The 140,388-nt window shown below is 37.0% G+C and overlaps 9 protein-coding genes and 3 long non-coding RNA genes across 26 annotated transcripts in view; 7 read left to right on the top strand and 5 right to left on the bottom strand.

Moving 5' to 3' along the window:
• The first annotated feature begins 18,670 nt into the window (after positions 1 to 18,670).
• On the top strand, positions 18,671 to 31,714 carry si:ch211-178n15.1. The gene is made up of 3 exons (XM_044133815.1): positions 18,671 to 20,363; positions 25,730 to 26,383; positions 31,181 to 31,714. Exons 1-2 carry the CDS (start codon positions 19,401 to 19,403, stop codon positions 26,276 to 26,278), a joined length of 1,512 nt encoding a protein of 503 aa, XP_043989750.1. The 5' UTR covers positions 18,671 to 19,400; the 3' UTR covers positions 26,279 to 26,383; positions 31,181 to 31,714.
• Positions 31,715 to 38,484: 6,770 nt separating this feature from the next.
• On the bottom strand, positions 38,485 to 46,001 carry loxl5b (lysyl oxidase-like 5b). 3 transcript variants are annotated; one of them, XM_044133816.1, is made up of 8 exons: positions 45,960 to 46,001; positions 43,740 to 44,339; positions 41,644 to 41,752; positions 41,139 to 41,276; positions 40,765 to 40,921; positions 39,928 to 40,023; positions 39,701 to 39,816; positions 38,485 to 38,836 (listed from the first exon to the last, which is right to left on the bottom strand). In XM_044133816.1, the coding sequence occupies exons 1-8, from the start codon at positions 45,988 to 45,990 to the stop codon at positions 38,830 to 38,832; spliced, it is 1,254 nt and encodes a 417-aa protein (XP_043989751.1). In that variant the 5' UTR covers positions 45,991 to 46,001; the 3' UTR covers positions 38,485 to 38,829. The 3 variants fall into 3 exon arrangements, with proteins under 3 accessions (XP_043989751.1, XP_043989752.1, XP_043989753.1); XM_044133817.1 differs by lacking the exon at positions 45,960 to 46,001 and adding an exon at positions 45,351 to 45,464; XM_044133818.1 differs by lacking the exon at positions 45,960 to 46,001 and having other exon boundaries at positions 43,740 to 44,633.
• A 62-nt stretch (positions 46,002 to 46,063) lies between these two features.
• On the top strand, positions 46,064 to 51,460 carry LOC122840975. 2 transcript variants are annotated; one of them, XR_006372319.1, is made up of 3 exons: positions 46,064 to 46,185; positions 46,425 to 50,903; positions 51,013 to 51,460. It is a non-coding gene; the product is annotated as an uncharacterized LOC122840975 (long non-coding RNA). The 2 variants fall into 2 exon arrangements; XR_006372318.1 differs by having other exon boundaries at positions 46,425 to 46,621; positions 50,761 to 51,460.
• Positions 51,461 to 52,688: 1,228 nt separating this feature from the next.
• On the bottom strand, positions 52,689 to 54,950 carry LOC122840974 (nicotinamide riboside kinase 2-like). Of its 3 annotated transcripts, none has more exons than XM_044133825.1 (8): positions 54,793 to 54,950; positions 54,620 to 54,710; positions 53,931 to 53,979; positions 53,535 to 53,712; positions 53,390 to 53,461; positions 53,207 to 53,313; positions 53,042 to 53,127; positions 52,689 to 52,956 (listed from the first exon to the last, which is right to left on the bottom strand). In XM_044133825.1, the coding sequence occupies exons 1-7, from the start codon at positions 54,816 to 54,818 to the stop codon at positions 53,042 to 53,044; spliced, it is 609 nt and encodes a 202-aa protein (XP_043989760.1). In that variant the 5' UTR covers positions 54,819 to 54,950; the 3' UTR covers positions 52,689 to 52,956. The 3 variants fall into 3 exon arrangements, with proteins under 3 accessions (XP_043989760.1, XP_043989759.1, XP_043989761.1); XM_044133824.1 differs by having other exon boundaries at positions 52,689 to 52,959; XM_044133826.1 differs by lacking the exon at positions 53,931 to 53,979 and having other exon boundaries at positions 52,689 to 52,959; positions 54,793 to 54,840.
• Positions 54,951 to 55,081: 131 nt separating this feature from the next.
• atcayb (ATCAY kinesin light chain interacting caytaxin b) lies at positions 55,082 to 70,928 on the bottom strand. 5 transcript variants are annotated; one of them, XR_006372317.1, is made up of 14 exons: positions 70,491 to 70,927; positions 70,070 to 70,206; positions 65,564 to 65,669; positions 63,969 to 64,012; positions 63,669 to 63,896; positions 63,123 to 63,281; positions 61,647 to 61,749; positions 61,125 to 61,256; positions 60,963 to 61,049; positions 60,223 to 60,321; positions 59,165 to 59,195; positions 59,028 to 59,075; positions 58,781 to 58,827; positions 55,082 to 56,836 (listed from the first exon to the last, which is right to left on the bottom strand). XR_006372317.1 is itself a non-coding variant. In XM_044133823.1 (14 exons), the coding sequence occupies exons 3-13, from the start codon at positions 65,638 to 65,640 to the stop codon at positions 58,788 to 58,790; spliced, it is 1,053 nt and encodes a 350-aa protein (XP_043989758.1). In that variant the 5' UTR covers positions 65,641 to 65,669; positions 70,122 to 70,206; positions 70,491 to 70,928; the 3' UTR covers positions 55,082 to 56,833; positions 58,781 to 58,787. The 5 variants fall into 5 exon arrangements, 4 of the variants coding, with proteins under 4 accessions (XP_043989758.1, XP_043989757.1, XP_043989756.1 ...); XM_044133823.1 differs by having other exon boundaries at positions 55,082 to 56,833; positions 59,160 to 59,195; positions 70,122 to 70,206; positions 70,491 to 70,928; XM_044133822.1 differs by having other exon boundaries at positions 55,082 to 56,833; positions 59,160 to 59,195; positions 70,491 to 70,928.
• Positions 63,790 to 68,458, top strand: LOC122840976. 2 transcript variants are annotated; one of them, XR_006372321.1, is made up of 4 exons: positions 63,790 to 63,914; positions 65,533 to 65,705; positions 66,980 to 67,122; positions 67,422 to 68,458. It is a non-coding gene; the product is annotated as an uncharacterized LOC122840976 (long non-coding RNA). The 2 variants fall into 2 exon arrangements; XR_006372320.1 differs by having other exon boundaries at positions 66,980 to 68,458.
• A 7,403-nt stretch (positions 70,929 to 78,331) lies between the features above and the next one.
• rx2 (retinal homeobox gene 2) lies at positions 78,332 to 84,114 on the bottom strand. The gene is made up of 4 exons (XM_044134230.1): positions 83,911 to 84,114; positions 83,056 to 83,520; positions 80,234 to 80,490; positions 78,332 to 79,305 (listed from the first exon to the last, which is right to left on the bottom strand). Exons 2-4 carry the CDS (start codon positions 83,345 to 83,347, stop codon positions 78,868 to 78,870), a joined length of 987 nt encoding a protein of 328 aa, XP_043990165.1. The 5' UTR covers positions 83,348 to 83,520; positions 83,911 to 84,114; the 3' UTR covers positions 78,332 to 78,867.
• Positions 84,115 to 88,762: 4,648 nt separating this feature from the next.
• On the bottom strand, positions 88,763 to 94,715 carry cplx4c (complexin 4c). The gene is made up of 3 exons (XM_044134246.1): positions 94,549 to 94,715; positions 90,083 to 90,170; positions 88,763 to 89,271 (listed from the first exon to the last, which is right to left on the bottom strand). The coding sequence occupies exons 1-3, from the start codon at positions 94,713 to 94,715 to the stop codon at positions 89,053 to 89,055; spliced, it is 474 nt and encodes a 157-aa protein (XP_043990181.1). The 3' UTR covers positions 88,763 to 89,052.
• A 5,974-nt stretch (positions 94,716 to 100,689) lies between these two features.
• On the top strand, positions 100,690 to 104,262 carry LOC122841456. Its single transcript, XR_006372387.1, has 3 exons — positions 100,690 to 100,808; positions 100,900 to 100,977; positions 104,192 to 104,262. It is a non-coding gene; the product is annotated as an uncharacterized LOC122841456 (long non-coding RNA).
• A 2,352-nt stretch (positions 104,263 to 106,614) lies between these two features.
• Positions 106,615 to 110,418, top strand: LOC122841131 (excitatory amino acid transporter 1-like). The gene is made up of 11 exons (XM_044134173.1): positions 106,615 to 106,631; positions 106,791 to 106,986; positions 107,084 to 107,221; positions 107,890 to 108,097; positions 108,182 to 108,224; positions 108,310 to 108,379; positions 108,496 to 108,661; positions 108,897 to 109,130; positions 109,209 to 109,403; positions 109,948 to 110,082; positions 110,233 to 110,418. The coding sequence occupies exons 2-11, from the start codon at positions 106,797 to 106,799 to the stop codon at positions 110,393 to 110,395; spliced, it is 1,542 nt and encodes a 513-aa protein (XP_043990108.1). The 5' UTR covers positions 106,615 to 106,631; positions 106,791 to 106,796; the 3' UTR covers positions 110,396 to 110,418.
• Positions 110,419 to 111,496: 1,078 nt separating this feature from the next.
• On the top strand, positions 111,497 to 116,351 carry calr3b (calreticulin 3b). Its single transcript, XM_044134978.1, has 9 exons — positions 111,497 to 111,753; positions 112,051 to 112,152; positions 112,804 to 113,007; positions 113,465 to 113,559; positions 113,653 to 113,862; positions 113,952 to 114,065; positions 114,344 to 114,487; positions 114,571 to 114,663; positions 115,357 to 116,351. Exons 1-9 carry the CDS (start codon positions 111,666 to 111,668, stop codon positions 115,561 to 115,563), a joined length of 1,257 nt encoding a protein of 418 aa, XP_043990913.1. The 5' UTR covers positions 111,497 to 111,665; the 3' UTR covers positions 115,564 to 116,351.
• A 1,182-nt stretch (positions 116,352 to 117,533) lies between these two features.
• Positions 117,534 to 140,388, top strand: part of eps15l1b (epidermal growth factor receptor pathway substrate 15-like 1b) — a 24,660-nt gene continuing 1,805 nt past the window's right edge. Inside the window, exons 1-25 of one of the 5 annotated variants that reach the window (XM_044134982.1) lie at positions 117,534 to 117,683; positions 118,077 to 118,118; positions 118,221 to 118,310; positions 118,403 to 118,450; positions 118,548 to 118,643; positions 119,420 to 119,479; positions 119,564 to 119,689; positions 119,779 to 119,838; positions 119,915 to 120,232; positions 121,615 to 121,772; positions 122,729 to 122,894; positions 124,411 to 124,473; positions 126,066 to 126,151; positions 126,491 to 126,563; positions 127,164 to 127,325; positions 128,277 to 128,474; positions 128,901 to 129,065; positions 129,534 to 129,645; positions 129,756 to 129,895; positions 130,037 to 130,097; positions 133,015 to 133,100; positions 133,290 to 133,341; positions 136,730 to 136,851; positions 137,866 to 137,882; positions 138,998 to 139,134. In XM_044134982.1, the coding sequence (XP_043990917.1) occupies positions 117,549 to 117,683; positions 118,077 to 118,118; positions 118,221 to 118,310; positions 118,403 to 118,450; positions 118,548 to 118,643; positions 119,420 to 119,479; positions 119,564 to 119,689; positions 119,779 to 119,838; positions 119,915 to 120,232; positions 121,615 to 121,772; positions 122,729 to 122,894; positions 124,411 to 124,473; positions 126,066 to 126,151; positions 126,491 to 126,563; positions 127,164 to 127,325; positions 128,277 to 128,474; positions 128,901 to 129,065; positions 129,534 to 129,645; positions 129,756 to 129,895; positions 130,037 to 130,097; positions 133,015 to 133,100; positions 133,290 to 133,341; positions 136,730 to 136,851; positions 137,866 to 137,880 (2,634 nt within the window). In that variant the 5' untranslated portion in view covers positions 117,534 to 117,548 and the 3' untranslated portion in view covers positions 137,881 to 137,882; positions 138,998 to 139,134. The other 4 variants (XM_044134981.1, XM_044134984.1, XM_044134979.1 and 1 more) reach the window with 4 other exon arrangements.

Below are 140,388 nucleotides of genomic sequence, written 5' to 3' on the forward strand. Positions count from 1 at the left end.
TCCTACCTTGAATTTCCACCACCCAAAAATAAGAAAATCTGCAAATTATTCTCTTCTACATAAAAGGTAAAAGTTACATTTAGTAAAAATCTGTGTGGCTTAGTTTTGACATATTTGTCCAATTCAAACTGATTAGTTTTTGTGTGCATATAACATCAACGTTTCTATTTTATTATCTTTAAATGCAGATTTAAATCATTATACTTCATCAAGTACTGTGGTAAAATCTACAAATTACAAATCTGAACATAATAAATCATACTTCTCACGTAATAAATGTGTATGATGTGTTATTTATGGAAAACCTGAGAGCAAAATCCACCTTTCAATCTGTAATCTCTGGTGATGTAATTGCAAGATCACTAATCTGCACTGATAGCTTTCAAATATAATCTTTTTTTTTTTATTATTGCTGTTTTTGAATAAGTATTCTAAGGAAACAGTGAAAATGCTTTGAAAATTGGATGTACAATCTCATGACAGTTTAAATACTATCACAAAACAGAAACTAGTGCTGTGGTTGGACAGGCTTTCTCTCTCTTACTATCTTGTCAATCTGTCATAAAAGTGATTAAATATAAGTTTAAAAGATCATTTTTTAAAATAAGTTTAAAAGATTATTATCTACAATTAGATAAATAAATTATTAACTTGGTTAAGTTTGGTGTTTCTGTGATCCTTTATAATACCGTCAACAGGGTTTAAAAGATGTAAATCCAAAAACAGCTAATAAAATTACACCCAGTCAGTGTTTTCTGCTCAAGTCAAGACTGAAATAGCAAGAGAATCCCGTTTCTTCAACAACAGGAAACTATTGCGTCCAACTGGTTTATAAAAGACGGCCTTGAAGGAAATGAATGAGCATGTGGTACTTTGTAAACAATAATTGACTGACATGATGCCGGTTTTTGAGGAGCAATAACTAACTTTGTTGTGTAATATAGAAACTGTCTTTAAAACTTCTAACGAAAGACAAGACTGCAGAGGGTAAAAGGTTTGGCATCCATTTTAGAAAATACCTTCCTCCACTTGTGTGGTGCATTTTTTCCCATGTTCACCTATAAACTCTGCTTGTTTGAACAAAGCCGTGTTGCTGGAAGACTTCCCGTCTCTGTCACATGTGAGCCCTCATGTCAGTCACCGTTCCCTCCATGTGCTTTCTGCCCTCTCTCCATCAGCATGTCTGTTTTTGTTTGAGCAGCAACTTGATACACACAGCCTCGCTACACGGTTGCTGCATGTCACCATCCCTTCGCAGGAAAACAGGGGAGGTTGTCTGCTGTTTTTTTTTTTTTTTTACTCGTAGCCTTTTAAAAGCACTCTGCACAGCTCCACTTTGGCCTTTAATGCACCCGGTCCATTTAGCACGGTGGAGCTGTGAAACCCAAGATTACAGGCTGGGTCGACAACAATTTCACCTTCTGATTGAGCCAATATCCACCATACGTCTAGAAGAGTGCCTGTACATTTGCAGGTTTTGCTTTTTATAGCCCGTTCAGGTTTCTCTTTTGTAAAACTCGTCGTTTGAACCTTTAACCTCTTGACACTACAAAAGAGAAAAAAAAAATCTTTGTGTGTGTGTCACTGATCCGATCTGTCACACATCTTGGGGGTCGTTGTTTTGGAACGAGAGTTTCCTCCGAGCACAAAGAGATGAGGCGGCTCCCGCGTGAAACCAGATCTAGTTTGTAGTGATGGACGGCGCATGGCGGGGAGCACTGGATGCATTAGCCCCTGCTAATGGGCTAGCTGGCTCTGAGGAGCCTGACTGTCCATTATGTGCAGCCGCGGCTCAAGGAGTTTAAAGGTAAACAGCTTTCTGACCGCTTTGAAGTCCAACAAGAGTTCATCTCATTATCTAAAATTGGATAATGTCTACTGGACATGCAGACCAGTTCCTGGCATTTACAGAATGTCAGAGAAGCTTTAAAACAACTAATGATGCAGAAAATGATGATATTTTTCAGCAGCATTTTAATAGCCTGCTGGAGAGAAAACCCCCCCACATTTTAAAGGGCCAGTGTTATGTATTTTCCAGATGCATAGTGCCATTTTATGGCACAATCATGTTATCTAAAGATGTTATGAAAATGCTGTAAATATCAAATGTGACTTAAAAGAAATTTTACTTTGCAGTTTGATGTCGTGCAATTGGGCCTCTGTCTCTTTAAAAACCTTTTGCTCTTTCTGAATCTTCAAATTGGCACGTCTTCACACAATGACGCTTCCAACCGTTCTTAGGAGCGTTACACTAAGAAGTGACTCGAATGGTAATCTTAGTAGACTTGCAGCTCCAGCAGGCGTTTGCTGCTGCCGCTAGTCTGGAGGAACTGAGTTTGGGAATAGCAGTGGAGGGGCAGAAGCTTGGCTTGGAAAGTACAGCAGAGGAGATTTGTGGGAACAAGCGTTTAGGCACCTCTGAGTGGTTGCCATGGAGATTAAAGGATTTCTCAAAGATTCCTGAACATTCCTGGTTCAGGAATGTTTCTGATGTGCAAATAACTTTACAACATGATATATACTTTTAGACGTGTGGTGAAAAAAACATAATCTAATTATCTATAATCATGCGTTTACAGATAATTAATCTTTTGTTTAGCAGCAATTATCAAACTGATTTTCTTGCAAAGCAAGAAAAACAAAGATGAGGTCTTCCCATACAGAGCATCTCTGCAGAGTAATAATCAATTGATTAACTGTCAGAGATTCAGAGAAATTTGAAGCTCAATCAACGTTTCTAGATCATTCAGTCCAATTATTTCAAATATTTAAAGAGTTTTAGCAAAATATTCAAAGTCTCTCAAATTTCTGGAACGCTAAATTGAAGCACATCGAAGGTAAACATCAGCAAACTGTCTCTACACACCAAAAGAATACCCATTGTTACGCAAAATATTTAAAATGCAACACCTGTGTTTGTTTTTGCACTTTTCCAAATTGCAACAACATAATTGCTGTCCTTCTATATGTGTAGTGGTGGACTAAAGTTGTAGTTACTTCTGCAAAAAAAGGGCTGGAAACCATTTTGTTTGTGTGACTCTGCAGAGAATTGTGTTTAGGGCGACTAAATTCACCGCTGCCAGTCAAACGGACGAAAAGAAATCCTTTACAAAATCACTCGTTCTCAAAAGAAAACAAAAGCTCAACCAAAAGAAGTAATTTTAGCTATTTTGATCCTCTGGCATCAGGCTGGACAGAGCTGTTTAAGGTTTAAGGTTTGTGTTTTTCTTATCAAACACACTTAAATCTGAAAACACCTTTTCTCTACTAGCAGTTAAAATTTATTTTTTTCATTTCACCATGGAAGTAACTATTAACAGTCACTATATTGACTAAGCAGCTCTAAACATGTAAAAATATTTTGCTGTATGAAACAAAATAAAGTAATTAATAACAAACTAAAGTCTAAGTGAGTGAGTGAGTGAGTGAGTGAGTGAGAGAGTGACTGTAGAGGCATGTGAAATACTCCTATTAAACAAATTATGCATACAAAAAGGTAACTATTGATCAATTTAAATCACCTAAAGGAAAAGCATGTTTGCAACTTTATTAAATGTGTAAAGACTGAAAGATAATTGGAAGATTTTATTCTTTTGGGGAATAGAGGGAATGTAAACTTTAAGTTTTAAGCTGGTTGCCATTTAAGAAGGAAGTTTTGATATTTTTACTTTATTTGTTAAGCTTTTCTAAACATTTACACACCAAGATTAATTTGGTAACTTTTACTGACAGGTACAGAAATGTACTTTCAAGCTGTTTTTCTCAATCAATTTCATTATTGAAAAGGAACATGTTGACACATTTAACAAACCCTCCAGACTCAGAAATAGTCACTGCCTCACATATTTTTAGGAGGTGGAAAATGATGGATGTATTTTCTGGAATTCAAAGTTAAAAACGGTAAAAGCTCTTGATGCAAAGAGAAATGGATTGATTTTTATCTTATGCTGCATGCAGAAGCATCATTTATCTTGAAACAATAGAGCAACAGATGGGAGAGTCTGATGTGCTGCGGGACTTTGGAGGATGGACCATAGGGGGAACTGTTGCATTAATCACATCAGGAGGTGTGAAAAATGCTTGAACAAGAGGCTCTCATGCCGAGCAGGAGAGTTTAAATAAAGAAGAGATCATCCACTAATTTTAGTTTACAAATTTAATCTATAATTTAAGGAATTTTTAAAGTAAAATTCAAGAGAAGGTCAGATTTGCCGCTGTCTTAGTTTTTATTGCAGTTATTATTCCCTGAAAACAGATCGTCCAGGATCATGAGTGCCACCTACTGGCCGTGTCGTTCAGCAGCACCTGAACCACTTTCATGCCTGCTTGGAGGGCTAAAAAATTGATTAGAGAAACTGATTAATTTAACAAAGTTGTACAACCAAGATCCAGTACTTTGTGAAGACACCTGGAGCAAACTGATTTGACCCTCTGAGTGGTTAGCTGGATGCAGAGTCGGTTCTGCTTACCGAGCTGTCAAGTCAGCCTGAAAGCCTCTGTTTGTGGCGACACACAGGAAATGCAGGGAGGCTAATTATAGTCAGTAAATTGAACATATGAGAAAACATAAGTCTTTCTCTGAACCAGCAAACGATTCTGATGAGTAATAACTAAACTAAATTTCCTGTTGCAGAAACGAAATGTGCCATATTTTCGTAGTATCGTCCAGCTGGTTACAAATAAAATGATCATAAATATTTAGTTTTGAAAACATATATGAGAAAAACTCCCCACTAAGATTTTCAGCTTAGAGATATCAAATCATAAAAACTTTACAGTTTTAAAAAATAAAAGTTTATATTGTGTGCAAATGCTTTTTAGGTCAGTCAAATAAATAATTAGTCACACAGCTCTCCAGCTTGAACAGGATTCCAACAGAGCAAAGAAATATTAAATGCGTTCTTGTCAACAAAGCATTAAAATGGTCTATGTGTGAATTATTAAACAGCAGCTGTTTTGTGTTTCCTCTAATGTACTTATTCCAACAGCAGGTGAGCTTTCTGTTTTATGCCGTACAAATTCATTAATTCTATCTGAATAAGGCTTCATGTTTATTTTGTACAAGTTAAGGAGGAATAAAAATTAATTACAATACAATGCATACTAACTGTGGGGGAAAAAATGACATGACTTTAATTTGTAAAACCAAAAATTACTATTAGAAATTACACCTTTGATCTTTTATGCAGTTGCACAATTAAGAAAAATCTCATCCACAGAAGACACAACAATGAAAATACTGATTTCTTTTAGCAATCCCATTTCTCCAACTTCCTTCAGTCTGACTTTAATTTGGTCTGCAGATTCGGCCTATTAAAATGTTTTTGTTATTCTTCTCCTGATGAAGGACTTGACATTTTTTTATGGGACCAAACAGAAACACCAATCAGAAAATGTTGCAGTAAATTCAAGCAGATGTTTTGAAAATAAACTAAAAGTGGAAGTGCCTAAAAGCTTGAACTGAAACCCCTGAGAGAGGTTTTACAGTAAGTATAAAAACTGGTGCGCAAGTAAAACTCCACCAGTCAGATTTAAAAAGTACCTTGGTTTTATTCTCAAAAACTTACAGGAAGTCAACCGGTTTGGGTCACATGCACCAATTTGTTATCTTGAAATTTCTCCAGCGTATTGTTCAACGCAGATCCTGTTCAGAAGTTCAAAGCATCTTATTGCAATTCATATATTTTAACATGCTAATTACTTAGCATGTTAAGTTTGTAGGGAACAAAATCTAAAATGGGCTTGAAAAAATTATCCAATGTCCAAATTCTCCATGAGCCTTTAAAGTTTAAACCCATCATCACCTTTGTATCAAATGGAGAAGTCAATTATTGTTTAAGCCAGAAATAAAGGTAGGATGTAGTGCATCACAAATAATCTTCCTGTATGAAAAGTGTGTAGAACAAGTAGAATAACAGTCAGATTAAAAAGAGTTTTTAATATTAAAACTTTATATGTAGACACAGTTCTGTTCAGCTTTTCTTCACCTTAATTTTTAGGGAGTTTCCCTGGTCAAAATGCTTTAAATGTTCAGTTTTCTTAATGCGCTTCAACACAGGAAATGCATTTGTAGAGCACCGCCTTACTATCACCACTGTTCCCATAACCTGGTGTAACAGTTCTAATAGAATAGATTAGAATAGAAATATATATTCTACTTTACTTTATTTTTCTACAATGGGGAAAATTAGGTGTGTCAGTAATTTAAAGGTAAACAGAAACACATATTTTCAAGGTAAGAAATATAAAAACAGAAAGGCAGGAAAATGTACAGTGAGAAAATATTTGCACAAAACACAGAAAATAATACTGCAGCTGAGAAAAAATTATTAAATTTGTATGTATATTTGTGCAAGAAATTTTTAAAAATGGCAAAAAACCCAGGTATGTATGTGCAGTTGAAATAAAAATAAATAAATAACAGCAAGAATGTGAACATCTGTTTGAGTTTTGTTTAAAGGTTAGGTAATTATAAAATATTACAGGAAGGACCTGCGATAACGCTCCTTTGTGCAACTAGGATGCAGCTGTCTGTCAATGAAGGAGCTCTCCAGCTCAGTGCTTCGTTTTTCCAGAGTTTTCCACCTTCCATCACCTGCAGTGGGTGAGTTGACATCCCAACGCAGGGTTGCCCTTCCTGATGAGCGTAAAAGCGACGAATCCACAAATCAAAACAGGACTGACACTGACAGGCCGCCATAAACAAAACCTGCAGCTGGATACTTCTCCAAATCTTTGCTGCTTTACGATTGGATTTTGATTAATTAAATGCGACTGGGTGTAATTTTCAAGGCTCGTTTTCAGCACCACTGACAGGCTACACACATAAACGTTGAGCCTGGAAGTTTTCAAGTGTGGCGGCGGTGGCAACAACTCGTGGTTGCTTCGTAGGAAGCTGGAATGCGGCCAAAAGGAGAGGGCAGTTCAAGGCTGCTTGCAGCTCCAGATTGTGATGCACAAACACAAAATCTTGTGAAAGCCGAACGATGCACCCATCACTTCTGTCTCTGAAAATCAACTCGTCACACCGGATTCAGAGAGTTTACAGGAATGTTTTCTGAATTTGACAAGAAAATAAGTCAACACTATGTTCCGCAATAGAGAAAGCTTTCATTACTTTTTTTTACCTCATACCAAAGGTCAAATATTTAAATTTTGACTAGTCAACTGTGTTGCTATTACAAAGAGATGCAAAAGTTATAACTAATAGCAGAGAACTGTGGTGTTGCAACTCTGTGATGTAATGCTGATTGATGTTAAATTTAATGATAGTAAACATTTAAAGGACAGATTAAAGATTAGTTCCTGGTTGTGAGTCGAATATATTACACTGCAGATAATTATGTATTTAACCTACTATTATTCTGCCACGTTGTTTTCCAAGTCTTTTTGTTTTTATTTAATCAATCAAGTGTATTTGTGTAGCTCATAAAAAGCATAATAAACACATCATACAGTGAAAACCATTAACAGACATTACATTTTATCAAGTACCATCATCAAATTCATCATTACACATCAAATGTTTCATTTATTATGAATAAAAAGCAGCTCTAAAAGGAGAATTTTTAGTCTAGATTTAAAGAAATGCAGCATTTTGGCTGTTTTGCAGTTTTCTGGAAGTTTGTTCCAGATTTTAGGTGCATAGAAGCTGAATGCTGCTTCTCTACATCTGGTTCTGGGGATTCAGAGCAGAACCAGAACCAGAAGATCTGAGAGGTCTGGAAGTTCAGTACAACAACAGCAGATCTTTGATGCATTTAAGCCGTCCAGTGATTTATAAACCAACAGCAGTATTTAACAGCCTACTCTGTCAGTGTAAGGACGTTAGAACTGGGCTGATGTGCTCCGTCTTCCTGGTTTTAGTCAGAACCTGAGCAGCAGCGTTCTGGATCAGCAGCAGCTGGATGACCGATTTGTTAGGCAGACCTGTTAAGACAATGTTGCAGCAATCAATGCGACTGAAAGATGAGTTTCTCTAGATTTCGCTGGGACATTAGTGCTGAAATATTCTTCATATGATAGAAGGCCGACTTTGTAACCGTCTTTATGTGTCAAGTCTGAGTCCATCACTACACCCAGATTTTGGACCTACGGTAATCTCTAGTTTCTAGTTGAAGTAAGTGAAGCTGTGTGTTAACTCCTGATCGTTCCTCTTTAGGTCCAAAGACAATAATTTAATTTCTAAAACCAATTTCAGTGATTAAAATCATCTGACATCTAAATGTGGATCCTACATAAACTAAACTAAACATGCAAGTTGTTAAGTTAAATAAATATTACTGAATTTAAGGATCTTTAAAATATTCAGGAAGTGTGCCAACATTATTTAGAGGAACTGTAATGAGCGCAGATGAATGGATAGAGTCTGAACTTGAAACATTTTTCCTGTGATCTTTCCTGACAGTGATTTACAGGAGCGAAGAGCCTCGGCTCTCACAGACAATGCTTCTTAAGAGCTGCGGTACTAAATAGGACACTGCCACTTAAGAAAATAAGAGAGGTTGCGCAGTCAGAGCCAAGACTGGATGTTGCGTCAGCAGTGTGTTAAGCCACACTGTTCCTGGAGTTGGTTCAGCCAAGGTCTTGCAGGAACTGCCCATATTTTTTTAATGGTTGTTTACAAAGCACAAACGACTCCTCAACACCTCCATAAGCAATGACTTCGCTGTAGCAGGATGAGGACATAATTGAAAACTTTCTCCAAATGAGGTCACTGGCCTTTTTCATCACGGTCTATCCATGTTGGCATGCTTCGACTCAGATTAGGTGTGAACCGAGTGATTGCTTCACCATCTTTGAGTTCTTCGTCTCCAGCAGCAGGAGCAGCGGTGACGTTTCTACTTCCTGTTCTTTCTCTTTAACGCCACAAAAGACGACACGGAGATGTACTTTCTGTCATGTTTGTGAACATTAAACGTGTTTAAAAATGAGCAACTTTAAGCACTTTCCCATATTCTGCGTGTTTGTTTTTGCAGAAAACGGCGGCGGATTAAATGTTGTAATCTTTACATGCTGTATATTCTGAGCTACAAATACTTGAATTGAAATCAACTTAAAATACAAGATTTTAAAGTCAGAGGAGGTTTTCTCTTAGCAAAAAGCCGACAGTAAACTTGAATGTCAGTAGTTACAAAATAAGTAAAACCACAAAAAGTGTTTCGTACAGGTGCAATTATTCATGCAGAAAAGCCTACAGTATTTGTTAATAATCAGAAACACAATAAATCAGAATTTATTAAATAAATAAAGCACTTGAATCATCAAATGAAGCTTGATTAGTTTTGAAATTTCATAAACCGTCTTGGAAATCAATGTTATGAAGTTTTCTTATTTACTTATTTTTTTTTCAGTAGCAACATAATTCAACCTAAACAAAACAGATTTCAAATAGTAATGATAATAAAACTGGTCTAAAATTACATCTACAACCATCATGAGTATTCAAGTGTATTTTGATCTCACAAATAAGTTACCGTAATAAAGATGAGAAAATACAAGTTTTTCCACAAACCTAAGTTGCTCAGAGCTAACTGAATACACTTTGGTAAAGAAAACATCTATACGTTTTTATTTTGGAGGACGAAATCATAGAAAAAGGTGGAATCTGTGAAACTTTATTCAACAAAAGCCTCAGATTGGAGCGCTGACCTGCAGCAGCTTTAACTAAAAACATGTTCCTGCCTTTTGTGTCGACTTTCTGAAGTCAGAGCACAGCTGATAACAGCTGCCTGTCTCTCCTCCAAATCAAAAACCAGGTGAGCTTCGACGCTTTCTCATCCTCTTCCCGTCCCAAGTAAAGCTCCCAGTGGAAAACCAGCATCACCATTATAACCTGGCGAAATGAATCACTTCCTTTCTGTTTCCTCACTGTAAGCCTTGGCAACCGCTTCCTGAGAGGCGTCTCAAGGCAACGTATGGGTCCCGTTATCATTCTGTCCATTAGTGCCTTTTGCAGTTGTCATTTGGATTTCAGGCCCATTCTTAACAGCTGTCTCCCATGTGGTGTCCTTGATGCTTGGCACATAGAGAGGAATTAGCTACAGCACCCTGAGGTCTCTTTATGGTCTTTGAATGCAGCGTATTGTGAAATAGGCCACTTGTAATAATAACTAACCATGCGAACCCATCTAAAGGTCTTAAAGCTATAAAATTAATTTTGTCCAAATGAGAGGGATAAAAATGCCCCTCTTTTCCAACCTTGCACAAAGTGAAATCAGTTTGATACTCTGTTCTTATCCAGAATAGCATGATGCAGCGTTTTTTCTGGCTCCATGATGCAACTGGGTTTCCTGGCTTGGAAATGGGAATTGTTTTATAATCCGCTTTGGAACAACGTAACCATTGTGTGTCTCCTCAAACAGGACATGCACGAACACACAGAAATAATACACGACCTCAGTGTGAGGTAGAGCCTGCAAGGGGGAATATTTAAAAAACATAGAGCTCTCATTCGTTTAAACCAAGCAGGTCTTTTTTCTTGCCTAAATTAGTTTAATCCTGCTTCAAAGGATGTCGATCATTTAGCCACCTTCAAAAAGCCGCTTCAGGGAAATCAGCTTGATTAAGCTGGACTCGTTCTCGTTCGTTTTAATGTATTTTACCTCCTCCGATTCTCTGGCATTCACAGTTTCTCGTCTCTAGATTTTTTTATTCTTTCTGTTTCATTTCTATGCTTGTTTCTGAGGAAATGTGGCGCTCAGCATGAGATTGACTGAGAGTGAAATTAGACTGACCTCATCTGATGCAGAGGCTGTTCATCTTCATTAAAACTCTCGGTGGGCTCTCTCCATCCTTGTACTTGACAAATAACATGAAAACAGGTACGATGCATTCGCCGTTATTAATCTATATTAAGAGTGGAGAAGTTTTAAATGAGGTTTGCAGAAAAGATGCACTTCAATTTTCTACATTAATTACATCTTAAAGTGTTACAGTGTTAACTTTTATCTGCAAATAAATAAAGAACTACCACTAGTACTGCTTTTATCATAAAACACTGTTAATCAGAGATGAAAAGTCCCTTATATTCTTATTATTGTACTGTTCATGCCTCGTATTCAATAAAAAATACATAAATATCCATCTTTTCAGTTTGTTATTGCTTTTGTTTAAAAAAATAATTATAACATCAGGTATATTTAGGTTCTTTAATCATTTCTATCTCAATCCAGACACAATTGTTTTTATTTTTTTTTAATGTTCAAAATATGATAAGAAGATGTTTTAGAATTAATGACATTTATTTTGGAACTTAAATTTGGTTTAGTCATTTTAGAAATGAAAATACATGTTTTTATTTAATATATTTATCTCAGTTTTTTATTTCTATAATAATAATGCTGCCTATTATTATTATTTTTATTATTATTATTATTATCATCTCAGTTAAATTTAGTTTGTTTATATATCACCAAACCACAATAAAAACTACTTCCAAATTGTACACAAATGATCTGTTTTAGTTAATAAGGAGAGGGAGAACTGAACTAAAATTTAGATTTTAAAAACCAGAATTAATAACTGATAGTGTGTTCAATTTGATTTGGTAAAACATCTTTTTACTGACACAGAATCATCTCAAAAGTAAAACAGTTTCAAACAGTCTTAGTTTTCTGTGATCAAACGCCAACTGAGCGCCAAGAGGAGAAGCGTTTAGAAAGCCAAGTCGCTGACCTAGTTTGTTTCCTGGCTCTCACAGTTTGAAACCATTTTCCATGAAATCACCTGAGAGAGAAAATGTCATAAAAATATCAGTTTATCTTCTGTGTTTTGCCTTTATTTTATAGGTGATGTGAGGATGAACAGAAAAAGGCAAAGCAAACATGTAAATATTTAAAGAGCTGGCAAAGTGTATTTAAAAACATAAGTTAAGGAACAAGCAACAAAACTTTTTACATTTGATGATATTTAAGTTAAAAACATGTAATAAACTGGAATTTAGACAGACGAAGGAAAATAATTTCTGAGTTAGGCTAAATTTGACATTGAAGAATTACTTTAGCCCTAAAGTGAAACTTTAAACATTTAAATCTGCAGTATGTAACTTTTACAAAAATGTGTTTTTTTACATATTTGTGACAGTTTGATATGAGACAGATAATCTGTGAAAAGATCAGACTCCTCCAGTTCCTCAGAATGCTACTATTGTCTCAAGAACTGCACCGTCCCGGTTAAAAACAACCAATCAGAACCAGGAGGAGGGTCTTAGCGTTGTCCATCATGCTCGTGTTTGTGCGGCTAACTGTGTCAATGGTGGAAAAACAACTTATCAATACAGGAAAACAGTTTATCCGCCTTCAATCGGTCGCCATGCTAACTAGCCAGAGCATTCATGGCAGGCTCTGCAGTGCATACAGAGGAGTGATTGACAGCGCTAAGACCCTCCTACTGGCTCTGATCGGGTGTTTCTGACCTGAAGAAGTATATTTCTGCAGATGGTATGTTATAGATACTGTTTGTAACAAATATATTTTTTAAAAAATGTTTACATTCAGTTTATAAAAGGGATTTAGAACATCACTTATCAAGATTTTTATGTTTTCTGGCTTAGACTTGTAATAATACAAGGTAGAAAGTAGGAGCCTTTGCTAATAAACATACATTATTATAATAAAAGTGTAACAGTTTTAAGATTTGCATGTTGTTTTAATGTTGATGTTAAAATGTTTGCCCCTGCAGGAGGGTAAACATGCCACGCTGCCTGACTGGTATCTATTAATGCTTTGTGCTCTCATGTAGATGCATCCATCCGTTCCAATTGGGTCATTTTGACCGTGTTCAGGTTAAAAGGCTTCTTAGTGGTGGACTGGTACAGTGTGGCTATTTTCTCTGATGTTGTTGCCCTCCAGTTGTGCAGCAAAGCAAAGGTTGGCAGGGCGACAAAACACTCCGGCGTTAGAGCTGCAAAGGCTGTGAACTTCTCTTTAGATATTTCCAGACAGCCACATGTAGCTCTGATTTTTCTTTTGTATTGTGTACAAAGAAATAGTCTTGTTAGAGGAATCTTTCCTAAGAACCACTGAGATCCAGTTGGCACACAGAAATCTTGCTTCATCTGCTCTTATCAGCTTACTCGTCTCTGTGTTTCTGTCTGAGTTGAAGGAATGCAGATTGGCAGGATAAAGTTTCTGTGTAGTGCTTTTATGCATCACAGGGAAGTAACCTAAAGGGGCAGATTTTGTATTTTTAGACATATAGCTTTGCATTGTTATCTTAATTTTCACAATTAAAAGAAGAATGCACATGTGATGCTGATATGAAAATATCTCTAACTTTGGAACAGCAAGCAAGGCTGGTATTTTTACTGTACTGGAGGCAACATAAGCCATCCTATAATCTGCATATAAAACCAATAATTCAACTCCAGCTTTACTTAAACCGTTCCCATATAGCTTTAAAAGACACGCTGTGAGATGTTGCTTGAAAATATTATCATTCTACCATGAGCTTTAGGTGTGGAGAGAAACGAAAAATGTTCTGAATAACAGGGAGACGTTATTGCAAAGCAGTTTAAATGCCTTCTGGCATGAAAGGAGTTCAGTCAGAAGATCCAAGATTGACAGTAAAATGTGGTGAGAGTTGGCTCTTGGATAAAAGTGAAAAGCTTCACATCACTTTGTTACCAGGCTCCCTAGTGACTCTTTTTCATTTCATATTCTTAAGTATAAAAATGTGTTTTATTTTAAGTGAAAGAATGAAGCTTTGCCATAGTCATAATCAGAATCAGCTTTATTGGTTACAGAAACAAAGAATTTGACTTTGGTTCCACTTTGCATTTTAAACATGAATAAATTTGGTGAAAAGTAATAGATTTTAGATTTTTTTTTTTTAAAGACCAAACTGTAATTTAGTACTACAAATTGAATACACGACACCAAACATGTCAAACCAAATCCGGACCACCGTAGCTTCTTATGTGGCCCTCTAAACATTAAGTAGTTTTAAATATTATGTTATCAATCAAATTAATGCTGTTTTTATCCGTTTACTGCCAAATTATGTCAGTCTTTCCAGTTTCTTGAGAATTATTGACCAAATTCAAGCAAAATCAACAAATCCCTGCATTTTTTTTGCGCTAATACTCCCATAATTGGGAGTTTATTACAATTTTTTTCTCAAAAATTGTCAAAATTTTTTTTACTTGTACTAAACAGCTGCCTCAACTTTAATTGATGTCAGATTATAGTCCATGATCCATACAGCGAGTAAGAAAAAGTTGTATTTACCATCATACATAAGCGTGAATATTTCCAAATTAGTGCCATAAACACTTTGATTTTTACTGCAAAAAAAATCACAAAAATTATCAGAGAATCCTGAAGGGACTGAAAGATGTTCAATAATGTTTCATTTTAAGAATTCCTTGACATTTTGTGAACAATAAAACGTTGTGCCAGAATTTAGCAATACATTCTGGCACAACCGCCCGCTAAGAGCTTTAGTGATCTTCATTTGGCCCAAAACAGAAATGAGTCTGAGATCCCTGCACTATTCTGTTTGTGCTGCAAATAGATCAACAAGAAAAAGCAATAGGAAAGGCCTGATCTGGCCCAGTGTAATATTAGCAGAAATACCTAGATTTAAAGTTCCTGCTGCTGAAGGTAAAAACTGAATGTTAAAACTTAAAGAAACCTTGTTTTGTTGTAATATCACCAATGTAGAGAAACAAAAATAACTAAACCAGCTCAGAGAAATGTTTGGACACCGTATATAAAGTGTTATATTTAATATAACTTCAATTAGATGGTGACTGAAGTGATCTTTAAGTCTCTGACTTTGGTCTCAGGAAGGTTTACTCCGCTACACACTTTCAGTTATGAGACATACCGTTCTGAGAAGCTGCTCCAGACTATTTCCAGGGCAATATAATGTCTTTTCACCAGCCAATAAAGTAAATGTTAGCTGTTTAGATTCCTAGATTACAAATATTATTTATGCAAAGTAAAAAAAAGGGAAAAAAGATTAGTACCTGCACCAGTCCCTGTGGTACTCCACAGGTGACCTCTAGCAAATCAGAATTCACTTTATTTATTTGTATAAGATGTCTTTATTTAAGCTTGCAAAAGTTATTTCTCCAATTTATCTACAACTAATCCATAATCTTTTGTGTCAAATGCTTTTTTTGAAGTCTGTAAACACTCCCACAGTATATTATCTTTTATCAACTGCATTTATATCTTCTACTAGTTAAATTATGGCCATTGAAGTTGATCGTTTGGCTCTAAACCCATATTGACAATCAGATAATTAACATGAAATTAACAAATTATTACAAAAACAATTTTTCTAAAATAGGGTGACCAGATTTGGGTCAAACATGCGCCAACGGGGGGAGGTAATGTGTAATGTGTTTTGAGGCAGTTCACCAAAATCCCGGACGGTTTTCAAATTCCCCCCGGACATTTTTTTAGGTCTGAAAAGTAGAACATGTCCGGGAAAAAGAGGACGTCTGGTCACCCTATCTAAAATATATGGAGAGAAATTGAGTGTGTTGTTTCATAATGTCCGGGAATAGCACTGGGGTGCAAGCAAAAATTGTTCCAAAACTCTACAAAACAGTGGTAGAGTTGGAGTTAATAATAAGGAAGAGACACAGATCTGATGGAGACGACATAATTCTGATCCAGGTACGGATCATCGACGGAAGAACAGACGGGAACAGAGGACGTACAGGTCCGTTCTGGGAAGTTACTAGTATCCGAGGATTTGTTTACCTCATGCAGTGCGAAAACCAAACAGCGTCCGCCTCCGGGAATCCGCCCTACTAAATGCTCCTGATTGCTGCTGATGAGCTTCAGCTGGGACCACACCTTGCAGTCACACCCTGAGGAGGAGGAAAGTAGGAGAGAAAACACCAACTAGTCTGCACACAGCCGCGGTTACAGCTTCCCCCGACATGCTGAGGACTGCTAGCTCTGAGTTAGCTTAGCTTCAGCGCTATTCTTGGATGAATTATGTTTTACAAATCATTTTAGAAGCTATTTTATTCAATATATGAAATGTTCTGCATTGTTAAAAATGGATAGTGAACACATTCAAATACAGAAATTCATTCTGGCTGTCGTTTCCATATAATGCACAATTTTAATATTTTGAAAATAAATTTGCTCAATGAAAACACAACAATTTTGAAAGACGCTCTTCTTTTTCGATTAAAAAGTTGTTACCAAGATGAAGTGTGTTTTTTTTTGTCTTATTAAAATTTATTTGTTTTGCAAAACTGCAATAGACAAACTTTTTTCGTATAACAAGAGTCACGTGATCAATAACCGGGATGTTGACACTGGCACAAATGAAGGAAAAGACTACAGGAAGTATTTGGAGAATAACATGGCATGTTTTTTACTGACCTACTGCATGAATACACTTAAACACGTGATTTTAATTCAGTTTTTTTTTATCTAATCAAAACACCACAATTATGAAATTGTGTTTTTACAACATTAGCAAAATATTGACAAAGGTTTGCACACATTTGTAATTGAAACTCAGCTACAAACAGGGTTGATTCTGAGATTAAATTACAAACAGATGGACTCTATTTATTACTAATAGATTGTTTCTGGGTTGTACTGAAGGAATTTTATTTGTGAACTAGGCTTAAAAAACCCAATTTTTCCCCCACTTCACAAAATATGCCTAACAAAAAAGATCAGTAGTTTTCCCTTCAAGAGATTACATACTTCTGTAAAGCACTAACCAAAAGGAATACTACATTCACTTAAGTAACTAAAAACAAACATATAAAGCTTTTTTAAACTTTTAATGGAGTTCTCTGTATGTACATGTGCATACCTCCGTCTTCCACAGGAAAGCTTGTTGTATATATTTATATAAGATAAAGTTATCTCAATCCCGTTTCATCTCTAACCACAGTACTTCCTTGCAGCTGTGGTTGGACTGCTCATCCTCCTGCTGGGATGGACGGATCCCTTCATCTTCCTCTGCTGTTATCCTCAGCAGTTCTTTTTTTACAACCCATTGTTTTCAAGGCTCCAGTTATTTTCTTTCAAAGCAGAAGCCTTTCTCAGATGAAAATCTGCAACACAAGCGAAACAGAGAGAGATATTGCTAGCTCATCCTGCGCTGACACGCCTGTTTCTTCTTATCAAATTTAGTTACACACATAAAATTGAGAGAAGAAAAACTAATGACTTTAAATCCAGATTGGGCACCATTTTCTCCTACAAAACCATGGTAGAGTTGGAGTTAATTTATTCAATGCATTCGAACTGCACCAGAGTTCACTTCAACCTAACCAAGACTTACATTTGTAGATGGACCACAGTTCATTCTTTTTAGGTGTTCATCAGCGTTTGATTGTGCAATCAAAATTCCTCAAAGAAATTGTACTTTTTAAGAAAACGAACTAGGGTTCAAATAATGTGGACTAAATACTGCTAGTGTGAATGCACCCTTGAAATAATCCCAAGTCTAGAACTGAGTCCAATTAGAAATCTTTGAAATAGCCGTTCACAGATAATCTTCATCCAATCAGATCAAAATGGAGCTAATTCAATTTGAAAAACAGTCAAAAATGACCTACTAAACTAGGGCTTGGTTCAGTTGAAGCAAACTCTGGTGCGGTTTGAATGCATTTGTGGATGAAATGAAAGCAGAATGGGAAATGCTCCAAAAGAAGCAAGAACCCTAGTGCTGGGCATTCTGGGTAAACACAACCAAAACTAGAGGAAGTGTCTGGCACTAGTGGGAGAAATTGATCATGGTCTTTTCCTAAGGACAAAAGAGAAATCCTACAACAACTAAAAGCTGATGTCACTCCTTTTTTATTCACATTCATGAAGAAGAAAGTTGAGCTAATGTCTTCTTCAGAGGTTTTTGCGTTTTCTCCTTCAGTAGTTCTTGGTGAAGAGCCACCACAGGCGAGTGCGTGAACAGGTTATTTAAAAGTTTTGGATCATTTCACAGTCTAAAAGCGAACTGCATCAGCTGTAAATGTAGCAAATTTTGCAATTTTGGTGCCCAACCAAACCACTACAAGATCAGGTGTGAAGACAACCTAAATGCTTAAAGCTCCTAGAACAGGGGTGGGCACTCCTGGTCCTCGAGGGCTGGTGTCCTGCAACTCTGAGATGTCTCCCTGGTCCAACATACCTGAATCCAACAGCTGAATCACCTCCCAAGAGCAGTCAGGTTCTCCAGAATCCTGCTAATGACCTCATTATTTGACTCAGGTGTGTTGAAGTAGAGATACATCTAAAAGTTGCAGGACACTGGACCTCGAGGACCAGGCGTGACCACTGCTGCCCTAGAGACATACTCCAAACTGCAGTTCTGTTCACATGTTCGCTGCTTCTGTTGGCTTGTCACATAACATGTCAATAAAATACGTAATATTCTGTGGTTGTGAATTGAGAAAGTCTGAAGCGAATGAAAACCTTTGCATAGGACCGTGTCTGTAGACTGAAGTTTTTTCAGCTGTTGCGTTGAACAACATCTATTGAATGGAGAGAACAAAAAATATATATGTGGGAGAAATCTGAGGATGAGAATAATGAAAAATTGTTGTCCCTGACTACGTCTCTTGACTCAGATTGCTGTCTGCTCCCTTGTCTGTGTATGTTTGAAACTCCACCTCCCAGAGCGGTCCTCTCCAAACCCCTCCCCTCCACTTTTCTCTCAGTCTCTGGCTGAGGAATCCCAGGCAGCGTTTAATTGCAGAGTGCAAAGGCTTTTAGTTGGGCTAATGAGCTCAGCACCGGAGCTGAGGCGCTTCCACGCACCCTCTGAGAGAGCAAAACACCACATGGAGTCCTTCACCAGACGAGCCTCACACGGCAGCTGGATTTCAGGTGGAGCGGAGAGAAGGGATTCTCCAATAATCCAGGTACTATCGACTATGTGAGAGAATATACCAGAGGCAAGAGGCGCTAAGAGGTGGAGAAAAGAGCCAGAGAGGGGAGGGGAGGAGACGGGAAATACTCTGCCAAAGAGAGAGAGAGTGAGACTGGACGCCTGCAGCACCAAATGAGACAGAGCAACGAGGCGGGAGAGGTAGAAAGAGAGACAGAGGGAGGGAGGTGGAGAGGGGCCCCATCCTGGAGAGAGGGCTACAGGGTGACCAAAGAAGAAGGAACGAGAAAAAGTTTGAGGGGGGAAGTACGTAAAGTAACGAAGGTCTGAGGAAAGTGTGCATGGAAGATTAACAGTTACAGAAGAAAAGAAAAGGGGAAACAACAGACAGGAAGGAAGGGGAGGGAGGAAGGAGTCTTGGGTTGAGAGCTGAAGAAAAAAAAGAAAGACAAAAGTTTTCTTGTGGGAAGACGTAGATGAGAAAAACAGCAAGCAAATGACTGGGCTGGAGTGAGCTCGTATGGAAAGGAAAGCAGTCATTTTTTTAAGGCGTTTTCTTCTCAAGTCTACTGCCCACTTCGGACATGTACACAGAAGGCTCCGACACGACGGGACACCACCGATTTCTGAACTACAGCAACAGTAACAGCCCCTGCTCCTGCCGGCACTGCATATACTATGACCAGCTGCATGGGCATCAGCAAGCCAGACAAATGGACCCGTCATTGCACGGCTGCTGGAGAGACATCCAGGCTCCTCGGGGTAAAGATGGAGGAGGCAGAGATTTCCTGGTGGACAGAGTTGAAAGAAGCGGTCATTTCAGCCCACAGAGGAGGCCTGTGTTTGCAGGGCCGAGCCCTTGGAGTCAGTCGGACGACTTGAGTCAATCCTGCCCCTGGGAGTTGAACCCTGCCCAGTGGGGCGACCCGACGGAGCCTGGGGTGAGACACTACTCATTTGTGAGAGAACAGTGTGGCTGTGTGGCAGGCGGTGACAGAGCACGCCCCTTCCACTCTGGGATTCCCCACCCTCTCCCTCATCTTCAGGTCAAAGGTCAAGGGTACAGACGAAGGCGGACTGTCAGGTACATATCGGTGGATGAGGAAGAAGGCTGTGCGTGTGCTCCTAATGGCTATCATTTGGAGCCGCACCATCCCCAGTCAGGTCATTCGCACTTGACAAATGGCCACTGTGGACCGAGGCGTGTGGTCTTTAAGGGAGAGGAGGAAAGAGATGGCTATCTGGTCCAGGGCAGGCCAAAGGGTGGATCAGAGGACCACTTTAACGGCTACGCTGAGTCTGATAAGGGCTTCTTTCCGACTGAAGTCCCTCAGAAGCACTTGAGCCAAAGGAGACATAGGGGATCTGACATCACCTGCTCGGAAACCTCCAAAACAACCACCAACAATGATCTCCACAGTGAAGATTCAGAAGTGATGAGACAAAAGGGGCGGCAGGACTTGGTGAGGGATCAAATCCGACAAGTCGTAGCAGATCTGGAGGACGTGTTGGGGGGTCTGAAGCAAGTTCACGTGGAGATGAAAGAGGTAGGAAGGTCTGTAATTAAAGATGCTTAATCCTCTGGGCGTACCTCAGGTGTCCAATCATGAAAGACTGCATCGGCTGCAGATGCCTCAGCCTTTTATCAATTCTCTCCTAGCTACAGTGACATTTAGAGTGATTATCACAAAGCTCAGATCCTGGACAAAAATTAGCATTTTGACACAAGTCATGTGTGTGTACATGTGCACTCGTCATAGCATGTGTGTGAGTGTGTCAACATGCTGATTGCATTGTTTGTGAGTCAGTCATCGTCTCTCACCAAAGACGTGATTGAGAACAATTTGCACTGACCTTTAGCAGACCGCCGATGTAACCGGCAGCGTTGCGGCCAACACATTACAAAGCCCAGAGATATAGACTCTTACTAAATCATGCAGCATTCATTGTGTACGCAGCTGTAAATGAGCCCTGATTTGGAGCCAAATGCCTGGTGTTGTTGCTCAATAAAAAAAACTGAGTCACATGAACACAAAATAGATGAAAAAATGTTTAATTTAAGCCAGTAGTTCATAATTTGTATTAATGTTTATACAAATATTCCAATTTAGCAGTGGTGAAATAATTATCGATTGCTAATAAAAGCTTAAAAGTCCTCAATCTTCAGGTTTGGCTTTAAGACAGCATATTATTAGGCGTTATATAACACTTCATAATATTGTTAAATAATTTTTTTTTAAAAAGTTCTTTTTTTTCTTACATGAGCTAAAAAACAAAAATTTATGTGAAGCAATCAGAGCCAAACCAACAGTGCTAAAGCAAAAAATCCTGCCAAGGTTTCTGGTCTGGTCAGTAATTCCTTAATATTTATGAAAAAGTGCTTGCTATTATAATGTGTCAGGGGAACCAGTCCTGGGAAAAATGCCATGGGATTATTTCACTTATAAATAGAACTTATTTGATCCATTTTAAGGAATTATTGATGTAAAATAAGCTCCTACCTCTTGCTGAAAAGTTACATGTAAGTTATTTTTGTCTTATTTCATTTACAAGATATCTGCTCCAGAAACTAGACAGAGAAAAAAAAACTTGGTAAGATTTTGTGCTTTTGCAGTGAAAGCAAAATACACAACTTTCAAACAGTTGAGTTTTGACAATTAAAAAGAGACATCATTGGTGTATTGATAATGGTAACTGGAAGTGGGGCCCCAAATTAAACTTTATTTTTGACCAGTTTACTGTTTTATCTGCAGCAGACAGAAACCCCTGTGGTCAGAGTTTGAAAAAATAGGAAAACCTTTTCGCATAAGAGTAATGCTCATGGCAAGTTGGCCTTAAGCAAGAAAATAATCCTTTATAAATATGATTTTAGGCATTGAAAACATCCTCAACTCAATAGGTTCACATGTGGTTCACCCCAGTGTATCACAAGCCTGGCAGGCCACCGGGCTTTTCTTGTGCCCCCACCAGGCTAAGCATTGCTTATTTTTTAAAGATTTTTTAAAATGTTTGCATTTTTTTAAAGATATTATAGTTTGTGTTCAGGTATTAATCTTCCAATCTTTTAATAACACATAATTATCAAGTGATATTTTCAAATTTCCTGTAAACTTTAAGCATCTTTTAACTCAAAAAGACGACGAAGCACTGAATGAATGACTCCCCTAATATGCAACTCCCAGTTTTCTGGGGGAAACCTGTTCAAGCAAGCACTGCATTAGCTGTTTGTTGTTGGGGAGAATTGCTCAGTTTGGCCGCGTTTTCTCAACCGGGGGTCAGTGTTATTTCAAAAACAACTGCTAGATAGTAAAAGGAAGCGATAGCAAAGCAGAAAATAACTTTGCTCTTCTGTGGACATGGGAATAAACAAAGGAAAATAAACACAGAATCTACTGGTGGTTACAGAGACGCCAACAGAACAACAGAACAGAGGTAGAAAGTGACAGTGCTAATGTGAAGACTCCAGAGAGAAAAAGTCTCCCTGCTGCATTTTGGTGCCACTTTATTCTAGCTGCAAATGCTGAAATGAGTGGAATGAATCAAGGACACAGCTTCATTTCATCTCCAGAGGGGATGCCAGTGCGCTGTAGTCAGTCTGTATCCTATATCAAGCAGAGATCAAACCCTCTTAAATCCTCCTAAAGCCATTTTTCATATTTCAAAGATAAATGCACAAAAAAGGCAAAAACAAAAACAACCCAACACCGTAGGGGCCGGATCAAAACATTTACTCCTCGGTTTTAGTGACGAGTACAACCAGCAGTCAGCACAGGTAGTTTGTGTGCCAACATGTTGCCATTTTGTTTGTTTCTATGCTTCTATTTCACACACATCTGTATAATTAAGCCATTGCTTATAAGTTGATTTGTCATATTATTGAGACAAATAAACATAAAAATCAGACTTTCATCCCTAATTCATTCACATATCTTTCTAATCCCAGTTTCAGCATGCTAGATAATGCAAACATAGGATTTGATCAGTGATCAAATTCAAATAACTGAGCAACCTCTTGCTAGTTGATAACTTTTATTGAAGTTATATAATCTTTTTCTTCATAGTAGATGATCGCAAATTACCTCAAAAGATTGTTTCTGCTGGTACGAATTGATTTGAGACTGGCACAAAATCATGTTTTGTGTATTTTTAGAAGACAGGTCCTTTTGTAGCAAGGAAAGTCATAATCAATATGATTAAACCTGCAACAAAGAGATACAAAGGAACAGCAATTAAATGAAATAGAGATTTAAAATGACCAAATTCAGCATTTCTTTCTTTTTCTAAGGAGAATATTTTTTAGTTGTTTTGGTTAAGCTGTAATAAAGACACCATTTCGGATGAGCTGCTAACTTTACTCTGGATTTTTAAATTGTTAATTCTGATTCAGAGTGCTACGACTTCTGTTAATTAGCAGGTAACATAATGGCTACTAATATCAATACTACGGATAAGAAGCTTTCCAGAAATTACTGAAAGTCTATAATATGTCTTTCTTTTCTAATTAATAGTGCATAATTACAAAATGCACATAGAAGTCTAAGAACATGACACTTTCCTTAAGCTTTAGCGATTTAACAGGTTGGTTGTTGTTAAACATTATCTCTCAAAACAGGAAAATCATCTGTTGTACAGAAACTGGTTGCATCCCAGTTTAGAGCAGAAATATTTACTTGGATAAAAAAAAGAAGCTGTTTGCGTAGCCCTAGCATATTTAAAAAAGAAGCAATGACAAAAAAAAAAAAAATGCTTTAAGGCCGATTTTATTTCACACCTACTTCACAAATCCCTGCTTCAAAAACAATTCAAGACATCCCTTCTAAATGCATCTTATTTTTGAAATTTTTGTAACTTAAGTGTCTTTAAAAAATCTGTAGTTAAACACAAACGAGTCTAGATATAATTTAAATTATATAAATCTGTCATCATGTTGAGCAAAATCCAGAATGAAACTTCAGAAAGGAGAATGTTAATAATGGTACATGATTATGTATTTAATCATAATCTGACAGTATATTTTGAATTAAATGAAATTTAGTGCATTTCATTGGGATTTTTCTAAAATAGACCAAAACAAAGTAATGCATATTTGTAAAATGGAAGAATAAATTTTTTAATAATGTTTGCGAAGGAAAAGGTGGAGAGCATTTGTTTTCAGTCCTATTCTATAGTTTAACCAGATGCTTTCAAATGTCACATATCTAGAGAAAAGAGTTCAGGTTTGTGTTTAAAATAGTATCATGTTAGAAAAACTAAACTGAACATTTCAGACCTGAATGGCCGTACTCTCAAACAGAGTAATTGACGAGCATTAATCAGAGTTAATTATAAAGTGCTCTGATTAGATGAGAATAAACCATAATTTTCTGGGCTACCCACATTATATGAGGCAAACAGCTAAAACTGTGAGTCATGATGGTGGCAGCGTCGTGCTGTGTGGTAAGATTGACTCAAATCAAGTGGACGAGGCCCAGATAAAAAACTGTTAAAGGCAGCAAAAAAACATCAGACTGGGGTGGTAATTAATCCTAATAAAGACAATAACGATGAAGATACAGACAGAGGTAGAGAAGGATAGCTTAGTCATGCTAGAGCGGCCTAGTCTAAGTCCAGACCCAAACCCAATTGAGAATCTGTAGCAAGATACATCTATATCTTAGTACACTTGAAATAAGACAAAACTAACTTACAAGTAACTTTTCAGTAAGTATTTTTTGATATTGATTTTAAAAAGTAGTAGTTTCACCGGCAGATAATTTTGACTTATGACATTTTTCCTATAAGTGAACTAACGGGCAAGTGGAAATAATACCTTTTAATCAATATTAAGAAATTATTTACTTAAAACAATCTGTATATCTTTCTGAAAAGTTAATTGTAAGCTAGTTTAGTCTTATCTCAAATGCACTAAGATATCTGCAGTAGAAATTAGACCAAAAATACTTGGTAAAACTGCAGTGTGGACAAGAACTTCAGTTTTAGATGCAACAAACAGAGAAACTTCTAGAAAGCATTAGGTCAGCGTGGGGATTAAAAATATTTGTAAAAATATTTTTTGTTTTAAGTACTACTTTCTGTTGGGCTATCGTTTAGATTAAAATAGATTTGTAGGTAAGAGTTCACAAAGAATGGATACTTTTCTAAAAAGTTGTATTTATTAACCAAAAGCTGTTAAACTGGACTTATTATACAAAATTAACCTTTTTCAAATGTTTTTATTTCCATTTGAGTTTCTACCAATTCTTAAAACAACCCAAACGCATAAAAAAGACACCCAGCAGTTTTTTGTTTGGCAATAAGTTAATGTTTATAGATGTCTGGAAAATGAGCTGTTTCACAAACAATCAATGGGCACTGCGCTGTTACCTAGCAACCCCGGTGAATTCCAGCCTGTTACCTAGCAACCCAAGCTGAACTCTAGCACTTTTGGTGAGCTGGTTTTACCGCTGTACAATGGCTGCTGGAAACATACTTGACTTACCATCCAGAAACTACTTGCTGTATTCTTGTTGGTTGTGCAGAAGTCTCCGCTTCTGCTTTTCAAAGATGTATGGCTGTAGAATTGCGCATATATTTGCAGCCATTTTCAGTTACAAGTTAAACATTGAGTTGGGGCGGGGGAGGGGCGTAGTCAGGAGCAGCTTATTTGGATTTAGAGTGACAAGCTCAAAGGAGCTCAAAATAGGCAGAACTGATCAGACTGAAATCTCATTATCTAGGAGCCATTTTGTGCAAAAATGTATGGAATGCGTTTTGTTCAGCCTATAGAGCTATCATAACTTGTTCAAGGAATCATAATGGGTCACTTTTAAAAACATGTAGAGAACGTTTGTAAAGAATTGTGACTCATAAATTCAGTGGTATTTTAAATTGCTCTGCAGTTTGGTAATAACCACCTCCTCTATTATCATTCAAGGTGGTTGAGCAGATTGATCGCCTCACAGCAAATATCGACCTCAGCGAAGAGGAGCCGTGCATCACTCTGGAGTCATCCAATAACCTTCACAATTCAGCGTCTTCAGGGGACTTCAGGTTATCCCCTCTACCTGCTCGCAAGCCCGCTGCGGTCATGGTATCGTCGCACGGTGCTGACAAAGACCACGTTGTATTCAGAACCAACTCCGTCTCTCCCGTCCACATGGCGTCCGTCGTCAAAACGAGCCACTTCACCCCACCCAGTCTCCAGAAAGGCGTCAGTCACAAAAAGCCCAGCGCAAATGGCCACCTGCCTCACCTGAAACTCACAGGAGATTCAAACCACAATGGCCCAATTCGTCCTGAACCCTATCCACAGACCCTTGACCCGACAGTCATCATAGGGAACAGCACTTCCAGTGCAAGAACTCAAAAGCCGCCACCTTACCCTCAAAATGGCCGGTGTGGGAAGGGCCCATATCCGCCACCGAAGCCCATTAGGACCCCTGCCTACCCTGCCAGAGGACGCCAGAGCACCAGCATGGTGTAAAGGAGGCGGGGGGTGGGTGGGTTGGTGGAAGACCCACACTGGCATAGGAGGCCCAGCCATGGAGAGCAGAGCTCAGAAAGGGACAAGGCAGGGGAATAATTCACAGTAAGTCTTTTCTTTTTCTCCCTCTCTCGTCTTTTACAGTGTTGATGTTTCTGTCTGTGCCTGCAGCTGATGACGTTTGCTCTGTTTACTGGCAGGGCAGGGTTCAAAGTCAGTAAATGAATAGCAGCGTTCCATCTCTTTGACAAAAAAAGGAAAAGGAAAACATGTGTGTTTAAATTGTGTGTGTGTGTCTCTGTGTGTGGGCGGCAGAGGAAGGAGAGGGCGTAATATGTCTGCTTTTGTTGATATCACATGATTTCCCGGTCCTCACCACACTGCAAAATGTGTCTGGCCTGGCGAGTGCAACAGGGAATTTATTTCTGAGTTATGTTACACATGTGGTTATAATCAGACAGCAGAGTTGGATGATTTTCTCTCAGGAAGGCAAAATTCCTATTTTAAGACTTTCTCACTTTATTGCTGCAAATTGAAAAAGTATTCACACCTGCTTGACTTTTTTTCACATTTTTCCAAATTACTATCCCAAACCTCAAAGTATTTCATTTGAATTTTGTAGTAGAGTTCAGCTCACAATCGCACATTATTGTGACATGTACTGAAAAGAGAGATGATTTTAACAAATTTATATCTGAAAAGTGTGGTGTGCACATATAGCCAGGTCTTTATAAAAACAAATATCATTACCACATTGTTTAAGAAAATAATATCACGCACACAGGAAGTTTTCATCCACATGAACCCATACAAATCCACCACTGATTATTGTTTTAAACATGCCAGTTTTTATAAATTATCTTTGGAGTTTTTATAAATTATCTTCTTTAATTCTATTAATTTGAGGTCAAAACGCATAAAGATATATTTGATATCTGGCTACGTGTCAATGCTTTGTCGAACTTCCTGCTTACTCTTCATTACAAAATAGCTCAGGCGGAAAGTGTCTTTACATGTTAAATTTGAACTCCTTCAATGTATTTAGATCTGGACTTTGACTAGGCCATTCTACCAGATGAATATTCTGTGATATAAATCAGGGTGCCAACCTTATTTTCCTTTTGGATTGCGTCAACATCTTAAATATGCCCTCAAAGAATCAGTTGATAAAATTGTCTTTTAACAAACCGTTAAAATTTCTCTGCTGTATATGAGTATTTCTCAAAATGTAAACATCTTTTTACACTGATGTTTTTTGATGTAATTTGGTCATGTTCAAATAAAAACTGATTTAAGTGATAAAATATTTAACCACACAACTGTTATCTTAAGCGGGAGATAGAAAAGGGCCACATAAATAGCTGTAGGGGGCCAGATTTAGTCTGCGAGCCTTGAGTTTGACCCCTGTGATCTAAACTAGTCCACAGTTGGTTGTATGTCTGGGTTTAGGGTTAGGGAAAATATTAGCCCCAGTCTCACCCAGATGCATTCATGAGACACCTCAAACCGTGGGATATTGTTTTATAAAATAACTCTGCTTTGAGCTCTTACATGCCATTAGCTTAAACTCACCTCAAATAGTTTGTAGTCATAAAGCTCTGGTTGTCAGTATATCCTTTTTCAACTAGAACAAAGAATCATTCCAGTCTGAACGAGCAGTGATGGTTCAAGATAATGAACCAAAATGAAACTTGGGGTTGCATTCACATCTGGCCCGTTTAGCCCACTTAATTGAACTCTAGTTTGTGTATCTAGAAAGTCCGGTTCATTTGGAGAGGTGTGAATGCGCAGTCAAACTCTAAACCAAAAAGGCGAAATCTGGTTTGCCTAAAAACCTACGTCTCGCTTTGATTAAAGTGAACTTTAGCGTGGTTTGAATGCATATCTGTATGCCAAACGGACTAAAGGCCGCTCCCAAAGCAGAAACAAACTATAGCACAGGGAATTATGGGTAAATACAACCAAAACAAATGCACCAGTCTAGCGCTACCACTGAGAGAAATGGTTGCCCTTGATTTTATTTACACAAATTAGTGTAAAGATATTTGATACAAATGGGCAACATTTTTAGATTTTAAAATACAGAAAAATAAAAGTAAAACCCTGTGACAGACTTTTTAATGGTCTGTCACATAAAACTACATGAAGGTTTGTTGTTCTAATGGGATATTAAGTGAAAATGTTCAAGTGGTACAAATATTCAAGTAAAAAGTTCAAACAGGTTGCCTTGTGTTTCTTATGTTTTTCCTAATTAGTTTGAATCTGTTGGGCACGAAGACAGAAACATGGACAGAGCAGGCATCTTTTTCTAGCAGTCGCCACTTTCAGGAAAATAAGCTTTAACAGGAATTGTGTTTTTCTGTTTACAAAGGAAAACCCCAAACTTGCTTCACACTCCTCTCGTGACACAAAAGGAAGGATTGGTATATTTACTGCGTGACTCAGAATTGGGCAAAAGTCGGGGAATTTAGTTTCTTTTTCTGTCACTTTCTCATTTGGTTTTACTGAATGTGAACGTTGTTGCCAAGTGTTTTCATACCAAAGGTGAAAACTTGACTTCAATTTCAAGTATAAGTCTTTAAAAAAAATGATTTTTTAAATTTTTTTTTTTTTCAGTTTCTAACCCATGTGGGTCTACCTTTACTAATGCTGCCCCAGACTGAGGTGCATGCTTCTGTACTTCCCTCTTGTGAAGAATATCTGTAACTGCAATCTATTTTTCTGGCTTCTGCAAACTGCAGGAGTCTGGTTTTAATCACTAAACTCCTTCAGCCATGTGACAGAGCAAAGTAAGTCAAACTCTTCGTACGTCTGAGAGGTCGTTATAAACATAAAACCTGGAGCTCTGGGTTTTATTCGTTCAAGGTTACAGACTCAAGCTGGAGCTTTACAATCTTTCAGCTTTTCTTGAGTTTTACATATTTAAATAACACCAGATCCCCTGTTTATTGCTCTCCTTTCGTCACCAAAGCGTCTCTAAACCCTCCCTGCTGTTGCTTTGCAAGCATGAATCATCTAAATTAATCACCCAAAGCAGGTTCAATGTTAAAGCGACTAGTGCATTGCTAAGCAACTGAGCTCTGCACAGCAAGTTGTCTCTTGATTCCCTTTTCTTTATTGTTAAATAAAGAATTTCCATTAGAGTCCTTTGTGTGATTGCCAGCCTCCGAGTGGGCATCAAAGAAACAGAAATAAATTAATTCATTTAAAAATGGTCCTAACCCTAATTTGCAAAAATGTCTTAAATAATTTAAGATTTATATGTTATCTTACATGTTAGATGCTATTTGTACTTTGAAATCATACTTTTTTGTCGGGGTAATAGGAATTACTGTCATTTCCCTCAGTTTACCCACCTGGTGAGGCTTTTAAAATCACAATAATCGGATTTAAACTCTTCAGGTCCACTCTCCGACTTGAGTTACCAGCAAAAGCAAAACTAAATTTGAAAACAAATTTGCTAATATCATAATAGATTCTTGGCTAAATGCATCATTTATAAATAGAATGGTAATTAAAATGAATAAATTGAGTTTTGTTAACGTTAAATGAGTGTGACAATCTGTTTTTTAAATTGTCAAAACATTTTTTTTATTGTTTGGTTTTTACAGTGCTCTGTAAAAATATTCACACCCTCTGAACATTTTCAGATATTTAAACCACAAACTTTGCTTTATTTTATTAGGATTTTATATGATAACACACAGTGGTGTGTCCCTGAGAAACAGAAGGAAATTGACTCATGATTTACAAATATTTTTGGAATTGTATTTAGCTTTTCTTACAGAATCGTCTTTTGTTGACATTACATCTGCATTTGTGTAGGTGTAATATCTACCCAAATTAAATCTCTAATTTCTAGTTGAAATTTCAACTAGAAACTTAAATTTGTTAAGTTTTTTTATTTTTTTTTTGCAAAACGACTACCTCAGTCACATTGGAGAGTATCTGTGAATCTCACTGTTTAAGTCTTCCTAAAGGGTCTTTATTTATGTTTGGACTTTGACTAGGCCATTCAAATATAATGATCTGAACTATTTAATTGGGATAGCTCAGATCAATGAATCCTACAGTCCCCTCACAAAGTTTAATTTTGGGCTCAAGTCAAGCTATTGTTTACATTTTTTCAATAAAAAGTTGATTCTGCACTCTGAGAAACACTTAAAGCTGTCATCAGATTTAAGCAAAATATATTTAAATTTCTGGTTTTAACATGATAAGATCTGATAAAGTTCAAGGCTTGTGAATTATTTTGCAAAACACTTAAAAATAATTCAAATTCAATGCAAATGGGCTTTTTGAAATGATAACATGGATTGTTTTACAATGTTTTAAACATTTATGCTGTCAGGAATCTAAATGTGCTATATGTTGTCAGATTAAAATAATTTTTCATATCACACTGAGTAAAATTCCTGCCTTTGGCAATCAATTTTGAAGATGTTCTTACATATTTCATGCTGTTTGCAGCCAACAGTGTGAGAAAAAAAATCTTTTGTGCATCAGTCATGACCAGAAGGTTAATTTGATTTGCAAATGAAAAGATGTGAAGTCAGCATCTCATGTTTCTCACATTTGTCCTTGCAAAAGGTGCAAAACTTGCCGCGGCTTTCATAAAATCAGAAAGAGCAAATGCACAAACTTTTGACAAGTTTGACAAAAACCTGAGTCACAGCAAGCCGACGTGACTCACAACGACACACAGAGTCTCCCTTTCAGTAAAAGGCTGAGTGGTTTTGCCACTGAATGATGTTTCTGGAAAAACCTTGAAAAAAGCACAGATTGTGAATAAAACTGTTTGAACGCAGAGTTTGAGCTTTTTGAGCCACTGCTAAGCTCTCAATTTAAACTGTTTGTTCTGACATTCTTGATTTCTTGGTGTGTTTTTTTTTTTTTTGGTAGATGCTGCTGAAACAAGCTGGTGGAAATGGAGCACGGCCTGAAGGTGGAGATGTTTTCACAGAGAAAAACTCCCCCGAAGTCGAGAGTTGACCTAATGCTGTCGCATGAGAGCAAGAGGCTCTCAAATCTCTCTCAAAAATTTACCTGGAGACGTGTAGCTAGAACAAACAGTAATTAAACGCTAAACATCCATCAACTGAAACAAAAAGATGTATTTTTTTCATGATAGAATTTATTTATTTTTACTGTTTTCATCCCCAAAGATCTATTTTTAATGCAGTTTCCAGTAAGGATGTTGCTAGAAACAGAGTGTACTATATAAAAAAAAGATATCATCTATAAAGCTATTTTCTTACATGAGACTGTTTTTCTTTCTGCTACAAGAATTTGAAGAGTAGAGACTGAATTGCAATAAAAGGAGATTTCCTGCACTTTTTCCACACAAATCAGACATCTCACTTAGTTTAGAAATACATAATTGATTATTGAATGTATCATGTTTGCAAATCAAATAAACAGATGGCACCAGCATTACATCACACCCGTGTGTGAGACGTTCTTAATATGTCCTCTGAAGGAGGAGTACTTTTGCTCAAACTGCTGAAAAACTTCTTCCTCATCGGTGGTGTGTGGTCCGGGAACAGCTGACCCGTCATTGGTCTCGCCGTTTGTTTAAATCTTGTCTGAGAATTTCACCACCCTCTCTATTCGACCTGCTGCTGCTGTCGGAGCGCGCCGCCTCCAGTGAAGTACAACCACAGTTGGTCTGTTTAAAAAATGCCCTGCCCCTTTAAGGACCTCTTTGTGGCACCAAGAGATGCAGCGACAGATGGATCTGTTTACTGTCAGGTCCATTTGATTATCGTCAACTGTGAATAATTGTGTTGTAGCTAAATCTGAGGCAAAGTTGCAGTTAGCATGATGAGGTCACTTGTCAACATCCATAATTAAAAATTTAGCTATAAACTTAGAAAGAAAACATATAGTATACTCTAAACTTACTGAAAAATATATCCTAAATCAATAAATAGTTTACTGCTGTAGCATAATTTCACAATGAACAACTTTTAGTTTTATTTAGTAGGTATAATAAAGGGTGTGTCCAGATTTTTTTTAATGTCAGGCAGGGGCATAAACTGTAGAAATGTGGCACTCTAAAATAGCCAATTTCATCTAAATGCACTGAAGTTTATACTAAAATGAACAGTTGGCCAGAACTTGAATAACAGAACTATTTATTTACCAAAACAAAAAGCATATGAACATTATAAAGTACATTTGTTTGTTACAAGCTAATTTTACCAGTCACGTGATTGGCCCGTTTAGCTTAGCTTAACTGTATACAGCTCTACTATCTGTTTAGCACAGTTATGCTAACTCTATGCAATTTAACAATTATAAACGAAAAATTGCAAACAACTCGAAGGTTTTTTGTGCAGTAGTCTAATTCTGCTTTTTTTAGCTTTTTCTTTTTAAACATCATATTTATCAACCTGCCGACGGGACTAGAGAAAAACATAATCCACTTTGGCCATAAACTGATTATGTACATGTAAATGTTAATATATAATGTCCCATTTTTAAAACTTGAAACAGTCAACAAAAAGAAAACAGCAAAAGGATCAGGATCCACATTAAGTGTGGACAAAACTCTAATCTACGTACGATATATTAACACACTGTTGGGGCTGGCCAATCGTATTTTAAAAGTAGCAAGTGGCCCCTCCCCTAACCTCTATGACCACGCCCCGACACCAGTGGCCACGCCCCCAACCTGTGTGGCCACATCCCTGGCCTTTTTGGGGGTGGAAAAGGCATTTCTGTGCTTAAATTTTCAGAGCTACATGTGAATAAGCCTCAAAATATCTGGAATAAGCCTGAAAAATGACTGATTAAGACTCTTTAAAAGATTATCATATTAAAATTGTTACTCAGAACTTTTTCACAGTCCTTCTTTCATGCTTTCAGTTAGGGTCCAGTACTCAGTACAAATAATTACCCAATATAACGAGGTCAACACATTCTTTTATAGACCCCGTTTTATTTTGAAAAGTCATATTTTCTGCTCAGAGACATTTGATACACTAATAAAAAGTTAAACAAAAAGAAAAAGCATCGATACATGAAGAAGCAGGGTCTTAGATAATGTCTGGAGCTCCGCAGCCTCTCTGTCTTCAAGAAAGATCATGTCTTGATCTGCTGTCCAAGTCTGAGTCTCCTGGCAATTTGGGGTAATGAATCTTGTGAGACGGAGCATAGACGTTGCTTTTTTTGTAAATACTGGTGGAATGAACCAAAGAGACTCAAACCAAGAATGTAGGTATTTTCTTATTCACTCATGAAACAACAAATAATATGTGACTCACTGCTTCTTTCTCATCAGCTTAATCTTCACCTTTCTATCAGCAATATTAGATGTTTCCTCATTAAAAGGATCCAAGATTAGTTGAGCATGTTGGCCTAAATATGTTGTATCTTTCCTGCTAAGTAAAAAAATTGTTGTGATACAACAAAGCTCATAATTACTTAAAAAATATATACTTTTTGTTATATTTTTCACCTAAACTCTGCTAGTGCCGGAGCAAAAAATGCTGGGAGATCAGACTGACAGCACTGGAAACTCTTTAAATGCTAACGGAGCTGGACCATTAGACATCAATTACCCAGAATGCATTGCAGCGTGAACAACATGGAGACGTTCCTGTGTCAAATTTATAAAAACTAAACGGCCTGCAGTATTATTACTGCATTGTTTTTACATCTAAAATAAATATTTCTCAAATAAAATTTATTGTTACAACTAATCATGGATCCTTTTAACATTAATAAACTTTATTCTGTCATCTCTTTTCATTTATTAGTATTAGGAGCCGGATCTCAAAAAGAAGGGTTTTCTGTGTTCAAGCAAAGTTTCATTTGTTGCATCAAAACAGCTTTTATGTTGTGGCCACAATCACTAGAAGAGATGAAGAACATGTTGAGTCAAGAGAAGCAGAAATCCCTCCAAATACCACCCAAGCCATGATACCACCCACTTTGAGAGAAAGAAAAACCAAATCCATCACCAGTCCCACTCAAAGATGACTCTACTGTTTTGTCTCTGGCTTTGCTGTTAGAAGTGTGTGTCTGCTTGTTGTGTAAGGACGCCGATGTGAGGAAGTGTGTGTCTGCTCTCCGTTTCCCCTGGGCCGTCGGATGACCTCCAAGCCATCCTGAATAATCTCAGCAGGATTACAGAGCTGCTGAGGAATTTCTCCTCTCTGCGCCTAAACCAACCTGCCGATGCTCTCTGGAGGTCGAGCACGTTTCTCTATTCTCGCCCTCTGTCACGCGGCCTGGCTTTGTTGAAATACGACCTCTAAATACCAAACCCTGCCCCCTGGAACCTCGCCGAACACTACAACACCTGGAAAGCTCCTCTGGTTTCCACTCAGTGTACGTTAAATACATATGGCACAATCTCCCTTCTTTACCTCCCTGGACACTGGAATATATGTTCTCCAGCCAAATAAAAGATAACAGGCTGGTATTTTTTTCCCCCTTTGGGTTTTCAGTGCCAAAGGATCGTCTCCAGATGTTGACGTGAAGCCGCACAGCTGAGCAAACACGTATTGTCTTCTCCACAGCACGGCTTGTTTGAAATGACATATTGGTCTGAAAAAGAACAAACCGTTCTCGCTCAGATTTAAACGCATCACTGGACATTGGATGGAAATTGGCAAAAGCAACGTGGAGAGTGAAAATTAACAGTAAAAATATAATCTTAGCTAAGAAAATGTGCTGCAAATCTAATGTTTCCACTGTATTTTAAGTCAATTCAATCAATCCTAGCAACATTACATTCAATTTAGACAACATTACAGAGGATTCCTGTATTGCTGGGTTTCAAACGCGACTCGGATGAAGGCGAAATTCAGATGGGGGTCAGGAAGTGGATTTATCTGGTTCAAAACAGAACAAAATGGATCACAGCGAGTACACTCCTGCCCTAAATGGGCTGGTACGGATGAAGTATCTTGAAAAAATACAAGATAATATGATCCATATCGTCTCGGTAAAAAAGACTTGTCATATAGCCTTGAGGATATACCCGGTGTCGAGGCGATCGACATTAACTAATACCTGGTGCTCGAGCCTTTCAATAGCCTGGAAGCATACATTTATTTTGTTTGGTCAAACATTTAGGATCAAGAGAAGCATTAGATGTCTGTCGACTTGTTTCTGCTGGGTGATTAGCGAGTTGCGCTATTTTGAGAAATTAGTTTACTATAACAATGCTAATGCTATGCTAACAACAAGCTAACCCATGTTATTTCCATGTGCTTGAATCTCCTGGTCAATGATTTATTTAGCTTTTGTAAACCCAAATTCCGGCTGGAGTTGTATGTTAATGTTGAATCATGCTACATTTATACAATGTAGGTCAACCATTAAAAACATGGTACCTTATATATATGTATCACATATCTTACTTTACATATGATATGAATGCTTGTCTAAGTAACTTTCCGATAAAATATCTGAAAATACAATTTAAACGAAGCGATCCTTACCTGTTATAAAGTGGAAAGCAGAATGCAAACTCTGGCAATGCTAGTTTGCGCACCTCTGGTTTTTAGCCCTAGATTGTTGATCGACTTTTCTCGGTACGTTTTTATTTTTATTTTTATTAACTCCTACGTGACCAACTACCTGCGGACGTTTATCTTTCTCACTATTAAAACGGTTGTTTAAACCGTACAAGACACGGACTTTAGGCATTCTGATTCAGTCAAAGGTCGTCTGCTAATGAACCGTCATTTGACTCAGGTGTGTTGAACCAGGGATAAAAGCTAAAACACCCAGGATGCCGGCCCCATAACGACTGGATTGTTCCTAATGAACATTTTATTGCAGAAACCTCAAAAAGCTGTTGTTGTTTTTTTCTGCCAACATTAGTAACAAAAAAAAATAGTTTCGTTCTCAAGTCCAACCCTGATGAGCTCTTAGCACATGTCTGAACTCTGATATTTATTTAGTTAAGCACATCAATCTCAGTTTTAGGCTTTTGTAGCTGAAATCAGCTGCTGGAAAGATCCCTGTCTGTAAATATTAGCTCCAGAAGTCCAAGACAAACAGGAATGCAGATGGATAATTGGAGTAGGGGGGATTTCCAGACATATTTTGTGGCTTACACAATCTATTGAGGCACGGAAGGAGCCTGGCAACTAAAATGTCCTGGTTTCTAATGCTAAAACTGAGCTGAAACACCATGTTGGTGAAATACTTTATATATATCCTCCAGGATTTATGTTACATGTTTGCAATTTGAAACTTCTACAAAGTCCCCAGTAACGATGAATGCATGATGTGTTGAATTAGAATAAAAAAACTGTCTTTTTCTTTAACAATCCAACGAGGAGGACAGTAAGAAATGGCCTTTGTTCATTCCTCCCTGGACGTTTCAGTAGAAGTGACACAGAAACACGAGATCCCATTATTGTGCCTTCACAGAGATCTGTCGGCAAACATGCCATCAGTGTTTGATTGCAGCTCTGTTTGTGTTTGAGGCCACAAGCTGCTCAACCACATCCCCCAAAACCAGAGCTCTTCTGCTCACCCGACAGTGGGAAAAAGACGATTTTGCACCACAGGATGCTTCAATAACTTACAATTATTCTCATTTTTATATTAAAACACAAATATTTATTGCAAATAAAGATTTCAAATAAAAATGGAGGCAATTTAGATTTACTTTAGAAATTTTGCTCTTATAAGTTCAAACACTCAACAAAGTGCGTTGATTTAAATCCAACTGGAATCAGTTCTCAAAAATATTTTATTAAAATAAAGTCGAGAAAAACTAATTAGTTCTAATACACATGGACAAACGTATTTAAGGTCAGAAATTTCACACTCACTTAACAGTTCATATTAATTTCAGATTTTTAAAGATTGATTTAAACAGTTCTTTTTTAGGAGAGAAACATCCATTCATTGTTAATACAAACTGCACGACTTTGCAGCCGTAGGATGTAATAATATACAAAAACTAATTTTTTTTTTTTAAAAAGCAAGCTTTTAGATGCAGATGTTTTGTTTGATAATTGTGCCCCATAAAACTAGAACCTTACAACACTTTTTTTGTAGCCTTCGACAAACTTTTCGTACAGTTCTGTGTGGATATTTATCCACTTTTATTCTGGTTTTTAAACCCAGTTTTTAGATCTTCAGTAGAGCTGAGGTCAGGCTGATTCTGGGGATTCATATTAGCCTAAATTAAAATTAATTAATCAGTTAAAATTAACTCCAGAACCAGTTCTGATGTATGTCAAGGATCATTGGCTTGTTTTAAGATGCGACTGTGTTCAATCAGCCATCTTACCCAAACTCTCACTAACTCCGTTTCCATGACATTGTGCAAATTGAAAGTACAAATATAAATCAGCTTAATGGAAACACAACAATTAAAAAAAAGAAACTCATGTTTTTTGATAAAAAGTTTTTGCACTAGGATGAAATGATCAACAATCAGATGTTACTGGTTGAAAAGATGAAGAAGGCAACAGGAAGTAGTTGGAGGATGATGGTGCAACATCTTTTCCAATGACTTATCGCGTGGTTTTAGTTTATTTTCTTATTTAAATGCAACACCACAATTGCGAAATTGTGTGTTTTTTTGGAAATCTGCAGAATATCACCAAAATTTGCAATGGAAATGCAGCTTTTGTAAATTTCCTGTGAGGAAATTAGTCATAGTGTTTAGGAATGACACAAAACCAGTAAGGTTTTAGTCTAACTGGAACACCAGTGTCTTCGTGGGAAAGAACAACTGTAAAGAGAACATTTCTAATTAATCATTAAAAGCCCAAATTAATAACATGCATACAAACGATTTGTGTACGGTAAGTAAATTTCTGCCTCCATCCTACGCCGGTAAATAACAAATCAGATGTGAGGTTGAAAGAAAAGTCGCAAGTTAATCAGTGTTTTGTGTGTCATGGGGAACAAATCTGATGTTCCCTGAAAATATTTGGTTGTTCTGTTTAAACCGGACATTCCTTCATTATCACAGCTACTTTTGGTCGAGCCCACATCCACCAGGAGGTTGCCATGTTTGCACAACAGTTGCCAGAAGTAACACTTGACAGTTGTTTCAATATCCCGCTGTGTGCAGCTTTTTAAATAAACCAAACTACATAACTCGGGACAGATCTTCGAGGTTTCCGAGATTGTTTTCCCCAGAGTTGGGTTCAGACTAAACAACGTTCACTTGACGGCTGTCCAGCTTGAAAAATGGAGCCTGACCAAAAATGCTGCTGGTTTTAAAATTTTCCAGGAGTTTTATTGATAAAATATACAAGTAACCCTGCGGACACAGACAGGACAGAGCAGAGCACAATAAGAACAGAGCCAAGAAACGACAACAAAACAAAGATTTAAAGCCACTAAGCAATGCTGCTCAAAGCAACAGCACTTGCTGATTTTGCATAATCAAGTAATTTTTATTAAATATCTAGTTTCATTCACAATATTTTACAGAAATTACCAATAAATGCAACTTTTTCCATTTAAATCTGTAATACAAACTTCACCAGTTGCTTTTTTCAGAATACAGGAGGCAACGTTCTGCTGCAGAAACCCAGCAGCTTCATGCAGGAGTTCAGAAGTTAAGCCCTGAAAACAGAAAGACATGATAAATGTAAGGCATATGACAAACCGGGGTTTACCTGCATATTATGGGTAGAAACTACAATTTATTGAAGAATTTCTGCAAACTCTATGCACCTAAATACTTTCACAAATGATGCTGAAGATCTTCTTACTTCACAAAGTCATGACCTGTTTACTTCTGCAGAACATTAATCCCATTTACAAGCAAACGATTTATTCGCCTGCACTCATTGGATTAGCAAATACTCAGAGAAATGTGAGAAAGAAAAAGTTTAAACTATAGATGTGCACAACTTGGAGTTATTTCAAAACAACAGATCAAACCAAAGTCTATGTTAAGATATTTGCACATAAGTCCAAGACTTCTGTGACTAATTAGTTTCATAAGAAACCGCAGACTGTCCAGCTCAGATGAAAGTGAATTTGAACATTCAGAGATAATTAAAGAAAAGTCAATGCTCATGAAGTTGAAATTGCTGAAACATCTCCATAATTTACATCGACACAACCTCCTGACTTGATTAAAATTTTTAATGCTCACATGGAGAAACATCATTACTTCTGGTGAAATGTTTTATGTATCTATCAGAAAGATATTAAGCTATTTAATCATACGGCATGGTGTTGACAGTGTCATGCTGTGGGACTTTTTTCAGCAATCGTGCTGCTCAAAGTGGATGGAATAAGGAAGGAGGACTACCTTTAAATAATTTCATCTCATACTTCATACTTGTGTTGGGTAGTGGACACAACTTTCACATTAATTTCAAATTAATCAAGTTTTACCACATTTTTTGTAACAGAACAACAAAGTATGTAGCTACACAAACTTATTATTAAAAGGTTTCTAAAGTGAGTGGTTGGTACCTTGCTATTCGACAGCCACGTGTCTGAACATAAACGCCTGTATATATGACGTCACACCTCACAACGTTGTTGGTGAAATCTGATTCCAGGACGTGGAAATTGGGATTCACTGTAACCTGAGGAAAACAAAAAATAAAATAATGAAAACTTCTGCAGGAACATTTTTAATGTTGGGAGTTCTGCTGTGAATTCAATGAAATCACGAATCAGGAGAATGAATCGTAAACCTGCAGGATGTAATTTCCTGGAGGGACGTCGGTGATGTCGATCCACTGGCAGTCGATGTTGGCGGCGTAAGTGTCATGGCAGCCTGGACTCAGTCCCTGAAAACACAAACACATCCACTAAAACTGTGAGAACCTGGAAAAAGTTTGTATTTCTTCTTAATAAAAGATTAATTTATCTTTTTACTATAACTGTCTTTATTTAAAATTTTTGTATTGATTGTATAAACTGATAAAAATTTGGAGTTACGTCATATTAACTTTGTTTTGTATAACTTCTGATTGTTTTTAGCAAGCCAAATTTATCAGGAATAACAAATAAAAAATCAGCTAATTGACTAGTTCTGGTGCATTTTCAAGTAATATATTGACAATAATACACATTTCACCTCTCAAAGACCAATAAACTTAAATTTTTGTAAAGAACACAACTATGGACCTGGAATATATTTTAAACAATAAATAAACCACAAATAAAAACCACACACAATTGAAACCAAAGGTAAAATGCATTGTGAAGTCTTTATGAACAAAATATCCCATCAAAAAATATTAATCATCAAGCTCATTTTAATTTAACATGTGAGTAATTGCTAAATTGCTCATTGTGAAGAGTTTTGGAAGGCTTTCTCATTCCTTTCTGACCAAATTAGGACAAAATCCTACTTAAATATTTTCTGGAAAAGGCAGATTTTTGACAGGTTTTACCAAATAGAAACTCTGCTTGACGGCAGCTGGAGGTCTGTTTACAGTGACCAACAGGCCCACCTGGACTTGTATGTTTTAAGGAAAATCATAACAGCTGTAAAGTCTTGGCTCACACTTCATTTCCAGCTCTACCTGCGTGTGAGACGTGCAGGCGTAGCGGCGTCTGAATCCAGGGTCGCAGCCCGTGTCCTCCAGGCAGAAACTCGCCTTGTGTCCCTCAGCCACTTTACGTCCCGTCATGATGTCCAGCAGGTCGTAGTTACTGAAGGCGTCCATGCTGTGGAAATGCCTGAGGATGTAAAACAGATTAAGCTGAACTGAAAATAACATTCTATTTCTTCTGGCAGGCTTCAGGAATGCCTTTAGGGTCAGAATTTTATTGTCATGACTATATTTTGGGGTTGTGGTGATGCTTTCCTGGCTCGTCAGATCAGAACGGAGCAGCACTAATCCGACCATCTATAAACAAAATCATGTGATGTCTCTTATTTCTACATTAAACTCACTGATGACAGCTGTGCCAGTCCCACTGATATCTGGGCTTGAGCGGGAGGAAGTCTGCGGTTCCTTGGTTCTTCACTTTCTGTGGGAATCGCAGCAGAACCCTGAAGTCGATGTCTCGAACGTTGGGCTCATAAGCCGACCTTGGATGGAGATGAAAATAAAAATGGGATAAGAGGAGCTGGAAAGTGCTGCTGCTGCTGCTGGCTGAGCTCCCAGCTGTAGTTTTCTTAAATGTATTGAAGCACAAATGATTTGTTCGAGTGAGCTCAGTGCTTTTGGGAAAGTCAACCCAGAACATTTATGTCTTGGCAGGATTTTATTCTGGCCAGCCACTTCTCCATAGGAAGATCAAACAGCTTTTATAACTTCACTCAAATAAATCAAAAAAGAAAAACCCAAAACAACCTAAAGCTGAAACGTAAAGGAAAGTTTCATGTGCTTGTGTGAGGTACTGGGCGGACGTGCAGCTGAGTGCGTACCAGACTTGAATGACCTTTGGAAACGTACCTGGACAGACAGTTTTCCTCTGCAGCACAGCGTAGCGCGTAGATCTGCATGCGCTGGACGTAAGTCCCTGCTTGGATGGCATAGGGATCTGGAATGAGGTCTGGCAGTCCTGGAGAGGGAATAAGAAGGACAATCCAACTTATTTAGGCTGGAAACAGTTTATGGAGGTGAAATCTGGACTAAAAAAATGTTTGCATTCCTTCACAATCATTGTTTCTGGTATTAGCTTGATTCAAAGGCATTTTTCTCAGTTCACATCATTGCTCTGGAAACTAAAATATTCACAGAACCAGATGACTCAAAGGATAACCATCAAATTATACAAGTTGGGAATTAAAAACAAAGTCTTACTTTTTAAAAAATATGTTGTTTTTTTTACACATTTGTTAAAACTATCATCATGTTGTGACTGTCTGTGAAAAGATCGATCGCCTCTATCTCCTCTCTGAGTTAATGCTGTCTTTTGAAGAAATGCACCACTTCCAACAAAAACCAACCAATCAGAGCCAGGAGGAGGGTCTTAGTGCTGTCAATTAAGCTCATGTACTCACTGCTAAATGTGGTAATAACGGAGAAACAACTTAAGAAGAGTTTTTATGTTTGGCTGTGTTTATCTCCTACATGAAACAATTGGATGAGCCACTGCTAACATTAAATCTTGTCTTTAATGCAGTAGAAAATACTGCTAATTAGGTAGCAATCTGCACAATATTTATATCAGAATGGACTGCTTAAAGTGGAATAATTGAGCAATAAACTTGCATTTTTTAAAAACAAAATATATATTTACCCAGTTAGATACAGAATCACAGCAGCAGAGTCATGGAAGCACACATTATTTACCAATATTATCGCCAAATTCAAATCTTGAATCTTGAATCGGTCAAAAAACTGCTCAACTGATTTTGTAGTTATCTCTGTTTCTGGAGCAGCTATTAAACCTTTTCTTACCACTGAATTTTCCAATAATGTGCCAGTTTACCACACTGAACAGCCAACTTCTTAAGCGATGAGTTGGTGAGCCAGAAAACTGCCAAGACAGCAATATTCTCCATTACTGTGGAGGCCATAACTGGACCAAAACATTTCCGTCTTAAATGTTGTAGTTGTTGTTTTGTGTTACATTTTTTTTTTATTTTTAGAGAAACACAATTTTAGGTTGTAATTATAATAGATTTAAATTAACTAAATGAAATCAATGACATTTTAGATTACATTTCAAGTTATTGAGATGCAGCTGAATAAATGACGACTTCCTGAGAATTACACTAGCAGACAGACATCTTGGCTGTTCTTTAAGATATGAATGAATACTTTTTATGGTAATAAAATTTTACATTCATCTTAACAAACTCCCTATAATCTAAAGAACAATCACCAATCAAGGATTATCCAATCCAGTTTGGATATTTTAATTTCTGGATATCAAACTCCATCAGATGCTTCCTTTAAATGATATGTTATCCTGGAAATGTTGCAGTTTTTGAACATACAAAGATATTTTTACTCCAGTAAAAGTAAAACCTACTCTATTAAGAGTAAAATATGTGTTCACTGATCAAAACATCAATCTTTTAATGTTTAAAAGCTACATATTCAGATGGATCAAAATATAAAGCTTTGATGAAATTTTGGTCTTAAAAAACCTAAATGAAAAGAATTCATAGCATTATTACAAAATAACAAAATGAGGCAAAATAAACATTTCCAAATCAGTTTCTTCCAATATAAAAATAAAAAGGTTATGAAACTTTGACAAAAAATAAACTGCAGGAGTGTGTTCACGTCCTGTGAATTTTTGGTCAAAATATATTTGTGAAGTAACTCAAACTGAGTAGAGTATCCAGTGAGTAACTTCAAACTGGAAATTACTCAAACTGATACTTTTACTTGAGTAAGGCAAAAGTATCGCTACTTTTACTTTTACTCAAGTAGCGATAGGCCTACCTCAAAATAAAATCACTCAAGTAATTAAAATACTCCTTAAAGTATTTTTTCCCCAAAATGTTACTCAAGTAAAGGTTACTAGTACTCCGATTAAAATTGAGGCTTGTTTTTAATGTGACTGGATTTGAAAGAGACACTTTTGGACTCACCATTTTGAAAGTACCTGGTTCCGTACCCTGTCCCGGGCGGGTGACGCGTCCGGCCCACTGACCTTCCTCTGGCGGGATATATGTTGTAAAAAACAGAGTTCCTGTGAGTTTTGAACGGATTTCGGGGGTCGTCGCTGACCATGCCATCTCCATCACCCTCGTTTGTTTGATAAACTCTTGACACTGGGAGCGGAGCGGGAGCGTCAGATTCGGTTTCCAGAACTGATGGATGCGCGGGTTGCCTGGAGATAAGCATCCCGTCCCGCAATGCGCGTAATTGTTGGAGTTGCTGCTGCTCTCCTGTGTTACTGGAGGCACCAACAGCTTCTCTTCCGCTTAATGAGTCTCTTAAACTCCCGAATGAAGAGAAATTGAAGCGCTGTGCGTCAGTAAACCTCACAACCTGCGCTCCTCTGTGCGCACCCGGCACATTGCTGGCAGCGCCCTCCCTCCTCCTGCTCAGATAAACTCTGGACTGGCTGCCAGACCGAGCCGGAGCCTGGTACTCTGATCCGGTGCTCATCAAGCTGTAAACCTGCCCGTTATTCTCCCACTGGATGCGGTGCCGCCAGGGTCCAGCTGGGCGCTGCTGTCCAAAAACTAAAGGCAGAAGGATTTGGGAAAGATATAATAAAACTAACCACTTTGCCATGACAAAAATAAGAGAAAATAAAAAGAAATGCACAAGTTTAAATGATATGTTATCTGAAATCAGGTGAAGAGAAGCTGGAAGAAGAGGATGAAAAGCGAAGATGCGCACTCGGGTCCAACTCTTGGAAACAGCATAACTTAACAGCTTGAACAGAAAGGAGGGACGGACCTGGCCTCTGGAAATTTGTCCAGTTACTTTTGTAAAGTCAAACTCCCATGACGATGAATTAACCCTTCCCTCCCCATGGTTAACTTTGGTTTGTTCAGTAAACTTTACGCACAGGTGTGACCACCGGCCATTCTAACGCTACCATTAAATCTAATTATTTTCCACAAAGAAAATCACCCAGTCCTTTAATCTCTTACATTTACCTGCGCATCTATAATTAAAACAAACCGCAGAAGTTTTATTATTATTATTATTATTATTATTATTATTATTATTATTATTATTATTATTATTATTATTATTATTATTATTAGTAGTAGTAGTAGTAGTAAAACTGGAATGTTATAAAGATTCAAAATGTTGAACGGTCTTATAGTTTGCTGTATTGAAAACATCAAAAGATTCCTAAAAAAATACATAAAAAAACCTGTTTGTAGTTCACACGCAGCGACGCCTTGTCACAGTTTTAAACGCTCACCAGAAGGCGGCAGTATAGGTCTTTCTATTTTTGTGATATTTCATGTCTTTGTTGCATTAGTGTTGCGCAATGTGCCTGTTAATTTTCTCAAAATGTGGATAATGGGGTGCACAAAAAGGATAAGCAAAGTTTTAACATTCTTCTGGATAAATACAATATTGTTGTTTTATTCTTGTTTTTTTTCTGTTGTGTTTTTTCAGGTTTATTTTTGTTTGTTTTGAATATTTCTATGAAATAATAACATATTATTTGAGGCAATTCCAGCAGCTTAATGTTAGCCTGCTTTGTTTGCTCCTAAAAAAGCAGCTCTTACTCTGAAACGAAGCCTTCAGGGTCACACGAAACCTGCAGATTTCCACATGGACCAGCTAAATGCCTTCGTGAGAAAAACCGAGCTATTCAGCTATTTTTATTTGGACAACGCTTCCATCTGGATGCTGTGCAGTTCGAAGGATTTCTGCCTTTATTATTATTTTTTTTACTTTTGGATGCACAACCGTCTCAACAAGGTCTTATTCATAGAACCAGGTGCAGCTAGTTAGCATCTCGAAAGCTCAAATAAAACCTGAACTATGACCCTAAATCCCAGAGGAGATGAAAAGGAGGCTTCATGTTTGGCGAGCATGAGAAAGAGAAAATCTTTTCCATCCGTTATATCTCTGATTATCGGCAACAATTCAAAGTGTAGCGGCAAAAGCAAATGAGGTGGATTAGCAGTGATTGCTACCAGCTGATGGTGTCATTCAGGACAATTTGCTCAATATTGAGCTGTTGGCATGTAAACGCCTCTTAAGAATCACTGCAAGACTGGCTGCTACTGGAGATCCTTGAAACCTGCAGACAGACAGACAGACAGACAGATAGACAGATAGATAGACAGATAGATAGATAGATAGATAATATTCATCTTCTGTCATATCACCCAGTGACTTTTCCTCAGCCAAATAGGGCATTGTAATGGAAAGCTGCTCTATTTTTAAACAGAGAAACCTTCTTCATGTTCTGAGTCCGGCTCCGCCCCGTATTGGATCCGGTTCCGCCCCGCTGTGTTGTCTGCAACCACCCGAATTTATAAGAAGCACTGAGCCTCAGCAGCGGTTTGGCAGGAGACCTCCTGAGAAGAACATGTAACCCACAAAATATAGCCAGTAAGTATCAATGTTGAATTGAGCCTTTATTGTATGTGTGACCTGAAAGTAAACAAATCACAACAAATGTTGCACCAATAATAGTTTTTACTGTAATTTAGTAATGGTTTACTAAAGCAAAGAAAAAAAAAATTGAAGCAAAAAAGTTTCTGGTTGTTTTGATAGTACAGGAGCAGCAGCAGCAAATTACTCCCTGAGTGAAAGACTAATGCTTTTACACTTTGAATATATCAATCTAGGTGACCAAGGCTGCTCACAACTTTGCTTCTTGTGAGAAATAAAGAAGATGATGGTCTTAAAATGGTTTTACTAGAAGAAACTCCCCCGGTTCATGGAATATACCAGTTGTGTTTCTGTGAGGCCTTACTCTGCCATTCTGAGGAGTAAAATGATAAATCCAGAGGGTTTACCACTGATCTTTGGGGAGACAAAGCAGGTGAGAAGCTGGAAAACTGTTTGAAAAATGAGAATGAATAAACTCTGCTGCTGTGTGTGTGTCAAAGCCAAAAACAATAAATAAAATATGTATATTGAAGGAAAATGCTTAATTAAAGTGTAATGTTACTGATTAATTCATGATTTGACACGTTGTTTAGTGTGACATGTCTGGCTAACCCTGTCTGCTCGGTCAGCTCTCCTCGTGTTTCAGCCCTTAGCCACATGCTGCTCTGTCCATCATCACGTTTTTCATTCATCAACATGTGACAAATTAGTGTTGCAACTTCAATATGTGATCTATTAAAAAGAGTCTGACCTTTAGTCTGTCTTGTGTTGATCACATGTATTAAACTTGATTTCTTCTATGAGAAAGAAGCAACAATAAACCAGAAATATGTTGCTGGAAACAGTTTGGGACGTTTAAGTTTCACTTTACAACATCTGATTTGAAGGATGTGATTATTGAGCTTTACACAAATGATTAACAATCCAGTTTAATTTAGTTTATTAATGTAGCACCAATTCACAGCAAATGTCATCTGAAGGCTCTTTACTTAAAAATAAAATCAGTAATACTAGCAACAATATTGATTAATCTGTGTCTTACATTGTCCTTAGTTTATTTTTCTGAAATTACATATTGTTAAACTAAATCAAATGTAAGAATATTACTTATGTTGGTGTTTCTGTACATGTTTTTCATGCTGCTTTAAAGTACTGTTTGCGTTGTTAAAGCAAAAATGTCCACATGTAGAGGAAGTGGTAATGAATTTAAGTGTATTTTTAAAAATTCTCCAACTAAAAAAGGTGAAATTATTCAGCTCGCATTGCTTCTAAAAAATTAAGAGACCACTTTAAATGATCAGTTTCTCTGATTTTACTTTTTATATTCGAGTAAATGATTATTGTTCTTTCATTCTATGAACTATTAACAACATAGCTATGACATTCCAAGCAATAATTTAGTTTTTATTTGCAGAAAATGAGAAACGATTAAAATAAAAAAAAGATGCAGTGCTTTCAAGCCTCAAACAATTCACAGAAAACAAGTTCATGTCAATTTAGAAACATCAATCCTAATGTTTTAACTCAGGAAGAGTTCAGGAATCAATATTTGGTGGAACAACCAGGAGGTTTTCAATGGTTTTTTTCAGAGCTGTTTTGCTGTTTATAGCTCAAAACTAGTTGCTTCCCTTGAACTTTAAAATATTTCAATAAATCATAACCACAAAAGGATTCCAACAAACTACCAACTAAATGTTTAATGGAAGGAAAATTACACATGGTTGTGCAATTGTGATCAGTCCCCCTGTGGTGCTTCTTTGTAGAATGACCTTTTACCTTTGACCTCATTTGCAGCTGCAGGTGTTTCACAGTTTGTCTCTGTTGGCTTTGAGACTGAAATCTTTTTCTATTCTCATCTGATGGAAACTGTTTGTTATTTTTGACACTTACCACAGATATTCAGAGCTACCTCTAGACTAGACTGATTGTAAATAATAGAGTTTGGTCTAAATTACAATATTTTAGCCTTTGCTGCATGTTTAGGGTCACTGGCCTGCTTGAAGTCTCACATCTTTTATCGTCCTCTAGCAGAATATTTAGCTCCATTCATCTTCCAGTCAATTCAGATAAGTTTGCTTTCCCTTCGTATTTTTGTCTTTCTTTCAATAGTAGCTTTCCTCTTGGGATTTCAAGTATTTCCCTTAGATTTTCAGAGAGATTTAGATCTGGACTTTGACTGGGCCGTTCCACAAAATGTGGGAAACGTTCTAGATATTCAAACTGTTCACCTGACATGTTTACAGTCATTTTTAGATGCCATTATTTTACATATTAATGTTCTTTGTTTCTGACTTTTTGTTTTGGTTTCTTTCTGCTTGTTCCTGCCAACAAAATGCATTTTCCCACAGTAAGATGCTGCCACCACCGAGTTTCAGTAGGACTGGGGTGTTTAGGAAAATGCCCACATGAGATTTGTAATTAGGACAAAATATGTACATTTCTGTCCTATTTGTACAGAGGACAATAGTAGTAGTTTTGTTGATAAATTGTCCCACCTAAGCTGTGTATCTCTGCAGCTCCTCCAGAGTCACCTTCAGTTGTTTCTGTGATTAACTCTCTCTTCGCTCAGCCAGCTTAAGAGGCGGCCATGTTGTTTTAGGTCTGCAGTTGTCCAACACTCTTCAGTTGTTAAATAATTAAAGAGAAATCCGTGAGATGCTCTTCGGAAATTGTTTTATAATCTAATTCTGTTCAAACACAATTATTGACTCGGTGGTTCTTGCATGAATGGTTTCCTAGGTTACCCCCTCTTTCTGCCGCCTTATAACTAATTAAAATGTAAGCAGTTATCTGAATGGTTTTCCAGTAGAAAGCAGTAACCTAATCTCCCAAGAAGTAGTCAATTTATTTCTTCATGATGGCACAATTATTATTTTCTAATTCTTCTGTGCTCCATCCTTTACTGATGCACTGTAAAACATTTGAAGGTGGTTTAACTTGAAAATGAAAGTCCTTATTCTGCCTTGAAAATACAATTTAATTCAACAAGAAAATTGTTTTGGTTTTAATTCAGAAATTAATGTTCATGAAGTTGATTTAACGTTCTCTAATTATTGTTTTTTTTTTAATTCATTAATCTTGAATTGAGTTTTAACTCAATACTGCACTTTTAAACCAAATAATTTTTTCACAATACGAAAGAAAAAACTAGTCAAAAAGCACATGATTCTCTATTATCTTTACTCACAATATCAAGTTAAAATAACTTATTTTATTTAGAATAATTTGAATTCTTGTTTTAAATTGCATGAATAAATTTGAGCATGATCTGATAATGAATTTTATTAAGCATCTCAATGAATTCAGTCCAAAAACATTTAGTGTAAACAGGAAATTATCCTCAAAGTTTAAAATAAACATTTACCTTAGTAACACACAAGAGTCATCAATCTAACACACTTCCATCTCAGGATACAAAAACATGCTGCTAAGCATTCTGGGAAATATTTCCCACTGCTCTCTTTTTCTTCTATCATTTTTTTAAAAGTTTTAACCTAAAAACTCATTTATTCAACTCTTAATAAAAAGTTAACACAACTTACAGCTGTAAACTTTTCATTCACAAACTCACATATTTCGGTTAAAAATCTAAACTCACTAAATTTATTTGGCAAAACTGAATGCAGCTCAAATGTTTTACAGTGCAGTACAAAATGTTTAATAATTATAAAGCAGTCTATTACGCTGGATTTAATTTAGGAGTATCAGAAGAAAAGGGGTCTGATTGGGAATGAATGTTGTTTGTTGAGGTTTCAACCACTTTGAAAACCATTTAAAATTTTCCTTTCATTCCACAAAATATGCTGCTGAGCCATTTTAACTTTCTATATACTTGAATAACTTAAAAAAGAAAAAAAAAACATTTAGGATTATTTTTACTATACTATACTTTTAACTTTTACTTAAGTACTTTTTTAAAATAAAATACTACTATCCTTCAGTGCAAGCCAAAGACAGACTTATTATTTGTGAACAAGGTTTGTTTTCAAATGTTATTTTCTGCCTGCTGCACAATTTGGCACTAGACGTACTTCATCCTGTTCAAACATATATTTTATTTGCATTACTGACTATAAATATTAGTTTCATAGTTTTTTTTTGTGGAAAATTTCTGCCTGAATCTGTTATTTTTTTTATTTAATTTGAAGATGTAAAATACCAGAATTTAGATACAAATACATTTTTGTCTCACTGATTACAATATTATTAAATATTAAATCAGATTTTTTTTTTACTTGTTGTTACTACTTCAGTAGTTTTTAAACCACATATTTTGTTACTCTTACTTGGACAGCTACTTTTTACTTTTATTTGGGCAAAAACATGTTGAAGTGGAGCTACTTTTACAATCTTTGGAAACCACCAAACTCTGTATGCCAGCAATTAACTGCAGTGTTTCATTACTGTGTATTTCTGCTGAAATCATGATAGATAAATAAATGAAGATGTAAGTAAATTAATTGTTTGTAAGAATAAGACAAAAACAGTACTAAGAAGTATTTTTACTCATATAAGAGAAAGTATTTCTGTGTCACTTGCACATGATTTAAGGATAAACTCCTCCTCACACAGCATGGCTCATGTGATATGTCTCCTTATCTCCTGTGTCGTTGCCTCTGCGTCCTTTTTTGGACTCCCTGGCTGGAGGTTTCCATGATGACTGATCACGTTACATTTGGGGGCAGGACAGGGAAACCACACAGGGCTTCAAAGCTGTGAGTGGGTGTGTTGCAATCAGTAATTGGCTGTACATTTGTTCCATATATTCCCTTGACGCCTCAGGCCTGGAGCCTAAATTTACTCCTGCTTTTCTGGCATGTGAAGAACCCCGCAGATGCATCATGAGACCCTGACCTTCCCCTGACACACCCTCGGAGGTGAAAATGCTTTGAATATACGAACTGAGGTCTGTCTTTGAGATTTGATGATTGTAAGGATTTTAGAAACCAGATTTAATAATTTTTTTCTGTTTATTTTGTTTGCTTGCCTTTTATTCCACTTGGTTTTCATTTTAAAGCACAAATAAAGTGAAACTACACTGCGTTGTGTTTTGTCTTATTTTACTTTTTGGCATATTCTGATAAAACATTGAAGCAGAAATCATAAAACAACAAAACAAAATTAAATTATGAAGCATTTTAGCCCTGATTGGGACAACATTTAATGTTACAAGATGCAGAAAAATGTGATGTAAGCCTTAAAACCAACAGCTGGTGCTCTGGGTGTTGGATTCAGCCAGACATACACAGTTTGTTCTGCTGCTGACTCAACTTTGCCCGGCTGCAAGGGAAAGAATATTTTACTCATGGGTTTGTTGATATGTTACCCCTAGATGTCCTTTAATAACCTCAAGAAGCTCAGAATAAATCTAAAAGCAGCACATTCAACCAAACATACATTTGGTATTTCCAAATTCAGTGTTTACAATTTGCTACGTGGCCAAAGCAACAAATTAAAACTGAAGAAACAACAAATTAAGTTATAGTCATCATGGACGTGAATGGAAAATTTAATTGAGTTTTTATTGATTTATTCAGACAAACAGTTGAATTTTTTGTGAATTTTTTACATCTATAAAAGGTTAAAAGTATAAGGATTTCTCCTCATTAATAGCAGGTTAAATGTCCTTGAGTTTATCTTTGATCACATATTTTTTGTTGCTATCAAACGAAAGTGTATCGCTCTTCTTGGAGGGTTTGATAGTTTTTAGTTCAAATGTTTGATTTTCTGCAACAGATTCAACATTTTAATGACAATTTAAATATAGTTGAGATTGAGGTTTATTTCAGATGCTAACCAGTTTTATCCTGATCAAATATGAGGTGTTTAGTTTAGCTTAGTTTTATTTGTTGTGTAATGCTTGTGTTGCGTTGTGGTTTGTATTCTTTTAATTGTACTATTGCTTTTGTGGGTATGACCCAAATTAATGTTACAATTGGGACAATGAACTCATAACTACAATATGCTGTAAAACAAAACACAAAGTGTTTGAAACAGGAGCAGGAAGAAGCCATGGCTTATCCAATCCTGTCCGTAGGTCTTCTTCAAACAAGTTGTATGAATAATTGGTAAAGATTTACAATAATCAGATCTGTGAACTCAATGGACTGATTTTTTGCTTATGAATTTTAACAAAAAAGGAAAGTTTCTGAGCATTGCTTGAATTATTGTCAAGCTAATTTCTTTTGTGAAGTAAATGACTGATGCACTTAACTCTTTTCAGTTGGAAAAACTTCCTGGACATTTGGAAATCTTTCCTTGATGCAACAGAAAGTTAATCTTTACCGTCTTTATTACTTCTTCATGTTGCCTGCTTTCTTTCATCTTCTTCTACCTGAAGTAGCGATAAACCTGTAGATGTGACAACCTACTGGATTTTATCAGTCATATTCAATAAACACAAAGGATTTGGCACTGAGTCGCCATTTTATGACTCTTTATGGGATCTACAGTTTTTTGTGTTTGATTATATCCGACAGGAAGGAAACAGGAAACATGAGGTGCAATCCGTTTTCTTTGAGTTGTTTCAAGTGACAGCTTTATAATTTCACATCAGTTACAGGTGTTAAACACTGGGTAGTCCAGAGGTGACTAATCTTTTAGAAAAAAAAGTTACACATGATTATACAAAACACTTTTTCTGCTGTTCAGTCATAATAAGTTACAGTGGTGTCTATTTACAAATCAGGCTAGAAGTACAGAGCTGGTGTTACACGTTCACTCAAAATGATATTTACAAGTCTATACACAACCCGGTGTCGACCCAACCTGCTGGAGAGACGGAGAAGAGAAGCAGAGTTACCCACATGGATTACCAAGGCTTTAATATGTGTTATTAAAACAACTTAATTACCTATAAGTTATTCAGCAGGGAGTTCTGAACGCTTTCATAAACGGCATTGTAGATATCTTCCTTTGTTGTTGTTCCATCAAGGTATTCTGTCAACAAAAATACAAATTAAAGTCGAGATTTCTCAACAGGAAAGTGCTTTACGTCTGATTTGGTGTTTTTGCAAACCTATTCTGCTGCAGTTGTTGTCCATCTCCTTCCTGTGCTTCAGATACATGGGCCAGACATGGCCGTCGAACAGGCCGGGGGGGTCTGGGACTGTGTATGTTCTGGTTCTGCAAAGACCGAATCGGTCCAGAGTTACAGCGTGCTCTGATGTGTGTTCTGAAAATTACTCCAACAGCTGCTCACCTTCTCCTTCGCTTGCATTCCTCGTAAGGAATGGAGATGTAGAAACACTTGTCATAGACATCAATGAGAGGCCTGTGGAGAGAAACAGGATCTCAGGTCAGGGAGAAGCTTTGAAGGTCAAGAGGTCGGCTAAATGGTGACCTACTTATAGTTGTAGATGAGGAACCCCTCAATGATAAGAATATGGATCCCTCTCTGCTCCGAGTCGGACTCCTCAACTTCGGGTGACAGACTGACTCCGTGCGAACGTGCGAACTTGACGGGGTTTTCCTGCCAGCCTTTCACGGTGTTCACCATCGCTTCCATGTCCAGAGCGTTGATCACTGATGAAGAACAAGGAGACAAACAGAACAAAAACAAAGCTTCACCACGTGTGCAGCTGACGTTTCACACCAATTTATTTCAATCAGTGAATGTCGTAGCATTCACAGTATATTTATTTATGTGGTAGTCTATGACTGATTGGTTACCACTGAAGAAATGTGCAGGAAAGGAAAAAGTACATTACTGAAGGGTTTTCCTACGTGAAATCCACTCTTACCATCCCACTGTCTAAAGCCGTCCTCCCCGACTTGTATTTGATCGGGTTTCTGAAATAACAGTCACCAACAAAACATTGCTGCAACCCAGTAACCAATGGGAGCTCATCCCTCCTGGACAGGACAAGTCAGGGACTCGTCTCCACCAAAAGTGAACGCGCGGAAACGATTTTTTTAAACGATATTTCAGCTGGATTTGATCTCCTTTAATGTTACTTTTTCATTTTTAAATTTATTTTTACCTTATCGTCATAGTGTATGCTGATGACACCTTTATTTAAATCTGCAAATTTTTTGTTTACAATTTTTAGTAATATTTTAAGAGAAAACAATATCTGTTTCTTTGTTTTTAATTCTGCCAAAATAGGGAGGAAAACAAAGGATAAGCAAACAAAAACTGGCGGCCATGAGTTCAGATGTTTCAGTCATTTAACATTAAAGTCTGACTTTTAGTGGGGACGCTCAGCCCTTTCATTGGCTGTCCAGGAGACAATCAGCCAGATGATTACAAGGCTGCTTTGATGATAGGACATCTGCAGGTCAGACTGGCCATTTCTTACTTTTTAAGCATACGAAAAAGAGAAAAGGCTTCAAGGGCAAATAAAACTTATGAGAAATATTCTAGCTGCCACACAAAAAATAGTTTAACACATAATAGAAAAAGGAAACCAGACTTCTTTCTTTGTCTTACCTTGAAAAAGTCATCCTGATGCACCACACAACAGTTAGGTAATGTCTTTAGCAGTCTATTTGTCAAAGTTGTCTTCCCACCGTTGGTCACCCTGAATTTAATGCCACACAAAAGTGAGTTACATCTCAGTTTCTTGTAAAAGCATCTTGATATCTATTTTAGCTGAAGCTTACCCTCCGATGCCGATGATGAACTTCATTTCTGACTTCTTCTGTGTTATTGGTCACCTCAGGAATTCAGTAAGTAAAAGCAGGGAACACCACCAAACCAAACTCTTCCTCTCCTTCTCCTTCGCCACAGATGTCCCCTCCCTTTACTACTTCATTGATAGACTATCTCCTTGTGGCGCATATAAAGGATGTGGCAGCCGTGTCACAGCCTGCTTGACCAATCGGAGCCGCTTTTCACCGGCCAATAGTCTGCCTCCACAGAGCCGGAAGCACCAACTTCAGAAGATGCAGGGTTGAAGTTTCAGTGTGAAAGCTGATCCTAAAATTTGCACCTGCTCTCAGGGGTGAGGGGAGGGAGGCCGAGCACATTCAGGGAAAGTACAGAAGCTAACTTGTGGCTGAGCTGTGAAATACAAATAAACCACAATGAAGTCACAAGGGGGGTGCATCAGAAAAGAAGATGGGGGAATACTGGGTGAGGGACAAGTTGAGTCCCTCTCAAGTTGAGCAAGAATTCAAGTTTCTTACATGTAAGCAGTTTAAATCCAAGAAAGGTCATAATTTTTAGGACAATACATCCTGACATTTCTGGGCAGATGTTAAAGCGTCACTCTACCAAGCCGGCTGTGGGCGAGTGCAAACCAGGACCTCTATAATTAGCCTGCAGCGTCTGGCTTCTGCATCATGAATATTTCTGATGCAACCAGAGTATGTGGCGGCCCTCTATGTGGGCAAAATGGCACGTCAGTCAGCCAAAGCTGCGAGAAAACCTTCCTCTGAAGGTTAGCGCCTGCCGCTTATCGGCTCTGGTCGTTACACACCTCCGGATGCGAGTCTGTCGTGTTTATTTTGTATTCACACAGTATTTTCCCAATACTACAAATCAGTTTTACAGTCTGTTCTTATCTCTCGGAGAGAAAAAGGTGTGAAGGAGGTGAACTTTGAGTTTTAGGTAAAAGTTGACATGGTGTCATGTTTCGCTGTTGGGAATGTAGCGATACATGATGGCACTGTGCGACTAAAAGACTGATGCTTGTTAACATAACATATTAAAAGGACTCACATCATTCAAATGCGAAATACTTCTACCATATGAGACTTTTCTCTTTAGTCACTGAGAAAAGCAGGGTTAAAATAACCTATGTAGGTAATTTTGCCTTTCCAGTTAACTAATTTCAGAAAATAAAAGCAATATTCATAGTAGATGACAGACACCCTGTTGCGAGACATTTCATTTCATCTTTTAAAGAGCTGACACAAAACAATTTATAGATCAAAATTACGTTGGTCAATAACTCACATGGCCAAAGACGTTCAAGGCTGAATAAATGGCAATAAAAGATAAAAATATGTTCTGTTAAAAACCCAACTGAGTCCTGAAGGTTAGCATTCACGACACAGACAAATCCAGTTTGTTTTTTATTTTGGTTTATTTTTTAGAAACATTAAATGGCACATTTTCATAGATAACAGTTAAAGTAATTCTTCAGGCTTTCTTTCTTTAAATATATTTTATTTTATCTATAACAATTCAGTCTTTCAGTCTTGAAAAAGTACTGCCTTTTTTTTAGAATTTAAAACCAAGACAAATAAGGAAAGGATACAAACAAGCATGCCGACTGCATATTTAACGCCGGAAAACCTGACGACTATACAATACTTTTGCATCAGTAACATCTAGAACATGTTAATAAGAAGAATGTCATTGCACATCATTCAGTAAGCAAATTCATTAAACCAAAGAAAAACCCATGCCAAAATATTTCAGTTTGATTCTATCTGCAAGTAGAGTCGGTTTAAGGAGTCTGTACTGTTTTCTTTTAATTTAAAATAGTTGCCATGCGTCATAGTACAGCTCAATCTCACATGCAGAAAGCAGACAGTTTTATCTGTAACGTCTTGTTGTTAACAGGTTCTGAATTGATTTAAGTGAGAAACAAGAGAAATACTGATCAGTGATTGTCCTGCAGCTAACGGGTCCGTTCTGTGCAAGAAGGTGCTGAGTTTACTGGATGACCGTTCCCCAGCAGATCTTCAGCTCATTCTGCTGCAACGCAAAAACAAAAGGTTTCAGTTGAGTATTTTGTGCAACCTTTATGCAACAATAGGTGCATTGTTCACATAGATATCGTTAGTACTTGGTAGTATGTAGAGATCATAGGCTGTAAATCTAAACTAAATCCACCCTGACACATGTCACAACGGTTGGGAGACAGAGCCTGTTTCCATTCTTGGGATGTCAACCAGTCCACTGGCTGATATACGAGGGCAGAGACCCACAAGACAGCTCATGGGGTTGGATTTCTGAAATAACCCCATGTACTTTTCCCACTCCAACCCACTCTGACTGGCCCAGGCAGGTATTTCTCCTGATTTCATGACCGGTACAGCAGCTCATGACTCGTCTGTGAAGCCCAGTAAAAATAGACCTGGATGTTTCTGCATAGATGAGGGGAGCAGCTGTGTTTTATGTAACATCGGGGAGCCGGTCTGAAGATTAGCTAACATTTGGATTTGGATTCACACGCGGGCTGAATTGCAATGTCCCGAAACATGCCTTGGCAGAAAAGGAGCCAGGCTTGATGTCTGACAGTAATCAGAGAGCAACATTCAGTAGGTTCATATTCACAAATACAGTTGTTCCTCAAATTGCTCTTTAATTGGATTTAATGGTTGACGTTTTTTATGTCGAAGCATACTTCATCGTAACCAAAGACTCATCTACGATGCCTGGCTAAAGTATCAACATTTTGTCCACGAACTCCAATCATTCCGTCACATTAGACCTGTTGTGACAAATCAACGGAGTAATGCAGTTTTGCAAGGTGGAAGAAAAATCATTCATGACTTTCATGCATTTGTATTCAACACATTGTAGAGGAACCTTTTGCTGCAATAAAGATGCAAGTTATTTGTGGCCATTTTCTGTTTACAATTTAATTTTGTACATCAAGAAATAACTTGTCTGCCTATTGTTCTATAAAAAGTAGCTCAATATCAGTCAGACATCAATTGTCTCTTCTTGAGTTTGGTCTTTACTTTGAGTCATTCTAGCCATTGCTACGACGGGCGTTGTAAGATGCTTTGCGTTTTCTGGATATACTTTTACTAAATGGTGTTGAGATAGCGAGTTAATCTTGAGAAAACAAACTTTCTTTGTACCAAAACCATGAGATGATTGGTTAACCTGATTCCATCCTTTAAATTTATGCACATACCTTGCATTTGAAAGATAGAATCAGGTTTAACACCCATCATCTTGTGATCTCGAGAAAAGCATCAGGAAAAAATAAATGTGGAAAAAGCCTCTTGGCTTTTATACAACAACTCTTCCAAAAAGGCCAGAAGGCTGGATTAGGAGTGAAATCTGAACTGCAAATAGATTCCAGAGCTACTTTGAACATCTTGGCTGGTTCTTTAAACAATGTTGTCTTTAGTTAGTCTGATCAGCCTTATCTTGGAGTTTGTTGTTCCCTGTCCATTTTCTACTCATTAGATGTTCAAAGTACAGGTTATTTTTTTAAACTTTAAACCTGATTAAAGTTCTCAACAGCTTTATCCCTGATGCCCTACGGTGTTCCTTGGTCTACATGATGCTGCTCTTTCTCTGATGTTCTCCAACACTCCTTTGAGACCTTCACAGAACAGATGGATTTATATCTTGTGGCATAATGTGACAATATGTAAAAAAGCCCAAGTGCATTGAATACTTTTGCAGGACATCTTGCATTAGCACCGTTAGCGGAGGATCTTTGAGCTATTTCAAGAATTAAAGACTCGAGGTGATGTAATAATTAGGCGACTAGAGCTTGGACGCCAAGATTCCCAGCAAACGTTTATGCAAGATTTAATTGGTTTCTTTTGCACACAGAGGCAAATGTGTGTGAAAATCAAACTGTCCCTGTATGTAAGATCTAAGTTACAGAGGACTGACATTACAAGCCAGAGTGCAGAGTTAATGACGGACTGTTTAATGACTGGGACCTCTTACCTTAATGTCAGATGTTGCTGTTAACTGATGCTAGCATCGACTTTGGCCTGAAAATAACATTCAAATAAAGCAATAAAGAAACATCAGTATTTTCTCAGTCGTCTAGTCCTAAAGATTAGCTGACAAATATTTGCAAAAATAATAAACAGGATTTCTTTAAATGATAGCTGATGTGACAGAAATAGAGCTAAAAAAAGGTTTCCGAGAGTGTTGCGTAACGTAGCTGCATGAAACAGAAAGAGGTTACCTTTCCCCAGGAAGAGCTGATTTGGTCTGCTGCTGCTCTTGTTCATGTCTGCAGGAAAAAAGACAATTTGGTTACTTTAAATAATTTTGGAAATTTCTTTCTTTCTATTTTTAGAGAAAATGTGTTTCTTACCTCACCTTTTGTGCTTTTAGCTTCTCTTCATCATACCTAAATTAGATGAAATAGTGTGAATAATATGCTGCTTCATTCCCACTTGTAGCATCAATATGGTACAAAAATGTATTTATAAGAAGATACATGATGGCTACACATAGTGTTGGCTGCAGTGACTTTTACAGATCTATGTTATAGGCATCCTCATATAGAAAGGAATAAAATATGTTGGGCCAAAATCCATGTCTGAGTTGCCCATTAAAAATGAACTAGGTCATCAAAACCAGCACACTCCTCTGCTGTGGAACAAACTGCACTTCTCAGGTTTTCTGAGATGTGCAGAAACTGTAACTGTTCCTTTAAATTGGATGTTTCTTTTATAGCAGCTTTACTAAGAAATATGTTTATTCTTAGACTGAAGAAAAAAAACATTGTATTTCAATTTGTGATATACAAAAGAATGGGAAAGTCAAATTACTGAATCAACTTGAAATATAGTTAATATTCTTAAGATTTTCCAGAAAGATTTTAACATTTTAAAAATCACTGAAGATTATAATTTGCTTTGCAGATATTGTGAGACAATAAAAACTTTATAGAAAAACCCAAACTTTTTTCGTCAATGATTAAGGGAAGTGTATTTTGTAATATAATTTAATGTATTTTAGGGTTTTTTTGTTCATTATGTTCTTCTTTCTATACAGTTATATTCAATAAATTTGAATATGTGTCCCAATAAGTCTGGTTTATCATATTAAAGGTGCCTTATGATAATAACAACTTTCAAGGAAGTATTAAATATATTTTTCTCTAAATTTCTGTTTTTAAAAATAGTTATTTTCTTGGTCTGATGTCATATTTTTTATGTCATTTTTCATTAACTGTAAGCAGAAAACCTTTATAATTAACAGAATTAAATGCTTTCAAACATCAAATTGTGTGTAATTAATCAATCTAATATGTTTCATTTAGAAGTAAGGTTCCTGAAATAGGACTCTGTTGAATGGGTGTGAATGTTTGCTTGCATTTCCTAAGATGTGCGGCATCTCAACAGCGACCCTTGGTGGTAGAGAGGACTTACTGCAGCACACAGTCGGGAATCTGCACATGCTCCATGGGGATGATTTGACTGAGCTCTTCCAGGGTGTGAACGTATCGAATCTTATCCAGGAACTTCACACTGCGGAGATCACGAACATGTAAAATTAAAAGTAAAATTTATCCCCATCAAAACAGATTCTATTTCTGATCAAAATTTCTGATGTGCAGAAATTTTGATGCGGTTTCTGCACATTGAGATTCTATTAAATTTAAATTGTTGACTTATTCAGGAGTAATGAAACTGACAAATGTACAAGTTGTAAACATGTAAAGGAAAATCTTTATAATCTGATCATTAATGAGGCAAATTAGTTTTCTGTTTGTGCTTAAGATGGCGTCACTTTGTTTACACATTGGAATGGTAAATACATCTCAAATAAATGACAATTTTCCTTGATTTCATATTATAAAAACCTATTCAACTTGACCCCAAGTAATAAAGTTTATACAGGGTTTACACCAGACAAAGATTTAAAAGATTTCAGACCAAATGAAGAGGAAATAATATTGTCTTCACGGGTTTTTTACAGTTAGTATGTAAGGTGACTAATGTGGAGTCAAGCAAAAACACCTATAGCCATATAATAAATTTAATTGTAGGTTTATATTTCAATGCAAAGCCTGGACAGCCTTTATTATTATGAATAATGTTCAATATTCTATTTAAATTTAGGGGAATAATCACAACCAATAAGCAGAATGAGAGTAAATGTTCCTGACCTGATGAATGGTCTTGAGATGGCCAGGACGGTTCTGATAAACCATGTTGGATGTGCAATGATCAGACACTTCAGGTTTTTTCTCAGTCTGCAAACACAAACGAAAAGATTTAAGCTCCGATAGATTTAAGCTCTGATATACTATTGATGTCATGTTTCTTACTTTCTGTCAATCATCTGGTAGCATCTCTTCAGCCAGCTGATTCCAGGCATCTTCCTGCGAGGAGTTGCACCATTCAAGTAAACAATCATATAATCTTCAGCCACCAGCAGCTCCAGGCTGCTCACAACGTACCTGAGAACAAAGAGACTTAGTTTAATGCATTTGTTTTTTCTCTGTGTCTGAGCCAAATGAAGGAAAGAGCACTTGACATTTCATCACTTCTATCAATCCGGTGCCTCAGAGTGATAATGCTGGTCAGAAGTGGAGCAGAAATTGCAAAACTGAACCCAGAATCTCAGATTTTTAGTTATAGCTTTCCTCACAAGCAGTCATTCATTTTTCAATTTACAATTCTAAATGAATATAACTAACTACAAATCTGAACACAACAAAAAATGTAAACATAAAAATGATTATATAGGCTTTTTAAAGATTATTAAAGTAAGGAAAGCGTTGAATTTTGCACTAAAGTGAGACTGACAATGATGCAGTATGCTTCAATGAGACATCAGAAGAACTTACAGAAACAGATTCTCCATGATGTATGTGTAATCATCACAGCTGCTGTCAGGGAGGTAGCAAGCTGCAAACACAATGATGGCGTTCAGACCTTCACCATAATAACCTGAGAGAGAGAGAAGAAGACACATTCAAGGTACTCACCACTTATGACATTTTCGTTTTATTGTTACCAGATTATTAACTAGAAGTCAGACACTTTTATAAATAATACTCATTTATCAGGCATAAAATTGTGAACACTCACAGTTGAAAGTAAATACTGTTTATCTTTTCACCAAGATCCTTGTTTCATAAAACCAATCATGTTGCTTTTGTCTGAATTCTGCATTCTGTTATGCAAGACTTTTTGTTTTCCAGATTTTTTTTGGTGCTCATTAAATCTTCATCTTCACCATGATCCTCCAGCTGTATGGTGTACATTTTAGGACAATCCTCGGATCTCAGGAAAACATCCTCACACAGTAGAAAAATCGGCGTCATTTGTCAGACCAAAGACAAAACGCCATCAGATCTCTGACTAAACACCATCAGAATAAAATGTCTTAGCAAAAAGGACTCCAGACAAAAAGGTATCAGAAAAAACGGCGTCAGAATAAATCAGGCGTTACAGAGAAGCTGCCAAAAGGTGGCGCCATTGTCAAAATACGTCATCGATGTGCGACAATGGCAGACAGTAAGGCAGTTTACATCATGGCGTACATGAGCATTTAAATCCACCCCAACAGAAGCAATGAAGGTAAAAATGTGGGAACACAATCAGCAATAAATCAATGGTTAAATTTACAGTATAATACTCAGCATTGTGAGACAGAAGACATTTTAAATCCATGTAGAGAATAATAAAACAAAGGAACAGGGACTTTTGGATGGATAAATGAAGAGAAAATAAAAAAATAAAAAAATTCAAGTAAATAGGTTAGAAATTATCCCAAAAACATCAGTTATACCGCCATATATATATATAATGTATTATAATAATGGCGTCACCTTTTGGGTGCTTCTCTGCCCTGAGAACTTTTAATCAGATGTCGTTTTTTCTCAGACTTTGTATTCTGATGCCGTTTAGTCAGAGATTTGATGACTTTTTGTCTGTGGTCTTACATCTGAGGCAGTTTTGTGTGAGGACATTTTCCTGAGACCTGAGGATTGTCCTAAAATGTCCACCATACAGCTGTCATTTTTTCATTTGGGTCCTAAAAAGGTGAGATGTCTTTGGCTTCAAAAAGAACATTTTATCCTCAAAGTTATTGTACCAGAGGCAGGAAAAATGTACAAATGATTTTGAGAAGATCAAACTTGCGATAGTTACAACTCTGAGTTAAAGCATTTCTAAACCTGAGGTTCTTATGGAGTATTCCCAATTTGCAGGTGTCAGTTTTCATCAATTCAAAGAAGGGGAACAGTGGCGATGTGTCGGTAGGCTCATTGATAGGTTCATATTAATTTATGAATGAATGAACAGACACATCTGCTAACCTCCATGGGTGACCACTCGCAGGTAAGGCCTGATGATCTGCATGTCAATTCGTTGCTCCTGATCGCCGATTATCACCGTTCGCCACAGACGACCAGAGGAGTCTTTCTCCTCTTCACCTTCACCTGGAAGACGTTTGGCTGTGGCCACAGGAGTGTCATCTAAAAAAAACAACAACAACAAAAAAACAAGATCAGCCAGCTTTATGTTAGTTTGTTCATCCTTTAATTAATTTTATCAAATGATTTACTTCCTTGTGCATCAATGTGATCAAAAATAAAGCAGCAAAATTAAAATATTGCAGCTCTTATTTGTATTTAATTAGTTTAATGGGATTTTACATATTTTTCTATATGCAAAAATTAAAAAAAGTTTGAGTGAATAAATAAATAGATTTATCTCTCATTGGGTTCATTACTTTTAGTTGCTTATTATAATAGTTTAGTTTCAATCTGCCTTAATTTTCTCCCTTTGTTTTCACCATCATAATTCATGATGAAAAAGAATCAACTCCTCATTTTGGGGTCTTAATTTTCCTTTTGTCTGACCTTCCCACTCCAGCTCGTTGCCGTTGTTCAGGAACTCCAGTGAGTCGGTCTCATCCGGAGTCTCAATGTCGTCGACGTTGATGTCAAGGTCATCGGGTGTTTCCAGGAAGTCGTCCGAGAGAACGGAGCCCTCGCTCTGATCCAGGGACAGGTTCATGTCGGGGGCAACCAGTGTGCGGCGCTTCCTCTGCTTCATGGACTCCCCGACATTCAGGCTGGTGGGAGGATCTGCAACAACAAGCAGGTGTAAGTTTACAGTTTATGCTAGACGATCGAAAGCTGGGTGTTTATTCCACTTACTGGTTCTGTTGTCAGTGAGACCAACGCCATCCTCTGGCAGCGGCCTGCACAGACGGCACAAATAAAATTACACATTAAAACAATTCAACAGCAATTCTGTAGAAAGTAGAGATACTTTCTACAGAAAGTACTCTTTATCTGTAGTTTTTATATAATCACTCAATGTAATCATCTTTTGTCTGAGAAAGCAACACCATTATAATTACCAACTCCCCTCCAGGATTTATTCTGTAGACACCTTTAAGCTCGATGTGTGGGAGAAATAAGGGCTGGATTACAGTAGATAGTATTTTTTTCTGTACCAACATGCAGACTGAGAAAAAGATATGAATTTATCCAAACACACCCTAAACATTGTAAGTGTGGGCAAGCTGATGTGCTGACTGAGTCAGACTGTTTGAGGTGTTTCAAATGTATTCATACACCTATAACTTTTTCACATTTTGTCTCATTACAAGCACAAACATTAATATATTTTATTTGGAGAGACCAGGGTTTCTTTTAAAATATGAGCAAAAAGAAATCCAGTTTCTGGAAGAGTTGAATAGAATGACAGCAAAGACTTAAAAAGAAGTTATTGTGGCTATATGAGACCAAAATGTAATTGCTTAGCCTACACGTTCAATTCGGTTTGTGAAGGAAAACAAACACTGCAGATTAACCTAGAAACACAATATAGATTGTGAAACAAGGTGATGGCAGCATCTTGCTGTGGGGATGTTTTTTCTCTGCAGAGAAACTGGTCAGAGTTAACGGGATGGTGCAAAGTTTCAATTTTCACCAGAAGAATAAAAAAGAATGGTTTATATCAAATCATTTCCATGTCCAAAGATGACCCATTCAAAGTCTATATACATATATCCAACTCAGTCTGTGGCAAAGCCATCGTAAATTAATGTTTACAGAACTGTTTTGAAAGAAAAATGAAAATTAATTTCTGTCTTTAGATGTGCAAAACAAGTAAAGACATATTGCAAAACACCAAAGTTGTGACTGCAGCAAATAGTTGTTTACAAGCTATTCCTGCTAATTATGGGACTTATGGAGGCAACTGTATGCACACAAAGTAATTTGGAGGTTTTATTGTGAAACTTTGATTACACATGAAATTTGAAAAACATTCTTCAGGTCATGAATTAATGGAATCCACACTAAAATGGTTATTGTTCAGAAAAATAAAAGCAAAACAGAAACCAGTGTAACCTTATTTTTATTGCTTCTAATATATTTGCTCATAATAACTCTGATTATACAAATCAGAATTTGGTATTATTAGATACATTTGGTGTATCTAATAATACAATGGGTGTATTATTAGATGCAATAAAGACTTATATGAGGAGACAAAGGAGCTATATACTTTTATTCTAATACACTATATTACATCATGACACACACATTTTCCACTGACGTCTTTTATGCTTTGCCAGCTGCTATTTTGTTCTGTGACATGCTACAGCTTCTCCATGTACTCACAACAGAAAGAACACACCTGCTCCCCTGTTAGCGTCTGACAGATGCACATGTGACTCATTTTCCATCCATCTCAACCTGTTTGTCTCAGACTGCACACAGAACCAGCCGTAGACAAATACCTGGGGAAGTCCTCGTCCTGCCACTCGTCCTTGACCTCCATGCTGTCCATGCGTAAAGTGGCTTCTGCTGTACCCATCCTCTGCAGGGAGGACAGGCTTCAGCTCGCTTTGGACAACAGAAACAGGGGATAAGTAGGGAAGAGTGAGAGACAATGTGTTGTAACACGTCATGTTTAAAATATCAATAATATTTTGGGAATAGCATCTGAAAATGTGCATTACTGTAGTTTATTTCACATTAAAGAACCAGTTTAAGCCGTTCAGTGATCACTGACATGTTTCAAACATGTTTGACTCAGAACGACATACTTTTTCATCTGCATAAAGGAGCATTTTTACCTATAAACACATTCTTGTCATTTTTATTCAGAAAACCTAGAAAATGTAATGGAGCATAAAACTGAGCCTTGAGGAACCGATTGCTAAATGTTCAAGAATTTGATTTATTTATTCATTTTGGAAAACAAACTGTTTTCTACATAAAAGAAAGCAACTGAAAACAAGTGAACCACTTCATAAACAACCAACTAGAAGGCAATATTGCCTGCAGCTATAAAGTAAACCAAAGTTTGTCAACAGCCTGTGGAGTAGAACACACTAAATAAATTTCTAGGGATGCACAATATTGGATGATATCCGATACGCCGATACACTGGAACTTATTTGACCGATAACCAATACCAATAGTTTTTTCCTATACTTACTTACTGAAACTATATTTATTTATCAAATGCAAACGCTAAAAAGGAGGATGAAAATGATGCAACACTTTCAATTGCATTGTTTAATGTCAAATTTATTCATGACATTTGCTCTTTCTAAGACAATGGCAACACTCAAGCAGTGCTTGTGCTATGCTGCAGGCATCATCGTCACTGGTTTGTCATGTAAAAACAAAATGACATTATACTGAGTTATTTTGACTGAATGGCTGATGTCCAATATTAAATTTTAATATTGACAAATACCGTTACTATGCTGATAATATTGTGCATTTCTTTATATTATAGCCTCCTATTCATAAAGTTGGACTTTAGCTGTGCTCTTACCAATTCTATCAAAAATACTGGAAAATAGAGTCTATTATTGAGCCTTGGGTGGCTCCCTTTACAATATTCAAATGGCTGGATGCTATAAACACAATTTTATTTGAAAGGTAGCTACTAATTCAGCCTGAAGCCTCAAACAGGATTAGTGAGTAGCTGCAGCACTGGTGAAACACAACATGCATTAAAACAGCTTGACTTTACACCAATAATGCTGACTTTTGGTGTTACATGGAACATTATATTTGTCTCATCTACTAAAATCCTTTCACACAGAAGCGTAAAGTACATAAAAAGCATACAAATCATCATTAAGGCAGTACATTTGTAAAATATTCAATTTCTAACTCACAGTTCTCACTTTTTACAGGAAAATGGTCGTCGAATGCGTGACATCATGTGAAAGTGGATTTTTGACCCCAGCCGCTTTAGGGAAGGAGACTAAAATAAAACACTGATTTGCTCACACAGCAGCCGTTCCCTGAAGGCAGCACACTCATCTCGTATGTGCATGTATGTAACCAAAGCACAGGTTTTCATCTACTGCATTAACTTCCACTTCTGGTTTTTCGATGCGCATCTGCAGAGTCTGCTGTGTGTTGAATCATTTATACAAGTATCAGTCAAGCTAAGAAGAGCAAACCCATCTAAGGGATTTTCCTTCACAAATAAATCTCTGTTCCAACCTGAGTTTATTTAACAGACGTCACCCTGGCCCATTAGTCCAGTGGGATGGAACTGATTTGATACAGTCTATTTTTGGATCTGAAACTGCGATTGTGGGGTAAAAGACACATGCTCTGTGCCTACAGGCTCCTGATGCTGCTGTGCTGGGATTGGGGAATCGACGTTGACTGTTTAAACGCGCAAGTTGCAACGATTTATTTTGCAATCCTAAAAACGAAATGTTGTTTGAACCTCCTCTCACACAAATCGGTCATATCTCCATGAGCAATGAGGACTGTAGTCACAAATGTCACTTTGACAGCCTTGCTTGTCCATTCAGTGAACATCTGAGACGCAGACGCACGTGTCTGGTGAGGATTTGGGTCCAGATGGCAGCAGGACTGCCTTTGCCTTTGTGCCAACCAGAATATAAAAGAGATGAAAAGCAAACTGTTGCTCAAGACGGTGATTACAGGTTTTTCTCCTGACAGGTTTTGTCCCTTTGAAATTCAGTAAAGCAGAGGAGATCCCCCGTGAGAGAGCGATATTTGTGTTGGCTTGCAGCTTGAAAAGCGTTATTGAGGATTAAAGATAACTCGGATGAAAGGATTCATTACAAGCTCAGTTATCTCAACTTGTTTGTCTTTATCTAAAGGCAAAAGGGAGAGATGATAAGGCCTGGAAACGTTAGAAATCCTCTGCAGCATTTAATGCCCCTCACAAAATAAACAGTAATAAAAGACTTAGCTTGGTAATGCTCTATTTAATAATATGATCTAAAATAATTTGCTTTGTGAAAAGATCACCTCGTTTCTTTAGAATAAACTGTTTAGCCCTGAAGCTAGCTCATTTTCTGCTGTAATCTCCTAGCTAAAACCTGAAAACAAGTGAAAACATTTTCAATAAACTACAATAAAAGTTAATAATCTTTGAATTTCTAAAGATGCAGTTTTCACTTCAAAACTGGAAGTTGACCTTTCACCTACTAGAGCTGATTTTAGGTCATTGGTTGTTATGTTCAAAACGTTTTTGCTGAATGTTTGTCCGTCTTATAGGAATAATGTTACTTTGTCCTTGTAGATCAGGGGTGTTGAACTCATTTTCATGATGGGTCATGTCAAAATCAGTTTGTCCTGAATGTATTGATAAAACCCATTAAATTGTAATTTAATTTTTATTTTAAATAAATAATATTTTATTTGAAAATGTTTTCACACTGATCAGTCCATCCAGGATTTCATGAGTGTTTTTGTGTCTTCATTGCAATCAAAATAATAGATTTTGTGGTGCTAATTTTGAAATAGTTTTTTGAAAGTTTTACAATATTTGCGCTAATATAACATTTTAAATGTGAGTTTTTATTAATCACTGTATCGATCATGGACTACAACTTGGCATCAAGTGAGGCTGAAGCAGCAGTCACATAAACCGAATGTTTCTGGCCAATTTTGAGAAAGAATTGCAGTTAAAAAAATCAGGAAAAATTGTGGAGATCTGTTGACTTTGTGTGAATTTTACAAACTGGGGGGTTTTCAACAAAAAGCTGTTGTAATTTGGAGAGGGCCACATAAAAACCTACGGCGGGCCAGATTTGGCCCTCGGGCCTTGAGTTTGACACATGTGATGTAGAAATTCAGAAAAGCTTAATTCATTCAAATGTGATATTTCAATAGAATAAATATATCTACTTTCCCAGAAGTGCATTTTCTAAATTCAGAGAACTTTTAATCCATCAAGAATTGACTGATTCAAAAACTAGTTACATTGATTTTTTTGTTTTTTTGCTGTTCTGTGCATTATCATCTGCTTTGTGTTCATCTTTGTGTTAATGTTTGTCTATCTTTGTGTTAAGCTGTGCAATATACAGTTTCTCCTTTGTATTCAAAGCGTGAATTTCCAACCATCCAAACAAGAATCTGAGTGATCTTTAGCAAACAGAATCAGTTGGAAAAGAAACTCGACTATCCCTACAGCTTAGAGAGACGAAGGCGGGAACCACATGAACAGACATGCAAGTTGGATTTCCAGCAGAGTTTCAGTGCCGACATCCGACCCAGTAACTCTTCTTTGTCTCTTTTATGGTGATTGATGCTGAAAGTTGACTAGTCAAGACTGGTTCTGAATCTTGGTTTTGTCTCTCCTTTCTTTTTCCCTTCTCTCTTATTTTGAAGTAGAAACATTTTCATTAAAAAGTGGCAATTCCTAGATTTTATTTCAGCTGTACAACTTTGCCTTTTCTTTGTACTTTCATATGTTTTTCTTTTGCCTAGTAACTAGTAGAAACCAGATATTAGTGAATACTCATGCTCATTTTTACAATATTAAAAGTGAAATGATCTGTCAGAGGAACAAAGACTACTTTTAAAATTCACATTAAGAAATTATTGAAGCTATAAAACAAGCTCTTCCGTCTTGCTGAAAAGTTACTTGTATTTTAGCTTTGTCTTATTTCAAGTGCACTAAGATATTTTCACTAGAAACCAGATGAAAAATATTTGGTAAAGGTTTCTATTTTCAGTGTAGATCAATAACACGCTAAACTCTTGAGTGCACTGATTAATAGCTCATGTTTGGAAATAAAAAATTATTACTCTTTGTGATGATTCAAAATAAACCAGATCCTTCTTCCAGTGTTTAGAAAAGAAACATTTCTGAAGAGAAATTCCTTCAATCTGAATTGTGATAGATTATTTAATGTAGCTGAATGTAGATTTATGTCTAGAGACCTGAGAGTCTATCCTGAGATCTTTTTATCCGGTCGCATCCAGAAGCAAAAATCTTGCAGAACACTTACGTTATATAATGATTTTCCTTAAATCAGCAGACGGAGGGTCATCACTGTTTACCTCTTCGGGTGGTACGCTCCTGTTTTTATTTACGCTGAAGTTCCTGTTGGTACTGATGTTTCTGATGGAGGCAAGTCGTGTCTTCCTGTAGAGAGAGGTAGGATGAAGGGAGTCTGGAGGTGACATCACTGTGCTCTCATCTTTTATCCAGACAAATCCCAGACTGACTTTTGGGCAAAAAAAATAATTCTAACTCTTTCCAGTATTCTCTTATTTATTTTATTTTTTTCCAATTTGCGTCTGCTCTTCCCCCCTCATCATCGTCATCCTCCACCCGCAAACACTAAAACCCCCGGGCTCTAATCTGTTCGGATGATGTCAGCCGTATGGGAGCAACGTTCTGATGGTTATGTAATCCCAGCTGCCTACCTTTTTCCTTTGATTCTGTCAGGCTGGTTGTTGGCAGGATCACCTGTTTTCCTCCAGTTTAGTCCATTTTGGATCCATCTTGAACTGACTTTTCATCCTCTCCCAAACTGCAAAAGATGGTTCCTTCTATCTCAGTCTCGTTCCCTGGCAACAGCATCTTCCTCCCTCACACAACCTATATCTCTCTCCTGCTTTTTCTCACCATCTCTAATAGCCTCTCTCACTCTCTGTGAAACTCCTCCTTCATATGAACTCGCCTCCTCTCCTCTTGCTCGTTGCCTGTGATGCCGTCGCCACCTCCCCTTCCTCTCTTTCTGTCCTGCTTTCCTCACAGCTGCTCTTAGTGTGATGACAGTAAACACACAGAAGCGTTTTGCTCTTATTGACCGTGTTTCTCAGCAAAAGCAGCCACAGTTTGAGCTCCTTTTTCCACCGTCCTCTGTGGAAAAATATGGATTGTTTTACTATCCTGCACTACACCAAAAACACTGCAAGCTAAAACAATCTGTTCTTTCACCAACATATATGGCATAACCCATGGTTTTGGTGTTCACACTCAATGTTTTGTCATTATATATACAAACAGTGTTTTGTTGAAATAGGTCAGCCAGCAGGTGGCGTGAGAGAGCTCCAAAGTAAACTGGAAGAACCGATTATGCCATAAAACTTCAGTTTTCTTCTCTTTCTTTAGTTTGTGGAGGGAGAAAGCTCCACTTTTCTGATGATTTGTTTTGGTGTTTTCATCATTAAAATCTGGTAACCTCAGGTTAAATTTTAGCTACAGCTTAGTAAATTTTAAGCTAATTTAACTGAGGAAGTAAATCTTTCAGTGAATGTATGCCGCTGCGATGCGCATCTCTGGAATCTACCTGGAATCTACCTGGAATCTTCCTGGAACCTGCCTGGAATCCCCCGGTGGCCTCTGTCAGTCCGCCGATGCTTTGGAGACAGCTTAGTAAGTTGTCTCCAAAGACAATTTACTAATTCATTTCTTTGTGGCTTGTTTGGCTTTTTGACGTAAAAAAACGTCATAACGACGTAATGTCATAACGTCGATGTGCGCGTGCACATCCCGTTTTCTACCCGTTTTCATTTTAAACGGGTAGGATATTGAGATGAAGAAAGTGATCTTCTTGAGGTATATAAATTGTTCCAATGCTAATCTAAGCTAAGCTTCCCCTTCAGTCCCGTCACTCAAATAATGTTATCCAATAAATTTAACATTAACACAACCCGCTATAGTTTTCTGTTTGTAAACATGACTGTAGGAGTTTTGGACGCGTAGCACTGACAGATAGACCGATCCATCCGTGCTACTGTGGGAAAATCTGACGAGGTAGCACAGATAGTCAGAACACCGTCATCCTGCATGTTTTAGTTCTCTCCCAGGTTTAACGCACCTGGATCCATTGATGGCTTGTTGGAAAGCCTAAAGAACACCGACATGCTGTAAAGGTTGTTACTACCACCAGGGAGAACTAAAACATGCAGGATGGGCCCCCCTGGAGTAAAGTCAAGTGCAGGGATATATTTATAGTTTTCTCCTCGTACCACAGCAATCACTTATTAATAATCGCAAAATGAACATTAAGCCTAAAACCGTACTGCTGCAACAGACTGAATGTTCTGCTCTGTGTGTTTGAAATATTTCAGTGTTTTTTTAGGGGCGTTGTTGTCAGTTGCTATGGCAACGAGTCTGCGCGTACCCTGGCCAATGCAGAGAGCGAGATAGACGTGGTTTTTGAGTTGTACTTCCACGGGTTTTCCTTTGCTGTGGAGCACAGCACGAAATTAATAATACCTACATTTCCAAGTTTCATACGGCGGCAGCGCGGCTATGGATGGCATGTAGTAGAACAATGTTTTTGCCAGGAGGCATCCTGACCAGATGCCCGAGCCACCTCAACTGGCCCCTCTCAACGTGAAGGAGCAGCAGCTCTACTCTGAGTCCCTCCTGGATGACTGAGCTTCTCACTCTATCTCTAAGGGAGAGCCCAGCCACCCTACGGAGAAAACCCATTTCGGCCGCTTGTATCCGTGATCTCGTTCTTTCGGTCATGAGCTTTGGGTCATGACCATAGATGAGGGTGGGAACGTAGATCGACCGGTAAATCGAGAGCTTCACTTTTTGGCTCAGCTCTCTCTTCATTACTTTCTCTTCATTCTTCAATACAATTTATACAGACAGAGACAGATATATATTTATCAACCTTCCAGACCTCTCAGGTATTCTGGTTCTGGTCTGCTCTGCATCCCCAGAACCAGAACCAAACGAGGAGAAGCGGCATTTAGCATCTATGCACCAAAAATCTGGAAAAAACTTCCAGAAAACTGTAAAACAGCTGAAACACTCACTTCCTTTAAATCTCAACTAAAAACCCCCTTGTTAAGAGTTGTATTTGAAACGTAATCAATTGCAAATTTATTGACGGAATCTGACTTGATATTGTTTTTATTGTTGATTCTATGTTGCATTGTATTTTTGTGTTTGATTTGATGTAAAGCACTTTGAAATTCCTTGCTGCTGAAATGTGCTATACAAATAAAGTTTGATTTGAAGTTTGATTTATTTATTAATTAATCAATCAATCAATCAATCAATCAATCAAACAATCAATCAATCAATCAATCAATCAATATATTTGATACAGAAACTTGATACAGAAGCATCAAGTGGTTTCTGCAGCATAGGCTGCAAGTCGTAATTTGCAGTATAGGCTGCTTAGTTACATCCTATGCCTATTTAAGTCCTTAAATAAGCATTTCTAAAGTAAACAATGAGTTGGGGGGCGTGGCCATAAGCAGCCTGTTTGGATTTAAAGTTACAAGCAAGCAAAGCTAACATTTTGTTCTAAAAGGAGCGTAAAATAGGCAGAAGTGTAATGAACATGTTTTCTAATAGATCAACTTTAAAATCAGAGTCCAAACAGCCAATATAAATGAGCTCTACATTTTCTGTTTAAAAAAATTCACAAATATTGAGTCAGAGTTATGCCAGAACCTTGTTGATTTTAACAAAAACCACGTTGCTAATTTGCAATTTGTTAAGAGATATTCCTTCAAATGTTAGAGGTTGTGTGTATTTATTTGAGCCAGTATAATTTTGACACTTTTTGGATTAGAAAATACCCTCAGTAAATTCATGCCTGCAAACTAATTAAAGTTTTTTGTTTTATAATGACGTCTTTTAATAAAAAACTGTTTATGTACTCTCTTCATGTCACTGTTTCCAATGGTAACTGAAAACTTATGTTCAAAATTAAGTTATCCAGAAACAAAGCTTGTTAAAATCAACATGTAAGTTTGACAAATACGAACTCTGGATTAAAACATTAGCAATTGGGTTTGGTGCCATGTGACTAAGTGGACAGCAAAAGAGGATGTTCTGCTTGAGTGGTGCGTCCATTTTCTAAAGGCGAACATTGCCGCAAAGACAAGCAACTGGCGCCAGCCATCAACCCCCCTCCCTCAGAGTGATCTGTAATTATGTCAAGAGGGGAAAATAGTGTCCCTTTGAAAAGTGTTCTTAATCAAACCCAATTAATTCCGCTCTTTTCCCTTATTATTTTCACCGTGGACCACGTCCCGCTAGCCAGCCTGTTAACTAGAGCCTGAGCCCAGCAAAGGTCATGCTTGGTCAACCAAGATAACATCATAATGCATGTAATTAATTACTAGCTGTAGTTTGTCATGAGCGTATTCTGGGTGCAGTTTGCATGATATTCTCTGATTTATCATCTCAAATTATTCTACAAAGGCTCTCAAAGCTAAATTTTATGGGTGCATAAGATGATAAAAATAATTCTGTGGCTGAGAGATGATGTTTGGGAATTAAAACTCTGATGGACATTCATTTTATTCAACCAGAAATTAAGATAAGTTAAGAGACAAAATCTCCTCTGGCATGGAGGTATTGTCAAGGTGAAAACAGAAAAATGAAATAAGGAAATACAAAATTAATCATGAACATGATACACACTTTATTAAAGTTAAATAAATAAATTAAATCTAAGTATCTTCCAGGGATCATTTATCTCTGTAAGTACAGAGAAAGGCAAATGTATTTATTCAGGGATAAAAAAGTGTTATTTTTTCTTTTTTTTCAGTTTCAAGTTTGGTAGTTTCAGCTGACTTCATGACTGTTCGTTGATATAAAATATTTCCAGCGCTGCTGTGTTATATAAAAATGGACCAAGGAGGTGGATGAAGAGTTGAAACTGAGTTTTGATTTTTGTGAATAATTCACCCTAACTTTAGAAAATTGTTCCAAAAGTTGAGGAGAAAAAACATACAGTCAATAGCAGGAAAGGTTAAAAACTTGTATATTTAGGTTAATTATACCGTTAACATGAGTACTTAGATTAATGTCAGTCTCTCTTTGAGCATAAAAATGTTTTTTTATGATAATTAGTGCACATGTCATCTGATAAAATTATCAAATTGTCTCTTACTCTAATTTTATCCAAGTAAATATTTATGACTTTATCTATTTTCTGTCCCCTTTAAGCACCAAATTTCCAAACATATTTCAAATCTGTGGATTCATTTAAGTATCTTAAACAGTTAAAATGTGGGAATAAGGAACTGAGTGTGAACAAATCTCTACAAAGTTTAAAGACTTTCCTCCCTCCTAACACAAAGAGGGACATTTGAGCCACACAGGCTACTGGAGGGCAATTAGGGCTTAGCCCTTGTGGCCTCTGCAGCCCGGCTGACTGGGCCCCCTGACACCCCCGGTTGGGCCTGATGGAGTGGAGCTTCATCTGCCTAACGGCCTGGCAAGGCTCCACAGGTCTGAACGGACACAACAGGCCCCCATCAGGCCGGCTCTCCCTGTCATAGCTTACGTTGGCCTATTGTCAACCCGTGCTTCAAGTCATTTCAGAGCCTCGCTAATGTACGTGTGGAGAGAAGACTAAGTGCTTCACATGCAGCCTCTAAATAGATTAATCGCTGTGCAAGTAGAAAGTGAAAGCCGCTCTAAACCCAGGAAGACACTGAGCAATTATGTAGAATTGTACAATTGATAATATGTGTGATGTTTATATTTTTTATGTGGTAGTTAATCTTAACTCATTGGCTTTTGATTCATCTGTATTCAGGATTAGTTGTGTTGATTCCACATTTTTACTTAAACGGATAATTAAACAAAATCCTACCAAGTATTTTTTGTCTACTTTCTTCTGAAAATATTGTATTGCACTTGAAATAAGTCAAACCTATTTAATCAGACTTACAAAATGAATCATTCCTCTAAAAGATTTAAATTTAAAGTTATCTTTGTTCAACCAAGACGTTTGGAAACGACAAAGACACCCAAAAGATTTCTATAAAAAGGCAGAAATGTTTTTATTTACATGTTGAAATCTATTTATATTCTTCTCAATAAATGCTATAATTGCTAACTGATGTTTTGCTTATTTCCACATTTTATTTTTACAGATGAGCTCACTCTAATCTTTAGTTTCTTCCACAGATTCCCTGTCAGATTTAAGTTGGGACTCTGAGACACTAAAAATATTAATCCTACTATTAATAAAAGGAAACAGAATTACTTTAAATATAAATCCACCAGGAGTGTGAATGTTTGTCTTACTTGTTTGTTGATTTTATTTTGTGGTTGATCTGAAACATTGGTTTTATAAAGATATTCAGGAAAACAAGCAAAAGAGTTTCTGTAATTATCTCATTTACTTTCATTTATAAGAAAGTTGGGTCCAACTTCTTAAAAATTCAGCTTCATGCTTTAACATGAGGGTTTGCACCATTAATTATACACAGCAGTACATCCCTGCAATGTCACCTGATTGTTTTGAAACTTAGCAGGAAGGATTTATTACCAATACAAGTAGCATATTTTCCCACCAATAACCACAATCATCATAACAATTAAACAAATTGTCAAGTTTGTTTGAAAAGGACGATTTAATCTGGTTTTAAACAGGGTTTTTCCAGGGTAACTTAGGCCATTCTGTCTGTGGCTGAGAATCCAGGGTTAATCGCTTTAAAAGCAGTAATTAGGTGTTAAGAGGTATGCTTGTCTGTTTAAATTAGCCTCCAAATCAGATTACGCTCTGTGACTTCCGTTAACCTCGCTCATCAGAACTCAATGCTCTTCACAGGCCATTTCAATTATTTAAATATAAATGCCAGGATTCCCTTTAAATCCATTCCTAAGTTAAAATTGAGCAAACATTTCTACTTTTTATAGCGACATGTACAAAAAGTATTTGCCCCCTCACTGATGTCTTACATTTTTGTTTCAGATCATCAAGCAAACATTAACATTGGGTAAAGACGACCATAATGAGTCATTTGTTAAAGAAAAAACTGTTCAAAACTACCAGCAGAGTTATGTTTCCATCTACACGTCAGCAAATTTATTTATTTATTTTTAAAATACCATCTTAAAAGAGCATAAAACCAAAGTAAAATTGAGGAAATTATGTCGGATTTTGTCGTTTCCATTAAGCTTTTGTAATGCATTACTTAAAGAAAATGGCTGTGATACGTATCAATCTAGAAACATTTACAAAGTCAGACTTTGGGACTCTGAGATTTATTATCCACAAATGAAGAAAGCATAGAACAGGGATGAATGGACCCCAAAACCAACCCGATAAATCACAAAACAACCCAGAAAACATCCAGAGCACTGTTGGCCTCATTTCCATCATTTGAGGTCATAGTTCAGATCATAAAAATATAAAAACACAACTATCTTTAGCTTTCAAGGCAAAATCACCTGCTAACCAAAGAAAATCATTTACAAATACTTTCTATGGAAGCTTTACAATATTTGCGCTAATATAAGATGTAAAATGTGACTTTTTATTAATCGCCTTGTTGATCACGGACTACAACTTGACATCAAGTAAAGCTGAGGCAGCAGTCACTTAAACCAAATGCTTTTGGCCAATGTTGAGAAAGAATTGCAGTAAAATAAATTTGAAAAAATGTCGGGATTTGTTGACTTTGTGTGAATTTTAATTGTAATTTGGATTTTAGGGAGCCACATAAAAACCTACGGCGGGCTTCAAGTTTGCCCCATTTGATCTAGATGATCCCCAAAATATGTGGGAAAATATTCTGTGGAGAGGAACTTTTTTGATCTGGTTACACCTGACATGAAACTAAAACTGCAAGATATTAAGACCTCTGAACATGTATGTGAATATGTTGCCCTTTCTGCATTCGCTCTACTGGCTCCTCATCACTGCAAGAACTAATTTCCCCACAACATGTCCCTGCGTCCAACACTCAAACTGACTCCATCTGAGCTGATAATAGCAATAAATAAATCACTTTTTTTATTGTCAAGGTGAAGTATGATGACCCAAGGCAGATCAGCAAGTTGACATCAGAATCAAAAAGAACTAGATGGAGGTTTTGGAGCAGTATTTAGAAAACCCAGACTTGAATCTAGTTGAGATGTTGTGGCATGGCACTCATACTTGAAAATGTTTCAATATATCTTCAATAAAACAATTTTGTAAAGAAGAGTAGTCAGAAATTCCTCCATAACCAGTTCTTGTTAGCAATATGCTGACAAGGGAGGCACAAATAGGGATTTGTCTACGAAGGAAATACTTTCTAAGATTAAAATAAAACTGCTACCTGGAAACAAATTGTGTATTTACTCTGGTTGTCTTTGATATTAAAATAAGTTTGATGATCTGAAACATGCAAATAAGCGCCAAAACAAAAGAAATCTGCAAGCTACAAACATTTTTTTGCAACATAATTTGTAAAAAAAAACTAGGTGTTTTTAATCCCGTAAAGCCCAGAGAAGCAAAAAAATATTACACCATTCAAAAACAGTGAAACTTTACAGCTGTACAAAACCTTCAAAGCAGACTTTATTGGCCGTTAGTCCTCAAGAAGACATTTTCATATCAGGGTTTCTTGCAAAGTCTTCACAGGCAGCTGTAGAAAGACCTATAAACGTATGTTTTGAACAAACACCAACATAAAATCAGAACATCACTTAGTTAAGACGTCAAACATGTATAAATTTGTTCAGACCTGTCCATAAAATCCATTAAAAAACTTAGCTACCTCTGACAAAATGGCTTTAAACTGCCTCTCTGTTCATATATCTGGATGCAAATACAGTCTAAAATAAAGACATGCACATTTATACCAGGACAAAAAATGTCTAATTTGAGAATCCACACCTAAACATTGGGAGGAGCAAAATCAAAGTTTTACCAATCAATCCAATTGGTCATATTCAAAGAAGACATTGAGAAGTTCATTTTTAAAGAGTTAGTTCTTTACATCTTTGGTTCCACACATCACCGTCAGTGGTTTATGAATCAAAAAGCAGTCTGTAAACATTCACAAGAGAGTGATCCATTCACATTAGGCAGCAAAATCACATGTGCTGCCAAGTTTTATCCATTGACTGAATGTGCTCTTTAGCCTTCATCCTGAGCGCGGCGATGCTGGTGCTCCTGTCGTCCTCTATCGGGTACTTATCGTTGAAGCTTGGTGGACACTGATAAGGAGGTGGGCCCATGGGCTGCATGCCTTGGACCATGCCAGGTGGGCTGTTGAGGAAGCTGTGGCTGGTATAGGTGGGCTGCAGGGCCTGAGGTGACCCCATGAACCCTGGGATGGTGTGCATGGGCGTGGCACTGGAAATAGGCGAGCTCAGCCAGGGGTCGAGTGGCATCGGGTTGGCCACTGGGCCGACGTTGGGAGGCATTGGCGGCCGATTGAAGGATAACATTGGAGAGTCGTGGAGCTTCATGGTGCTGGTGTCCATCTTTTCTTGCCGTCTCCATTTTGCCCTTCGGTTCTGGAACCACACCTGGACAGAGAGCCAGAGAGACTGAACATTGAGGCTTTCTTTGCACAGGCTGATATACGGATGCATTCACACCAGCCTGGTTAGTTTGCTTTAGCTGAACTCTAGTTTATATGTCTGGAAGGTCTGGTTTTTGTTTGGGGAGATGGGAGTGTGCAATCGAACTTTGATGCAGACCAAAAAAGCAAACTCTGGTCTGCCTAAAAACCTAGGGTTCATTTTGGTTGAAATGAATTATGATGCAATGTGAATGCCAAGCGGACCAGAGATCCCTCCAAAAGTGGACTAAAGCCCAGGGCATTCTGGGTAAATACAACCAAATCAAACGCATGTGTCTAGTGCTAGTGGGAGAAATGGCTTGTGGTCTTAGACAAAAGACAAAAGAAATCCTACAATCAGTAAAATTTGATACCACTCCATTTTTGTTTACATTTTATAAAAAATGTGCTGAGTGTCTTCTTCAGACATTTGTGTTGTTTTTCTCAGTGGTTCTTGGTTGAACTGCATTTTCAATGAGATTGGTTCGTTTTGACTCAGTGCAGTGTGAAAGCAAACCGCATCAACTAAAAATGTATCAAATGTTGCAATTTTGATGCCCAATTAAACCGAGTCAACAAGACTATAGATGTGAAAACACCTTTATAAACTGTGATCTTCAAGACACAACTTAACAACAGCGAGTAAAACAAAACAAAAGATAAAAACAGGCTCTTTGGTAGCTGAATTCAATGTTCTTCATAGACCTCTGAGAAACAAAGTGGTTTGGTTACAGTCACAGGAGATATTAGCCAAGATTACCATCAACTCTCAGCAAATGAGCATCATGCCAATCATGTCCAGTGTTCCTTCAATATATAAAGAATTATTCAGATTCCTAGCATCATCTAGGCTCTAACTAGGCATCCATTCAGTGATTTACTTCAGTCTTTACCTGAACGCGAACCTCAGGCAGATTGACTTTCATTGCCAATTCCTCCCGACTGTAGACGTCCGGATAGTGGGACTTTTCGAAGGCTCGCTCCAGCTCATGAAGCTGGTAAGTAGTGAAGGTGGTACGATTTCTTCTGTGCTTCTTTTTAGCATGCTCTTCCTCTTTAGTGCCATCTGGAGAGTCTTCAGCAACGTCCACCTCTTTGTGCAGGTTGCCTATTTCTTCATCACACTTATCGTTGGAGAAAAGGTCGGACTCTAACATGAAAAAGGGTTTAATCATTAATATTTAGTGTTTCAGAAAGACACAGTATATCAAATTTGATTTAATAATCATCCATTTTTAATTTTCCTGTAATCCATGATCACCATGTGGGCCTGGACCCAAATTAGTTTACTATAAAAAAGTTAACAAAAACCAACTGTATATTGAGCTATTGTCTCATAAAGTCTATGAGCCATCTACACATTTCTCATCCCACTTTGAACATTTTTGAGTCCAGTATGTATAATAAATGAGAGCCACAGGTGTGGCAAAGATATCAGGCAAAATGTTGTTTTCTGTTTGTTTTAGACAATAATTCAAGCTAGGATAGCATATTTATAGCATAGAAGTAGCTTAGTTCACAAATATTTGGTTTTATAGTCATAATTTGCTCTCATTTTCAACTAAGTTGCAGACATTTTTTAAGTGTAGAAAATTCACTTAAAAGATCAATTAAATTGGACCCTTTAGGAGGTCTGTGGATGATCAGTATCATCTTCACAAGTCCCGTTTGTCCGATTAAATTACTCATTTTAAATGATTAAATTACTCATTTTAAATGATTAAATTACTCATTTTAAATGATTAAATTACTAATTTCTACCCAGAAATGCAAAATTCTCTTCCTATTATTAGATTTATCTGCTCGCAGATATTCAATATGTGTCAAGCAATCATGAGTTTGATTGAATTAGAATCAAAGCTATGGATTTGTATTGTTCTGTGCTTTCAATCTTCTGTATTTAACAACGTTCACTTTAATTGGGCTTGATATTAATTAAACTGATTCGTGTTTAATTTGGATTTTAATTAAACCTGTACATTTGTAGTGGCAACTAACAAATTAATAAACATGATTACACCTATAAAACCTTAAAAAATAAAGTTTTGATTATGTTCCTGGTTGCCACATAAGTTTTTTGATGAGTCAGCATACCGGCAGATGAGTCCCTTTAAGGGTTTTTGAACTCGAGGTATTTGGTGAGTCCAGCTGACATCAAGTCTTTCACTTAATTCAGTAATCCCATAGTAACAGATGCTGCCTGTCAAACCTGCGAGCCTCTACTTCCTCTAATCTAACGAGGGAGTCTTCACTTCACTTCTGCACAAGCAATAAGGCAAACAGTCAGATTCAACAAAACAGATTCAGATGTTTACAATCAATTTCATGGACATATTTCTGTGTATTAAACAAGCATTTTGAGTGATAAATAATCACTTTTTTGTTTGAAATATGGATTCAGAGCACAAAACCAAAGCCCAGAGACCAGAAGTGACCTCTGAAAAAAGGGTTTAACAAAAACAATACAATTCTAGTTAAATAAAACTATACAATTTATTAAATTAAGGCAAACTGACAAATTAAAACAACATTAGGATCTATGTAACACTTAAGTGAAGTTGATTAGTAAACTAAAGCAACAGTTCTGCTAATTTATGTGGATAAGCATTGCTCTTAAAATTACTGACATTATTATTGTTAATATATTTATTCTATCTTCATTACTACTTAAACTTCTAATATGTGTTTCATTTATTTTAAATCCCTCCTGTCCCATCAGTTTGGTGGGTTTGGTTGCTGTGGAGTGTCAGCACAGATTTTCTCAAGGAAGAGAATAGAAAGTTTGCCTGCTGCTTAATAAATAAATAAATACAAAAAGAAATAAACATATAAATTAACTGTTAAAATCTAAATGTATTTTGTTTTTGCACATTTCCATTGATCTACATGTCAAGATGAGTGAAACCAAAACATGTCTAAGCATTTCTAACTATTATTCAGTATGGTTCCTGCACCCATTTATGTTTATCAAGTTAAAACATATAATGGGAAACAGACAAACCATTTCTGAGATTTCTGAGATCCCGTTTGGTTTGTTTTCCTCAAAAACTGGCAACATCGAGTCTTATTTCTGTTTCATGCCCTCTAGTGGAGGACCGAAGTACTACAGGAGGCATATATATTGCAGTTTAAACAATGCGATACTGTAACAATTAGAATATTTACACATTTTGTCAAAAATAAACATTTAAATCTTTAAAGTATTTTTTTTTTACTATTACTTCTCATATCAGGCTTAAAGACTTAAAGATATGCAACATTTATGACTAAACATTAAGATTGGATTGGTTTAAATTTGAGTTGTGTTTTTCTGTCGATCTGAAAATGATTTGGACCTTAAGAAATTAACTGTTATTTGGTGCTGCATTAAAAGGCAGAAAATAATCTAGCATTTGTGTAATTATAAAGAAATGTAAGGAGATATTTAAACTAAGTGAATTTAAAACCGTTTAAATTGTTATGATCTATGTTTCCTTTAATTGACTTTAAATTTTGGGTTTTTTGACATATAAATATGAGAGTCAGATCATGTTAGGAAGAGATGTACAACCATTTAAATAAACATCTGTAATCTATACAATTACTATTATGAATATATTTTGGAAGTAGGAAGAGTGAACAGTTTTTCCGATAGAAAGTTGGTATTTACTGTGTTTTAGGGGAAAGTGATCAGAGATTTTTGGGTCAGCAGCAGCGTCTTGCTGGACAGACTCACCATGGTAGGCAGCATGCTGGGAGCTGTCACCCAGTTCTGGTAGATGCCCGTAAGGGACCGTTTGGACCTGCTTTTCAGGATCCTGTGCGTTTGCTCTCGAGTCTTTCGGACTGTCCTCGCCTCCCACCGAATGGAGCAAAGTCTCCTGGTCTTTAGTGAATCCCAGAATGACATCGATGCTGTGGACCCGGCCTCCAGCACTCGACCCGGCGCCTTTCCCCATGTCATAGTTGTCCATTATTCCGTGTCCGCTATCGTCCACTATCCCAAGGGTATCCATTGACAAATGCATCCGAGCCTTTCGGATCTCCTTCAGTGTTCTTGGTTAAAAACAGTGGAAGACTTCTGGCTGTTGTTGAACGCTCTTGTTCTAGTTCATGTGCAAGAAAACAGACGACGCCAAGAGTAAGGTGCTCCAAAGATTACTTCAACGATGAAAGCAGCAGAACTAACTTTCATCTTGGTCTGCAGAAGGGAAAAGACTATTTTCAGTACCTCTTATAAACACTTTCATATATGATTTTTAGAAGAAGTTTAACAGTCACAGTTTATTTACTTAGTGACAAGTCACAACACTTGTAATTCCTTGCAAGATATTCTATCAGCAATTATTGGCTTGACTACAAACTGTTGAATTGTTCTTAAATTTAAAGTCAGCGTCCATATTTTAATGTCATTTCCAGTTTATTCCACACAGACATACTTCTGAATCAGTGACAGAAGAATAGTTTTCATCAATAAATAATGCAAATTAGCATGATTTTTTTTTATCACTTCCATCTTTTAAGAGTTAAAGCAAACCATCTATATAGTGAAGTTGTCAAAAAGCTTAAAGGAAGTACTAGATAATCTTACCTTTAGGTTTCACTTTACTTCCCACATAGTGTCCATGTTGTAGGCCATAAGTGCACCAACAATATCTTCTGTATGCACTTGTTACTCCCAGTTAAGTCCTTCAAATCCCCTGCAAACAATTGCGCGGAGGAACTAATGCTTGTGATCCATGCAGCAACAGCAACATGTAACGTCTTTCTCTCCTGACAAAACTCTCCTTAACCACATGAGACACCAAAAAGCTGTCGGGGGAATGGTAGTAAAACCAGAGGCTTTAAGAGGTTTATTAATTGGAATCCTTCCCCTTTAAGAATGACTGACAGTTGTTTTCTGGTCAAGTAATTGCTCCAAATGTGTCCTGCTTTCAGCCCTCAGAGGGAGGCCGTTGCTAATGAAGCCTCAACAAAACTTTCTTTCAAAAACTCTATTGTTCGGAAGATAATGGCTTGTGTTCGGTGGTTGTTGTTTTTTTTTGATAATCCCTTCATTCTCAATAATGTTAGGGGGAAACAGACCCAAACTCATACTGTTTCATGTTAGGGGCGTCTTCATTTTTAACCTCATAATGGATGTTATGCAGCAAGTTATTATTCTATATCTTTACTTGACTTGTCAAAGCTTCTGAAATTACATGTTAGCAACAAGTTGTCTGCTTAATTCATGTTTTGCATCTTTTTTTTGCATGTTCTTCTTGTTAAGTTTAAAAAAAGTGTATATTTCAATAATTTATGTTTGTCAAGATTGTGTAAAAAGTCCATGTAGAGTTTAAAAGCCAGACTGTAGTTGTTCTTCTTTCATTGTACAGCCTGTAAGTTTCTCCTTTGCCAGCTGGCAGAACCAAAGCTGCCGCTACAGTAGGTGTTGCAGAGATCAAGCCCATCCTTAATGAGCCTAAAGACTTCACTAGGAGATTTCCTCTGACCTCACTCCCCCTACATGTAGATATATTTAGGAGCTCTTTGTACGTCATAAACAAAACCCCGACATGGAAAAATGGCACAGGATTTTTTTTTTCCAAACTGTATCCCCTTTCCTTACAAAAACATTATAACAACTAACAGGGTTAATTTATCTGTTTTTATTTGTAGATGTACCTCTTTCTTATTCTACTCTTATTCTGGTGAAGTAACCCTGCACAGTGACCAGTCTGGGCAGCTCAGTGACAACCAGTGGATGTTTGCATGTCTGCAGTCACTTTAAAGGTTAATCAACCAATTAAACCAATCAATTAACTCGTTATGCATATTTCTGGACTGTGACATGATCAGGATGGAAAATTTTCATCATCTAAGAAAAATTAAACGGTCAATATTTTTTGTTAGTTTGTTTGTGTTTTGCCAAAACCAAAAATTAAAATACATTTCTCCTTGCACATTTCAAACACGTTGAGTACAACAAGCAATTATTGTTTCCACATTTTGTGACAGGAGCTGCCTAGGAAATGCATTAACATCTCAGCGTCAGTGACATGTTTAAGCAGCTGAGCTGAGCTGAAATTTAAAAGCTAACAACTACTTAAAGGCCTGCCTCTACTCTGCTGCAGCAGACTGGATGCAGGTTAAGTGGCTTTGCGGCAACCACGTTTTCCGGGTTGTTGGTGTTACTTTCCAAGAACGTAGAGGTTGAAAAGCCTGATACGTTTGCCTTTGAACAAAAAGAAAGAACTCCAAGATGCGAGCACAGCAGGGGATTTGAAACCAAACACATTTAAACCATATGGCAATCATAAAGAAAGTCAGCTATTTTTGAGTGTCTCTAATGTGTTTCTTGACATCTTGTAGCAAAACAAATGCTTAAATTTAGCTTTTAAATAATTGTTTAATGAAATGGGTTTTTTCTGAAGGAAGAACAAACTTAATAAAATAAATCTCTTAAGAATTTTAGCACTAGAAATCTGAGATAATTGTGACTTGAATGCATTTTTATAAAACACCAGTTTTGATTTCCTAGTCAAAGTCATTCAATTGGTTTTAGATTTTACAGAACCAGCAGAAGCAAACCAACATTGGGCCCTGAGGTTCTGTGTCTCCGGGCCCATATTTATCGTATATTTTATTATATGATAAAATATTTGTCTTTGTCAGTTTGAATCAAAACTTTCTGTGATATTTGAGTGGCACTTTAAGCTCCCATTCTTACCTTTAAAACTATAATCCAATCTTAAATCAAATCAAATAAATGTTCTTATCATGCGTTACTCTTTAGCTTATTCCATCAACGACTAATATTTCCAATTAGCCCTGCGAGATGATTCTAATAGCACCCAAGTCATAGACAAGAAAAACTGATAATCATTTTATCACATTAATATATTAAAGCTGTCCCTCTTTGCTTGTTTCCCCATTATCCTAATTGAGTACAAATTGGTTAAGAGGGTGCACCACAGCTATCAAGCGCCTTACTTTTATCAGATGACAACGTAAGTCCCTTCGATCCTATTAGGAAGAAAGCAGCTAATGTTTAAAGACGCTGTGTCAGCTTACCAGGGGAAAGGGGGATGGTGAGCTGCAGAGGGAGGACAGGACACGACGGAAAGGGAGGGTTAGATCAGGTGGCGGTCCTGGAAAAACCCATTTTTACCCATCCTGCTGTCACCAGCGAGATGGGTAAAAATGACGGCTCAGCTTCATTCTTCACAAAACAGACAGAATTTAAAACGAAGAATCCAGAAGTAAGATATAATAACTCCTGTGATCCCTTCATAATCTGCATTTTCCTGTTGCTGCATCTAAATTTTGCCTGGTTACTGACACAAACTGGTGTTTCATACTCTGATTTAATGAGACAATTCAAAATAAAGCGCAGCTTAATTGTGATGTGTGAAGAAAACGAATGAATATTGAAAGTCTACCAGCTTGTGAAGCAACTTAAACTCGATCAGATTGGATGTAGGATGTTTGTGGACCACCAATTTTTCAGTCACGCCACAGATTCTCAGTTGGGGCTTTGACTGGGCCATTCTAGTACAGGAATATTGCTTGAACCAATCATGGAGAAGCAGTGTTTAGCATTCAGCGTCTATACACCACAAATCTGGAAAAAACAGCAAAACAGCTGAAACAAAGAGTTCCTTTAAATCCAGACTTAAAACACTCCTGTTTAGAGTTGCTTTTGAAACATTATAAATGAAACATTGATAAATATTCTGATGTGTAACAATGCCACCAGGCAAGATGTTATGTTTCAGTTTTTGACTGTTTTTCATGACTGTATTGGTGTTTTTATGATGTTAATCACTTTGAAATGCCTTGTTGCTGAAATGATTGACTGATATGAGACATTCTTTTACAGCCACTAACAAGTTTTCTTGGAGTTTTCTCCTGTTTTTGGCTCGTTCCATTGACTCTTCCAGCTTCCCTGTTGTGCTGAGAGCAGACGCGTAGTGTGTGTGTGGCTCTTTCTGTTGCTGCAGGGCAGGACTGATTGGCGCTGCTTCACCTGCTGCAGCTCATCTCCACTCATCATGAGGTTATGTTTAGGGAAAGGCAGGACTGATGAGGAAATGTTTTTTTGCATTTGTCTTCTTTTGCTCCTTATTATGCATCTGCAAGTTGCTACTTACCTCTTTGTTTTTTTGCTTTCTTTGCTTCAAATCTGAGCATCTGCTCTCATAAACAACTTAATAACTCGCCTTACAGATGCCAAAAAATAAAATATAATAAGCAAGAGGCCGAACTGAGAGGGCACAGTTTAGACATATGAAAAATAATATTGTACAGGTATAAAAGAAACTATGGAATAGTGAGATTAAAAGAACAATTTAAGTAAAAAAAATGAATACCTGTGTAGATGTAAAAGTTTATTGAGTTTGTTGGTTAGCTGCAGCTGAAATAGCATCAGTGTAGAAAGTTAACTGAAATGATGACGTCTTATCTGACCTTCTGCATGTTTGCTGTGTCCGGCTGAATGCCAAACTTTAAGTGGGACTTTTCCCAGTAAAGTGAAGTCTGGAGGCAAATAGTTGGATTTTATTTTGGGCTGTCAGATTACAAACACACATCCGGTATATTCAGAATTTTTTCTTTTTAGTAAATTGAATACTAATATATCTTGGAAAATTTCTGCCTCACTTTTTGTTGATGAGTAATAAAGAATCTGAAAAATATACATTGAAGTTTGTGGGAAATTTCCAACATTGTGAATATAGAAACAAACAGGAGAACCAGAGTGGAAATAAAACATCCAGGATTCATTTGACAACGAGGCATTCACAAAAAGCAAAGTATTAACTCCAACATTCAGATTTACCATTTTAAACCTTTTAACAGTTTTTCTATATAAATACAGCTCTGTAAAAAACTAAGAGCCCACTGCACTGAACCCCATTGAAAGCCTCCTGGTTATTCCAACAAATAACAACAAAGGAGTTTCTGAACTCTTCCTGAGTTAAAACATTAATGTTGTTGTTTCAATATAAACTTATTTTCTGTGCTTTATTTGAAGTCTGAAACCTTTTTTGTTATTTTGACAATTTCTCATTTTCTGCAAATAATTAAAAATTTTTTTCTTAGAATGTCATAGATATGTTATTATAGTAGTTCATAGAATAAAAGAACAATGTTCATTTTGCTCAAACATAAACCTTTGAAGAGTCAAATCAGAGAAAATTATCATTTAAAGTTTTTATTATTTCCAGAGCTGTATATGCATAACATTTATAATTTTGAGTAGAGGATATAAATCTTTTATTCTTCACATATCTTCCAGAAAAGCAGACATTTTTGTATTTTTACATGTTTATTTTGTTGTTATTGTTGTTGTATTTACTTATTATTACTCTTATAATTTTAACATTATACACATATATTTTTTCTTGTCTTTTCTTTTCATCAACTTATTTTATTATAACTTTTGTACAGCTCTCTGGCGCAGTTTTAAACCTGTTTTTAAAGAGTTATGTAAAAAACTTTGACATTGACATTGACAAACCTGGTGAGCATAAAACTTCTCTAATGTCTTTTTATATCCGTTTAAGAAGCATTTAAATGTTTCCCAGTGAAAGAAACGGAGACACTGGAATAAAGCCTCACATTGAAAACAAGAAACCTTTCTGTGAGGAAGCTGTCCAGAGCTGAGGCTGTTCTGTAAAACAAGTAAATAAAAAAAAGATGGTAAATTTAAATAATGAAGCTCGTCTGGGCGTGGCGCCTGTACTGCGGGCGTTCACATGAGGACACATTTCTCCTCCGCAGTCTGCCTGAGCTCGCTCACTCTGCTCTGGGCCTTGGTTTTCAGTTCGTCCAGGTCCATGTTTTGAAGCTTGTGGAGGAATGAATCGTTGGTCTCCTCCTCTTCCTCATCTTCGTCCACCATTTTGGCCAGTTCCTCCGGCAGGTCAACGTCGTCTCCGGCCATCTGAATCATGGCGCCGTCGAGAGCGCTCTGATCAAAAAGGCACCAAAAAGTGATAGCTGAATGGTTCAGTCGCAACTAAAATGTTTTTCACATCAAAGCAGATATTACATACACTTATAAATACAGTTATAATCTGAAGTTGACATATTTTCCATAAAAAACAAGATATTTTCTTCACACTGTGACATTAAGTTCACTTAAACTTACTAAAATTATTTTAGTAGCTTAATGATGAGAAGCAATTATTTTGAAAACTGCTTTCAGCTTTCTTTAAGTTTAAAGTTTACATAACCCCCTCAGTGTTTATTGGTTTGACTCATTTAACTCCAAATATTTGGAGTATTTGCTGTGATCTTTACTTCTCTCTTGTTGCGACATGCAAGCTCAGCTTGAGGGATTCCTGCATATTGATGCTGGGTTTGCTTAGATAGAAGACCTTCTTATTTTTTTGCCAATTTGAATAATAAAATGACTTTGCTTGACATGCAAAAAGTTGCCAGGCCAGGATTCAAATCTAAAACATTTGCAACAAGGCAGCATTGCTAACAAATCCACCATCCTGCAGCCTGCAATAAATGCTAGGCTTAATTAAAATGGACAAAACATTTGCAGAATTAAATTGGAAATGCAAAAACTTATAAGAGAATCAAGTCACCTCTATGGAGGATACATTTTCAGACAACTCCCAAATGTCACAACTTGTCATAAATAAAGTTTGTGATAGTTTGTCAGAAATAAAGAGCTAGAGTAAGTCATAATTTTTCTAGAATTTGCTTTTCATTTGAAACAATGCATTCAGATGTTAATAATTAAACAGAGAATGATTAGAGCTCCTCACATCTGGTAGTCGGTATTTATCTCTGAGTGCGACTCTCAGGTTTGCCCTCTCAGCCTTTTTTGTTGTAAAGTCTTTGTCTCGTTGAATCCTGCAGAACAGAAACACGACAGATGAGACAGACAGCTGAAGAACAAACTCTGACTCATAAAAATAACATCAACGTTTGCTTGTCAGTCTTTTTGTTTGTATTTCTTTACGGTGTTTCCTGTTACGCAGCTCATTGTGACAGTTATACATCCATAGCTTTCGTTCTCAAGAGCTGACATCCAAACATAGAAATGCATTGCAGGTATTGCAGCCAAGGGGCAAATTAAAAGGTTAATGGGTTGATGTAGCAGGTGGCGAGGAGAAAAGCCTTTCTTGTAAAGTGGTACCTCAGCACCAGCAGAATTACCATATGATAATGTTTGTTTTGAGGAAAAAGCAGCCCACACACTTCCTATCCGAGTTCATTTGATCTTGTTCTGGGTTCACCCTTTCCCCGTTCCTCCGGCTGGGGAAAGCGGCCGGAGGAATGGCTGTTTTCCCCAGCGGCCATTCCTCCGTTGTCCATTCCTTCATCCAATCTCTGGCTCAGTGAGATTGGATGAAGTGAATATATTTTCATCAGTTTTCAGGTTTTACTGGGAGTTCATAAAGTTTCTGTTCCATTGTTTGATAAGAGTTTGTGCCGCTTTAAGACATATATATGCTTTGATCGTATCCATTTTACTGCATCTCTGGCTGCATGTTTATGCTTGTTGTTCCTCCAGCTCAGCCTCCAGGCTTTCGCAGCCACTAACTTGTTTCTTTTTCAGGTCCAACATTTCTCCTACCAACTCTGACCAGCTTCTGCTTAGGTCAGGTGAGCTCATCAGGATGGCCAGCTCTGTCCTGCGAGGCCCACTGGACCCAGAGCATGCGGTGAGAGGTAGCAGGACTTTGGCTAAAATATCATCGCTGTTGGACAGCGTCTCCCATCCCTTGCATGAAGCTGCTGCAGAACTGGAAAGCTCCTTCAGTGACAGACTGCTGCATCCTGGGTGCACAAAGACGCATCATCACAGATCCTTTCTTCCAACAAGACTGCATAACTTTATAATTGGGTGTTTGCATCACTGCTGGTTTTTGCACCGTTTTTATTTCTCATCTGTTGTAAATTAAGGATGTCAAACTCATTTTTGTTTTGGACCAAATCAAGATCATGAATGTTTTTAAAAGGGCCGGTTGTGCCAGAATATATTGACAAAACCGTTTCACCAACTGCTAAAATGTCAATGAATTTGTAAAATTTAATATTATTGAACGTCTTTTCAGTTCTTCCAGGATTTGTGATTCTTTTTGTGATCTTTTGCAGTAAAAATTTACTTTACAAATTTTCTTTACAAATTTTTATCAGTGTCAATAAACAGTCAGTTTGATGGATTCTGTATGCTAATCAGTTTCTTCCTCCAGTTCTTGTGTGATTTGGAGATTTTGACTGTAGCCTTAAAATACCTTAAGTTTTAGTTGTGGTGTAAAGTGCTTCACAGCGCGACTCGGCTGTTCATAAGCTAGACGGTCATGAACTGACCTCCTGAATCCTGATTTGCCTCTCTGGACTCCCTGAATTGACGTCATTTGTGTTATTAGCCCAGTTCTGCAATAATGTCATTATCAGTGTTATATGTCAGTTTCCATGTTGTTAGATTTACCCTGTGTCTATTTAAGGGTGGTCCTCTCTGACCCTGCTTTAATAAGATTAGCTTCCACAAGAGCTACAGCTTGGCATAAATCCTCAGTTGCTTGATGTCCAGGTCAGGACTGTCCTCTCACCTCGCACGTCTGTGCCGTCAGGACACTGCCCACTTTTTCTCACACACAATTTTGGAGCAGATACTAAAGGTTCACAGTTTAGCATTGTTTATATGCTGCAAAAATAAAAAATAAAAAAGTTCATCACGACCAGCAGTTTCATCCATTTGGACTTTAATTTCATACATTTCTACAAAGCTTTTGTCTCAGTTATTACATACCAGTTTATTTCTGGTAATTTTTTTTTAAATTTAATTTATAGAGATGTATAGTCATATTTTATTAAACCCTGTATTATTTTACACATTATTCGACTGTTTTAATTCAAATTCAATTGAAAAAATACTTTATTGATCCCAAAGAATTTAATAATTTATGTTTATTTTTATCCACTGCAACACCCAGTCAACTTTTACAAGATATGAGAAGTTATGTCAAGCAAAAACAACAAAAAAAGTCAAAGTAAAAAACCTCCTTCTGATGGATTTTGTTGAATAGAGCCACATTTTCCTAGCAAAATTTTCTGTGGAATGTGACTCTAAAATATTAAAACCTGTCAAAGATTTCTTAGTAGAACAAAAATATTTGCAATAAATGCAGCTTTCTTTCAAATGCTGTTTGACTGCTGGATGGTGTTTACAAAGCAGAAATAAGGACAACTGTTGATATTTTTCCAGTAGTGCTGAAACTGTATCCACTGTGTGTGATATATGTAGGTATATTTATTGTTTAAACTATAAAACACGTCGTTTTAAGTTTTTTTAGAGGGCATCTCATGTATATGTGGATTTTAGCTATTTGGCCCTATGCTCACTTTTTCCATCAATTCTAAGGAACTATTTACTTGAAATAAGCCTCCATTTCATGCTAAAAGGTTACTTGTAAGTTAGTTTGTCTTTTTTCAAGTGTACTAAGATATTTGCACTAGAAACGAGACCAAAAATACTTGGTAAGATTTTATGTTTTTGCAGAGAAACCAATAAAGGTCAGAGATGGTGAAAGATGTCCTGCAGGATAAAGCTTTTTTAAATTTGCAAAGAAAGTCAGATAAAAATAAAAAAAACGACCAAAGAACATAAAAAAAAGGGACACAGTGATCAGAAACTAATTTCTTCTGTTGATTAATTAACTATCATCTTGGAGGAGTACATTTTGTGGATGACGTTTACAATAAAACCCAGGCCAGTGATTGAAAAGCAAAAAACAAAAGATAGAAAGAAAAATACATTTAATTAATACTTTTTTGTGAGGACACAAGGGTAAGTCATTTCTGACTTTCTCCTTTTCTCATTCGCAACAAGATCTTAACTTCATTACAAGTTGTCTTTCACCTAATTGGAGGTAACAAACAGTTCAGTGACAGATGAGAATGTAAGGTGATTAAATAATTATTGTTTTAAAGCACCCTGGCTAAGAGATGTGTTTAATGGTGGCTTCTGTCCTGACAGGTTATTACACACAAGCTTAATCTGCTTCTCTGTCTAATTTGAGCCAGGAGGAAATAAACCCCTACCTAAAGCTACCCGGTAAACCCAGCCCACATCCGTTGATGTCATACGTGCATCACAAGTGGCCTGGAGACACAGTTTAAAAAAGAACAGGCTTCACCTGATGAAAGGACATTTACATTCAGACAGTCACTGAGAAAAATAAATCTATTCCTTCATTTAAACAACATAACACGAGGTAGTAAACTTTAATTAACTAAAATGAGTCCAGAATGAGTTGAAAACTGCTCACTACTCTGACAAGCCCTGAAAATGTTTGCTTTGTTAAGTCAGGTTTACTTTTACATTAATAGTTTAATTCACCATTTTGTAGTAAATGAGTAAGATTGTATTTAATTAATAAGAGCAATGTTGTCCTGGCAACTGGCTTCTCACTGAGACAAGCTTGAAGTGCCGCAAAATGACCCGTGGAAAAAAGGAGATCAGTGTTCAGTTGGGTGAAATGATGAAAATGAAATGTTTTGGAGTGTTTATGGATAACACTCCAAAACACTTTGAAGCTTCTTCAGATGCAGAAAGAAGATTTCTGAGCAAAATGGAAGCCGAACATTGTGGAGCGCATTTTGTTTTTTTAATTAAAGCCTCTTCAGTCAAAGCCCTCCATTTTTCTGTTGCCCATCCTCCATAGTAAATTCATAATTTTGTGGCTTTAGAATGTTTCGTCTTTTTTATTGCACGTTTTTGTAAAGAGGATATACACTCCTGACTATTTACTTTAAGACAATACAGTAAGGAGGTGCATGCACATATAATATACAAGTGCATGCATATATAATATACAAGTATGCAATTTTTGTATTCAGATGTGTTCAGTTGACAGATGGTAGAATTGAACTACAAATCTTTGCCTCACAGTAACATCACACAGCAGAAACTAAATGCTCCAAATACATGCAGTATAAATCCTTCGTTATTAGTGATCAGGCTTTCCTCTAATTTTATTTGAGATGATGGAGAACCTTCTTTTATGTTGTTTTAAGACAATTTGTTTGAATTTTTCTGACTGTTGTCAGTCAGCTGAGAAAAGACTCTAATTGTATTTTACATTAAGAATGTTGCTATTTGACATTTTTGTTTAACTAAGTTAAGACAGCATTTCCTCCTGGGGAATGTACTGTTAATATTTTTGTTTTGTCACGATTTGTAATAAAAATATTGGTAATTTAAGTTTCTTTCTTTACTCACTTTTCTTCCACCAGCTGCTTCTGGTATTCCTCAAACTCCTCCCTGGACATGCCTTTGGACTCGGGAGTCTCTTTTTCATCTGCTCCAGCTTTGCTGCCCCCTTCGCCACCTCCATCAGCAAAACTCTTCAACTTACCGCCCAGCATTTGGTTCATGAGAAATGCCATAGCTTACAAAAATAGATTCTGACTCAGTATGTCTTGTAAAAAAGGAAAAAGATCTGACAGATTTATTTAATATTTTCAAATTAATAATTTATCTGATAGAGTTCCTCAGAGTACAAACATCTCAATTTGAAACCTTGCCCATAGTGTGCCATAATGATTAGAGTGTATCAATAACTTGTGGCTGAAGTAAAACCGCTAAAGAGCTTAGCTCATAATCGACAGGCTTCAGACAATGAAGAGTATTTACCTCGTCAACAAGAGACAGCAGGAGAGGAGCTCTGCATGTTAGATATGTTTTCTCATGTCTAAACCAGCACAGATCTTACACACATTGCAATGCATTCAGGTGAATATTAACCAGTAACATTTCTCTATTGCACAGAGGTCAAACTCGAGGTCCGGGGGCCAAATCTGGCCCACCGTAGCTTTTTATGTGGCCCTTTGGATCGAAATTCCATCAATAATTCCCTACAGTTTTTCACAAATTTGCAAAATTCATGCAGAATTCACACAAAATCAACAGATTCCTGCAATTTTTTCAGATTTTTACAGCAATTTTTTCTCCAAAGTGGCCAATAAAAGCGACCGCTGCCTCAGTCTTACTTTATGTCAAGTTATAGTCTGTAACCGATACTGCGATTAATAAAAAGTCACTTTTAAAGTCATACATTATGTGTAAATATCTTAAAAATTCATTACAGGTATTTCTAAATTAAAGATATCCAGCATTATTTAATTTTAAGAAACACTGAATCCTGAAGCAAACAGCTGTTTATTGATATTTTAAGGGTTTAACTGGTTTTAGCAGTACATTCTGGAACAACCTGCCCTTTAAGTTTTTAAGTAAATGTTATAAATGTCATAAGCTGTTAATTTGCTAACTGCAGCAGCTAACTCATTTATTTTAAATCCAGATTAGCTGGAGCTAAGGCTAACAACTAGTCAGAGAGGGGAGAAAAGCAAACATCTGAAAACAACTCCAGTCTCATAAACCTCATCACTGTTCATGAGACTGGGAAATTATTTAAATTGACCAATAATTAATGACAACGTGAAGAGAAGTAGGACATGCGCACCACTAATGATCTTCCTGTGTGAAACATCGGCAGAGACTGAAACATGTGAAGCTATTCTGGTTAGTGAAACTGTGAAAGAGCAAAATAGTTTGAAAATAGTTGTTAGTATTACCAAAAACACTTTACATATCCACATCATTTCTCAGAAAGATTGTTAGCAGTTCTTCTTCTTCAGTTTACATCCTTACATGACCATTTTCTTATGTGAAAATAACCAACTAGAGGCAATATTTTAACATCGTTTGAGTCTTTTAAGTGATTTTGTGATTTTCAATTTAACACCACATTTTATTTTTCTGATACTTGAGTCAAACATAATTGCAGCAAATGTTGTCTTATAGCAAACTGAAAGAGAAAACAGATTCATATTCAGTTATGTAGATCTAAATGTTATCAATGTAAATCCAATGCAAACAGATTTTCCCATTTGGGTCGAGTCCAGAAGCCATCCTGGTTCACAAACATGTTTTTTGTTTAATTAACCCTGTGGCTCACTGACAGACTGAAGTAAACAGAGCTGAGCTGGACTGAACACAGGAAGCTGTTAGATGCTTAAATCGCCCTGATCCGCTCCACCGTCCAGTCCGTCCCATTCATTGTTCTGCTCCTATACTCTGAGTGGGTCGCTGTGGTTTCAGCACTGCGCTGACCCGAAACCTCTGTAACTAACACAAAACTAATAAGGCTCAAAATGTTAACCATGTATGACCCAGGATTGACTAATTACAGCGGATTTGTTGTAGATATTCTGCCCTGTGGAATCAATCCAAACTGTTGAGACGATTATCAAAAATGACAACACTATTTTTATAGTGTAAAAATCATATTTTATCAGATGGAACCAAGATTTTTTTTTTTTTACACAAATCCACTCAAACCGTGTAAAGCTTGTTTTAAATCAATTTCTCATGAGAAAAATGTCTTTTTATTTCCATCATTCCCTTGTTTGCATGTCTAAATAAGCTCTTAAAAACTGGTTTTACAGTCAGGAACTTCACCCACACGTAGCGGCATGTGGGTGAAGTTTTGCGTATTTACACAAACGAACCTCTTTTCTGTGAACTCTGACCTGTGTTTGTTCTGTGATTTAAGTCATGTGGGTGGTAACTAGAGCAAACATGACACACAGCAGCATTTAAGTGGCTGGAAAAGTTACACAGTTTGCTTGTCTTCCCTGATCTCAGCAAATCAGATTAAATGTGTTTTTATTTGTAAAAATGAAATAAGTATAACTTCTCTGATTAAGTGACTTCTAAAGGCATTTGGAAGTCCTTTAGAGGTATCAGCATAAATTATTTGTAAACCATTTTGCAACCATGAATCACTTTCCTCCCATTTGACAAGAATAGTGGTACTTTGTGTCAAATAAAATTATTAGAAAATATAATAAATTGGTGTTTTTAACAAGACCAAATGCAAAGAGTTAAGTTATATGTCTACTCTGCACTGTAAAACATTAGAAGGTGGTTTAACCTGAAAATGAAAGTCCTTATTCTGCCTTGAAAATGCAATTTAAGTCAACAAGAAAATTGTTTTGGTTTTAACTCAGAAATTAAAGTTCTTAAAGTTGATTTAACAAACAGACACAAGTTGTCTAAACATTGTTTTTTAAGTTCATGAATGTTGAATGTGAGTTTTAAATTGCATGAATAAATTTGTGCATGATCTGATAATGAATTTTATTAAGCTTCTCAATGAATTCAGTCCAAAAACATTTAGTGTAAACAGGACATTATCCTCAAAATTTAAAATAAACATTTACCTTAGTAACACACAAGAGTCAGATCAATCTAACACACTTCCATCTCAGGATACAAAAACATGCTGCTAAGCATTCTGGGAAATATTTCCCACTCCTCTTTTTTCCTTCTTTCAGTTTTTTTAAGTGCTAACCTAAAAACTCCAGTTTATTCAATACTTAGTAAAAAGTTAACACAACTAACAGGTGTAAGTTTGTCTTTCACAAACATTTAGTGGATCTTTAGGGAGTTTTAACAGTGGCAGGTCATTTTGACCCCAGGTCAACAGGGCGGTTAATACATAACTGTGCTGACGTTAACATGTATTAAATGTGCCACTTAGTATCTGAGCAGGAGGATCTATTTGTTCTCACGGTGAAACAAAAAAAAAAAAGACAAACCTGTTTGTCGTTTTTCATTATTACAGTATGTACCCAAATCAAGCTGAATTTGCAAGTCTCTACTTTCTGGTTTTACCTTATTACCACAAAACCAGATAAAACTCTTTTATGAGGTGTCTGACCTTCAGCTGGTAATGCTTTTTTTTGTCGCCATATTAACTCAGAATCCCACCAGAAGTAATAGCTCCAATGCTGTGATCAAGCCGCACGTTTTGATACCACTTTTGTAGGGGTCCATTCAGCGGTTCGAGCCGCATTAACGGTAACAGGTGCATAACAATAGGTTCCTGCCATTGCTTTGCATGGCAGGCCCCAAATAACAATAGGTTCCTGCCATTGCTTTGCATGGCAGGCCCCAATTATCTAACTCACTTTTGCACTTTGTTTGTGGTGGGGTCATTCAGGTTTCAAAAACCAGTAAAAATCTGTAAATACTAACTGGTTCTTTGCATTTCAGGCATGTCAAATGAAGACAGGAGGGCTTTTGGGAAAAATCGGGCTGCGAACCTTCATCTACTACTTGGTAACCATGGTTACGGCTGCATTCACTGGCATTTCCCTGGCAGTTCTCATCAAACCGGGGAAATCCATCCAGGCGTGCTTCAGCGCCCTCTGCTGGCAGAAAAGAGGCTCTGCAGAGTGTGGATGCTTTCCTGGATCTCATCAGGTATGAATAAAAGAAAACTGATCCTGTTTTGTTTTGTTTTGTTTTGTTTTGTTTTGTTTTGTTTTGTTTTGTTTTGTTTTGTTTTGTTTTGTTTTGTTTTGTTTTGTTTTGTTTTGTTTTGTTTTGTTTTGTTTTGTTTTGTTTTGTTTTGTTTAGCATACTTGATAAAGAATCACCCTCACATGTATTTATTTCTTGCAGAAACAGGATCCCCTCAAATCTGGGGGAAGCTTGTTTCAGAAAAGTAAGACGGTTCTGATTAGTTTAAATATGTAATGTCATTAAGTACTAATTGGTAAAAATGTTATTCAGTATAGAACAATATATCACAGCAAGGAATCTGCAATAAATCATCTAGCAATAGGTAATGTGACTAACAAAAGTGAGTATTTTCCCTTCTAAATAATATTATTCAAGCTGAAGAAACACTTTTCTAAACCCTTATACTATTTAAAACTTATCAATCCAGTAATTGCATCAGGCTTTATTTCTATTTGTTAGAACAGGGTAAAGTCCTTCCAGTAACAATTTATCTGCATTTTGTCTCCAAATGGCTCAACAGACACAAAATATCATTAGAACAGCATCACTTATATACAAAGGTCTCACTTTAACATAAATATACAATGTATTTCTTAAATACTCACTTGTCAGGCATTTTACTCAAGTAAGAGTAGCTGTATTTCATAATAATATTTGTCGTGGCGATTGTTTGTCAAACCAAACATCCAACAAAAGTTCCTCAAGCCACTAAGAAGCACTGGGGTCCAGTTTCTGTACGCAGGCAAAAGAAGATTTAACATCCAAACTTGTTGATTATTCAGGAAGGTTTATTTGTTCTTTCCAGCAACAATTACAGAGTTCAAACTTTCCTTTGTTCTCATTCTGTCAATCTTACTCTGCTCTCTTGCTCTGCTCTCTTGCTCTGCTCTCTTGCTCTGCTCTCTTGCTCTGGTAAAAACCATAAGCCCCAAACCCAAATGCCTGCTGGTCCTTTACCAGGCCCCTATACTTATCGAAAAGTGGACTGACCCACATGACTTCCTGTCTAACTCAAAGAATGAATAAGAAAAAATAATAAAACAAAAAAATTAAATAGAATCAACAATTAACCTGCAAATAAATACTGTAAATAATACAAAAAACATACACTTAAGAATTAACTAACAAAATTCAAATGAATAAAGAAATCAAGAATAAATAGCTCCAACAATATTATTCAAGTGATGTGGGCATGTACAGTGCAGAAAAAATAATCCTAAAGGTAAATGTTTTCCTATAAAATATAGCAAAGTAATCCAGAGGAAACATCGGAGAGCTGCAATGTACAGGTCTGTATCATCAGTATATTCATAAAGTAAATATCATGAATGAAGATGATATTTCAAACTCTTCTCTTTTCCTTCTTTCAGTTCTTTTAAGCGCTAACCTAAAACCTCCAGTTTATTCAATACTTAGTAAAAAGTTAACACAACTTACAGCTGTAAGTTTATCTTTTACAAACTGACATATTTAGGTTAAAAATCTAAAACTCACTAAATGTATTTTACTTAAAGAGTAGATGATAGTGGACACAACTAAATGCAGCTCAAATGTTTTCCAGTGTATGAATATTGAAATCTAAACTGAACTGAAGTTTTTAACCGAAGATTTCCATAACATGTCTCTAGTTTTAACCCTCCTGTTCTCCTAAAATAACATTTAGTGGATCTTTTAGCGAAAAGCTTCGGAGAGTTCTTGCTTCAGCAGTGTTTGAACGGAACTTCATTTTTCCCTGCCAAAGTGGACTGCAGATCTATTTCAGCCCTGGTGCTGCTTGAGCACTACTGGAGTAGTCAAAGTGGGGCTTTGTTTTTCTCAGTTTCTTGTTAGAAGCACTTTCTTTCTTTTTTTTTACAGTACAGTATGTTTTAACACAGTGGCAGTTCATTTTGACCCGAGGACAACAGGACGGTTAATACATAACTGTGCTGACGTTAACATGTATTAAATGTGCCACTCAGTATCTTAGCAGGAGGATCTATTTGTTCTCAGGGTGAAACAAAAAAAAAAGACAAACCTGTTTGTCGTTTTTCATTATTACAGTATGTACCCAAATCAAGCTGAATTTGCATGTCTCTACTTTCTGGTTTTACCTTATTACCACAAAATTAGACAACCTACATCTGACCTTCAGCTGGTAATGCCATCCATAAAGATGCTTTTTAGAGGTATTGCATTTATTTATTTTTAAATAAATCTTTTTTAGTCTAAACAAAGAGTTTGTTCAACTTTAGTAGTTTCTCATTTGTTTTGACTCAGGGAACATGTCTGAGGTGGATCCTGTTAAGATTGAAGTTGAAAAAAATCACACGAATCAAATTCATTCTGAGCCTTCAGGTGAAGTAGTTTTGATTAGATGCCAAGCTAATATTTTGAATTTTCTCAAGAGGAAATCCTTTATCATTCTCACAATAGCTGGTGTTGTAGGTAGGAAAGAAATTACATATTTTTAAGGTCTATTTTGGCTTCGTCACTTGCATTTCTTCTAATGAAATGGTCATTTTATGGAAAATCGTACGTATTGATTTCTTCTGTCTGTGTTTCTAAGGGATTGTACAGCACAATTGATGTGCTGTACAATGGCTGTTGGAAAGGACAAGTGTTTCCTTGTTTATTTACCATCCAGAAACAACTTGCTTCTTGTTGGTTATGAATGAGGCTCTACTTCTGCTTTTCAAACATGTATGGTGACATAACTGCGCATCTGTTGGCAGCCATTTTCGCATGTAAGTGTGAACGTTGAGTTTGGGGGCGTGGCCAGCAGCAGCTTATTTGGATTTAAAGTGACAAGAGGGCCTGAAACATCTGAAAGGAGCTCAAAACAGGCAGAACTGAGCAGACTAAAATCTTGTTAAGAATGATTTTGTAAATGTAAAGACCAAGTATTGTATAGACAATAGTAACCTATCCTAACCTGTTCAAGGAAGCATAATAGATCACCTTTAAGTGAGAAGAGACATTTGTGACATTACCGTGAGTAATTTCTTTATTATAAAACCACCTTTCACTGTAATTAGTTTGGACTTAAACTCCGGCTCAGTCAGATTGGTTGGAGGTTGCCTGAATTTTCAAGTTTTGACTACAATTCTCAATTTGTTGATGTTCCGGACTTTAGATACAGACGATTCTAGTTAACAGTATTCCAGCCCAAGTGTATGTAGTTGTTGAAGGTAAATTAAATTATCTGAATAAATGCAAGCTTCCCAATTAATAGTAAAAAACATGAATCATTTTCCTTTCACTTTTCAGTTGCTTTTTTGGTGTACAGTGATTTTGTCATAGTGGAAGAAGTGACCAAACCATATAAGTAACGTTTACTTATTACTTACACTTTTTCACTTGCTTCAGTTTGATTGTCACAGCAGTAAGCACTGGGTCAGCTGGTATCCCACAGGCTGGGATGGTATCCATGCCGATAGTACTGAACTCAACTGGGCTGCCTATTGAAGACAGATCCCTGCTACTCATGGTCAACTGGATTGTGTAAATACACCAGTTTATGCATCTGTTAGCTTGAAAATGTAAATATGAAATAAAACTAGAAAATTCCTGAAGAAATTTAACTGGGGCCTGCCTAAGTGTGCCCGTCGGTTTCGACCCAGCGTTCTGATGCTAAAAATTAGCATCAATGCTAAAGAAAGCTGCAATGTAATCATTAGCATGTGGAGAATCACAAGAATGTTAAGTAAGCTGGACGTGCAACATTCAGTATGATAAAGTAAGTGTATTAGCTAAAATGAGCAAATATGCTAATGTAAGCATAAATACTTTCAGTAGCATGTGGGATATCATTAGAATGTTTACTGTCATTTACTTACTCCATAAAGTATACTAAACATGGCTAATAAGTCTGAAAAAGAGATAATAGCTTATTTAAGCTAAAAGGCTAATGCAAATGAACGTTTAGCATTAGCTTCCGTCACTCGGAATGCGGCTCGTACTGCTGCGAGCTGCGAGCTTGCACAGCAAGGCAGTTCCCTAACCTGAGAGAAAAAGATAATACAGAATGATATCATTGCACCGCCTGTGGCGGTGCACTATCCAGAGGGGCATATTGAGACTTTTATTTTGAAATTTGCAGTAAGCTTCATATTAAATGCCCACACTAATTCAATGTGTAGGAGTGCTTTGGATAAACCAGTCACATAAAGCCAAAAAGAGCAATTACCTGATGTAATAATTTAAGGGCTTTTATTTTGAAATTTACAGTAAGCTTCATTTCAAAGGGCCAAACTCATCCCATGTGTAACAGTGACTGAGTTAAATGAGTTATATACAGCCCATAGCAGCAAGTAGTTCTAAAGGCCAGCTCAGTCCTCTGTTTTAACTAAACTACTAGTTAGAACTACAATGATGCGTTTTTGTAGTCCTTAGCAGCTCTCCCTGCTCTGGGCTCCGTTGCTATGGTAAATAATCCCCTCTGCCAGCTGTGAGTGAGACATCCAGGGGGAGACAATTCTCTGTTTGAGCCAGCCAGTTTGACTAAAAAAAGCATTGCAAACAATTCTTTCCCGTTCGGGAACCGTAATACATATTCAAAAACCGTTTGAAGCGTATGAGAGGGCTATTTGTCGTCTCTGATAGTCCCGCCATTCATATCTCTACCTCACTCACAGTATTAACAGCGATGATATAAAGAAGGTGTGTGCCAAGGTCTGAAATTTTTCAGAAATACATGGAAGTGAATCAGTGAGATCTGTCTGCTACCCTGGCGCATGACTTTGCTCTGAAGCACCTGGAGAGAAAATCGTAAGTGCTAGATAATTTTTTAAAACATTTGACCGGAGCAGGCATGCGTATCAATGTCATGACCGAGGGATACCAATCATTCAATATTTGTGAGCGTGACGGCGAGTTAAAAAATGATTTGGGGTCAAAATGTCACTCTGACTCTCACTCTATTTACACTCTGATTTTTCAAAAAATCAAAAACTTTGGGTCGCTTAGAAAGAAGTTGTGGACAAACCATAATTCATATCGACAGGCTGTCTTCACTTTAAAAGAGATCACGGACGTATCTACAAAATGAAGTTTAAATGGCCTTTCTACATGAAGTTATGACGACACAGAAAATCCTCAAAAATAGGGTATTTTTAGGATTTAGTGGTTGCCTCGTCCCCTTGACGACGAGAGTTGCACCTGGTAAGCTCGTTAGTGATTTATAGTTTTTTGCTTTTTACGTCGCCATGGTAACTCCAAATCCCACCAAAAGTAATAGCAGACCTCCCAGGATCGAGCCGCACGTTTTGATACCACTTTTGTGGGTGGGCTCGCAGCAGTACGAGCCGACGGAAGAAAAAGTTAAGAATAATAAAGAGACATTCTATTAGGTGTAGAACAATAGGTGCCTGCCATGCAATGCATGGAGGCAGTCACTGCTCTCCTTATGCATTGCTATGGGCAGGCCCCAATAAATACATATTCAAAAGAAGAAAACGTCTCTCAGTTAAAGTTAGTTAAAGTAACAAAAAATGCTATGAAGAATAGCAGCAGAATAATTTCTCTGGGCTGCATGTAGATAAATTTCTAACTCCAGATTTTATTTTGACAGGGATCGCATACGAACTGCTACCAACGTGCTGGGTGGCTGCATCAGTGTAGATGTGGTGCAGCATCTGTCCAGACATAAACTGCAGAAATCCAGACCTGCAGCGACAAACCCATATCCAAGAGCCTAATTACCAAAATGGAAGAAATCCATGTGTTGAGCTTTTGTTGAAATTAAAATTATGAGATTAGAAGATTAGAGTTTTAAGAAAATAAAGAAAAATCTGTTGGAAAGGAGGTTTTATTTTATTTTTGATATTATTGTTTTGCCTATGCTTCTGATGGTTTTATGACAGAAAAATCTAAACCAAAAGTAAAAGCCTTCTCCCACAAGATTAATATTTCTAAGACTTTTCTTTCTTGAGGGAGCTGTGAAAGAGTTGTCCGAATAGATGTATCAACATGAACTGGTTGTTTTTATTTCAAAAGAGCGGCGTCTCTACTCTAACCTCCTCTAGACCAGATAGTTAGTAGTCACTAACTATCTGAGAAACCAATTCTTTGCAGAACCAGAGGAAAGAACTACAATGGTTGGAGATGGACGAAAGATTAACAAAGATTAACGATCAAATAAAAAGCTTTCATCAACATGTTTAAAATCCATGAGCTAGCTTTAGCTGTGATCAAAAATGCTAAAAAACATAGTGAGCTGAGTGAATCTGCAAATACTATAAAAACAAGTTCAGCAAAAGTATCAGAAGAATCCATAAACATATCAGCTTAATAGCTGCACCACTCGATTATCACCTTTACCATAAAAAGATAAGCCTGTTTGTAGAGGAGGATTCAAAGGCAGAGGAGAAACAAGTACAATCATGGTACATGAAGCAACTTTGCCCAGTAAAATACATTGAGGTTTGTAGTAAGATAATCGGTAGAAAAAGTACTTTCACAAAGTACAGTACAAATCAGACCTCTGTATAGTAAAACGTATTCCTTAAAATATGTCCAAGAACAAAAGAAATGGACTTTCAACCTGCCACTGTTAAAATATAATCTTGTACCAAATCTTTACAGAGCAATAGAATGCAAAGAATGCAAGTATATTTTCCTTCTCAGACATCTTTGTGGCTTTTAGCGTTAACTGTGCTGAAAGGGGAGTTGGGCGGCTCTCCTTAAATTTAAATCTTTCACACATTACCTCAGTGGCAGCTATTATTTCTTAGGCTGTAACAATAGAACAGGGTAAAGTCCCTCCAGTAACAATTTATCTGCAGTTTGTCTCCAAATGGCTCAACAGACACAAAATATCATTAGAACAACATCACTGGGGTGTGCTGTGGTGGCGTAGGGGAGAGTGCAACCCACATTTGGAGGCCCTCAGTCCTCAACGTGGCTGTAGTGGGTTCGATTCCCGGACCTGACTGACATTTGCTGCATGTCTTCCCCCCACTTCTTCCCCCTCTCCTGTCAGCCTATTGTCATAAGGGACACTAGAGCCCACAAAAAGACCCCCTGGAGGGGAGAAAAAAAAACCAACATCACTTATTTTAACATAAATATACAATGTTTTTCTTAAATACTCACTTGTCAGGCATTTTACTCAAGTAAGAGTAGCTGTATTTCATAATAATATTATTCAAGTGATGTTGGCATGTACAGTGCAGCAAAAATAATCCTAAAGGTAAATGTTTTCCTATAAAATATAGCAAAGTAGTCCAGAGGAAACATCAGAGAGCTGCAATATACAGATCGGTATCATCAGTATATTCATAAGGTAAGTGTCATGAATGAAGAAATTAAAAAGTGAGAATCCAGATGGTGATTTATGAGAAACTCCAAAGTTTTCATTATAATCATTACGCTGCTGTCATTCTTGTTATTCTACTGTACATAAATATTTCAACAATACTTTTGCTTTGCTGTTTAGCACCAAACCTCAGACGAGCTCAATGTTGTGGGTCTATTGGTGTTCTCTGTCACCTTTGGCCTCATCCTGAGTAGTATGGGGTCAGAGGGGAAACCTCTGAGGGATTTATTCAACTGCATGCCATTATGCGTCTTGTTAGCATAGCTATCTGGTGAAAAGGGAAGACTCATTTAAACCTGCTGACTTATCTGTTTTTGTTTTATATGCTAGAGTTTCTGATATATCTATAATGTTTGCTCATTGTTTTAAATACATCTTTCTAATGAACCTTACTTTAAGAGGGCATGAAATAAGGCAAGTCTTTACAGAGCATTAGAATGCAAAGAATGCAAATAAATTTTCCTTCTCAGACATCTTTGTGGCTTTTAGCGTTAACTGTGCTGAGGAGGGAGTTGGGCGGCTCTCCTTACATGTAAATCTTTCACTCATTACCTCAGTGGCAGCTATTATTTCTTAGGTTGTAACAGTAGAGCTGGGCAAAACTGTTTTCTTTTTTTAGATACACAAGTCAAGTTGAATCACTTCTTCAATCTAAAGAAGCTATATTTTATCAAGCATTTCTAAACTCCAGCTGGTAAGACTCTTCAGCCTTTTTAGAGGAAACACTTGAAGGAAAATGTAAATATCTTGTTTTAAACTGCAACTCATTGTATTTTAGATTTTGAACAGTGATTTATTCATTCAAGCACCAGGCAAAAGTGTTCATTTTCTCCATGTTTCTGCAATAATGTAGATATCAATGCCTCTGAGCTCTGAGAATATGTCGGAGGTAGAGTTGGTGGAGGTTGCTAAACCCGAAGACAATGAGAAAAACGAAAGATGTTCTCAGCCCTTAGATGAAGTAGGACTAATTAAAAATGAATTTAATATTTGGATCTTCCTCAAGAGGAATGCCTTTGTCATTCTCACAATGGCTGCTGTTGCAGTAGGTAAGAAGTCATAAGTTTTATGCTGTATTTTTTCTTGCATTTGCTTTTTTAAACTTTTTCTTTGTTGGAAAACTGTATGTATGTCTGTGCTTCTAAGGGATTGGACTGGGCTTTGCTCTGCGACACATTGACATGTCTGAGAGAGAAATAACATATTTAACTTTTCCTGGAGAGCTACTGCTGAGAATCCTGCAGATGATGGTGCTTCCTCTTGTCGTTTCAAGTCTAATTGCAGGTCCGATCAACTTTTTGGCTTTTAGCTTGGCTATAGCAGACAGTTTGCCTAAGAAAAGCCACACTGGTTCTATCTAGAGAATTAATCGTCTTACTTGTAAAATCAACTAGGTCATTAGTTCAGTTTCACCAGAGATTACCCAAACTTGAATAGTTTACTACTTTAACAACCAGCTTGTGGCGTATATAATGTCTATACAGTACAGAGCAAAGGTTTGGACACCCCTTCTAATTGTGTGTCCAATTAGAAGATGTACAGACCAAAGGTACAGACAAACTTTTGGTCTGTACTGTATTTCACACCCGAATGCATACTCTTATTGTGAAGGGGAGAAGGTGAGGTGAGAAGAAACCAATGGTTGTACTACATAATATTTTTGGTTTTGATTGGAAGACGTTGAGAATAAAAATTATTTTTTCATCTTTTTCTGCTGACTTCCACATTGGTGACACCGAACATCTGTGAACATCTGAACAAGCTAACATTTTAATTTGGCTGAAATAAGTCAGTTCTGTCAAGAAGATTGGATCAATCACCAATAGTATCTTCTCAATAATAACTGATATATTTTTTGTATCTTCTCTGGTCATTTTTATCTAAAATCAAAATTTGATGATCTATAAAGACTGACAAAAATGTCTTACCCACGTTTCCTGTTTAAATTTCAGGCGTCTCAAATGTTGACAGAAAAGATTTTGGAAAAATTGGTCTTCGGACCTTCATCTACTACTTGGTAACCACTGTTATTGCTGCGTTCACTGGCATTTTCCTGGCGGTTCTCATCCAGCCGGGGAAATCATCCAAGCACACATCTGAGTCATCTCCTACCAAAACACAAGCTGTGCACAGTGTGGATGCTTTCCTGGATCTGGTCAGGTCTGCACAAAAGTCACGTGGAGATACATGTTTGCCACTTTATGTTTTGAATAAAGAATGACTCTATGATTATGTATTTTATAGAAACATGTTTCCCTCAAATCTGGTGGAAGCTTGTTTCAGAAAAGTAAGTTAGTGCAGTTGTTTTGTTGTTATTTCACAATCAAACAATTGTACAGTGCTAATATTTTGATGCTATGTTCTTTAAATAGTATTTAACAGTTAATCCCAGCAGTAATTCATCAGGAAATACAACAGAAGCCACAAATATATCAACAAACAGTGAGTCTTTTCACTATAGATCTGTGATTGTTATGATTTTTGTCCTGCCATACACTTCTTATTCTGCTGTTGTCCTTGTTGTTATTATATGTAATGTTACTTTTTCTGCTATTTAGCACCAAAAGCGGGAACCTCAGATGGCATCAATGTTGTGGGTCTGTTGGTGTTCTCTTTCGCCTTTGGCCTCATCCTGAGCAGTATGGGGTCAGAGGGGAAACCTCTGAGGGATTTATTCAACTGCATGAATAAAGCCATTATGCGTCTTGTTAACATAGCTATCTGGTAAGAAGGGAAGACAATCAATGTTTCAGTATTTATTTGTTACTATTAAACTTTTACCTAATTTTGAATTATCTTCGTATGTTGTCATTAAATTGATTGCTGTGTTTAGCCTGTATGAGTGTATAATTTGGTGGAAATTTGCCTACTTTTTAAGGATTTTTCTGTGGCTCCGACTACTGTTTGGAAAAATAATTGCATCTCCATTTTAGTTACCGTACACCTCTCTTCATAACAGGTATTCTCCAGTGGGAATCATCTTCCTGCTGGCTGGGCAGGTTGTTAAAATGACGGACGTAGCAGAAATCGGTCGTGATGTTGGCATGTACACTCTGACTGTGATCACTGGGCTGATCATCCACGGCTGCGTCACGCTGCCGCTCATCTACGTTATTGTCACAAGAAAGAATCCCTTGAGGTTTTATGGAGGAATCCTCCAGGCTCTCAGCACGGCCTTTGGGACTTCATCCAGGTTAAAAATAATTACTGCAAACAATCAAAAATAAATTACTTCAAAGCATAACTTTAAATTTTATGTGCTTTTTAATAGTTCTGCAACCTTGCCTGTTACTCATCGTTGTATGGAGGAAAATCTGAAGATGGACAAAAAGGTGACACGCTTCATGCTGCCTGTAGGTGCCACCATGAACATGGACGGTGCCGCTCTCTATGAAGCAGTGGCAGCTTTATTCATAGCCCAGGTCAACAACATGGAGTTCAACTTTGGACAAATTATTCTCCTAAGGTACATTGAAGGGAATTTGTTTACCTGAAATGCCTTGCAAAAGCGATCATACATCAGCAGAAAGTAAACTGAGTAATATATTGGTAAAAAGAAATTTTTACTAAGAATCTAAAAAGCGTTGACTGCTTAAATTAATATTTTGTAGAACAACTTTCTGCCATTCCTCATTGCAAAGTTAGTTCCTGAGTTTTCTTGTGCGTAATTCCCTTGTTTATCTAGGGTCATTCACTAGACAGTCTCCTAAATTCACGTCACTTCCCGCAACAGCTGCCTTTTGTAAATAATAACTCATGTGTTTTTAAAATACACCAATATTTTAAATGAATTCTTTTTGTGCTTATTTGATGCTATACAAGTTAATTATTTAAGCAATTTAAGAATTTCAAAAGCTTTCAAAATGATTGTAAATTATTTAAGACAAAGCTGTTTTGCCTTAATTTTTCTGACTTGCCTTAAAGAAAACTAAGGTCCTGAGTGAATTAAAGTGATGTTGACTTATTCAAAGTAGTTCTTACACTGCATTATTTTCTTTTATTTTGTTCAGTTTGGTTGTCACAGCAGTAAGTACAGGAGCAGCTGGTATCCCACAGGCTGGCATGGTATCCATGATGATTGTGTTGAGCTCTACAGGACTGCCCACTGAAGACATATCACTGCTCCTCATGGTTGACTGGATTTTGTAAGTACACCACTTTATATAATTTTAGGGTGTTAGGTAAAAGAAGGCATATCTGCACAATGAAATACAAAAACATGAGATAAAACAGAGAATCTATGAGCTGGGAAATAGTTCCTAACCTCTCAGATGTTACTGTCTTTGTGATGATAGGGATCGTTTAAGGACTTCCACTAATGTACTTGGTGACTGCATTGGTGTCGGAGTGGTGCAGCATCTCTCCAGACATGAACTACAGACCTCCAGTCCTTCAGAAACAAATCTGGTGTTGGAAGAAAATCCACCCTCCAAGAGCATCAGCATCAAAATGGAATGAGTTGCCTGAAGGAAGAAAAAATGTTGAGTAAAATAATGAGATAAAAAATTATGGGAATGTGCTGGTGTAGTAACATAGTTCCTTCTTTGTTCTTAGTCATTTTTTTTCAACAAAATGATGACATGTAGTTTAATTAGGGACTTGCTTTCAAGTCAAACTGAATCAGATGTAGTAAATTTACTCTTCTCTTTAAAATATGTAAAGTGGTTGTTAAGTGGTTAACCTCTAGACTTTCTGTCCCACCAATCTTAAATATTGTTGTTCAATATTTCTTTTTTATATATATTGTCAAAAATAATTGCCAGAACTTTTTGGTAATGCCTTTGCCTGTTTAATATCAAGGAAGAAGATAACTTAATTTCTAAGGCCTTAGAACCTTGTTAATCAACTGACCAAACTTTTTGTTTAGGTGATACTGGCACCATCTTGTGGATAATTTTCATTATGGCAATAAAAGATTGTAATCTTGTTGATGAATATGGCGACCTCCACTGGGTAATCTTTAATACAGCAATAGAATATGAAGAACATAAGCCTGGTGTTTACCTTGACAGAGTAGATAAGATTGGTCTCATTGCACAATAGAAACTATACAAAAAAAAAAGGATAAGATAAGATAAGGTGTGCATGTATGTGGCAAATTTGTTAAATTTGTCCTAGAAACTAATACAAATTTGGATGAGACAGTTTGTTCCTTCCTAAAAGTATCACTGTTGACTTACTTAATTTAGCACACTAAAACATACTTTAGCTGAATTTAAGTAAAACCACAAGAAACGAAAAGCTAATTTATTTTGAGTTATAATAACTAACTGTGTTAAACAGGAAAATCTGAAATCTTTTTGAAATATTTTAGAAAGAGAGAAAAAGAGATAGAGAGATAAAGGGTAGAGTTAATTCTAAAAATAACAATAGTGAAAAAGGCATTGTTAAACGTAGGAAGTGCCTGACATGCAAAACATGACATGAACCCATAATAGACTGGTACACGGGGTCTCGTTTAGCACCCCCTAGTGATTAATGTCCATTATGGCAACAGAACAAAAAAAAACGGTCAGCTGATCTAGCTTCATTCGACACTGGTTCCTGTGTTTTCGTGGTCCACCGTGATTGGTCCAGACACACCAACCCGCTGTCCAATCAGAGGCAGCCATCTGTTCGCCGTAGCCACTCTAAAATATTCCCGTCTCTTCCTTCTTCCACAAACTACTTGCTGTTTAGCCCGGAGGTCCCTTTGTGAGTAGCAGGACGTGCAGCTGAAAAGAGCAAAATGAAGCTTTTAGGTTTAGTTGTGGTAATATTTGCAGTCTACTGCGCTCACGCTACGGTTTATTTTCGGGAGGAGTTTCTGGACGGTGGTAAGTCACTCTGACCCAGGTTATTTTAAATTTACGACACAGTTGTGACATCTATCATTCGGAGTTATAGGTTACAAATCTGTTTTAGTGATGTGATTAATGGTAATTTGTGTTTGCTAAATTTCCTTTTTAGCTCGCAAATCTTACAAATGTAAGGTTTTTCGTCGCCCACATGTTCTGAAACTAACTGGCTATAGTTACAGTACAATTGAATACTAGAGTTACGAATCAGGGCTTGAATTTGATGCATTTCTAGAAAGTCATTAACCGTCAAATTGCTGCTTCTTCTTCGGACAGATGAATGGAGAAGTCGCTGGGTGAACTCCAAGCACAAGTCTGACTATGGAGAGTGGAAACTGACTGCTGGAAACTTCTATGGAGATGCTGAGAAAGACAAAGGTAATTAACATTATTTAGCCCAAACAGATGCTTATTGGTTAATACTGCCATACATATAAGAGCTCATGTTAATCACATTTGCTTCAGAGCTCATAACATGACTGTTCCACTTTTGGTTTTTTTTTTAAAGTGAAAGAGAAACTTGTCTTTTATATTCTTATTCTCCAACAGGTTTATTATTTAGTCCTTATTGTACCATTATAATGTCAATTGTCCAATAGAGTTCCATGTCAAAATAATTTAGCATTTAAAATTACCTTCATGATGTCACCAAACTCAATGTAAGTACAGGATTTCAAAAAATAAACTTCTGGGATAATTGTTGTAACTTTGCAAACAATCTTTGATAAATGAAGCTTTTTTTTTAGTTAGAATAAATGTTTAGTTGATTTGCAAAAAATATTCAGCTTAAATATATTTGCTGCTATAGGAGAGTGGCAAATTTACATTTAGATAGTAAATAGAACATTGAGGGTGTATTTACATTATAAATTGTAATGCCTGAAACTTTACACAAACATGCAATAGCAAATAAGCCATTTTAAAAGGTTGTGCTGAAGCAATCTATCAATTGAAGCATCTTTTTAACTATAATTAATATGAATCATGTTTTTTTGCACTGCTCAAATGTATTTGTTTTTTCCACTTCAGGTCTGCAGACGAGTCAAGATGCCCGCTTCTACGCCGTCTCTGCCCGCTTCGACCCGTTCAGCAACGAGGGGAAGCCTTTGGTCATTCAGTTTACGGTCAAGCATGAGCAGAAGATCGACTGTGGTGGCGGCTACGTGAAGGTCTTCCCCTCTGACTTGGAGCAGACCGAAATGCATGGGGAATCCTCATACTACATTATGTTTGGTAATAAAAATATATGTATTAAAATAAAAATAGGAATATATATATCATATAAAAATGGCAGTAATTAAAATAAATAAATAGAGTAAAGTGAAGAAAAAATTGTGCATATTAGTAATATTATGATAGTAGTATGAATTAATAGCCATTTAAAATCTGAAGATGTAAAGGACATTATAAATAAAATCTACTATTATATTAATGGTAGAAAAAGGAATACATTGGTGGTTGTAACATTTGTTAAGTGGTTTAAATTGCAAAAATATGTAGAGAAAGAAAAATGTATAAGAAATACTTCAGCAATAAAACAAAGTAATAGGAATTATTGCTTTTTTTATTCTGTTAACTGTCAGATATAAATAGAAGAGAAATGGTAAGAAATAAATCATGTTCTGTAAGCTTTGAAGAATTAATGATCATAGTTTTAAGTGTTTATGTTAACCATGTTCGTTTGATCTAGGCCCTGACATCTGTGGCTACAGCACCAAGAAAGTCCACGTCATCTTTAACTACAAGGGCAAGAATCACCTGATCAAGAAAGAGATTAAGTGCAAGGTAACATTTAGTTCTGAAGATTTACCTTCCATTGTGCCGTCATGTGTTGCACAAGAAGCTAAACTCAACCGTTTCCTCTTTGTTTCATTGCAGGACGATGAGCTGACCCACCTGTACACACTGATCCTGAACCCAGATCAGACGTACGAGGTGAAGATTGACAATGAGAAGGTGGAATCTGGCAGTCTGGAGGAAGACTGGGACTTCCTGCCTCCCAAGAAAATTAAGGATCCCGAAGCCAAGAAACCAGAAGACTGGGATGACCGCCCCAAGATCGACGATGCCGATGACACAAAACCTGAGGTGAGAAAACCTAATCCTCTGCTCTATCTTGTTTTTAATGTTCTTTACATTGTTACTTGAAACTTTATATTGTATGGTTTTGTTTTTAGGACTGGGATAAACCTGAAAACATTCCTGATCCTGATGCCAAGAAGCCTGAAGACTGGGATGTAGACATGGATGGAGAATGGGAGCCACCGATGATCCCCAACCCAGAGTACAAAGTAGGCCACATTTACACAGAACCGATCAAATACAGATGGACCAGAGGTTGGACTGGGTCTGTTTTCCCTTTGTTGGCCATCAAATATAGGATTATGTTTTTTCCTGGGAATTTAAGCTTAAAAGCATAAATTTCTTCGTTTTCAATTGATTCCAAAAAATGTGAACCAGTTTCAGACCTCAACAAACCAAAAGCCTGATTGGTTTCTGTCTTTAATTGGATATTGTGGTGATGTTCTTGTTTGACACTGTTTTTCTTTTTTGTTTTCCTGTATTACAGGGAGAGTGGAAACCCAAACAGATCGATAACCCAAACTACAAGGGAGTCTGGGTGCATCCTGAAATTGACAATCCCGACTACAGTCCCGACTCCACCATCTACAAGTTCGACAACATCGGCGTTCTTGGCCTTGACCTTTGGCAGGTGAGGAGACGGTTATGTTGCCAAGTTGTTGCTGCAGAAACAAAATGCCAAGAACAGTGTAACATTTTGTAACTGCCTCTTAGGTGAAATCTGGTACGATCTTTGACAACTTTGTGATCACCGACGACGTGAAGGAAGCAGAAGAAATCGGGAAGGAGACGTGGGGCGTGACGAAGGTATGATGGTGGTTTGTGAGATGCGAGAGTTTATTAAATAAAAGTTAGACTGGATAAATTTTAACAAATTAGCCCTAGAACGGAAAGATTTGCCTCACAATTTGTTTTTTTGGGGGGCTTTTTTAAGTGAGTAGCAATAATTATCATTGACAGTAAACTTTAAAACCAAGAGAACAGTAAAATATAAAATTATCAATTGTACTTGAAAATAAAACTAAAAATACTGTTCAAGTATACATAAAAAAATTAAACCAGAAAAATAGAGGGAAGTATTCAGTTTATAAAATATATACTATTTGTAATGATTATGATGAAAATAGAGAAATATGATAGATGAATTGAAATGTTTGGGGAGAAAAAGAAAAAAAACGCTTAAATAATAATATTCTCTTTAAAACGTCTAAAATGTAATGTTAATAGACAAAATAAGATGTATGAAATTGAAAGGATGTTAAAACTAAACGAAGATGTCATGGCCAATCAGAAATTATTAAATAAAATTCTTTAATTTAAAAAATGGAAGAAAAAAAAATTAACTTTTTTCTAGTTTTGTGTTTTGACTGTTTATTAATACCTTGAGCAGAGTTGTACCATTAATTTTGTTGAACCGCTTACTAATCTAAAAAAAAAACAAAAGTATTTGACCTTTAACCCAACAAGAAGCATTGTTTGATTGTTGCAACTTTTTCTCAGGAACCAGAGAAGGAAATGAAGCAAGAACAGGATGAGGTGAAGAGAAAAGAGGAAGAGGAGAAGAACAAAGAGCAAGCCACTGAGGGCGATGAAGACGACGATGACGACGACGAGGTGGAAGAGGACGAAGAAGATGATGACGATGATGCAAAGGACGAGACTCTTACAGAAAATGAAGAAGAGTCAAAGCCCAAAGATGAGCTTTGAGACAGTGTAGCTAAAACAGATTTATCTATTTTTTTTTTTTTTTAACCCCTCCTTCCCCAGAAACTGTCCTGTCATTCCAGGGGTGTTGTGGCTGCTGTGCATCCTTTCCCTGAGGTTGGGACAGACTCGATGTCGGGGTTTGAAGTAGAAAACACGGGGAGGGGGTGTGTGTGTGAGTGGGTTTTGAGGGACTTGGTGTCTTTCTTTCTTTCTTTTTTTTTTTTCTTTTTTTTTGTTCATGGTTCCCTTGAACTGCTGAAATGATTCTGTGGTTTCTGACCAGCAAACTCCATTCCTCATTTTGTTAGCGACAACATTCGGTCGGCACTGACATCTGCTGTTTTTCTTGATTTTCTTGATCAAGCCATCTCAGTTTCTGATGGGGTTCTCAGGTGGTTACTATAAAAGTTCTTCAAAAGTCACCAAAATCTGTGCAATTTTGTTTTTAGATGAAGCAAATCAAATTCAAACCTAGTCAAAAAAAAATTATTTATTTTTTGGTTGTTCCTATGGCACTGACTGTAACCTTTTAATCTTCGTTCTTGAGAGGTGAATGAAATGATATATATATATAAAAAAAAAAGTCCTGCGAGTACATTTTTTTTTTTTCTCAGCGAGGCTCCTTTGAATTGTTGCGTGATGGGATGTGCAGTTTAATCCTGAAAGTCTGGACAAACAGATCCTTATGTGCCGGTGCTGCTCACACGAGGGTAACACACACACACACACAGGTTTTACCGGACAGAATGTGATTGATGCCAAAGGTTTTATTAAAAGAATAATACTTTTCCTGTCTCCTCATTTATTTAAGCTGCACACAACTTTAAAATGAGCCACTTCCAATTTAGTTTATGCATGGTTTTCTTGCTAATTCTACTTTTGTAACACTGAACTATTCATATAAGCCCTATGTGGGGTACCATTATGTAAAGGTGTGTCTAAATGCAAACTACATAAAAGGAAATCCTGCAAACTGAATGACTCTGTTTGCATAACTGGCTTTTAGCAAAGCAGTTTTGTAATTCGGGAATATTCATTGACTCCTATAGTATGTAAATACATATAACAACTTCTTAGATGCATTAACATTTTGAAACTGCACACTTCAATGAGTTTTAGTGGACTTTTTTTTTGTTAAAGATCAAAACAAAGTAATAATTTAAAAGTGTGGAGTATTTTAATTTTTTTCATATTTATCCAACATGGGAGAAGCAGGTTTTATGTCTACACAGTGAAATTTGTTTTTCTTTCTTTTAAAAAAAAAAAAAAAAAGTAGCAGAGATTTATTTATATTGGAAGAGCAGCAATAAAGCCTTGCCACAGATTCTCAAATGAATTTAGGTTTGTACTTTGACTAGGCCATTCTATCATGAATACTCTTTGATCTAAGCCAGGGGTGTCAAACTCATTTTTGTTTTGGGCCAAATCAAGATCATGAATGCTCTTAAAGGGCCACTTGTGCCAGAATGTATTGATGAAACCTGCTCATAAACTGTTAAAATATCAATGAATCCTTAAAATTAAATAATGTTATTGAACATCTTTTCAGTCCTTCCAGGATTTTGTGATTCTTTTTGTGATTTTTTGCAATAAAAATTACTGTTTGTGGTACTAATCTGGAAATATTTGTGCTTATTTATGACAGCAAATGCAACTTTTTACTACTCACTGTATGGATCATGGATTATAATCTGACATCATTTAATGCTGAGGCAGCTGTTGGTACATAAATAACGTCAATAAGTTAGTGAATTCTTTGTTATTGTCATAATGATAACAACGAAATTAAAAAAAGAATGTGACATAAAAGTTAACGAAAAGTTAAAAACGACATGAATAAATAGCAAACAAACATACAAAATAGCCACAAATTGTACAATAAATATAGGTGACACTAGAGAGCCTTGCAGGTACAAGTACTTTAAAAAAAACAAAAAACCTAAAGATAAAACAAACAAAAATCACTGCTCTCCTGCCTTTTATTGATGACGTCACATTTCCGGAACACGCCGCTCCCTCGCCGGTGTTCTAAAGCCGCTCGCGCCCCCAATGGGCGTGTGCGCGGCGCGCGTTCACGACACACACCAGGAAATATGGCGGCGCTCATGACTCTCAGTCAGGTAACAACGTCAAACAAGATAAAGAAAGTCTTACATTTTTATTGTCCGTGGTTATCAAATAACAGTGACGTTTTTTTAAGTGTTCCATTTCCACGTCTCGACTCCATAAGCCTTATCAAGTATGTGTCAGTTAAACCGAATTAGCGAGTTTTCGTTATCCACTGAGTAAACATAGTTAGCTAGGTAGAGTTGTGATGGGTTAATTGTACGTTTCGGTGAAAATTAAACGGACCTAGATAAAAATTAAAGCTGTTTTCTTGTAGAAATGTGTTCTTAATTAATTACGTGTTAAATGTTTTGCTTATTTAGCACCAAGCTACATTCTGGGTTAACTTTACTAGTGCGTGTTGACAGTTGACATTTTTATCTGTCATTCTTTTCGTTCTTTTACAGTTATCAAATGGAAACGCAACATATGAAAATTATTACAGACAGGTAAGAGTTTGTGTTGCCGGCATTTTCTTTTTCAACTCTTCATGGCTCCTAAGCTAAATGTTATAAGTAATCTAATATTTAATTGTTTTGATTTTTGTGCAGCTTGATCCAGCAAACACAGGCAAAATATCAGCAGGCGATGCAGCTCAGTTTCTTAAAAAGTCTGGATTATCAGACAGTACACTTGGAAAAGTGGGTCTTGAACTGACTGACATGTTGACTCTAAATGTATTCAGTATATTCCATCTAATAATCTTTTTTTATTATTATTTTCACTTTTTCAGATATGGGATTTGGCAGATTCTGATAGAAAAGGCTATTTGGATAAGAGGGTAACTCAGTCATTCTTTCCATAGAGCTACTTTGTTGGTTGGATGCTGATGTATGCTGAAAACACCATATTTGTGCTGCTTTGTTCCTCTTTTGTAGGGTTTCTTCATTGCAATGAGACTGGTGGCATCAGCACAGGGTGGAAATGACATCAGCCTTAACAACCTCAACCAAAATGTAGCTGTGCCAAAATTTGTAAGTCTTCAAATTACTTTATCTATAGCTGCTGTTGAGCCGATGGGATTAAAATACCTCTGCAATGTTTTGGGAAAACAGTCAGTGGGTTTTATAGTCTCTAAAAGGTAATTAGGCGTGATACGAGATTGTCACAGTATGATGACAATTTTTTTCAGGAAGGATTCAAGGATTTTTTTATTGTCATACCACCTTGATAGTTTGTGGTACAAAATTTGTACAAAGGTCTCGAATCAAGAAATACACTACAATAGAAAAATAGAAGTTACAATTTATATGTATTTTTAATCTATAGCATCACATAATTGCTTTTATTACAACAGATAAACTTATTAGTAAAAGTATAATAATGGTGGCCATAATCTTTAACTACTCCTGTGTTCTATGTTTTTACTTTTCTGCATTTTATAGAGTATTTCCAGCTGAAGTTTGAAGCTGAGCTACTTTAATAAAAGCAATTGGCAGCTTGTCAATGATTCATATTGACTTTGTGACAGGAAGTATTTAAAGACAGCTTTTTTTTCCATAAGGGAAAATGTAATATTCAGTGTAAAGGCAAGTTATCACTTTTAGTGAATGCTCCATACAACTGGAGAAAACTCTGATTATTAAGTCACTGTCTCTGCCATCTTATAAAAGGATTGTAGAAACTTTGACTAAATTATCTAACCACTTATAAAGATTTTTTTTTTACTTTTAAGTACCAATAACCTCCCAATCATAAAGTTCTTCCAGTTTTTTTCTCCTATCCACATGTCTCTATCTTGTCTTTTTAGAGAGACACTGAAAGCCCGTTAGTAAATGCATCATCAACAACATCTGACTGGGCAATTAGGGTGAGCCAAAACAAACTTACAAGACTACTCTCAAGAAGAATAAATGGACAAGCTTGTCATCTGAATTTTTTTATTTTCTCCTAGCCTGATGAAAAGGGGAAGTTTGAGGCGATTTTTGAAAGTCTGTCCCCTGTGAAAGGTCTCCTCTCCGGTGACAAGGTCCGACCTGTTTTGATAAACTCCAAGCTACCTCTGGATGTGTTGGGAAAGGTAATGTAAACTCGCTAAGTAGCACTGTGCAGTTGTTTAACATTTCAAAGGAATCAGATCTTGATCGACCAATTATTGTTTAACTATAGATTTGGGACCTCAGTGACGTGGACAAAGATGGACATTTGGACAAAGAGGAATTCATAGTGGTATGCGTAGATCCTTTTCATTATTTACTGTTCCCTAAAGAGAAATGTCACACATATGATGTTTATCACGTTCCAGGCCCTGCATCTCGTTTATCGCACCATGGAGAAGGAGCCTGTCCCAAGCAGCCTTCCTCCTTCTCTTATCCCACCTTCCAAAAGAAAAAAATCTGCACCTGCTCTTCCTGGCGCTGTGGCCGTTTTGCCTGTCATGTCGGGCCTCGGATCCGGATCGGCTCTGAAGGATGCTCTGCGGAGCTCTCCTTCTCTGAGGAGCGCTACTCCTCCTGTGGGGAGTGCCGCGTCTTCTCTGGGTGGCATTTCACCCCTCAGTCCCAGCGGTGTCACCTTGTCCCCAAAACACTCCTTTAAATCCAGCTCACCATCCACTCCAGCGGTACGTCAACATAAAACTGCTCTTTTCTTTCTCCATCAATGTGATCATTGTTAGAGCTACGGGTGGACTTAAATTTTATCACAATATTTTGGTTTGATCTTGTGATAACAATAAAAGTAACAATAATAACTAGTTATTACTACTTTATTATCTACTGTCTGGCTGTGACTGCATGACATAACAATTATAGCACCACAAACATAAACACTATTTTTTTAAAACCCTCCTATATATATACACTATTTTAGGACAACAGTCGCATAATGAAGTGTGATTTGTATCACTAAACTGAATTGTGTTTAATGATATTTTCATATTTGTTGACATTTATTGATACTCACACTAAACAAACAGTGGAAAAAATAGTCAAAGTAACAATCTTGTTTTTTAAACTTTATTGTGACGACAATAAATCAAAATGTTATAAGGAATATATCACTATAAACGATACGATAAATACCCACCCATCAGACAGAGTTTGACTGTTCCTTATGAAATCTTACTTAAAATATAAAATTTACATTGTATCTCCTACCTTTGTATATAATTTTTAGAAAAACTCTATATTGAATCTTTCTAAGAATAACTGAAGTGTTAAGTCATGAATAACATGCTCTTCAATGTAATTTTTCTTCTTAAATTTGGACATATTTGAAAATATTATTCATCATATCTTTTATTTTTAGAAAATAAAAGATGCTCTCCTTGCTGCGTTGGTTAGTTCTGCTCAGTTTATGCAAAAATAAGAAAAGCTCCACATTAAATACGTGTTACAGTTTCTGCGCTTTGACTTTTGGAGAGACTAGTATTCCATGTATTAACTTCATTGTTACCAACAGTAGGACTTGTTTTACCACATTGTTGAGCGCATTGTATGTGGGACAGTTTGTTTCTCCTGCAGGGATTTTTTTCACCCGTGACTTTCTGAGAAACAGGTTCCCTTGAAAGGGAAGCAAGTGGCTTTATCAGAATAGTTGGGACTTGACTTGAATTAATGTAAATGCAGATTTATGTACAAATTTTGTAAATTTGTCTCAAACAAAATGTTGTTGAAAGTAGCGTTGCCATTGTAACTCTAAGAGGAATCATGATTAGTCTATAATTCTTTCAGCGTAGATGCAGCTGATATTAAACTTTAAAATACACACTTGGGCAAAATACACTTGAACTAGATTGACATTAAAGTAGCAAAAGGCTTTGAATGTAATTGATTGGTCAGCTTTTTCTACTGTTGGGTAAAATCCCAATAAACCATGTTCATTTTTGGAGCTGTAGTATGACAGAATGTGAAAAATCTCAACGGTTTGAAAACTTACAAGGCGCTGTAAGTGGGATAAAATGCTCGTTTTTATTTGTTTTTTGTTGTCTTTTGCTCCCTCCAGGCTGCAGTGAACTGGGTGGTACCGGTGGCCGACAGAGAAACATATAGAGAGCTTTTTAAAAAAACGGACACTGATGGGGACGGCTTCATCACAGGCACTGAGATCATTGAGATCTTCATGCAGTCCAACCTCTCTCAGACCATGCTGGCGCAGATCTGGTGAGATATGGTCAATGCAAATGGTCTTTCAGACGTTTATAACGGCTTGAAAAGCAAACCACGCTCTGAAAGTGTTTTAAGATGTGCTTGAAATATGTTATTGGATATATTAAGGCAACAGAATATCCAGAAATCTGCATTTAAAGAGTTTTTTAATTTGACCTTAAACACATCAACATTATTGGTGCTTCTAGTAAAGATGTGAAAAGCCTTAAAATAAACTTTCATTGCTGACGCATAAACCACACTGCTGAAGTTTAGAAACCTGTTAATTATTTTTATCTATTTAGTAAAATTCAGCAAAATAAATGAGACAATGTGGCTAAGAAAATGGTCCTCACTATAATTTTAAAATGTTTCATTTGCATTAATTAAGTAACCATTGTCAAAAATTTAGCTACTGATTAATTAAAGACAACTATTTCCAAATTTGGTCAAATTACAAGCTAAATTTGACTTCTTTAAGTTCAAAATTAAAGGATTTTCTTCCTACAGTATAAAATAAGTTTATTTTAGGCTTTTTACTGATATCTCTGAGCAGTGTTTAAGCATTACTTGTTTGTTTCTTAATATATTTGCAGATAGATTTATTTTTTATGGTCCTGTTGGCATTTAAGTCTTGCTCTCTCAATTTATTATGAAAGTTTAAAATGTTTGTTCTGCAGGAAAACTGTTCAGTTAAATTAACATTTTGATACAGAGGACATAACAAGCAATAGCAGCTTTTGTTGAGGCTCAAGACTTTGATCTCATAACCTTTTGCTTAATTTTCCTGTCAGAACGTTTCTTCATGATCTCTGTTACCTTCTGAATATGTTGAATCTTTCCACGTATTAATTTAGGAATTTTAAACCGTCTTAATGCAGAGTCTTAACCAGCGAGCGATGTTGGTATTAATTCTCAGAAGCTGGCGTATTTTTCTCTTTTTAAAGGAAAAACTGTTTTGTTTTCCACAGGGGACTCGCTGACACAAAACAGACAGGCAAACTGACCCCGGAGCAGTTTGCTCTGGCCATGCATTTCATCCAGCAGAAGGTGACAAAAGGCATCGACCCTCCCTCTGCCCTCACTATAGACATGATCCCCCCGTCAGAGAGGACGGCAGCATCGGCTATGGGCCTTGTGAGTCCAGACTCCATCTTTCGCTCTTCTTTAAGTCACTCTGCATCTTTTCAGTTTAGGCTATCTAAAGTATTTATCAGCTGTTAGTTTAAGTTTTGATCAGGCCCAGCTCTTGGACTTTGGAACTTTTCTTTGGGTTGTAAATGTTGTCACATATGCTTTTTACTCTTCTACAAATCTGCTCTAAAAATCTAATTAATTCCTTTAAATATCAGTTTCTCTACTGCAATGGCATCTTGCATATTCTATTCTTTTGACTTCTCTTGAACTTTTCAAATTTATTCCCATAGCAACCACAAACATCAATATACTTGGTTTGTTCGTGATAAACCAACACAAATTGGTGCATAATTGTGAAGGGAAAATAAAGTTATGCATGCTTTGCTAAATTAAAAACATGGCTATGCATCTCAAAATCCACCTCAGATGGCTTCTAATTATTAAAGAGTCCAGGTTTGTGGGGTTAAATCCCAGTTTCTCAAAAGTTCATGAAGACCAAGGAGCAGCAGAAAGATCAAGGGTCACTTTGAAAATAGGATTATGGGACAGCATTAACCAGAAGAGCTGCACACCTCCACCTCTCAAGTGAGAGAATCTGTAAACAGGACAGATTAGTTGTATCTGCCACAATCAGTGATGTCAGTGATGATACTTAGTAACGTGTTATTGATGTCGGATCACTTTTTTTAGTAACGAGTAATCTATCGCGTTGCTATTTCAAATCTGGTTATCAGACTACAGTTACTGTGCGTTACTATTTTATTTTGCAATTTAATTTTATTTCCTCACTTGGGGAGTGACCACCATTTTTATGCGACAGTTATCAGCAATGACAAAAACATAAACAATGGAGATGCACATTTTGTTGCTGGAAAATCAGGAACTATTTAAAGTTGCGGTCATCAAGTCCGATTATTATAAGCAGCTTTGGGCTTGTTTTTCTTTTTTTTTAAGTCGCTTGCAGACTTAATGAGTCGGTGCGGTTTTTGGGCTTGGAAATAAGCAGATATAACCCCAGAATTTGTTTGTCATCCAGTTTGTGTTAGTCAGGCTCATGATCCGTAAGAGGAAGATATGGAAATAAAACACAACCACCAAAACCAAACAAATAAATTGGAAATAATAAAATGAAATTTATTTTGATGTCTTTCTAAACAAAATCTTAATAAGAATGAAAATTATTGAGCTCATTTTAATTTATCATGCTATTAGTTAACTTGTCACTTATTGCGCCAAGCTTAAAATGTAAATGTATGCCACACTTTCCAGATTTTATTTGTAAAATGATTCGAGCATCCATCATTTTCTTTTCCCTGCATGATTATGCACATCTTTGTGTTGGTGTATTACATAAAAACTCAAAATACATCGAAGTTTGTGGTTGAAACATGGCAGACTGTACGTTTAATTTAAGTAATTTTAAATGCTGAGCTCTTCCTTGCTGCCCTCCAGTTTTTCAGTTCCGACAGTCTGATAATGCTTGTCCCTCTGAGTCCTTTTCTATCCTGTCTGTCAGAGCTTTATGGGGATTCTTCCTTCTGTGAGAGCAGACCTGGTTTCCTCAGCCAGTATGCGCAGAGTGAGTATTTCAGCACAACGCCACCAGGTGGTGCTGTTGCTCTTTCACACGTGTGAGAAAAGGAGCATCCAGCTGTGCTTTCAGAGTCAGGCCACCTGTTAGACCAGATGGTTTCTTTAGTTCTTAAAGTCTTTCTTTGTAGTACGTTTCGTTTTGAGTGTGTGTTTGTTTGTAATAGTAGCATGACTCGTTTCCATTTCTGTCTACATAGATGTTCAACCTTTTCACAGTTTTCACAGAAGAAATGATTATATCGTTGTTGTAAAAGCAAAGAATATATTTAGATTTTTTTTGTGTGTGTTTGGGGGTTATGTAGTTGGTGCTTTGCAGCAAGAAGGTCTTGGGTTTGAATCCCAGCTCGGGCTCTTTCTGCTTCCTCCCACAGTTCAAAAACATGACTGTAATTGGTCTATAAATTTGTGTGTCAATGGTATTAACTGGAAAATATCTTTGAACCAAAATTACTAGAGTTCTGCTTTAAAACTAACTTTTCTATGCTGAACTTCCAAGCAAAAATCTAGTATTTATTTGCAGAAAATAATACAACTCCCCCCACCCCAAAAAAAAAACAAAACAGGATCATACTGACTTAGAAACAACAATACTAATGTTTTAACTCAGGAAGAGTTCAGAAGTCAATATTTGTTGGAATAAATATAAAAAATAAAAACAGGAGGTTTTTGATGGGGTTCAGTCCAGTGGGCTCTTAGTTTTATCCAGAGCAGCCATCAGAGGAAACGTTTGCATCTTTTATTCAGGCGTTGCAGGGACAAGCGACATATGTGCTGTGTTTTTGGGGAAATTGTAGTTAGAGATTTCACAGAAGTAAGATAGATTCAACACTTTCAAATGACAAACTCCACTTCTGATGAAACTGTGTGACTCTGTTAGAGCTCTGGTGGAGCCAGCAGTGCGTTGTCTGAGGAGGCTAATGGCTACAAATAAGCATCTGATGCATTGCAGTTCGGCAAATCATCTCAAACATTAGTTTTTATTTTTCGAAATTGTCAGATTTTTTTTCCTAATTCAAATTTGCGCAATTTTAAAGCCAATGGAAACTGTCAGGATGTGCAGAACGAGTAGCTAATCTCACACTCCAGGCCGGGATTCAAACTTTTTCTTATTTTTTGCTACAGTGCTACTAACTACACCACTATGCAGCCCTCTGTTCCAGAACAGTGTTAGGTGAAATTTTGTTATGTTTTAAAACCTTGAAGCGTACAATCAGCCCATGAAATCCTCTGTATGCATTTCTCTCCGTTCATGTATTGTCTGCCTCTCACGCTCCCTCCAAGCTGAGACAGAGCTTTCTGTTTCCTTCCTGTGACTTTTGTTTTCTTAGAAATACCAGCGGGGAGCTTTTCTCTCTGCCTTTATTCTGCTCATGTCCCTTGTTTTACTTTGTGCCCTACTTTTCATCCTCCATCATGTGTGTCAGAATCACTCCTTCATGTCTTTAATCACGTCGGTGTCATCCAGTACGCGTTCCCCCTCCTGGGGTTGTCCAGCTTGTTATCTCCGCTCTTTTCTTTTTCTTTTTGCCCCCCGCCCCTGCTTCTCTTAAACGACTGTCTCGATGTCTCTCCCCTCAGGACAGCACCAGCTCCATTGGGTCAGTTGAGCTCACAGGCAACAAAGAGCTGGATGACCTCAGCCAGGAAATAGCTCAGCTGCAGAGGTGAGCGCCTGCACCCTGAGTAGCAGCAGGATTGCTTTGATTCCCTTCCTCTGAGGGGAAAAACGAGAGAAAATTGAAGTTGAAAAATGCTGACGATCAGATGTTTTTCACTTTAACACCACCAAATTTGCTGAAGAAATGAAATAAAGCAAAGATAATGTTTTCAGTTACTTTAAATCGTTTAGAAAACATAATTCATGGTTAAAAGTAGTTCTTGTTCAGACAGAATGCCAGCAATCACTGCTTTTTTTCCCGTGTTTGTTAAAAACACAAACCTTTCAACACATTTACGGATGTTAATCTCCTGCCTTTGTTTACCTCTTTTTTTGTCATTGACAGAGAGAAGTTTTTCCTGGAGCAAGAGATTATGCAAACAGAGGAAACCATAAGACAGAAAAACAGTGACGTTCAGGTAAGATGAAGCTAAAATGTTTACAGGTTCGTCTCAGTAACTTAGAATGCTTTATGCTTTAAAATATTACATTATGGCGAAGGTGTGTTTAACCGCCTGTAACCATGGAAACAATGCTCCACCATCATGTAGCCTAGCATGTACGGAGAAAAACTGGTTTGCGTCTCTTCCTCTGTACGTTTTTAATGCCGCTCCGATTTAAGGCAGACGCTATTAATGACATAAATCATGTGGTGTGAATTCAGGCAAAGACGGTAATTCTATCAACACGTCAGGCGGGAGGAGGTATGGGACGGCTTCTAAGCTAGCTGTTTCAAACTTCAGTAAATATCAACATCTATGAGCCCCAACCAGGTGTGATACGTTCAAAGACAAATCAGCTCGACTCGAACAAGAAGAAATCATGAATAAACTGGCAAAAACAACTTGGGAAAACAACTTCAGTCACTCAGTTCAATACTCCCAATCCTCATTTCCGACATCCATCATGGCATTGCAAATGATAAAGTGACTTAATTGATCAATAACGGTTTTGATTAAAAGTCCATCAGTAAGGATGGTGGTTTGTAGCCGACCTCTGTGTTTTTTGGTGAAACTCAGGACATTCAGCTGGACTTGGACAGGGAGAGCAGCAGCCTGCACAGCCTGACGTCCCAGAAGCAGGACGCTCAGGGACGTCTGGACGAGATGGACCAGCAGCGCTCCAAGCTGGAGGGAATGCTCAATGAACTGAAGCAAAAATGCCAGGAGGAATCTCAGCAGGTCAGAGACGGGACTTTTTAAAACATGCCTTAAACATGCTATAAATATTTTTCACTTATGAACAGAACAAACAAAAACGTAAAAACATGAACCGGTAACACTTTATGAAGTGTAAACATGACATAAGACCTGTCACGTGAACGATAATGACTGAAGTCATTAGATAAATAATGACATTTTTAATGTTATTTGGCATTAAAAATTTAGTTGTTTACTGAACAATGCAAGATTGACACTTTTAACACAACTTTTAGTGCAACTTTGCATTAAAAGTGTCATTATTTACCGAATGATACTTCAAGACAACAGTCGTAAGCATTTATGAAGAGTCATTCATGTTTAGGTCAGTCTTGTGCACACCCCTTCAAATAAAGTGTCACCCATTATCTGGTCGGTAAAGGGTAATTTACATTAATTTCAATATATTGTATATATTAAAGTGACAATATGCCACTGGTTTACAATTTAGTCTATACTCGTTAAGGCATGTCATCCTCTATTAGTCCAAACCATGACCCATGGGTTTGTCTCTTCTGTCCTTTTTGTCCTTTGTCATCCAGTTTATGCAGCATGGATTAAGAAGATGAAATCTCTACCATGGCATCTGTCCATTCTTTCATCTTTGGGGGAGTAGGATTGATTTCCAATGTTTCAAAGTTATCCTAGAGGCTGTAATCAGTCTAACTTTAATCTGCAATCTGTCAAAATTCCTACTCGCTACCCCCTTTCTATATTTAGTCCCAAATCTTTTTTGCCACAACAATTTCATATTTGTAGATTCATCATTGCTTGAAAGTTTTGTCAATTTGTAAAATCTTGAGTCTGTCATTTGTCCTTGTGATAAATTTAGATAATCCAGGATGGGGTTCTCAAAGTTGTTGAACTAGTTTTAATTAAAGACTAAATGTAAATGTATTAACTTTATCTTCATGTTTTGTGTTTGCTCTGCAGATTTCTTCTTTGCAAAGTCAGATCCGCTCTCAGGAGACCAACGTTCGCAGCCAGGAGGACGAGCTGAGCCGCACCAAGGCGGACCTGAGCCGACTGCAGGAGGAGGAGGCCCAGTTGGAGCAGAGGCTGGTGACCGGCCGCGTTCAGCTGGACAGCATCGTGAAGTCGCTGCAAACCACGCAGGATGAGATCAACCAGGTCAGGCAAATGGCTGAAGACAATTGAAGTTAGAGATCAGGTTGAGGTTTGAGGATTTTAATGCATTTTCTTAAAGTAGCACACTCTCCCCTGAATGCAGTTGGTGCTAAGTGTAGAGATGTTACAACTTAGTCGTTGTGGTTATTTCCCTTATCAGTTTAACCACTAACCAAGACTTCAGTTTTAGTTTGCAGATCTCATACATTCCTTTTTCCAGAGTCAGAAGGAAAGAGGAAGTGTAAAGTGTTCTGCAAACCCAAGACCCTAAATGCAAACTCTTCCTTCAGATATGCATGTTTTTCAATTTTAAGTGAAAGTAGTAACCCGATACACAAGAATTTATTTTGAAGAAAAGAGTAAAAATTAGAAGCTTAATAACACCAGTATGGGGAATTTATTTTTTGAACTGAAATGTTTTGTTTGTAGGCTCGCAGTAAGTTGTCGCTGATCCAGGACACGCAGAAGGAACTGACCCAAACTATTGAGCAGTACAACAGCGCTTTGAGCGAGATCAACAGGGGGAACTTCAGCAATCTGCCCGATTTGAGCGAAGGTTTCACCGAGAGGGAGAACGGAGGATTCAGGGGTTCGGTAAGGAACCAAGAAATGAGATTATTTCTCCCAGCTCCTCCCATAAAATGCTATTTAGAAAAGATACATGTAAAAGGAGTTTCAGTTGTTCAATTTGTACACATTTCATTTACATATTAATAAAAATGGCATGAACAAAAGTTACTCATTTTTTTCTTAATTATGAATGGAACAATTTTTAGTGACATTACAGCAACATTACAAACTATTTGAGTTTGGCAGGCCTTACATAAAAATAGAAATAAAAATGAATGGATCCTTTTCAGTTTTCTTAATTTATGTTTTCAGTTGTGTCTGTCAACCAAATTCACTTTTAAATTCTTGATATTTTAAGATACATGGAGAAAATGAGGCTTTCTAGCCTATCAAAAGACCACTGCTAATTTATGTCTTTTTGTAATTTTTTATTTTTTTTTTTTAATTTCCTTTCATTGTTGATGAATGAATGAATTTGTTTCTGTTTGTCAGGATGACTCTTTCAAGTCAAGGATAGCCATGTTCAACAACAACGGCATTAAAAAGGAGCTTCCTGCAGACCCCTTCCAAGTAGAAGACCCCTTCAAATCTGACCTTTTGAAAGGTCAGAACAGCAGCCTTACTGTTATTTATGAATCACATGTTTTCATGCTTTCAGACGTTGATTGTTATTGTTTATTGCTAATTTATATTGATTTTTTTCTTTTTTCCCAGATCCATTTGGAGAAGATCCTTTCAAAGAAAACGATCCCTTCAAGGGAACCTCATCTGACGACTTTTTCAAGAGATCCAACAAGACGGACTTGTTTGGCTCTGGAGATCCTTTCAGTAGAAAACCCACACCACCAGCTAAGGTACGACTCTTTGTTTTTATTTTTATTTTTAGTGCTAATTAATGTTCCCTTTAAATGCAGCTTGATTTTGAATGTTTGAGGTATCTGCAAACTAAATAGTCTCTTAATTCTCTCTGTTTCATTATAATTATTCATTTTCAGCCGAGCGCCTTTGGGAGTGGCGACCCATTTGCATCAAACAGCTCTCAAACGAAGGATTCAGGTAGGCAGCTTGTGCAGATATTTAAATATGCAGAGTTGTTTTTATCAGGTCCTGTCTGCATGGCTAAATGCAGAACCAGTTAAAAACAATATCTGTTTTTATTTTTAGTTTCATGTAGGTTGTACAGCACCTAGCAAACGTCTTCACTCTTTGTCACCGCAATCTTCAATTTATTTTATTGTGATTTTTCTGATTGAACATTTATCCCATTGCACAAAGTTGTTCATAATTGTGAGGATTGCAAGTGATTCATGTGTTTTTTTGTTTTTTTTTTAGGAATTTTAATCTTTCCATACACAAGTTTAAAACCCCCCAGAAAGACAAAATACTGAAAAAATAAATAAAAAACTAAAATAAGAAAAATATAATACATAAACTTATTATATCTCCACTTTTTTATACGTTAAACATTATAAAAATCAAAATACTGGTATATTTCACGTCTATTTTTTCAAAAATATTCCAAAGTCTGCCTTCGTCTGAAATTCAGACCCACTGAATTAATTCTCTGAATTCTCAACTTTGCTGGAAATTTTTGTGTTTCTGGAATAATTCTAGTTTTTGACTCAAGTTGGTTCTTTGACTTTGACTAGGCTTTTTGAACACATCAGTGTCAAATATAAACCATCCTGTTGTAATCTTCGCCACTATCATTTTAAAAAATATTAGGAAATGTTTCCAGAGGTCATGAAAGGTCAACCAGCCTTCCCCCACCACCTTCAAATCAGACAAAATTGATGTCAATCAACTCACCTATGTTTGTGCAGCAACATTTTTTGTTTGTGCTGCATGGCTCTGAAGATATTAATGAAAATTTAGAGGTCAACCAGCCCCATCACTTTACAAAGTCTAAATAATCTTAAAAATTAGCTGGGAGGGGAGCTAGTTGACCTTTCTTGACCTCTGGAAACATGCCTTAGTACCTTTAAAATAACAGGAGCACAAACAAAAGTATTTGCTGCACAAAAACAGCACAATTTTTGCTTGATTCAGACACCATTCTTATTTGAGTGGGAGGGGCTTGTTGACCTTTCATGACCTCTAGAAACATTTTTTTTCTTTAAGAAAAAACTAAAAGTTTTGCTGCACAAATATTTGGCGCCATTTTTGTCTGATTTGTGGGAGGTGAGGTGCCAACTTCACTCTGCTTGTATCCTCTTCTTTAAAGATTTTGTATAAATGTTGTGATCAGATATCGGATATTCAAAAGGTAACCAAGATAAAATCTTTGCTGTGGTGGTGTGGGAAGTGGTAAAAACCATGAGCTCACCTCGTCACCCAGGCACAGCGTCACCTGTGGACACACCTCTGTGGTTCCCGAGGTGCCCAGGAACCACTCGTAACAACAACACAAAGAAAAGTTTCAACTAAACCTAGAATTTTCCCACCAGAGCTTCAGTTCTCTGTATTCCTGCAGTTACTAAGTTTTGTTTGATTCTCTGATTCTCTGGTTTGATTCTTACAATAATTTTTGCCCTCAGTCATGCTCAATAAAATTTGTCTAGACTCAAAGCAAATTTCTTTTGTTTGACGTATTTACGGTATTTTTATTTTTTTTTTTCAGTTTTGCTACAAATGATCGAGCATTGCTCTATTATTTCAATTTAGGCAATAAAATGTCCCTCTGTTTTTATTTAAAAAAAAACCAATTCGTTTATTTGTTTACATTTTTTGTGTATTTTTAATATTTTATTATGTGATTCATTGTAAGATCTTCAGGATGTGGCAATAAATGATTAGTCAAATTTACAATTACATTTTTTGTTCTTCCACTTCACTGTTCTGAGTTTGTCTTTCATATAAAAAGTCTATAAAATACACTGAAGTTTGTTTTAATGTGGAAAAATACAGGTGTTTTTTACAATCCACTTAGCAAAGAAGCTGCTGACATCAGATACAAGTCCAACACATTTATCCCTTTGCTTGAAGAAGCAGATTTTTTCTTTAGTTTTCCCAGAAAATGACTCCATTACTGGACTTGTGGACGTGAGAGATGTCGGGTTAAAAGACTCATTCTTAGCCGCTCCGGGTGACGTGTCAGATTCAGGTTTTATTTTTGGACGGTGGGGCAAAAGGGGGCAAATAATTTTTACTCTCTGTGGCTTCAGTTTTTCCTCTGGTCTCAGGTTATTTTTAGCCGAGCACCTACGCATTTAACTACTGACCGACTGAAAATACTCTCTCCCCCCCCTCACCCTGGAAAAACAGGAGGCCAGCAGGAGCCAAACAAAACAGAAACTCTGTGACTGTTGCTCCTTCACTCAGAGAACACACTGCCACTCCTCTACGTGCTCCCGCTGCCTCTGTCCTCCCTGGGTATCTGCTGCCATTGAAGTGCCGGGCCTGGTTCGCTGAGGAAGTTGTTTAAAGTAGTTGGTGGCAGCTGCAGGTCGACGCTCTCTGTGCGCTGCAAACGCTCTCCAGAGGAACACAGAGGCGACTGTAGACCTGAGCCGAGTCACCGCATCGCGTAAAGGAAAACGTTGCGCCGCCGCACGTGAATGGGCCCTTCTGTGGTTTAGGCTCACACAACAAATGTATTGTGTTGCAATGTTTTTGTTTTCGCTCCAACCATCTGCAGTTTGTTGCTTTTTTAAAAAAAAATTTTTATTTCTTTTAAATTAAGCGGCGTCAAAACAACTCCAGCTCAGTTCTGGACTGATGCCTTTAATTAACCAATCAGGTTGAACAAAAACTAAATTAAAAAAACGCAGCTTCAACAGGTCTGCACAGAAAATCTCATGGAAAATTAAACAGTTATGCCACATTCTCTGCTCTAAATAGCACAAAACCCCCTCTAACTCTTTAGAATAAATTTGACGTGTGGTTTTTAAGGCCAAACTTTGTTGTGATTTTTGGCTCTTTCTGTGTCTGCAACCAAGTAATCCAGATGCCTTTAAATGAACTTTTGTTGCAGACTTGTTTGGAAAAGCGGACCCGTTTGGAAGCAGTTCTTTCGGAGGCAAAGGCGGCGGATTTGCTGATTTCAGTCACATGTCAAAGGTGAGCTCTTGTACTCATGAATCACTTACACCATAAAGCAGTTTTCCACTGAATCTTGTACTTTTCAGCCTTTACTTTCACCTTGATGGATCTCTGGTGCCTTTAAAAATCTGCTGTGTTCATAACTTTGTAAAATTGTTGACTGTTTTTCTTTCTGTTCTCTTTTTTTATTATTCCTCACATGAGCAGAAGCCTGACCCTCCTAAGAAGAATGTGCCTAACCGGCCCGCGCCTCCCTATGGTAATCCCTCATTTTAAGTTCCTCTTTTTGTGTGTGTTAACATTTGCAGTTTATTTATACATTAACAGGTTAGTGCTCTTCACCAGTGGCATTTGACACTCTTCAGTAAAATTTTACGACATCAGTGTAAAAATATCCAAATTCATTGGCACCAATGTGATTAATATTTTGTACAACCCAATTTTGTTTTTTTAGCACAAAATCAAATTTTTTCCAGAATTTATTTATGTAAACGTTTTTAAGTAATAGCATAACAATGCAAGTACAGCCTCTCAATAAGCTTTAATTTTTGACATTTAACACTGGAACTGGAAGACATTTTAAATATCCAAAATAAATAAACAAAACAACTGAGACAACACATAAAATGGAAACTCTATAAACAAAATTATACTTCTTTAAACGGACTAATTGAGACCAGAATGAAGCCTTTTGTCATGCAGTCTGTGGTAGGAAGAAAGACACGAGAAAAACAATCATCCAAATGGAAATGTTCAGGGTAATTTTAATTTATCACATAATTAATTGCAGATTCTTACAAAGATTTTAAGAATCTTAACTTTAGGCATATTTAAGACTGTTTTAAAAAGTCTTAAATATGCCATTATTTTCTGCAGTTGATGCTAAAATGTTTCATAACTTTCATAAATTACAACAAAAGGAAAATAACGCCAAACTGGTGAATGACTCGGGGGTTTTTTTTTAGTCTCTCCATGTTAGCTCTGTGTGCCTGTTGCCGTGGCAATCAACTGACAGCAGAGGTTATGTTAAAAACATATTTAGTCCGTTACGATATTATGTTTTCAGGCGTGATGTTATTTTTCTGATTATTAATAAGTAGTCACCCAAACCAAAGCAATAATTACTGCGATTATTTATTTATTTATTTTTGTTTTTGGGTCATTAATTCGAACTTGTTTTTTTATTTTTTGGTCTTATTTATAACTTTATTTTTATTAATAAAGTTATAAACGTTTTGGATCTTGGTAAATATTTTTGATTTGCGCGTCAAACCAGAGGGACGCGCTCAGTTCATCGTTGTCGCGGCGTTCAGTTCGTCTCCTGAAGATGGAACAGCAGAGATCAACTCAAAACATTCCTGAGATCGACTGGTTGACCATGATCAACTGGTTCGGCACCCCTACGATGAAAACCCTGAAGTCACATGCCACATCACTTATGATGATTACTTACTAGCTTTATCAATTTAAAAATAGCATCTCAACTTTTCAGAATGCTTTTATTGCTTCTGTACAATAACAATAAAAGCATTCTGAAAAGTGCAGATTTGAGACGCCGTTTTTAACTTGCATCACAGATCCTCCTCCGTACTCAACTGTCACCAGAGATGCTTTTCCACTCAGTCATTATTTGTTTCACCTGCAGCGTTTGCTAAAAGGTTTCTGAAGTCCATCGTTCTAATTACAATCCACATTTACATTTGTGATGGTAGGACAGGAAGTGATTTTTTTTTTTTTTTTTTTTTTTTTTTTTTTTTACAATCTAATAGAGACTCAAAAGAGATCTAGTTTCTTAGTATGTGGTTTTTTTCTTTTCATCATCCTCACTGTGCGAACTAGCAAGATAAATATTGATCTTTGTGTGTCAGTCAATTAATTAATCTTTCTTTTTAGACCACTTTTCATACCAGGAAAGATTTAGCACGAAGTGTTTCATTCAAACCAAACAAAATGGTAGAAATAATTCCAAAACAATTTTAACTGAACTTCTTGTAACAGAAAGAAAAACTGGAGGAATTATTAAAACATGAAATTAGATGAGTCATGAAAAATAAAAATTTGTGAGAAAATTTGAATCTACACAAATTATTTGCTGATCAAAAATGCCAAGAAGGCATTAGAGGACATAAAAAATATAGATTATGATTGGATGAAACTTAATTATTTAAAAAGGGTGAATTAAAATAAGAAATGGAGAAAGATTTTAGATTCCGTGTTGTATTTCTGCCCCATGGTGACAAAAAGTCCTTAATTATTCATTACAAGCCAGAATATAAAGAAAAATCAAGCATAAATAAATTTTAAAAGGTTTAAGATACATTACTGTAACTCAACATCAAATTAGATTTTTCTAAATTTAAAGGTGAGTTTTCTTTTTACCCATCACTCCCAGGAGTTTCATTAAAAGAAAGAACTAAAACTATTTTAAGCGCTCCACTTGCGTTACTATTTTTTTTTGTGGGCTCATAAACGTTTTATGGCCTAAATACGTGCTAGAAAGCTGCTTCCTCAGTAAGGTATGCGGTTGCAGAGATAGTAATTTCTTGATATTGTCAACAGGAAAGCTGCTGGCAGAGATATGTGAAAAGTAAGAGGAGAAAGCACGTGTGAACCTCCATATGACACGTTCTCATCATGCTGATATTAATAGGACATGTTTTTTTTTTTATTGTATTTTATTTTTTGCCCTTACTATAATAACTGATGCTAGTTAAGTCAAATTCTCCTCTGTTGGATGACAACGAGTGTTACTTTCTCTATTTTCTTTCTGCACTCAGAGCCTGGTGTTTGTCTTGCTTTTTCGGTGCATGTGAAGTCACACAACACCTACAACCCATTCCCAGGCCATGCCCTTCCGGTGTGACCTTGCACTTATTCTTTAAGCAGAAGCTGCAGCCTGAGAAACCTGGTGTTCCCCTTTGCTTTACCACGCAGAACAGTGTTGAGATGAGCTGCCACGTTTTGCCAATGAGCCTGTTCTCGCAGTGTGCCTCTCAAGTAAAGGGGAAGTGAGAAGCCCACTCCTAAATTTGTGGGCTGCTCTCAATATCTGCATCGCAGAAATAGTTGCACAACTAATCCTGGTCCTGTGAGAGGCTGCAATTTAGCTGTTTGTCTGCACTTGTGTTGCAAGATTTGTTTACAACTCTCGACACAAGTTTGGTTTAGTAATAGGGATTTAATTAGGCAAATATTTGGTTAGTCTTCCTACATGTTTTGCTTAAGCCCTCTAGGTTTGCTGTGACGGCGGTCACGGATCATGGAAACCAGTTAAAAGTGATTATTGGAAATGTGTTTTCAGTTTACAGTAGAAAAGGGTGTGTCTGTTTTTTTTTTTTTTTGTTTGTTTTTTTTTTTTTTACAATGATATGTTCCAGAAAGCAGCACTGTGCACATTGAAGCATCAATGCATCAGTGAGCTTTACTCAGAAAATGTGGTTAGCACCTTTTTTTGAACCTTTATTGCTTTACCCAGGGTGCCGATTCTGAACGGCGTGGGCCCAAAGCTTTAGGCTTCCTGTGAATTATTCAGACGGCCCACGATTACGCATTCTTCTTTTAAGTGTGAGCTGATTTTCCCAAGGGAGCTCTGATGAGATGGAAAAATATTTTAGGTATTTATTCATCTAAATGTTTATTTCCTCCAGTGGATCCGCTCGGTTCGAGCGCATCAGAGCTGCTGCAGGGTATCAGTAGAGACTCTTTTATTGCGACACATTCAAGAAAAGAATCCAAAGACTGTCCTGTGGGTTTTGCAGATTTTGGCTCTGTAAGTTCAGTCCACTCATTTTTTTATTTATTTAATGGACAAAGCATTGTCGTCTGCATGAGCTGCAGAGCTGACGTATCAGGGATGTCGTCTAATGCCGCTGGGCCACGTTTCGTCCCTTTACACCAGAAAGCCAATACTCACAGCGAACGCATTTGCTGGCTGTTGACTAACAACATTCGAGAGCTTTTTCACAGTTGGGGTGCAGGGAAGCCAAGTGTCTGCATGACTGACTCAGACAGTTCTGGAGCTTCATCTCTGTCTCGGCGTACGTTTTCGGTAGGGGTGCACCGATTGCAGTTTTCTGGCTGATTATCGATTTCCTACCTACTAAAAATTCTGATCTGAGGATTCCGATTTTAGTCAATACCAATTTTTTTTATCTAAAATGTTGCTAAATGTAGCAAGAAATCTGATGAGTTGCCCACAGTGAGATGACTGTGCTTAACACCAAACATATAGATGTTATCTGTTGGGCTGGTCTGCTAGTCAAACCTCTCTCACAGCTGAGCAGAAGAAGATGGCAGTTGACTTAAATGCCTTTGCCGAGGTAGAAAAAAACCAGTGATTAAGATCAGCTTCACATGTAAAAATCACCAATTTCCCAGAATTAGGGAAATCGACACTGATAAATTGGTGCATCCCTAGTTTTTGGGCTTGCATGTTCAGCAGGAAGCGGCGATTTATAATCCGTACCGTTACCAGACAAGCAGACATGTCTGCACTTCAGGGGCATTTTCCAAGTCATTAAGTTCAAGACAAAGGCTTATCTGCTGTCAGAGGATGATTTGCCTCGGAGCTGAGCTCAACTCAATAAAATATTCCCCTTCTGCTTTCCTCATGATGGCCGGGCATGCTCTCCGGTGGAGAGATGATGCATGGCAGCTGTTGGTGTCTTTTCACGTGACGTGAATTTATTTTTCTCATTCATGCCTGCATGATTGTTGTAAAAGGGATTTGTGGGGGTTTTTTATGTGGAGCTTTGCAATGTGATTTGTTTTGTTTTTCTGCCAGGATCTGAAGTTGTGAAGGTAAGACTGAAAAAAAGAGGGAAAAAAAAGGTGTGGTGATCAGTCTTTGCATGCGAGAAGCTCGTCTGCAGCGCATAATCCCAATATAGTGAATCATGAGAGCAATTATTTTTTACAAATATCCTGCAAAACAAAAAATTTGAAATTTGACATTTTGTTTGCTTTAGTTTAGTGTTGCTTTTAAAAAGTGTTGCTTTTAGCTCCTAGTTGTGCTTTTTGCTTTTTTGCGAGGAAAATAAAGTGCTGTGCAAAAGTGTTAATTACCCTTTAACTTTTAAACATTTTGTCACATCATAACGACAATATGTATTTTTATTAAATTTCCCTTTGGGATCAATTAAGTATTTTTAATTTAATTGAAATTTACTATATTTTGTTAGATTTGTTTTATATGACAGGCAAAGCTGTGATGTAGAATTTTATTACAAACGTAAAAATCTGAAAAGTGTGGCGTGCATTTATTCAGTGCCCCTGAGTCGATGTGTAGAATCAGCTTTTGCTGCAGATCATTTGGGGGTTTTTACATCTACAGACCAACATTTTTGCCCATTTCTTCCTTGCACAAAAGATCAAGCTCAGAGTGTTGCAGATTCTCAAGTGAATTTAGGCCTGGACTTTGACTAGGCCATTACTAACACATGAGTATGCTTTAGTTTAAGCCTTTCTAACTGGTTGTTTAGGATTGTTGTCCTGCTGGAAGTTAAAGCCCCCAGTGTCAAGTCTTTTTGCTGCCTTTGTGTTAAATATGTTTGCCACACTTTTCAGATTCTTTTATGGCACATATCGGCTGATTTATGGTCTAACGTGACAAAATGATAAAGTTTTATGATTATTAGTACTCCTACAAAGCACTACATAATTATCTCTGCTCCTTTTGTTTTACATTCATCTTAATTTTGTGTCAATTTGCCGCCATTTGCTGCTGATCATTTCACACAAGTCCGTCGTCGTTTCTGACTTTCTGCCTGTGTAGAAACGTCTGCTTTTGTCCAGTGATTTGTCTGTTTCTGTGTTGACATCTGAGCCTCAAGCCACAACCACATTCCTTTTTCTGTTTTTTTTTTTTTTTTTTTTTTTTATGTTTCCCAAATCTAATGTTTGTTTGTCTGCTCCAGTTTGGAAGTGAGAACCAGCAGCTGGAGTGGGCCAAGCGGGAGAGCGAGCGAGAGGAGCAGGAGCGACTGAGGCGGCTGCGGTTGCAAGAGCAGCAGGATCTGGAGCTGGCCATCGCTCTCAGCAAGGCCGACCTGTCCAACGCCTGACCTCCAGCTCGGTTCTCTGTCCACCTTCAGTCCGTTTACAGGCCCATCACCGCAGCTCTGTGTTTCTCAAATGACTTTAGATTTAAAACCGTTGGACGTACAAATGCCAGCTGTAAACGGGGGAGAATCCAGACTTCATCTTTGCTTAGTGCCACAATAGGAAAGTTTCAGACTCCAGAGCTGCATCTCCGCCTGCTGACTTTTCAAGCTGCTTGCTTGGTAAACCCTTTAAGAGTTATCTATAATTATTTCAAATCCTGCGCTACAGTAGCCACCGTCTCTTCATGTGCATAAAGCTTTCTGGGTCAATGGTGACGTAGAATTGCCACTTGAGTTACCACAACAGTACTGTTACAACTTTTACCAGACAGTTGGTCAAATATTCTCCTCCTGAACCTTCAGCCGTCAGTATAAAATAATGTGAAGATCAAATATTTATGAGCACAATTGAAGACAAGTGTCTTTCATTTTAGAGATGCATCAAGCAGAATTTTGATTTCTGTACACTTTTCCCTCTGCCAGTATGGATTTTGATTTCTTTTTAAGAGCTTTAATGCTTAAAATGTTTTCTATCTCTTCTCCCATAAGAAGTTAATTATTCATACAGAGTGTAGCCAGTGTCATTATTTAAACTGACTTTATTAACCATTACTAATACATCAGTCTCCATGTTGAACCTTATTTCAGACAGTCACAAAAGATTTTCAACATTTTCAAATCCACATAAGTTTAAATATTTTTCTGAAAGTCTAAATGAAAAAATATGAAAATATTTTTTCTCTTTAAAGCTGCAGTATGTAACTTTAATTAAAATATATATTTTTTTACACATGTATTAAAACTGGCGGCAGTTTTATGACAGTATACTGTTACAATATATTTTTATATTGTAACAGTATAATATGAGACCAATAATCTGTGTTTTCCCAGTGATAATTAGAAACAGCCAATTAGAACCATGAGGCAGGTCTTAGCGCTGTCAATCATCCTCCTTGTGGCGCTGCTCTTGCCCCTTACTCTCTTCAGCTAGCAAGCCTGTCGTGAAGGCTCAGGCTAGTTAGCGTGGCCACTGCTGATCAGTTTTTCTGTAAGTTGTTTAGTACACTTAGCAACGAGTACATGAGGATGATTGACAGCGCTAAGATCTAGTCCTCCTGGCTGTTTTTGGTCGGACATTGTGCATTTCTTCAAACAGCAATAGTAGCTCAGGAAGAAGGTGAAGGAGACTGATATTTTCACACTCT

Source organism: Gambusia affinis, linkage group LG12 (genome assembly GCF_019740435.1).
Source record: "Gambusia affinis linkage group LG12, SWU_Gaff_1.0, whole genome shotgun sequence".
Lineage (NCBI taxonomy): Eukaryota > Metazoa > Chordata > Actinopteri > Cyprinodontiformes > Poeciliidae > Gambusia > Gambusia affinis.

What these genes read in the sequence shown, in the direction of transcription:
- si:ch211-178n15.1 (XM_044133815.1), top strand. Translation starts at nt 19,401, where the DNA reads ATGTACACAGAAGGCTCCGACACGACGGGACACCACCGATTTCTGAAC. An exon ending in TTCACGTGGAGATGAAAGAG is followed by an intron (nt 20,364 to 25,729) that starts GTAGGAAGGTCT and finishes TTATCATTCAAG; the next exon opens with GTGGTTGAGCAGATTGATCG.
- loxl5b (XM_044133818.1), bottom strand. Translation starts at nt 44,391, where the DNA reads ATGGCAAAGTGGTTAGTTTTATTATATCTTTCCCAAATCCTTCTGCCT. An exon ending in AACCAGGTACTTTCAAAATG is followed by an intron (nt 41,753 to 43,739) that starts GTGAGTCCAAAA and finishes TTCCCTCTCCAG; the next exon opens with GACTGCCAGACCTCATTCCA. An exon ending in GAGGAAAACTGTCTGTCCAG is followed by an intron (nt 41,277 to 41,643) that starts GTACGTTTCCAA and finishes TCTCCATCCAAG; the next exon opens with GTCGGCTTATGAGCCCAACG.
- LOC122840974 (XM_044133825.1), bottom strand. Translation starts at nt 54,818, where the DNA reads ATGAAGTTCATCATCGGCATCGGAGG. An exon ending in ATCAGGATGACTTTTTCAAG is followed by an intron (nt 53,980 to 54,619) that starts GTAAGACAAAGA and finishes CTGTTATTTCAG; the next exon opens with AAACCCGATCAAATACAAGT. An exon ending in GAATGCAAGCGAAGGAGAAG is followed by an intron (nt 53,314 to 53,389) that starts GTGAGCAGCTGT and finishes CGGTCTTTGCAG; the next exon opens with AACCAGAACATACACAGTCC.
- atcayb (XM_044133823.1), bottom strand. Translation starts at nt 65,640, where the DNA reads ATGGGTACAGCAGAAGCCACTTTACGCATGGACAGCATGGAGGTCAAG. An exon ending in TACCAGATGATTGACAGAAA is followed by an intron (nt 61,050 to 61,124) that starts GTAAGAAACATG and finishes TTGTGTTTGCAG; the next exon opens with ACTGAGAAAAAACCTGAAGT. An exon ending in ATCTCAAGACCATTCATCAG is followed by an intron (nt 60,322 to 60,962) that starts GTCAGGAACATT and finishes TGATCTCCGCAG; the next exon opens with TGTGAAGTTCCTGGATAAGA.
- rx2 (XM_044134230.1), bottom strand. Translation starts at nt 83,347, where the DNA reads ATGCATTTGTCAATGGATACCCTTGGGATAGTGGACGATAGCGGACAC. An exon ending in CCAGCATGCTGCCTACCATG is followed by an intron (nt 80,491 to 83,055) that starts GTGAGTCTGTCC and finishes TTTTCATGTTAG; the next exon opens with AGTCCGACCTTTTCTCCAAC. An exon ending in TGCCTGAGGTTCGCGTTCAG is followed by an intron (nt 79,306 to 80,233) that starts GTAAAGACTGAA and finishes CTCTCTGTCCAG; the next exon opens with GTGTGGTTCCAGAACCGAAG.
- cplx4c (XM_044134246.1), bottom strand. Translation starts at nt 94,715, where the DNA reads ATGGCATTTCTCATGAACCAAATGCTGGGCGGTAAGTTGAAGAGTTTT. An exon ending in AAGCAGCTGGTGGAAGAAAA is followed by an intron (nt 90,171 to 94,548) that starts GTGAGTAAAGAA and finishes TCTGTTCTGCAG; the next exon opens with GATTCAACGAGACAAAGACT. An exon ending in ATAAATACCGACTACCAGAT is followed by an intron (nt 89,272 to 90,082) that starts GTGAGGAGCTCT and finishes CTTTTTGATCAG; the next exon opens with AGCGCTCTCGACGGCGCCAT.
- LOC122841131 (XM_044134173.1), top strand. Translation starts at nt 106,797, where the DNA reads ATGCCTCTGAGCTCTGAGAATATGTCGGAGGTAGAGTTGGTGGAGGTT. An exon ending in CGTTTCAAGTCTAATTGCAG is followed by an intron (nt 107,222 to 107,889) that starts GTCCGATCAACT and finishes TTTAAATTTCAG; the next exon opens with GCGTCTCAAATGTTGACAGA. An exon ending in CACAAATATATCAACAAACA is followed by an intron (nt 108,380 to 108,495) that starts GTGAGTCTTTTC and finishes TCTGCTATTTAG; the next exon opens with CACCAAAAGCGGGAACCTCA.
- calr3b (XM_044134978.1), top strand. Translation starts at nt 111,666, where the DNA reads ATGAAGCTTTTAGGTTTAGTTGTGGTAATATTTGCAGTCTACTGCGCT. An exon ending in AGATGCTGAGAAAGACAAAG is followed by an intron (nt 112,153 to 112,803) that starts GTAATTAACATT and finishes TTTCCACTTCAG; the next exon opens with GTCTGCAGACGAGTCAAGAT. An exon ending in AGACGTGGGGCGTGACGAAG is followed by an intron (nt 114,664 to 115,356) that starts GTATGATGGTGG and finishes ACTTTTTCTCAG; the next exon opens with GAACCAGAGAAGGAAATGAA.